This window comes from Meriones unguiculatus, chromosome 9 (assembly GCF_030254825.1).
Source record: "Meriones unguiculatus strain TT.TT164.6M chromosome 9, Bangor_MerUng_6.1, whole genome shotgun sequence".
Classification (NCBI taxonomy): domain Eukaryota; kingdom Metazoa; phylum Chordata; class Mammalia; order Rodentia; family Muridae; genus Meriones; species Meriones unguiculatus.
In genome coordinates, this window is record NC_083357.1 from 37,735,855 (window position 1) to 37,880,033 (window position 144,179).

The 144,179-nt window shown below is 43.5% G+C and overlaps 1 protein-coding gene across 1 annotated transcript; it reads left to right on the forward strand.

Annotated features, from left to right (window-relative positions):
• The first annotated feature begins 66,734 nt into the window (after window positions 1–66,734).
• Window positions 66,735–111,897, forward strand: B4galt1 (beta-1,4-galactosyltransferase 1). The gene is made up of 6 exons (XM_021658177.2): window positions 66,735–67,351; window positions 94,964–95,199; window positions 105,414–105,601; window positions 107,903–108,025; window positions 108,685–108,789; window positions 109,201–111,897. The coding sequence occupies exons 1-6, from the start codon at window positions 66,937–66,939 to the stop codon at window positions 109,331–109,333; spliced, it is 1,200 nt and encodes a 399-aa protein (XP_021513852.1). The 5' UTR covers window positions 66,735–66,936; the 3' UTR covers window positions 109,334–111,897.
• Window positions 111,898–144,179: the final 32,282 nt, after the last annotated feature.

Here is a 144,179-nt window from a genome sequence, read left to right on the forward strand (position 1 = left end):
TGAAGTTGAGAAGTTTTCTTTCCAGGTCTGTAAAGAATTGTGTTGGTAATTTGATAGGAATTGCATTGAATCTGTAGATTGATTTTGGTAAGATGGCCATTTTTACTATGTTAATCCTGCCAAGCCATGAGCATGGGAGATCTTTCCATCTTCTGATATCTTCTTCTAATTCTTTCTGCAGAGACTGGAAATTTTTCTCATACAAGTCTTTGGCTTGCTTGGTTAGGGTCACACCAAGGTACTTTATGTCCTTTGTGGCTGTTGTGAAGGGTGGTATTTCCCTAATTTCTTTCTCAGCCCTTTTGTCTTTGGTATACAGGGCTTCTGCTTTTTTTTAGTTGATTTTGTATCCATCCACTTTGCTGAAGGTGTTTATAAGCTGTAGGAGTTCCCTGGTAGAGTTTTTGGGGTCACTCAAGTATACTATCATATCATCTGCAAATTGCGATACTTTGACTTCTTCCTTTCCAATTTCTATCCCCTTGATCTCCTTCAATTGTCTTATTGCTCTAGCAAGGACTTCCAGGACAATGTTAAAGAGATATGTAGAAAGTGGGCATCCTTGCCTTGTCCCTGATTTCAGTGGGATTGATTTAAGTTTCTCTCCATTTAGTTTGATGTTGGCTATAGGCTTGCTGTATATCGCCTTTACTATGTTTAGATATGTGCCTTGTATCCCTTATCTCTCCAATACTTTAAACATGAATGGATGTTGGATTTTGTGAAATGCATTTTCAGCATCTAAGGAGACTATCATGTAGTTTTCTCTTTCAGTTTGTTAATATGGTAGATCACATTGATGGATTTCCGTATATTGAATCACCCCTGCATACCTGGGATGAAGCCTACTTGGTCATGGTGGATGATATCTTTGATGTATTATTGGATTCAGTTTCCAAGTATTTTATTGAGTATTTTTGCCTCAATGTTCATAAGGGAGATTGGCCTGAAATTCTCTTTCTTTATTGGGTCTTTGTGAGGTTTAGGTACCAAGGTGACTGTGGCTTCGTGGAATGAGTTTGGTAGTGTTCCTTCTGTTTCTCTTTTGTGGAATAGTTTGAAGAGAGCTGGAGTTAGCACTTTGAAGGTCTAGTAGAATTCTGTGCTGAAACCATCTGGTCCTGGGCTTCTTTTGGATGGGAGACTTTTGATGACCGCTTCTATTTCCTTAGGGGATATAGGACTATTTAATTGATTTACCTGGTCTTCTTGACTCAGCTTTGGTAAGTCAAATCGATCAAGAAAATTGTCCATTTCATTTAGATTTTCAAATTTTGTGGACTATAGACTTTTGAAGTAAGTCCTAATGATTGTTTGGATTTCCTCAGTGTCTGTAGTTATGTCCCCCTTTTCATTTCTGATTTTGTTGATTTGGACAGTGTCTCTTTGCCTTTTAGTTAGTTTGGCTAAGGGTTGTCTATTTTGTTGATTTTACCAAAGATCCAGCTCTTGGTTTCATTGATTCTTTGAATTGTTTTATTTGTCTCTAATTTATTGATTTTATTCCTGAGTTTGATTATTTCCAGCCATCTATTCCTTTGTGGTGTGTCTGTATCTTTTTTTTTTCCCTAGGGTTTTTTTGGTTAGCCATTAAGTTGCTTGAATGAGATGTCTCAAATTTCTTGAAGGCACTTAGTGCTGTGAACTTTCCTCTTAGCACTGCTTTCATTGTGTCCCATAAGTTTGGATATGTTGTGTCTTCATTTTCATTGAATTCTAGGAAAACTTTAATTTCTTTCTTTATTTCTTCTCTGACCCAGCTGTCATTTAGTAGCAAATTGTTCAGTTTCCATGTGTGTGTAGGCTTTTTGCTATTTCTGTTGTTGTTAAGGTCCAGTTTTAGTCCATGGTGATCAGACAGGATACAAGGGATTATTTCAATCTTTTTGTATCTGTTTAGGCTCGCTTTGTGACCAACTATATGGTCTTTTTTGGAGAAGGTTCCATGAGGTGCTGAGAAGAAGGTAAATTCTTTTGTGTTTGGGTGTAAGGTTCTGTAAATGTCTGTTAGGTCCATTTGATTCATGACCTCTGTCAGAGTTATTGTTTCTTTGTTTAATTTCTGTTTTGTCGACCTGTCCTTTGTTGAGAGTGGGGTGTTGAAGCCTCCCACTATTAATGTGTGGGGATCTATGTGTGGTTTAAGTTTTATCAATGTTTCTTTTACAAATGTGGGTACCCTTGTATTTGGGGCATAACTGTTCAGGATTGTGATGTCTTCCTGGTGGAATTTTCCCTTGATGAGTATGAAGTGTCCTTCCCCATCTCTTTTGCTTAATTTTGATTGAAAGTCTATTTTATCAGATATTAGAATGGCTACTCCTGCTTGCTTCTTGGGTTCATTTGCTTGGAAAGCAGTCTTCCATCCCTTTACCCTCAGGTAATGTCTATCTTTGTGACTTAGGTGTGTTTCTTGTATGCAACAGATTTCTGGGTCTTGTTTACGCATCCATTCTGTTAGTCTGTGTCTTTTTATTGGAGAATTGAGTCCATTGATGTTGAGAGAGATTAATGACCAGTGGCTGTTAGATCCTTTGATTTTGATGTTGCCTGTGGTAGTAAGTTTGTGTGCTTGATTACTTTTTGTTTTGCTGTACTGAGGTTAATTATTTCCTGTGTTTTCTTGAAAGTAGTTAATTTTCTTGGGTTGTATTTTTCCTTCTAGTATCTTCTGTAATGCTGGATTTCTGTGTAGGAATTGTTGAAATTTGTTTTTTGTCATTGAATATCTTTTTTTCTCTGTTATGAGGACTGAGAGTTTTTCTGGTTATAGTAGCCTAGGCTGACATCTGTGTTCTCTTAGGGTCTGCATGATATGTGTCCAGGCCCTTCTGGCTTTCATAGTCTCTGTTGAGAAGTCAGGTGCGATTCTGTTGGGTTTGCCATTATATGTTACTTGGCCTTTTTCCCTTGCAGCTTTTACTATTTTTTCTTTGTTCTGTATACTTATTGTTTTGATTATTATGTGGTGAGAGGATTTTCTTTTCTGATCGAATTTATTGGGTGTTCTTGTATTCTTATTGGCCTCTCCTTTAAGTTGGGGAAATTTTCTTCAATGATTTTGTTGAAAATACCTTCTGGGCCTTGGTGGAGGGAATCTTCTTTTTCCTCTATTCCTATTATTCTTAGGTTTTGTCTTTTTATGTTGTCTTGAATTTCTTGGATGATCTGTGTCAGGAATTTTTTAGATTTAACATTTTCTTTGACAGATACATATATTTCTTCCATTGTATCTTCCAAACCTGAGATTCCTTCACCTGTCTGACTGTATTTTCCTGTTTTTCCTTCAATTCCTTCAGCTGTTTGTTTGAACAATCCTCTGTTTCTTTTATTTCTTTCAGTGATTTAATTATTTCCTCTCTAAAGGCCACAAACTCTTTGGCTGCAACTTCCTGTATTTCTTTACAGATGGCCATAATCTGTTTGACTTTATCTTCTTGTAGTTCTTTACACATTTTATTTGTTTCCTCTATTATCCTCTTCATAAGCATAGATGTTAGGTCATCTTCTTGAATTTAAGTTATGCTGGGGTGTCCAGGGCTGCTTGCCTCTGGATAACTGGGTTCTGGAAATGCCATATTGCTCTGTGTTTTGTTGGTTGAGCTTTTACGCTGGCCTCTACCCGTTGGACTATCTTAGGTGATGGCTGTTAGTTTCTGGTGCTTCCTTGAATCCTGTGGTGGAGAGAATTCCCTTGGCAGGGAGACGGTTTTTTCTGACGAAAGCCTCCTCAGCTTTTTGGGTATGGTCACTGAATGGCCGGTATTTTCCAGGAATTGCCACAGCTCACCTCAGGCGTACAGACCTGAGTGGTAACTGTGGTCCTTGTTTGTCAAGAGGGCTCTCCTCTCACCCAGAGAAGTCCTGGAGACAGCTGCCCTGCTTCTGGGTTTCTTGTTGTAAATTTGGTGATCTGCTGCTGTATCCTGGGTGCCCTGTGGTTTGGTCAGTTTATTTAGGCATAACTGGTTGCCCCTTGGAGCAGTTCTGGGGGTTGATCTTGGGGATCCCAGGCTTCTGTGGGTCTGAGATTGGGGCTCTGTGCCCCAGTACCCAAGCGGTAGTCAGTGGCAGGTGAGTTCTGCTCTCATGCGTGCAGCTGGAGGCTAGAGTCAGGAGCCTGTGGTTAACCAGAAACTTTTCCGGAGCTAGGTGTCCTGAGAGAAGGCCAGGTGTTTCCCCTACTGTGGGGTTTTCTCCCAACAGGAAGGCCCAGTCTGTGGTAATTGGGTTGGCGTGTAGAGTGTGCAGGTGTCTCCAAGCTGGTGTCTGGGGTGGGGGGGTCAGCTGAGTGCTCTAAGCTCTCTCCCTCCCTGTGGGGTTTTCTCCTGACAGGGACTCCCAGTTTCTGGTGCCCTGGGGTACAGAGCTAAACAGAGAATTCTCTGTAGAAGAATATAGAATGGCAGGGAAACACTTAAAAAAATGTTCAACCTCCTTAGCCATCAGAGAGATGCAAATCAAAATGACACTGAGATTTCACCTTACACCCATCAGAATGTTCAATACAAAAACTCAAGTGACAACACATGCTGGAGAGGTTGTAGAGAAAGGGAAACCCTCCTCCACTGCTGGTGGGAATGTAAACTTGTACAACCACTCTGGAAATCAATCTGGAGCTTTCTCAGACAACTAGGAATAGCCCTTCCTCAAGATCCAGCTATACCACTCCTAAGCATATATCCAAAAGAGGCTCAAGTACACAGTAAGAACATTTGCTCAATCATGTTTGTAGCAGCTTTATTTGTAATAGCCAGAAGGTGGAAACAACCTAGATGTCCCTCAACTGAAGAATGGATACAGAAATTATGCTACATCTACACAATGGAATATTACTCAGCAATCAAAAACAAGGAAATCATGAAATTTGCAGGTAAATGGTGGAAACTGGAAAAGATAATCCTGAGTGAGCTATCCCAGAAGCAGAAAGATACACATGGTAGACATATAGACATATAATATAGGATAAACCTACTTAAATCTGTACACCTAAAGAAACTAATCAAGAGGGAGGACTCTGGCTAAAATGTTCAATCCCATCCTGAAAGGCAAAGAGGATGGACATCAGAAGAAGAAGAAAACAGGAAACAAGGTAGGAGCCTGCCACAGAGGGCCTTTGAAAGGCTCTTTCCTAGAACCTCCACTCAGATGTAGCCTGTGGTAGCTCAGTAACCAATTGGTTTCCCAAAGTGAGGGGAACAAGGACTATTTCTAACAGGAACTCAATGACTGGCTCTTTGGTCTCCCCACCCCCGAAGGGAGGAGCAGTCCTGTTAGGCCACAGAGGAGGGCTTTGCAGCCAGTCCTGAAGATACCTGCTAAAACAGGATCAGATGAATGGGGAGGAGGTCCCCCCTATCAGTGGACTTGGAAAGGGGCACGGTGGAGATGAGGGAGGGAGGGAGGGACTGGGAGGGAATGAGGGATCGGGACATGGCTGGGATACAGAGTTAATAAAATGTAACTGATAAAAAAAATAAAATAAAATAAAAAAGTCAAAAAAAAAAAAAAAGAAAGAAAGAAAGGCTCTGCCCTGCAGACTGTCAAAGCAGATGCTGAGACTCATAGCCAAACCTTGGGCAGAGTTCAGGGAATCTTATGAAAGAAGTGGGAAATAATAGTAAGAGCTGGAGAGGAGGTCCACAAGGAGAGCAACAGAACCAAAATATCTGAGCACAGGCGTCTTTCCTGAGACTCATATTCCAACCAAGTACCATGCATGGAGATAACCTAGAACCCCTGCACAGATGTAGCCTGTGGCAGTTCAGTGTCCAAGTGGGTTCCATAGTAATGGGAACAGGACATGAGCTGATTGGCCTGCTCTTTGATCACCTCCCCCTGAGGGGGGAGCAGCCTTACCAGGCCATAGAGGAAGACAATGCAGCCACTCCTGATGAGATCTGATAGACTAGGATCAGAAGGAAGGAGAGGAAGACCTCCCTTATCAGTGGACTTGGGGAGGGGCATGTGTATAGAAAGGGGAGGGAAGGTGGGATTGAGAGGGGAAGAGGGAGGGGCTTATAGGGGGATATAAAGTGAATAAAGTGTAATTAATAAAAATTAAAATAAAAAACATTTTTAAAAAGATTAAGGTTATAGTTAAGGTTAGGATTAGGTATATTGTTAGTTTTAGTGTAACGGATAGTGTTAGGGTTAGGGGTAGTGTTAGGGATAGGGTCAGGGTTAAGATTAGTGTTACTGTTTTTTACAATTAGGGTTAGGTTTGGGTTTAGGGTCAGGGTCAGGTTTAAGGTTAGGGTTTGGGTTATGTTTAGGATTAGAATTAAGGTTAGCATTAGGGTTAGGAATATAGTTAGATTTAGAGATATGTTTAGGATTAATGTTAGCATTAGGTTATGTCTAGGGTTAGGTTTAGGGTTAGGGATAGTGTTAAGGTTAGGGTTAAGGTTAGGGATAGTGTTAGGGTTAGGGTTAAGGTTAGGGATAGTGTTAGGGTTAGGGTTTTTGGATAGGTTTAGGATTAAGGTTATGTTTTAGGGTTAGGGTTACTTTTGGGGTTATGGTCAGGGTCAGGTTTAGGATTAGAGTTAAGGTTTGGTTTAGGATTAGGGTATAGGATCAGGCTTAGGGATAGGGTTACAGATAGAGTTAACATTAGGGTTACTGTTATTGTTATAGTTAGTATTAGGGTTAGGGTTAAGGTTAGGGATAGGGATAGGGTAAGGGTTAAGGATAGTGATAAGGTTAGTGTTATGCTGACAGGATTAAAGTTAGGATTAGGGTTATGTTTAGGATTAAGGATAGTGTAACAGTTAGGGTTAAGGTTAGGGCTAGGGTTAGGGTTTCAAATAGGGTTAGGGTTTGGGTTAGGTTTAGGGTTATGGATACGGTTAAGGTTAGGGTTAGTGATATGGTTAGGATTTGAATTAGGGATAGGGTTAGCGTTAAGGGTAGGGTTATGGTTAGGGTTGGAGTTACTAATAGGGTTAGTGTTATGGGTTACGGATAGGTTTAGGGTTAAGGATTGTGTTAGAGTTAGTATTAGGGATAGGGTCAGTGTTGAGATTAGTGTTAGTGTTAGTGTTAGGGTTGGGGTTAGAGTCAGGGTCTAGGTGACAGTCAGGTTTAAGCTTAGGGTTAGGTTTAGGCTTATGATTAGATTAGGGTTAGGATTAGGATTATAGGTAGGGTTAGGTTTACAGATAGGTTTTAATTTAGGTTTAGGGATGTGGATAGGGATAGGGTTAATGTTATGGATAGTGTTAGGGTTAAGGTTAAGTTTAGGGTTAGAGTTTTGGATAGGGTTAGATTTAGTGTTATGAATAGTGTTAGGGTTAGAGTGTTTTGTTAGGGTCAGGGTCAGGTTTTGGGTTAGATTTAGTGTTAGGTTTATGTTGTTAGTTATTAATACTTATTATTGATTTAACTTTGAGTTAAACTGCAGTTATCCCTAAACCAGCTGTATACTCAAATCACCACACAGAGACTAGGATTTATTTAATTGACCTATAGCACAATGCTAGACAGTAGTTATTCCATCCTAAACCTCTAAGCCTGCATAATTTCCTACCATTCAGATAGTGGGGTAGAGAAATCAGCATTTGAATGAATGAATGAGTTCAAATTATATACATTTCACAAGAATATTATGCCAACAGGTATAGGATTAGGGTTTGGTTTGGAATAGGGTTAGGGTTAGCATAATGGTTAGGGTTAAGGTTAGGGTTAGGGTTTGGGTTAAGGACAGGTTTAGGATAAGAGTTAGGTTTAGTGTTAGGGATAGGGTTAGGGATAGGTTTAGAGTTATGTTTAAGGATAGGGTTAAGTTTAGCATTAGGGCTAGGGATAGTTTTAGGATTAAGGTTAGGGTTAGTGTTAGGGGTAGGGTTAGTGTTGGGTTTTGGGTTAAAGTGAGGTTTAAGGTTTGAGGTTGCGGTTATATTTGTTTAGAGTTTACATTAGGATTGTGGTTAGAATTAGTGTTGGTGTTGGGGTTTGGGTTATGATTAGGTTTAAGGTCGGTGTTGAAGTTAGGGTTAGGGTTTATGTTAGTGTTGGGGTAGGGTTAATGGTGGTGTTAGTGTTAGGATTGGGGTTAGGTATGGGGTTAGTGTTAGGCTTAGGGTTAGGTTAGGGTTAGGATTAGCCTTATGGGTAGGGTTAGGGTTGGTGTTGGGTTTAGGTTTAGAGTTAAGGTTAGGGTTGGGGTTAGTGTTAGTGTTAGGGTTAGCCTTAGGGTTAGAGTTAGGGTTGAGGTTATAGTTAGGGTTAGGGTTATGATTATAGTTAGTGTTAAGATTAGCGTTAGAGTTAGGGTTAGGGTTCACATTCACATTTGTTTGCCTAAGCATGTGCAAGCAATTCAACATATGGTGGCTTAGCACAAACAAATAGTTCATTCATAGCAATATGAAATACACTTGTTTCTGGAGTTTGCATACATATGAAAACTTGGTATATCATAGAAATTTTTTAAACATTCTAATTTGGAAGTATAGTCTAGAATACAGTACATTGATCTCAGAGTTAGGTTTAGGGTTAGGGTTGGGATTAGGGTTAAGATTAAGTTTAGGGGTAAGAATAAGGTGATTGTAAAGGTTAGGGTGAGTGTTATTGAAAAGAGATAGTGTTATGGTTACAGTTAGGGTTAAGGTTTCCTCGCTGTGAGGGGAAGAGCACCCAGTAGTGTTACTGAGCTACATATACATGAACACAGAGAAGTTTTCCTGGCTAAGTTGTGAAGAGCACAGAGCAGTGTTTCTGAGCTTAGTAGAGAAGAGCACAGTAGAGTGTTTCCTAATTAGGTAGAGCTAAGTAGAGATTAGCACAGAACACTATATCCTGGCAAAGAGTATTACCTCGCTAGGTATAGATGAGCACAGAGCTGTGTAACCAGGCTAAGTGGAGAAGATCACAGAACAGTGTTACCCTGCTATGTAGAGAAAAGCAAAGATCAGTGATTCCCGGCTAAGTAGAGAAAAGCACAGAGCAGTGTTACTGGGCTAAATAATAAAGAGAAGAGAGTGTTTCTGAGATCAGTGGAGATGAGCATAGAGCACTGTTTCCTGGCAAAGTAGAGAAAAGTGTAGAGTAGTATTTCTGAGCTAATTAGAAGAGAGCACAAAGAAGTGTTGCCTGGCTAAGTAGAGAAGAGCCCAAAGTAGTGTTACCAGGTTAAGTGCAGAAGAGCAGAGAACAGTGTTTCCAGGCTAAGAAGAGAAGATCCAAGAACAGTGTTAGCAAGATAAGTAGAGAAGAGCACAGAGCAGTGTCTCCTGGCTAATTGGAGAAGAGCACAGATCAGTGTTACCAAGCTAAGTAGAGAGGAACACAAGATCATGTACCTGGCTAAATAGAGAAGAACACAGAGCAGTGTTACGGAAATATGTATACACAGAGCACTTTTTTCTGGCTAAGCTGTGCAAAGCACAGAGCAGTGTTTCTAAGCTCAGTAGAGAGGAACACAGTCCAGTATTTCCTGGTTAGGTACAGAAGAGCAGAATGCAGTGTTACCAGGCCTTAAGTAGTGAAGATCACAGAACGGTGTTACCAGGTAAGCAGAGATGAACACAGAGAAGTATTACAGGGCTAAGTATAGAAGAGCACATAGCGGTGTTTCCTGGCTAAGCAGAGAAGAGTACAGAGCAGTGTTACTGAGATAAGAGGAGATGAGCACAGAGTAATGTTACCAGGTTATGTAGAGAAGAGCACACAGTAGTGTTTCCAAGCTACATAGAGAAGAGCACAAAGGAATGTTTCCTGGCTAAGTGGAGAAGAGCACAGAGCAGTGTTACTGGGCTAAATAGTAAAGAGCAGAGAGTGTTTTCGAGATAAGTGGAGATGAGCACAGAGCTCTGTTTCCTGGCAAAGTAGAGAACAGAGCTGTGTTACTGAGCTGGCTAGAGAAAAGCACTGAGCAGTGTTCCCAAGCTAAGTAGAAAAAAGCCCAGATAAGTGTTGCCTGGCTAAGTCGAGAAGAGCTCAGAGCAGTGTTTCCAGGCTAAGCAAAGAAGATTCCAAAACAGTGTTACCAAGCTAAGTAGAGAAGAGCACAGAGCAATGTTTCTAAGCTGAGTAGAGAAAAGCACAGTCCAGTGTTTTCTGGTTATGTAGAGAAGAGCAGAGTGCAGTGTTACTGGGCTAAGCAGTGAAGAACACAAAGCAATGTTACCAGGCTCAGCAGTGATGAGCACAAAAATGTGTTACCAGGCTAAGTAGAGAACAGCACAGAGCAGTGTTTTCTGGCTAAGTAGAGAAGAGCACAGAGCAGTATTTCCTAGCTAAGTGGAAAAGAGTACAGAGCAGAGTTACTGAGCTAAGTAGAGAGGAACACAAAACCATGTTTCCTGGCTAAATAGAGAAGAACACAGAGCAGTGTTATTGAGATAGGTATACATGAATACAGAGCAGTGTTAGTGGGCTTAGTAGAGAAGAGCACAAAGCAGTATTTCCTAGCTAAGTGGAGAAGAGCACAGATCAGTGTTACCAAGCTTAGATGAGCACATAGCAGTATTTCCCGACTAAGTGCAGAAGAACACATAACAGTGTTATCGAGCTAAGTGTACCTGAGTACAGAGAAGTATTACTGGGCTAAGTAGAGAAGAGCACAAAGCTGTGTTTCTGAGCTAAGGAGAGATAAGCAAAGAGGTGTATTACCGGGCTAAGTATACATAAGCACAGAGCAGTGTTTCAGGGCTCAGTAGAGAATAGCACAGAGCAGTATTTCCTAGCTAAGTGGAGAAGAGCACAGATCTGTTACCAAGCTAAGGATAGATGAGCACAGAGCAATGTAACCGGGCTAGGTAGAGAAGAGCACAAAACAGTGTTTACTGGCTAAGTAGAAAAGAGCAGAGAGCACTGTTTTAGGGTTGAGATAGAAGAACACAGAGCAGTGGTTCCTGGCTAAACAGAGAGGAGCACAGAGCAGTATTTTCTGGCTAAGTGGAGAAGATCACAGAACAGTGTTCCAGATTGGAACACTGCACAGATCAGTGCATCAGATTGGAGCAGAGCACAGATCAGTGTTTCCATGCTAATTGGAGAAGAGCAGAGAGCAGTGTTTGTGAGCTGATTGTGGAAGAGCACAGAGCAGTGCATTCATTATAGCTAAGTGAAGGAGAACATAGAGCACTGTTTCCTAACCTAACCCAAACACTAAACTAACATTAACCCTAATCCTACACTTAGTCCTAACCCTAACACTAAACCCAAACTAACCCTTTAACCCTAACCCTCACCCTAACCTTCAACCTAAACTTCAACCTAACCATAACCCTAACCTAACCCTACCCCAACACTAACCCTAACCTCACACTTACTTTAACCCTTTAACCCTAACCCTAACAATAGCCCCCTAACCTTAACCCTTACCAAACTCAAACCCTAACCTAACACTAATCCTAAACTTAACATTAACCATAACCATAACATAACCCTAAACCTAACCCTAACTGTCTAACCCTAACCCTCACCCTAACCTTCAACGTAAACCTCAACCTAACCCTCACTTTCACTTAAACTAAGACTAACCCTAACTGTCACCCCCTAACAATAACCCTAACCATAACTTCCTAACTCTAACCCTATCCCTAACCCAAATTCCCCTAACTGTAAGCTAATCCCCCTAACCCTAACTTTCACCTTCACCCTCACCCTACCCTACCCTAACCTTAATTGTAACCCTGACTCTAACCCTAATTCTAATGTAAATGTAACCCTATCCATAACCCTCTGACTCTAACCCTAACCCTCTAACATTAACCATCACCCTAAACTTCAACCTAAACCTCAACCTAACCTGAACCCTAACCTTAATTCTAACCCTAAGCCTCTAAACCTAACTCTAACCTAGCTCAAACCCTAATCCTAACCTTAACCCTAACCCTAACTGTAATCCAAAACTCAACCCTAACCCTAACCTAACCCTAAATTTAACCCTAACACTTGAACCCTATTCCTCACCCTACTATTCAACCTAATCCTAAATCTAACCCTCACCTTCACCCTACCTAACCCTAACTTTAACCTAACCCTAAAGTCTAATCCTAACATCTAAATCTCACCCTCACCCACAAATTGACCATCACCCACACCCTCACTTTCACCCTAACCCCCTAACAATAACAGTAACCCTAACCCTCTAACCCCCTAATCCTAACCCACCTAACCCTAAACCCAATGGCCCTAACCATAACTTTCACCCTCACCCTCACCTTTACCCTCACCCTAAACCTAACATAACCTAACCCTAACCCTAACCCTAGACTGAACCCTAACCCTAAATCCCTAACCTTAACCATAACACTAACCCTAACGTAACCCCAACCCTATCCCTGACTCTCTAAATCTAACCTTAACCTTAACAGTCTAACCCTAATCTTCACCCTAATCTTCAATCTAAACCTCACCATAATCCTCACCCTAACCCTAACGTCTAACCTTGACATCTATATCTCAACCTCAACATCACCCTTACCATCACATCACCTCTCACCATCACTTTCACCCTCATCCTCACAGTCACCCTAACCCTAACCCTAACTGACTGACCTTAAACTTAACTCTTAACCATAATCCTAACACTAAGCCCCTAACTGTAACCGTAATGCTAAACCTAACCCTAAACCATAACTCTAACAGTAACCCCAACCTAACACTAACCCTAAACCTAACACTAAACCCTAACCATCTAACCATAACCATAACCATAGCACAAACCACAACCATAACCCTCTAAACCTAACCATAACCATAACCCTAAATCTAACCCTAAACCTAACACTAAACTAACCCTAACCCTAACTGTAACCACCGTATCCTAAACCTAACCCTAGCCCTAACCCTTTAACCCTAAACCTAACCCTAATCCTAAAACTAACCCTAACCCTAACCCTAACCTAACCCCCTAACCTTAATCATATAAGCCTAACCATAACTCTAATCCTAAGGCTCTAACCCAAACTGTCTAACCCTAATCCTCCAACACTAACGCTCTAACCCTAAATCTAAATGTAAACTTAACCCTAACCTTAAACCATAACCATAGCCAAAACCCCAACCATAACAATAACACCCCTTAACCCTAACCCGGATGCTATCCCAAACCCTCACCATCACCCTCACCATCACCCTCACCTTCACCCTCATCCTAACCCTAACCCTAAACTTAACCTAACCATATCCCTAACCTAACCCTAACTCTAACTCTAACATCTAAACCTCACCCTTGCCCTGACCTTAACCTAACCCTAACATTAATGTCTAACCCTAACATCAAACCACATCCTCACTCACACCCTCACCCATACCCTCATCCTAACCCACTAACCTTAACCCTAACTCTCTAACCCTAATCCTCACCCTTACCTTCAACCTAAACCTAACTGTAACCCTCACTATATAATTGGTTACATTATTAATAATAATGTCTTTTGTGAAGATTGTCTACATGGAGGCATAATTGCCTTTTAGCATTAAATAATCTTTTAAAAATTTAATCACAGTCTGATCCCAACCTTCTCCCTCCCCTCCTCCCAGTCTCACCCTCATGTACCTCTCCTCCTAGTCCCTCCTCTCCTTCTTCTCAGAGAAAGGGAGGCCCCCAAGGGGTACAACGTACCCTGGTACCGCAAGTTGCAGCAGGACTAAGCACATCTTCTCCACTGAAGTCAGACAAGACAGCCTAGCAAGGGGAAGAGGATGCAGAGACAGGCAATACAGTCAGAGATAGCCCCAACTCCAATTGTTAAGGGACCCATATGTTGACCAAGCCTAACATCTGCTACATATGTGTAGGACGTCTAGGTTCAGATGTCCTTCCATGCTCTTTGGTAGGTAGTTCAGTCTCCGTGATTCTCCCATGGTCCCAGGTTAGTTGACTCTGTCGGGATGGGGGAGAGGGTTACAGCTGGGATACAAAGTGAATAAACTGTAATTAATAAAAATAAAAGAAAAAAAATTAAAAAAAGAAATAAAGCAGAGAATGCTTAAGCATGCAGCAGAATGCATGCTCTTTAAATACTCCCTTTTTGAAAATATCTCTCTAAAGACAGCTGGAGGGGTCAAGGAAACAACAAAAATTTTAAATAGCTTTGTACCCCATTTTTTAATTGGATTACTTGGTTTGTTGGTGTTTAACTTCTTCAGTTCTTTATATATTCTGGATTTTAGCCCTCTGTCAGATATAAGGTTGGTGAAGATCTTTTCCCAGTCTGTAGGCTGTTGTTTTGTTCCAATGACAGTGTCCTTTTCCCATTTATAAAGTGTTGATCTTAAAGCCTGTGTTGGTATTCTGTTCAGGAAGTTGTATCCTGTGCCAATGAGGTCAAGGGTCTTCCCCACTTTTTCTTCTAATAAATTTAGTGTGTCTGGATGTCCCTTAATGGAGGAATGGATACAGAAATTGTGGTACATTTACACAATGGAATACTATTCAGCAATCAAAAACAAGGAAAATGTGAAATATGCAGGCAAATGGATGGAACTAGAAAAAAAAATCATCCTGAGTGAGGTATCCCAGAAGCAGAAAGACACACAGGATATATACTCACTTGTAAATGGATGTTAGCCATATAATATAGGATAAACATACTAAAATCTATAGTCCTAAAGAAGCTAAACAACAAGGAGGACCCTAGGGAATATGCTTAATCCTCATTAAGAAGGGCAAACAGGATAGACATTGGATGCAGTAGAGGACAGGGAACAGAACAGGAACCTTCCACAGAGGACCTCTGAAAGACTCTACCCAGCAAGGTATCAAAACAGATGCTGAGACTCAGAGCCAAACTTTGGTCAGAGTGCAAGGAATCTTATGGAAGAAGGAGGAGAAAGACAAGGAGGGGGGACAGGGGCTCCATAAGGAGAGCAACAGAGCAAAATACCTGGGCCCAGGGTGGGCTACAAAGCCCCAACTGAGGACCATGTGTGGAGAGGACCTAGACCTCCAGCGCAGATGTAGCACATGGGCAGCTCAGTCTCCATGGGGTTCTTAAGTAAGGGGAGCAAGGGAAGTCTCTGGCATGAACTTGGTTGCCTGTTTATTTATCACCTCCCCCTTGTGGGGTGGCCTTACTAGGCCACAGAGAAAGAGGATACAGACAGTCCTGTTAAGATCTAATAGGCTAGGGTCAGATAGTAAGGGAAGAGGACCTCCCCTATCAGTGGACTAGGGGAGGAACATAGTGGAGGGAGAAGTAGGGGAGGTTAGGACTAGGAGGGGATAAAGGAGGGAGCTACAGCCAGGATACAAAGTGAATAAATTGTAAATAACAACAACAACAACAAACTGGGGAAAAGACAACATCCTTCATAAATTGCTTTGTTCAAACTGGATGGCTTTATGCAGTAGAATGAAAATTAATAAATCATATTTAAAGTTCTGAAAAAACTCAACTCCAAATTGATTAAAGATCTCAACATAAGGACAAATATCCATCGTTTTGATAAAAAAAAAAATGTGGGAAATAAGTGTGAACTCATTAGCCCAGGAAACTACTTTTTCAAGATAATACTTAAAGCATAGGCACCAAGACGAGGAATGTGACTTTGTGAAGCTGCACAGCTTCTGTCTAGCAAAAGACCCCACTGTTCAAGCATAGAAGCAGAATGTTAAAAGATATTCTTAGAAACTATGCTTTGGATACAGGATTAATATCTATAGTATACCAAGAATATAAAAAAACTAAACACCAAAAATACTACAATTAAAGTGGATTGTAGAACTAAATATAACTCTCAAGAGATAAAATAAAAATGACTAAGAAACACCAAAGAAAATATATCTTTTGCCACTACAGAGATAAAAATTAAAACTGTTTTTGAGATTTAATCTTATGACAGTCAGGTTGTTCAAGATTAGTAGCTACAACATATTCACATGGTTTCAGCATAAACTTTTCCCCAAATGCCTATAGTGAAATCTGTCAGGCAGGAGGAATGTTTAGAAGGTCTGGGAGGTGTCATCCAGGGAAATGCAAGGCCACAAGGGCAGGGAAGAAAGAATTCACATAAGAGATCCAAAGATACTGTTTGCTCAACCTCTGCTTGCCATGCTACCTCTAGTAGCAATATACAAACAACAGGTTAATTCTTAAAGCAAAGCAAGAGTCTTGTGTTTCTGTGTATCATTAAACTACTTTCCATGTCCCTATTGGCTGTCCTAGCTGTAGCAAAACCTGAGATTTCAATGATCCTAGCAAAGTGGAACACATGTGTATTGCTGGTAGGAGAGCATACTAGTTCAATCACTATGAAACTTATTGTGTAGTTTCTTCAAAACCTAAAAATATATCTATAACACAACCCAGTTATATCAACCACTATTACCGATATATACAAAGAACTCTAACTTACTGGAAAAAAAAAACACCCTAGCTTATCTGTTTATTGGTGCACTACTCATAATAGCCAGAATTGAGATATAATTAGTGATTCATTTTATTTATGAGTGTTTTGCACGAATGTATGTATGTGCTTTACATGTATGCCTTGTGCCCAAGGGGTCAGAAGGCAGCATCAGGTCTTCTGGCACTGGAGTTACAGACACTTATGAAATGCCATGTGTGTTCTGAGGATCCAACCCCAGTGTTCTATAAAAGCAATAAGTATTCCTAATGCTGAGCTACAACAATATATCTTAATAAAAGTAATGTGCATCTTACCTCAGGGTAGGGCATCTGTACTAAGAAGCCCACCAACCTTGTAGTAGAACATTTCACGGCACAGAAAATACCTAACATTCCTGAGGTCTATAGATAGCTCACTCAATGTTAATTATGTTAGCCCATCACTTTGTAACAAGCTTGCCCGCTACACCCTCTCCAGTGTCGTCAGTGTAGCATATCAATAGATTGTGCTACTAGACGGGAGATATGTTTTCTTCGGAAATATGCTCCCTGGAGGTCCCTAGCAAGAACCCTAACATGGCCATCTAAGCCAAAAAGACATATTCTGAGAGTCCCACGACTTACTCGGTTGCAAGATTGGATTGATGAGCTTTTTTGCTGTTTCTCTATGATTCTTGGAACAGCGCAATTAACTATTCAAGGAAATGTTTCTAATAGATTATTAAAAGCTTTAGCAAATAAGAGTAGAAGGAAAATAAAATTTTAGAAGAGGTAATAAATCAGATTCAACATCAGGAATTGCTTGTGGAAAAAAACCAAACAATAAAGGGACAAGAGTTTTAGGGCTTTCTAAAGAAAATGCTTAATCAGGATCTGTTAGGATAAATGCTCTGGATATACACTGCAGTAAAACTACTACAAAACCATTACCAAACACAGGTGTTTATGATGAGGCAGAAAGAAGGTAGGCAAACATAGGAGGTCAGAGAGTTCTATATTATACTATGAGTTTTACGGACAGGCTAACTCAAGCATCTTATCCCTAAGGAAAGACTGTAAATCCTTAGCAAGACAAACAGGAGGAATTCCCCTAGTGCTTAACTCTAGGGGGGTTGTAAATCTTTAGCCGACTTGGTTCGGAGGGCAATGACAGCCCCTGGCCTTCCACTCACTAATTAGTAGCAGTAAACTGCGTAAACACCACTAGTTTAAGGTTTTGTAGTTGCTTTGATTAAAAGCTTTTAGGCCAAGATTTTTTGTAGACACTGCTTCTACCAGGTTACTCTTTCAGTTAAAATGTAAACTTTGTATTGTTGGTAAAAAGTCTGAATGCTCCGGGAAATATGTCAACTTCAGGTGCTTCTTTATGTAATCACTATATAAGTGTTGGCTTGACTTCAGTAAAGTGCAGCTGATCCAAACCAACATTACTTGGCGTGGTCTCTGTCATTTAACCTACCTGTGTCTAACCTGATATACGTTTATGAATGCCTGATTTTCCCATGGGTGAGGGACTCCCAGCTGGGTCAGACCGCAGCACTTGCCCTTGCTGAATGTCATCCAGTCATGTAACTGCTAAGCTGGGAACCCAATAGAAACCCTGCCATGCAGCTGCTTGGGGCTCTCCTCTCTGATCTACTGCATAGTGACAGTAGAGAGAGCAAGCTTAAGAGTGAATAAAGCTCTATGAATGATCTGGCTCCTGGTGGTCTTTGGGGACCCTAAGATCTGGGCATAACATTTGGGGGCTCGTTCCAGATCCCTAAGACCCCCTAAGAACCTTCCCAGCATGTGGAGCTGAACATTGGCTGGTAAGTGAGCACTTTGTCAATGTCTGTCTATGTCTGTCTGTGTCTCTATGGTGCTTCAGCCAGGAATTAGCTGAAGCCCCCCACTCAAGTAGTATGGCATTTAAGGGGAACCACTGACTTCCCCACCAATTGGTAAGTGAGTTAGGAAAGACTTTGCCCCATCAGAGATAGTGATTTGTTTTGTGTTTCTTTGTGTCTATGTTATCGTTTCTGGTGTCTACTTTATTGGTTTTGGTTTCCTTTTGCAAAAGGAGTTGGAATTGGCCCTTGGGACTGGCTGTCATGCTGTAAATTCCCCTGCCCAAGGTGCGGAAGATGTTCTTGCCCCCTCTCTTTGGGAGAACCTCAGTTCTCATTGGTTTTGCTTTTGGAGAGAGCCTGGAAGCTCTCAAATTCGTTCTTTAGTTCTGGATCCAGCAAATGGTACCACTGCAATTCCCAGTTCTACCAAGTTTTCCCCAGGAACGTCTGTGTCTGTTCTTGAATGTTCTTGTCATTGTTCTATGGTGGGTCTTCTTGAATTGATTTAACCATTGGGTAAAACTTGAGTTTAGTTCTAGACCAACAGAGCCGTGGGTCAAACACAAGAAGCAGGTCCCTGTTTGGGCAGCTGAGCCATGTTCCACAAGCTCAACCCCTCTAGCCTTTACCTGTGAGTAGAAAAGAGCCTGCTGGGAAGTCAGAGAAGCCAGCAACAGTGGCCGTAGGTGTACAAGCTTGGCCTCCAGGAGGAAAGATGTTGGTAGTGGCCACTTCTCTTCCAGGGGTCAGAGGGCAAAGGCAAGGAGGCATACCAAAAGATGGCTGCAGTGTGTGGTGCCCCAGGCAACACTGCTAGCAAGTAACAAAGTGCTTGAAATTACAGCTGGATGGAGTAAGGAAAGTTTTGTCTGTCTGTTTTAAGTGTATGTATGGCTGTTACATGTTTATTTCTGACTGATCTCAAATGGTTAATATGCTCTGTATGTCTTGGCTATACGTTAAAAGCTATTGGATACATTTAAAATTTAAATTCAAACTCTTGTTTAGAACACATATATATGTGCATATGTGTTTGTAACATCTATAGTGTTATGCCCAGTTCGTGAGACCCCCAAAGACCCCAATAATCAACTCTGCTGCAAAACACATGAGGATCTTTTCATTGTAAGCTAGAGCCCAGGTCACAGCAACCTCCCTAGTTGAAGAGGATGACTGCAGCCCTGCAGTCTAGGGGAACAAGGTTTTTAAAGAGCAAAACCACAAGTGGCAAGTTACCTGCCTTGGTGTTACATGATTGGGTACGGGAAATTGACTTTTGAAATGATAGGTTTATTTTAGGTGTCAAGTCCATAAATGATCCTGGCCTGGCTATCTGGGTTGCCAGGAGACAGTATCTCTTTAAGTGGTTCTGGCCATCTGAGCCAGTTTCCTAGCAACTGTATCTCTAGTGGGCAGGAAAAGAAAGTGGTAAGGCTAGTTCCTCCCCTGTAGGTGGCTGGACATGTCTCCACCTGGCTTGCCTTTGTTCAGGCTTATGCTTTAAACTTTAAACAAATACCCAAGAAATATAATTTTTAAATCAAATTTTTAAATAGAAACACAGATGTTTTTAAATAGCAAACATATGCCTGCTATGCAATGTGACTCTGCCATCTTGAAATTGCCATGTGGTGTGGCATAGGGCAAAAAACTACAGAACCTCTTAGCCATAATGAATTGTGTTTATCATCCTATCTCCTTTTAGACTAGGAAAATACATCTCATTTTAAATTGGTATTGATTTTAGAGACACTGAATTGTTTACAGTGATAAAATTTGATTTTTACGTTTAAAATTATGGTTATGTTTTGTGACTTCATTCTTAAAAATGGGGGACTTTATTTTGATATTGCAAAAACTGATTACTTTGAAAAAGTGTGTTTAAGTCTATGAAATCTTTTAAAGTTTATCAGGTATTCCGTAATAATGAATAATGACTATATATATATATATATATATATTTCATATATATATTTCAGCATTGTGTTTTTGCAGTACGCTGCATGTGTGATTCAACCCTGGTTTGTGAAGGTCTATTCAGATTAACAGGCTGAGGTTAATCTGAAGTGTGTGCTTGGCTGCCAGTTCCTGAACAAATGGATTAATGCTGCTTCTTCCTGGCCAATAGGTTTGGTATGGCCAGAGTAGTTCGAGTACAGTTTTTAAATTGTTCTATACTGTTCTATTATGTAGTTGGTTCTGAAACCTACTTGATTACAATGTTAGAATTTGGTTACAGGAAACTGTAAAGGTTCCACAGTGTTGTACCACAGGAGGTGGCAACACCAGCAGTGACATCTAATGGCTGTTTTAAATTGCCTGTAACAACATGTGGCTGGCTTCTATGTTAATTCATGGATAAGGAGGATGGAGCCATGGTTTCATTACCATCTCTACTAAGGTCAAACACACAGTTTTACCACCATATTAATTAAGGGCATTCACATGACTGGCAGCCATTTTGGTTATGGGAGAGTCATGGTATGCCACCATCTTTAAAGAGGGATGCCAACTGTGTTTAGTTCCCTGTTTAGCGTGAAATGCAACTTCTGTCCTTTTTTTGCTGTTCAGTCTTAATAATGCATTATGGTAGTATCACCAAGATATGCCATAGTTACAGTCAGGGTCAGAGTGAGGGTCAGTATCAGGGTCAGGGTTAGGGTTAAGGGTGAGGGTTAGGGTGAGGGGGATAAAGCTAGGGTTAGAAGGTTATGGTTAGAGTAGGGTTAGGGTTAGCATTAGATTTAGGGTTAGGAATAGAAGGTTAGGGTTGGGGTTAGGGTTTAGGGTAAGGGTTAGGGATTAGGGTTAGAGTTTAGAGTTAAGAGTGTTAGGGATAGGGTTAGGAGGTTAGGGTTAGAGTTGGGGTTATGGTTAGGGTTCGGATTAGGGGTTAGGTTAGGGTTAACGCTGGGGTTGGGGTTACAATTAGAGGGTTAGGGTTAGGGTAGAGGGTTGGAGTAGGGTTAGGGTAGAGGGTTAGGGTGAGGGTAGAGGTTTAGGGTTAGGGTTAGGATTAGGGTTAGAATTAGGTTAGAAGGTTGGGTTTAGGGTAGAGTTACGGTTAAGTTATGGTTAGTGTTAAGGTTAGGTTTAGAGGTTTAGAGGGTTAGTGTTAGGGGGTTAGGGTTAGAGGGTTAGGATAAAGGTTAGGGTAAGGGTTAGGGTTTGGTTGGGTTAGAGTAGGGTAAGGGTAGCATTAGGGTTAGGATTAGAGGCTTAGGGTGTTTGGAGGTAAGGGTTAGGGTTTCAGCTAATTAGGGTTAGAGGGTTAGGATTAGAGGGTTAGTGTTAGAGTTGGGGTTAGGATTAGGTGGTTGTTATTATTAGGGTTAGGGTTGGGGTTGGAGTTAGGGTTAGGATTAGGATTAGAGGGTTAGGGTTAGGTTAGGATTAGGGTGTGAGGGTTAGGGGTAGGGGGTTAGTGTTAGCATTAGGCTTAAGGTTAGGGATAGGGTTAGAGGCTTAGGGTTATAGGGTTAGGAGGTTAGGGTTAGGGGTTAGGGTTAGTTGGTTATGGTTAGGGTTAGGATTAGGGTTAGGGTTTGGTTTAGGGTAAAGGTTAGGGTTAAATTAGGGTTAGGTATAGGGTTAGGATTAGAGAATTAGGCTTTTAGGAAGTTAGGGTTATGGTTACAGTTAGGATTACGGTTAAAAGGTTAGGGTTAGAATTAGGTTTAGAAGTTAGGGTTAGGGGTTAGGGTTAGGATTGGGATTAGGATTAGGGTTAGGGTTCCAGAGGTTAGGGTTAAGTTTAGAGGGTCAAGGTTAGTGGAAGGGTAGAGTTACAGTTAAGATTAGGCTTAAGGTTCAATAGGGTTAGGTTAGGGTTATGATTAGGGTTAGGTTAGGGCTAATGTTAGGTTTAGGGGTTATGTTTAGGTTTAGTGTTAAAGTCAGGGTTAGGGTTAGAGGATTAGTGTTAAGGTTAGGGTTAGGGTTAGAGGGTTAGAATTAGGGTGAGGTTTAGGGTTATGGTTAGGCTAGGGTTAGGGTTCGGGTGTGGTTGTGGTTAGGGTTATTGTTAGGGTTAGGGTTACAGAGTTAGAGGTTTGAGGTTAGGATTAGGGAGATTGGGTTAAGGGGTTAGGGTAAGGGGATTGGGGTTAAGGTTAGGGGATTTGGTGTAGTATTAGCTTTATTGTTGTAGTTATGGTTTTGGTTAGGGCTATGGGTTAGGATGAGGATTAGATTTTGGTTTAGGGTTAGGCTTTGTTTTAGGGTTAGTGTTCGGTTTAGAGGGTTGGGATAAGTTAAGTTTAGTTTTATGGTTAGGGTTACAGGGTTAATAGGGTTAGAGTTAGGGTTAGAGAGTTAAGGTTAGGTTAAGTTTTGGATTTGGATTAGAGTTATGGTTAGGGTTAAGGTTAGAAGGTTGGGGTTAGAGATCGAGGGTTAGCGCTAGAGTTAGGGTAAAGATTACAATTGAGGTTGGGGTTAGGGTTACGGTTATGGTTAGAGGGTTAGGGTTAGGGTTCAGTTTAGGTTTAAGGTTAGCATTAGGGTTAGGGGGTTAGAGTTAGGGGTTAGGGTTAGGGTTAGCATTGGGGTTGGGTTTAGCTTTGGGATTGTTGTTGTGGTTACAGTTGGGGGTTGGAGTTAGGTTTGAGTTTATGGTTAGGTCTAGGGTTTGGTTAGGGTTAAGGGTTTAAGTATTAGGGTTAGGGGTAGGGGTAGTAATAGGGGTATGGGTAGGTTTAGTTAGAGTTAGGGTAGCATTAGGGTTACGGTTAGAGGGTTAGGGTTACGGTTAGTGTTAGGGTTAGAGTTTGGGTTAGGGTTAGTGTTAGTTTTAGGATTAGAGGGTTAGGGTTAAGATTAGAGGGTTAGTGTTACGGTTATGTTAGAGTTAGGGTTAGGGTTGTTCTGGTTCAGGTTAGGGTTAATGTTAATTTAGGGTTAGTGTTAATGTTAGGGTTGTTAGTTTTAGGGTTAACATTAGGGTTAATTTTACTGTTCAGGTTAGGTTTAGGGTTTTGTTAGGATTAGGATTAAAGTTAGATTTAGATGGTTGCTTTTAGGTTAGGGTTAGAGGGTGAGGCTTAGGGTTAGGATTAGGGTTAGATTTAGGGTTAGGATTTGTGTTAGGGGATTTGGTGTAGTTTTAGGTTTATTGTTAGTGTTAGGGTTATAGTTATGGTTAGTGCGTTAGCATTAGGATTAGGTTTAGGGTTACCGTTTGGTTTAGGGTTAGTGGTAGGTTTAGAGGGTTGGGCTAGGTTAGGTGTAGTTTTATGGTTAGTGTTAGAAAGTTAGGGTTAGGATTAGGGTTAGGGTAAATGTTAGAGGGTTAAGTTAGGTTTAATGTTATGGTTAGGGTTACAGGATTAGGGTTAGGTTAGGGTTAGTGTTAGGGTTAGAGTGTTAAGGTTAGGGTTAGGTTTGGAGTTTGGATTAGGGTTAGGGTCAGGGTTAGATGGTTAGTTTTAGGTTACGTTTTTAGTGTTATGGTTATGGTTAAGGTTAGGTTTAGAGGGTTAATGTTAGGGTTAGAATTAGGATTATGGTTAGTATTAGGGTTATAGTTAGTGTTAGGGTTATGGTTTTGGGTTAGGTTTAGGGAATGTTTAATATTAGGATTAAATTTAGGGTTATGATTCTGTTAGAGTTAGGGTTGTTAGGGTTAGGGTTAGAGGGTTTAGGTTAGGGTTATGGTTAGTGGTAGGGTTAGGGGGTCATAGTTAGGTTTAGGGTTAGGTTTATTTTTAGGGTTAGGGTTATAGTTAGTGGGTTAGGGTTAGGATTAGGGTTAGCATTAGGATTATGGTTAGGGTTTAGTTTAGGGTTAAGGTTAGGTTTAGAGGGTTATGGTTTATGGTAGATTAGGATTAGGTTTAGGGTTAGTTTTAGATTTAGAGGTTTAATGTTAGATTAGGCTTAGTTTTAGTGTTAGGGTTATAGTTAGGTTTTTTTAGGGTTACAGTTTTGGTTAGGGTTATGGTTTAGGGTTAGGTTTAGGATTAAAGTTAGGGTTAGGTTAGGGTTAGAGTTTGGTTTAGGGTTATGTTTAGTGTTAGGTTTAGGGTTACAGTTAGAGTTAGGGTTACAGTTAGGAGTAGGGTTAAAGTTAGGGTTGTTAGTGTTAGGATTATTTTAGTTATTGTGTTATGGTTAGGGTCAGTTTTAGGGTTAGGGTTAGGGTGGGCCTTGGGGAGGTTGAGTAGTGAGACACTCAACAGTGGGAGACACATAGTCTAGGTGTTTTGGGGAGAGGGAGACATCAAGGACCTGGCCTTGAGTCCTGGCTGGAGCTGAGGAGAAGAGGACTCCTGCCTGAGCTGAGATCACAGAAAGGAGAATAGGCCTTTAGGCATGGAGAACGTTGTTTCCACCCGGGATATGAGCTGCCAGTTAGAGCCTAGCAGGTGTTGTAAAGTGGGTCTAAAGCCAAGAACGGAGAGGCTGTTGAGAGAGGAAAAGCCATCAATGCATCCACTGGGTATTTAAGTCCAAGAGAGGGCGCTGCAGGCAAACGTCTGTGGCACTCAACAGTAAAATGGAGTAAGTGTGCTTTTCTGACAGACTTCTGGAAACCGGGAATGCAGTGGCTGTGCATGGAGTGTGACCGCATGTAGGGCAGTCCCTGGAAGCTTTACCGAGGCGCCTCTTTGGAAATGAGTGGAGGAGCTGAAGGACCATGGGGATAAGAGCGGGGAGCGAACTTCAGAAAACGGAATGAGTGCTGAAGGAGTATTGCGTGCATGAAGCAAACGGAGGCAGTGCGGCTGGTGGGCAGGTAGAGTGAGGCTTGAGGCATAGGACAGGGAGATAAAGGGACCAAGCAATGGCCAGTGCAGACTCTCACTGTATCCAGCAGTCAAAAGGTGATGGGGATGGTTCCGGTAAGCACCATTTGCACAGGCGGGGCAGAACCTGTTCGCCAGTCCTGGATCCTCAATCTTGATCTCCAGAGCTAACACCAGGGTCCAGCCTGATATCTGCTGTGCTGCGACATCAGAGGCAGGTGGGCTGGGCCCCTGGGGTAGGTTGGAAAAGAAGGTGCCTAGGACACTGGCTGCCCTGAGGGGAAAGGCTGGGACAGGACAGGGGGGCAACTGAGGTGCTCTAGGTTAGATACGGGCTAATTGGGAGTATGAGGGACGCTTACCGCTTTGGCTGGTCTGTTTGAGCCATTGCTTTTCTGACTTTTAGATGCTGTGAAACCAGAGGGAAACCTAGGGCTGGGAAACACAGAACTTGGCCCTACATTTCCATCAGACCTCAGTTTCTCCAGGTAGAAGCCATCAGGCAATCCCTTGCCAGTGTTATACCAAACCCAGACAAACTGGAGGGAGGGAGTGCCTCAAATAATTGTGAAGGGTCCTGTAGTCCTCTACCCATGCTGCCCTGGACCCTGGACCTCAAGACAAGGCTCTTCAGAGGTCTTCCTGGGCCTTCCCAAGTCTGTCATCCACCCATCTTTGGGTAGTGCAATGCCCAGTCTGTCCTCCCACCTTTCCTAAAACTTACCCTCGCCCATCCTCCTCTCAGACTAAGAGGATAACTCCTGAGTTGCCCTCAGGCAGGCTTTACCCAGTTCTTTCTGGATGAAGCATCAGTTTATATCCCTAGCCCTAAAGGCCTCTGAGGAAGATTCCATGAAAGATGGCAGCAGCAGACCCACCTCTGACCAGCCTCCTTTCTGCCCAGTCTATCAGATTTGATCTTCCCTCCTCCCTCCACCAGGCCTTTCTGCAGGCACAGCCCAATCCATCCTCTCACTCTCCACTCCACTCGGCAGCCAGGTTACGGCTTATCTGTCCATGTCACACAGCCACCTAGAGCTGAACTAGCACAGAGTCAAACTTCAACTCGTGATGAACCTTCTTTCCCAGACAACAATCCCATAGTCGCTCCTAGGTGATCCCTGCTGGGCTTGCCCCAGGGAGGCCACCCTGCCCCAGCCTACCTGCAGCCCTACACTGGCTCTGCTGAAATGCCCTATGCTTCACGGCCTCCTTCTGGGCCTTTCCATTAATGTCAAAGCTACTCTTGCTTCTGTTCCTCCATCACTATAGCAGGCTCAAGCTGGTAGTGAACGGGAGCTCGGCTGTCTCTGAGTCCTCACTTAGACCCTGCCTCTCAGCCCTCCCCTGGGGTGGCTGTATTCCTGTTGTGCTCCTCCAGGGGAGAGGTCAGTAAGGCAGAGCTTTGGTTTATGCCACTTAAGCCAAGTCTATACACTCTGCCCAAAATAGCATTGCTGCTCTTGCCAATAGCATCATGGAGACTGAGTTCTGAGGTAGCCCTTGTGAGGTCAGAGGTGGAGTTTCAGGTGCGCATTCTGGGCTTCATAGTCCCAGAGGAAAGGCCAGGCCGACAAGCCAAGTGTCTGGGTTATTTCTAAAGCCAGAGGCAGAGATCGTCTGCAGGAAGGCCACGGAAGCTCCTGAGACCCAGGCTGTAGAGAAAGCCTTGAACATTTGGTGGGCGGGTAGAGGGGGTGCAGGTAAAAGTTTCCAGAAATCAGTAGAGAAGGGTGGGAAAAGCAATCCTGGGACAGTCATCAAAGACCCCTCAACCTGAAGGAGAGTGAGGAGAATTAGACCCTGTCCTCAGCAGTCCACATCTGAGAGAGGAAAACCCAGACCTGGTTTCCTGGGAGTCCCATCCCAGGCTCTGTCTTCTGGGCACTGTCTTTCTTGGGAAAGACTTGCCCAAGGCTCCATGAGAAAAACCAAGCTGGCCCACCAGCATGGTCCTGGGGCTCAGGACAGAAGTGGGATCTGAGATGAGTGTGATGTCAGGGGCAGAATCAGGATGGCCTGCAGCAAAAGAGGTCTTCTGGATTAAGGGGCCTGGCTGGGCCCGGAAGAAGAGGTAGGCCTTGAAGTGTCCACAGGGGCTGCAGTGCTAAAATATGAAGGTGGCACCTGCTATTGGAGAGAGGGGCAATAGGCAGCAAGCCCTGAGAGACACACCTTATGGGAGAAGTTATAAGATGTGGTTGCCCAAAAGTTTCATATAGGAATGAAACAGTCTTCTAGAGATTACTGAACATGGTGGCACATATCTGTAGCCAGCACCCATAAGGCAGAGACCAGGAATACAAGTTTAAGCGCAGCCTGGACTACATAGAAAATCCAGGTCATCAATACACTGTAACCCCAGCACTTGGAAAGCAGAGGGAATAAGGTCAGCCTGGTCTACATAGTGTGTTCCAGTTCAGATAATGCGATATACTTACTGTATATACTGTAATTTTATTTTATGTGCATTGGAGTTTTGCCTATATTAGGGTGTCAGATTCCCTGTCTCTATAGTTAGAGACAGTTGTGTGCTGCCATGTGGATGCTGAGAATTGAACCCAGGTCTTCTGGCAGAGCAGCCAGTGCTCTTAACCACTGAGCCATCTCCCCAGCCCTGAGTTGGAGTTTATTAGGAAGAGATTTCCCAGACCTGAAAATGTAGCCCAGTACATAGAATGTTTGCACTGTTGTGAGCACCACATTAAAAGAATGGGCATAGTGGTTCATGCCTGTAAACCCAGCATTTGGGCAGTGAAGGCAGGAAGATGGGGAATTCAAATAAGTCATCTTAATTTAAATAGCAAGTTTGATATCAGTCTGGGACACAGTCTTAAACAAACAAAACCTGAAGAGATTTTTAACATAGTATTAATTTTAGGTATATTTAATTTATGGTATGAGTATTTTGCCTGCATGTAAGTATGTGTACCTGTGTGTGCCTACAGAGCTATGCAGTGCTGGATCCTCATCTCTCCAACCTAGAGATTTTAAACACAGTTTTAAAGAGAGGGATGAGAGGGAGAGGGAGGGAGTTTGCATAAAAGTCCATTTCCTCAAAAGGTCTTACCAGACCAACCAGTCAAAATCAAAATTTATATTTATATTCATTTAGTACATGCCTATGTATGTGCACATATGCCACAGTGCATGTGTGGAGGTCTGTGGTTTAAAATAAAAAGAAAATCCCAATCATCTGATTTTACTAATAAAGACCTAGGAGCCAGATATTGGGGTGAAAACCTACTAGCTCAGAGAGACAGAGAAAGCACCCAGCTGATCTTCCTACTTAGCTGACATCCTTTCTGCTTAAATCCCTGTCAGCTGGTTCCTTGCTCCGCCACTTAACCTAGGGGTAACTTTATTTAGCTCTTGTTTAAAAAAAAAAACCTCTTGTATTAAAGGTGTGTGGTAGGGTTGAGCCACTTCACAACTAGAAACAGGTTTTTACAGTTCACAGTCTCAGGGTTTGTAATGGAATCAAATATTCTGCAACATTTCTCCCTTTTTGTGTAAATAAAAGACTTTTCCCCTAACCTCAATAAACTATATACTATATGGTAAAATTACATTCACAATGTCTAGTCCATTGGTATTTGCAAACTTGGAAAAAGTATTCTAATACCTATCTTATCTTGGTGTGTTCAAAGTTCTATACCTAACTCAGTTTCTATCATGACTTGCATTACCAATCAAAAAACATCTTTTTAGACCTAAAACATTTTCTTAAATCCTAACCCCATCAGAGTCCTGACAAGAATAAATATTATCTGAATAAACAGGAAGTGCAGAGGAAGCAGCTTCCAAAACTATAGAAATGCCACCTAGACAGTCACCCAAGATTTCTCTATAATATTGGAGCATCACCTTCAGCCCTCTGGCTCAGAATATCTGACAGACTTTTCTGTGAAGCAGGAATTATGAAGGACTTGCCTGCCTTGTCCTTGCAAAGCTTAGCAGTCAGCTTTCCTGCATCCAGTTTGTCCAGCATTCTGTCTGCAGTTGAAGCAAGGAAATTTTCTTCCCCAGTGGCCATCTTGCCACATCTGAAGCAAGCTCCACAAGGTTCTTTGATGCTCATCATCTTCTTTGAAGGAGAATGGAGGTGCTGCCGGGAGCTTACATATCTCATTGTTAAAAAAAGAAAAAAAAGCCTTAAATTAATAAAACATCTTTAAGTGATAAATCTATACAGTTTGAGGTTTTTAAAGACCATCTATCTTAGTATGTTCAAATAGGCAAATGTTGACTGTCTCTATTTACTATCTGATTAATTTAGAAAACATCTGTGATTAACTAAGCTAGAACTTAAAATCACAAGTTTGATTGACTATTAGTTTGTATTTCCTAATTATCCTAAACAATTTGTGATAGAATTTGCATTTGTAAGAATTACATACGTACAGGATGGAGATATCTCCAGAAGATCTGTTATTGTACAGGATTGTTTTAGCAATTCTGGGTTTTTTGTTTTCCCACAAGAAATTGAGAATTGTTCTTTCAAGTTCTGTAAAGAATTGTGTTGGTATTTTGATGGGAATTGCATTGAATCTGTAGATTGCTTTTGGTAGGATGGCCATTTTCACTATGTTAATCCTACCAATCCATGAGCATGGAGATCTTTCCATATTCTGATACCTCCTTCAATTTCTTCCTTCCTAGAAAAAAAATCATCTTGAGTGAGGTAACCCAGAAGCAGAAAGACTCACATGGTATATACTCACTCATAAGTAGATATTAGCCATATAATATAAGATAAACATTAAAATCTATACTCCTAAAGAAACTAAACAACAAGGAAGACTCTAGGGAAAATGCTTAAAACTCATTCAGAAGGATAAATGAGGTAGACATTATACTGGTCTACACAGTGAAGTCTAGGTCAGTCAGGGCTACACAGACTCAAAAAATAAAAGCAAAACAAAACAAAAATCCACAGATGTTTGGCTTAGTAAAATGGTCATTTATTAGTTTATAACAGTTTAGGGAACAGGACAGGAGCCTATTACAGTTGGCCTCTGAAAGACTCTACTGATCGAGGTTTCGAAGCAGAGGCTGAGACTCATAGCCAAACTTTGGGCAGAGTGCAAGTAATCTTATGAAAGAAGGGGGGCTAGAAAGACCTGGAGGGGACAGAAACTCCAAAAGGAGACCAATAGAGCCAATAAAACTGAGCCCTGGGGGCCCTGCGGAGACTGATACCCCAACCAAGGACAATGCACGAAGAGTACCTAAAACCCCAGCTCAGATATAGCCCATAGACTTGGTCTCCAAGTAAGTTCCCTAATAAGGGGAGCAGGGGCTTTCTCTGGCATGAACTCAGTGACAGGCTCTCTGATCACCTCCTCCTGCAGGGGTGCAGCCTTGCCAGGCCACAGAGGAAAACAGTGCAACCAGTCCTGATGAGACCTGATTGGCTAGGGTCAAATAGAACAGGAGGAAGACCTCACCTATCAGTGGACTAGGGAAGGGGGAGGGGATGGAGGTAGGATGTGATTGGGAGGAGACAAGGGAGGAGGATACAGCCAGGATACAAATTGAATAAACTGTAATAAATGATAATATTTAAAAAAATGTTTAAATAATTACATAGGTATAATACCTTAAAGAGTTGATACACAGTATGTTGTAACCAAAATATAAACTTAATTTTCTGTCAGTATACAAGAATGTATACCAATGTAATCAAATATAAACTTAATTTTGTACCAATATACAAAGACCTGTAGAGTAGATTCAATAATATACCCCTTTTTTTTCCTGTCATTCCTATATGATTTCTAGAATGGTCAGAGGACAATTTGTGGGAGTTGTTCTCTTCTTCCAACTTACATGGGTTTCATCTATCTGGCCCCTGTAACTGTATGTTTATTTGATGAATTTGTCTCTTCCAGTTGCCTGGAAGCTCTGTGGGAGCAAAGTCTCTGCCCAATTTGCTCATTAGTGAACACTCAACACCTGTTCTAGGTCTAGCACAATGCATGTCCTCAGTATATAGGAAATAAATGAGCTAACATAAATACCCATCATATACAGGAATTATAGGGCTTTGTGCTAAACTAATGATTCTCCGTGTGTTTTCCTTGGATCAGCAGCAGAATCGACATCTGGGAACTCACTAGAAGTGAAAATTCTTTGATCTACTTAGACCAGAATCAGAAACTTGGTTTCTGATTTTGTTTTGTTTTAATCAGGGTCTCACTTCATAGCCTTGGCTGGCTTAGAGTTTTCTATGTAGATTAGGCTGGCCTCAAACTCACAGAGATCTGCCTTCCAAGAGCTAGGATTAAAAGTGTGTGCTACCACATCTGGTCAGAACTGAAACTTAGAAGCAATGTCAGCAAGGTGAGTTTTAACAAACCTTCTGGTTGATTCTGGTATACACTAACATTTGAGAGGACTGTTATAAACTAATAAATGACCATTTTACTAAGCCAAACATCTGTGGATTTTTGTTTTGTTTTGCTTTTATTTTTTGAGTCTGTGTAGCCCTGACTAACCTAGACTTCACTGTGTAGACCAGGTCTGCCTCTGCCTCCCAAGTGCTGGGATTAAAGGCAAATGCCACCACACCTGTCTGAGACTATGGATTTTAGCACAATGGAAGTGCAGTTCTGATTGACTTGGAGAACACTTCATAGAAAAGGTGATCATTTCTTAGGAATGATTTTCCAGGGATATAATATCATACCATACCATACCATACCATACCATACCATACCATACCATACCATTCCATTCCAGCTACATAAAAAGAAAAGCAGTTCAGACAGAAAACTACACACACACCCTAAAATCACATAACAATACATTCATCCAGATATTGAGTGGATCTTTCTGTAGGTGGTTCTATGGTTAGTTAAGCATGGCATAAGATGAGATGAAATGGAGATAAAGGTGTGCCAGGGATGTATCCCACCCCACCTCCACCCTACCCCAACTTCTGCTCTACCTGTCCTGGGTCAGGCTTCCTTGGATCCCGTTCTAGGCCCTGCCTCCCTCCTGGCTCTCTCTCTCTCTCTCTCTCTCTCTCTCTCTCTCTCTCTTCTCCTCTCTCTCTCTCTCTTTCTCTCTTTTGTGGGTGAGACAGTTTAGCTGATGGGCCAGCTCCATTCCACCTTCACCTCGTGGGCCCATTGATGTCTGCTGTGTCTGGGCATGCCTGGTGCAGCTTTGAAGCTTGCCAGAGACACCAGAACACTGGAGAAAGGCCAGGGTCTGGGGCTCTCCCAGGAAACTTAGCCAGGACACCTGGTGGCTGACAGATAGGGAGCTTCCAGGGCCTCAAAGACACAGTTCACTGGAGACTTCCAGCTGTAGGAGAAAGTGACCAGAGGCCAGGCTTCTCTGAACTACTCAGTCCCCACCCCACCCATCTGCCCCCACCTCCCTGCCACATACACACAAATAAACCAAATGTTTTGTTTTTTGTTTTTGTTTTAAAGAAAGAGGAAGGCCATCAGAGAACCACAGTCATTGGTATTTGATTTGACTCTACCTGGTTCAGCTCTTGTCTGCTGTCCATGACCCTAAGCTGTGTTTTAAAGATTGAGAGGTGGGCGGTTTATGGTGGCATGGTGGCACTCAGGAGTACTTAGGAAGCAGAGGCAAGTGAATCTGGGTGAAGCCAGCCTGACATACACATTGAATTACTGGCTAGGCAGAATGACACTGAGGCCTTGCCCCCAAAACAAAACAAAACACAGCACAACAAAAACAAAGATTGAGAATTGGGTTTTGAGGTAACTCCTGGCCTTGGGAGATGAGTGGGGACAGTGATAACATATGGATATGCCCCATAGGTGTGAGTTTATTTAGTTTTAATTTTCTGTTTGTGCTGATGGTGGGACCCAGGGCCTGGTGGACAGCAGGCAAGCCCCTGTCACAGAGTCCAGCTCCCAACCAGGCTCAGTCCTCAACAGAAGCTGCCATATTCCAAAGTATGGAAGCCTCACAAAGGAACAGCTTTAAGGTGAGAGTAAACCCTACTTAGGCCCTCTGACCTGTGACCCTCACTCTCTCCAGATGCCCAAGGCTCTGAGGGGCTAGCCACTAAAACCTGACAAAAATGCCAGACGCCAGTGAGGAACCTTATACCCTCCCAAGGTATAGATGAACTGACACTTTGTGTCCCACCAGGGCACAGTTACCCTGGGCACAACAGGCCCACACTGCCATTCTGCTCCCACAGAATTTACTCCCTATGGTGTAAATCTGAGCCACTGCCATCTCCAGTTCCCCACAGATGATCAACCTTTGTCTAATTTTGCACTGTGAGGAGCTGGAATGGGTTCCCGGCACAGGAAAGCTTTGACTGGTATGACAGTTTATCATAAAGTCAGACTGAGGGAATGTCAGTGGAAAGAAAAGCAGAGACTGGTCAGGAAAACCTCCAGGCATGAGTAACAGCAGCAGGCGAAAGAGTTTCCAGGTTAAAAGAGAAACCAGGACACATGGTGTGGGCTTGCCTCCTCTCCAGAGGACAGACTGTGGTCTGCTTTGACGTTGGTACCACAGACATGCTGAGGCTGAAGAATGCATTATTTCCAGACCTGGAATTCAGCTGTAACTGAGAGCAGAGATGGGAGGGAGGGGGCAGAGACTATCTAGATGTGCGCTGGTGCTAGGGGTTGGGGGGGGGGGGTCTGAGATAGATGGTTAGCAGGTAAAGGCAGGCCTGACAGTTTGATTCTAGAACTCACCTTAGGTAGAGGAGAAAATAGACTCCACCCTCTGACCTCTACATGGGTGGCATCTCCCTCCTCTACACATACACACACACACATACACACATACATATACACACACACACACAAAGACAAAGAACAAAGTGGAAGTATTTAGCAGCAGTCATATTGGCTGAGCTTGAATCATGCTCCAGCCTCCACTCTTTCAGACAGAGAAAGAGATTTCCTATTCCCGTTCTCCCACACTCTTTGTTTCTGAGTCAGCATCAGCATTTCAGGGCACTGAAGGCCAAGGTCACCAGATGTGCTGCAACACTGGATGGTGTTGAATAACCCAGACCATCCTCTCCCTGATTCTGTTCCTGGAAGCAGAAAAATGTCAGGAAAAGCCTCCTGAGGCAGGGAGCCTTTGCTATCTTTTGGCCAGCACTGTTTTCTTTGGAGCTGGTTTGAGTGTATATGCTAGAAGATTACTCACAAATGCAGCAGTGTGAGCAGCTTGCTTAACAGGATTCTCAGATAGTGGCTGGAGCGTGACTCCTCACTTTCTCACAGGTCTCTTGCCTGCTACCCTCTGCCATCAGGGCATCAACAAAGAAGCTCCCACCAGATTCAAGTCTCTCCACCCTGGCCTTGCCAGACTCCAGGCCTATGAGAAGTCAATCTGTGTCCTTTATAAAGATGCAGTCCCAGGTACAGATGGTGAGGAGCTTGAGGAACAGTCAATTATAAGAGCACATGGCTTTCTGATGTAGAGCTCAGACACCAGCTAGCTGCTGCCAGCCCCCTTGGCTCCTTTGGGCATTTTGCATTGTTTTCCATACTCAGGGTCCACTTCTCTGAAAGCGTGAGCATATAATCCTTGTCCCAGGCTCTGTCTTCTAGAGATTGTCCCAGAACAACCTTCCAAGAGCTTCTCTTTTCTTGAAACAGTTGTTCCTTCTGGAACTAAGGTTCTTGGAATACTCTGGAAATGTTGCAATGGTCAAAATTGTTTGTAAGTTCCTCAGACCCTCCACAGCCAAGACTGAAATAGTCTTATCTTTTTTTCTTCTGCTTCTGGCCTTCCCTGGCTTGAAGACTAGTGATAACACATTTGCCTACCTAAGTGATCTGGACATCTTTTAAGAAAATGTCCTGGAGGCATTGATATGTAACCCTGGGACTTCATACTGTAAACCAGGCTAATCTTGAACTTAAGTGATTCTCCTGCCTCAGCCTTCTGAGTGCTGGGATTAGTACAGCCCCATCACTTCTCACCTGAGTATCTTCCCCCCCTGACCCCATCCCCAGGGTCTCAAAAACCCACACTGTTTGTGAACTTACTATGTAGCTGAGGGTGACCTTGACTTCTTCTTGCCTCAAGCCCAAGTGCTGTTACCACATCCAGTTTCTAGGCATCATTCTTTTCACCTTTCTCTTTTCATCTAACATACCACCCTTCCTCCTTTTTCCTTGCCTGACTAACAATTATTCATTGTTAAAGAGGCAGTTTATTAGCTGGGCACGGTGGCTCACACCTGTAATCTCAGCACTTAAGAAGCTGGGGCGGGAGGACTGCCATGAGTTTCAAGCCAGCCTGGTCTGCAGAGTGAGTTCCAAAGCAGCCTGGGCTACAGAGTGAGACCCTGTCTCAAAAGATAAAAATGTTGGCTGGGCAGTGGTGGCACATACCTTTAACTCCCACACTTGGGAGGCAGAGGCAGGTAGATCTCTGTGAGTTCTAGTCCAGCCTTGTCAACAGAATGAGTTACAAGACAGTCAGGGCTACACAGGGAAAACTGGAGTAAGTTTAAGAAAACTTGGGGAATTAAAAAGACAACAAATAAATACAAATGGGCCTGGAGAGATGGCTCAGAGAACAAAATAGTACACTCTAAAAGAATTTAGACATTTTACTGTGCAACATTGCTCTCTTTAAAGACAAGTTTTGCTGGGCTGGAGAGATGGTTCAGAGGTTAAGAGCACTGGCTGCTCTTCCAGAGATCTTAATTTTAATTCCCAGCAACCACATAACCATCATAACCATCTCTAATGAGGTCTGGTGCCCTCTCCTGACCTGCAGGCACATATGCAGGCAGTATACTGTATAATAAATATAAAAATAAATAAATAATAATAAATAATAAATAAATAATAATAAATATAAATATGTATATAAATAAAACATTAAAAATGTATTTTCACCTGGGCAGTGGTGGTACACACTTTTAATTCCAGCACTCAGGAGGCAGAGGCAGGCAGATCTCTGCAAGTTCAAGGCCAGCCTGGTATACAGAACAACTTCCAAGACAGCCAGAGCTCCGCAGAAAAACACTGCTGCTCTTCCAGAGGATCTGGTTTCTATTCTCAGTACTCATGTGGTAGCTTATGTAACTCATCTGTAACTCCTGTTCCAGGGGATTTAATTTCCATTTCTGGTCTCCACAGTCACCAGGAATACACACCAGGAACACAAACATACATGCAGGCAAAACACTCATACACATAAATTAAAAATAAAATTGAAAAATTGTAAAGTATCATCGAGGACCCTCCCATAAGTAGGCTATGTTCTTCTCCATAAGAAGGGGACACAGGCTGCGCACCGGCAACTATCTAGCTCACTGCTTCCAGACGACAAGCTGCTCCATGCTCCTCCCTTGCCATGCCTTCCTTGTTATGATAGAATGTAACCTAAAACTGGATCAGGAAAGAAATTTCGATGCACACACAGCTGTTTAAAGAAAGGCAAACTGAAGTAGAATCCAAAGTAGGTTTTGATGGATGGACACCCCTTTCATTTCTCTGAGGAGGAAAATATAGACCAACAAAAGCAACAACCAATGCCATGGATACTCGGTAACACCCTGGAAAAAAAAAAAGTGGTGCAGAAAAAAGATGAAGTTGCTTGGAGGGGAAAGTGTTGAGAACAAGCTGTGGTAAATGATGCAGCATTTGTGGTGCTGATGACTAAGTGGGCTACACTAACATAACTTCATGCACACTCTGAGATACATTGACATACTGAATAAGTTGTTAAATAACGCTATGGAGTAAGCCAGTGTGAGACACAGGACATTAAAAAGGAATCAGTAGGGTTGGCCCCTTCTAGTGGCCATGAGGGAAAAATCTATTCTATGTCCCTCTCTAGCTCCTGGACACCCAATCCTTGGCATTTCCTATCTACAAGCTTGCAATGTGCTATGGCCTCTCCTTTTTGTCTCTCTCATCTTCCCAGCCAGAACACTCCAGTATGATCTCATTTCAACTTAAAAGTAATTATATCTGTAATGACCCCATTTCCAAAGAAAGTCTCTGGTTGAGGTTTTGTGAGGTAGGAGCTCAATGAGTCTTTTATTTTAAAAGATTTTTTTTTTTGGTACATGTGGACAAAATTCAAACCACAATAGGGAAAAAACAATCTGATTTTACATCAATTTCAAGAGCTGCTTTGATCCAATTAGCCTTCTTTTTGTTTAGAGAAGGAGATGCAAGCTGGTGAATCAGAAAGAAAGTTGTCTCCCAGGCATGTCTGTCAGGCTGGAGTCCTTTCCATTCCCCTGTGCTATATGCTAGCTACTTTACAGAACCCCATTGTCTTTCTGGTGCTTTGCATTTGTGACATTTTGGTTAGAACTAATAACCTCAGAAAGCTGCTTCACCGTTTTATTCTCTTAACCCCAAAACTATCATGAGGGCCAGGCAAGTATGCTTCCATTTCACTGACCAGAAAACAAGTTTAGGCCAAAGGGGTGGAGAGAAAAAATTAAAAAATGACCTTCTGGGATTACAAATTCAAAGTAGTGGAGCCAGGACTTTAGCCCTCTAGCCTCTCAGTCCTGACACCATGGCACCAAGGCTAACAGACTACCATTCTTCTTCCTTCTTTCCCCAGGTAGTTGAAATAGCACCTTTTAAATTAGTTAAAAGTGTCCTTTTCTCCACCGCAGTTAAAACACTAACATTCTTGAGGCTGAAAACTCCAAATCGGGCACATTTCTGAAAAGAAACCTTTGCAGATGTTTCTTCAAGAGAGAAAGCACAGTGTGTTGTCTGCTCTGCAAATGTCTGGTTTTCAACTTGACTAAATTTTCTTCTCCAAGTAAGCCTGAGGAGGTGTGGGGAGGAAGAGGAAGGTAAGAGGGAGAGAAGGCAAAGACAGCAAACTTTGAGAGGCAGATAGTTAGTCGGTGACACTGGCCCCATGATTTTTCTGAGTCTCCCTCTAGGTTGTTAAGCCAGCTCCAAAAGTGCCTTCAGGGATAATCTTGGTCATTTCCGGCTGAGAGGGAGGAAAATAATTTTGTCTTTATGACGCTGTGGCTTGCCTTTAGGCAAATGGGAGGACAGAGATTTATGTTTGTTTTTTTCTCTATTACCTTTAGGTCAAAAACATGCCTTTTGGGAAGGCATGTTCCATCTCTCACAGTAGATTTTCATGGCTTTGCTTCATAATGTTGACTTGACCCAGTAATTTATTAATAATTCTAGACAAACTATTTGGGGAGGCGGTGGGGTGCTGGGTAGTCAATTCTGTTATGAGGTAGGCTAGTATTCTTCTGTTGCGCTACACCCAGCCTCTGTTCATCTTTCATTTATTTATTTATTTATTTATTTATTTATTTATCTATCTGTTTGTTTGTTTGTTTGTTTATTTGGGTTTTTAGAGACAAGGTTTCACTGTGTTAGCCCTGGTTGTCCTAGAGTTCACTCTATAGACCAGGCTAGCCTCAAACTCATATATATCTGCCAGCCTCTGCCTCCCAAGAGCTGTGATTAAAGGTGTGTGCCACCACTATGCACACACACTATGCATAGTAATAATGGTATTATTACTATTACCATTATTTTCTTTTGACAAAGTCTCACTGTGTAGCTTTAGCTGGCCTGAAACTCCCTGTGTAGACCAGACTTATCTTGAACTTAGAGAGACCTGTCTGCCTCTTCATCCTAAGTGCTGGGATTAAAGGCATGTGCCACCATGTGTGGCTCACCTTAAAAACATTTTTTTTTTTAAATCCTGTGTTTAAAGGTGCTTTGCCTGGCTTATGTCTGTCTTTCCCCCCTAGTATGACTTCTGCCTGTATAGGCCAAAAAAGGGTACTGAATCAACTGGAACTGGAGTTTCAAATGGTTGTGAGTCAGCATGTGGGTGATGGGAATTGAATGCAGGCCCTTTGGAAGAGCAGCCAGTGCTTTTGTTCACTGAGCCATCTCTCCAGTCCACTCCCTTCAGCTTTTAACTGTGGATTCTTGTTCTTGGCTATTGCTTAATGAACCTACATATAGTAAATTTTCAGGAGGAAAAGGAGGTGCTGATGGGATACATATATTGGAGTGACTCCTTTTTAGAGCCAGCTGATCAGGACAAGTGTAGGAGAGAGTAGGAGCGGGTAGTGGCCTCCAAATACAGTTGCCCAATACACTCCTCCAGGAAACGGCCCAGGGCCCTCCCCCTTGTGTCCCTTAACTCTGACCTCTGACTTCAGAAGTCGGCCATAATCCTCTACTTTGTAACAATCTTCTTTTCCTCAGATGTATCATTTTTTCTTTATTTGCCTTCAGTGTTGAACTTAGACCACTTCTCTTTCATAAATTTTTTATATTCCTTCCTTCCAAAACTATAAATATCCATATGTTCTTTTACTATTTTTATGATTTCATGTTCTACATGCAGATCTTTAAAAGCCATTTGGAATTTATTCTAATACTAGCCATAACTGGGATCCAAATTAATTTTATTCCTAATGGTGAGTTTTTCATGTGTGAGCTTTTTAAGTATGGCTCTATTCTCAGAGCTCCATAAAAGCTTCAAAGTCAAGAACTGAGAAGCTAAACTACACCTCAGCCAGCTCCTAATTTCTGTTCCATTGAAAAGCTCAGGACAACGGTTGCCGAGTGGGAGAGCTGAGGCAGAGAAGCAGCCTAGGGAGAGCTCTCTGGAGAAGCTTGTATTCCTGCCACTCGGGAAAGAGCATCCAGCTTTGCAAGCAGTAGCAGTGGCTCCAGGCGCTACCGCTTAATTGCATTTTCTTGCTTTAGTCCCCAAGCCCTGTCTCCACTAGTCACCCAAAGTCCAGTTCCAAACCACTATGGCTTAGATACTCTTAATTAACATGTAACTCTACAGTAATTTATTTTACTTTTTTTTTTTTTTTTGAGACAGGGTTTCTCTGTGTAGCCTTGGCTTTTCTGGAACTCATTCTGCCTCCTGAGTGCTGGGCTTAAAAGCATGCGCCACCACTACCCACATTTATTTTTGAGACAGGGTCTCATGTAGCTCATAGCTTAGAACTTGTTATGTAGCTGAGGCTGGCTTTGAACCCTCTTTAACATTTTTTGGCATTTTATTTATTTTAATTTTATGTGTATGAGTGTTTGCCTGCATGTACATCTGTGTACCAAATCTATGCATGCATGTAGAGGCCAGAAGAAGGGGTCTGATTCTCTGGAACTAGAGTTATTGAGGCTTCCCCAGTTAGGGTTAGTGTTACGGAGGGTGATGGGAGCCTAACCTGGGTCGTCTGGAAGAACAGCCAGAAATCTTAACTGCTAATCCATCTCTCCAGCCTGGGCTTGATCCTGCACCTCCCAATCCCTGAGATTCTAAGAATAGCCTTCATGCTACCCTAAAGCTCTAAACTTTAAATCTTAAAACTTTAAACTCTTTTATTCAAAACAACAACAGAAAAACGCAGGTGGCATTATTGGTTCCATTACTCAAATGACGAAACTGAGTTTCAGAGAGGGTAAATGATTTACTTAAGGTCACAAAGAGGAAACCACATTCAGAAGCTAGGTGAAGGGTTAACTGTTGGCCTCCTCTACTTCCTGAAGCTAGTTAGTAGGGTTGAGCAGTGTTTTCAGTTTAAAGCTGTTTACTCTCTTTTTAAAGATTGTTCTGGATTATGTAAATAAGCGCATGGCATGTGCATGCTTCATGTAGCTGCCAGCACAGCTCAGAAGAGGGTGTCAGAACCCGTGGAGCTGGAGTTATAGGCAGCTGTGACCCACCACACATGGGTGCTGGGGAGAAAACTCAGGTCTTCTGGAAGAGCAGTAGGCTGTTTTAACTGCTGAGGCATTTCAGCAGCCCTGGTGGGTATTGCAGAGTTAGTTTCCTCTACTTGAGATACCCATCACAGCGCTTTGGCTCTAGAACAATGGTTTTTCTTAAAGACAACCTCCAGTACCCAGCGCTTGCCTCTTCCTGCTCTGAGAATACCTCCAGGGCCCTGTTTTCCTCTAGGCTGTTGCTTCCTGAAAGGAGAGATGAACTAACCCTCCTCCTAACTCCCTTTGTTTTGATTTGTTTGGTTTTTTGTTTGTTTGTTTGGTTGGTTGGTTGGTTGATTGGTTTGGTTGGTTGGTTGGTTGATTGGTTGGTTGGTTGATTGGTTGGTTGGTTGGTTGGTTGGTTGGTTGGTTGGGTTTTTTTATTTTATTTTTTTAGCTCCAGGACCTGTCATCTACATGTATCTGTCTAAGTCTACTTTGTACTGTAACAAAACATCAAAGGCTGAGACTAACCAAGGTTTGTTTAACTCTTGCAGTTTAAGAGCATGAAGCATCTGCTTGGCACTAGAGAGGACCTTATGGCAGATGGCAGCACAGCAGCAGGAATGGGGCTCCAGGAAGAAGTGAGCAATACCTCCCAGGTCCTGTGATGGTGCTAGTATGTATATGGCCCCAGGTTCCAGCCCCAGTAGTTTCCCCACCCAAAAGTGAGAAAGAACCAGGGATTCAGGGAAGGGGTGAGCCTTGCTTACTCTTGTTGAGGCATGGTGGCACGTGCCTGTACCCAAGCACCAGAAAGCTGCAGCAGAAAGAATGTAAGTTCAAGTTTACCCTTGGCCACATAGCAAGACCTTGTCTCAAACAAAGCAATGTGTACAGATGTGCTGAGTGGTAGAACACTAGTCTTGAATGCACATCATCCCCAGCACAGGGCAGAGTGCAGGGTGTCTGATGTACAACTCTATCCTCAGGTGAACTAACCCAGCCCCACCACTGACCCATCGTTCCTGCAAAGGTCATCTTCTCCCTGCAGCCAGACTTAACTTGTATTTTAGGTTATTTCCTTGGGAAGTATATCTTGTTTTCAAAAGTCATTTTGTACTTTAAGAATTAAGAGTTCCTTTATCTTTCTTCTCTCTCTCTCTCTCTCTCTGTGTGTGTGTGTGTGTGTGTGTGTGTGTGTGTTATTGGTGATAGAACCCAGTACTTCACAAATGCTCACACTTTTCTACCAATAAGCCATTTCTCCTTTTAACATTTCATTTGAGATGAGGTTTCATTATGTTACCCAGGCTGGCCAGAAATTCTTTTTGTAGCCCAGACTTGGCTTCTGCCTCAGCTCCTTAATAACTAGGAATATAAGTGTGTATAGAGGAAGAAGCAAATTAATTTTCAAGTAGAGTGTCTTTGTTTGTTTCACAGACAAAAGGGTCTCATGAACCCCAGACTAGCCTTGTATTTGTAGCCAAGATGACCTAAAATTTAGAATCCTCCTGCCTCCTCCTAAGTGCTGGTTATAGGTGCATGTCACTGAGCCCAGTTCTATGCAGTGCCGTGCACCCAGGGCTTCGTGAATAGTAGGCAAGCACTTATTAACTAACCACATCTCCAACTCCAGGACACTCCAAGGTCAGCAGTGCATATTGCTCTTCCAGAGGTTCAGTTCCCAGTGCCAGGCTGGGTAGCTTACACTCAGACCCTGTAGCGTCCATGAGCACCTGTACTCACACAGAGAGACACACATTTAACTAAAAATAATAAAAAATAAACTCTCTGCTCCAAACTGTATTTTTGTTCACCTCTTCCTACATTTTCTGTCAGTTTCTGTTTATTTATTCTTATGCTATATTTTTTCATGCATAGAGATTTATGGCAGAGCTTTATTTAGCACTCAGCCTGTTTCATCAAAAAGTCTTTCTTTGTGTCTTATTTTCTAGGTTGTGTGTGTGTGTGTGTGTGTGTGTGTGTGTGTGTGTAATGTTAACCTTGTCTGATAAGAATATTGCAACCCCTGTTTTTGTATTGCTTTTATTTTCGGTGTAGCTTCTGCCTTTGTTTTTTTTTTTTTGTTTGTTTGTTTGTTTATTTTGTTTTCACCGGAGGAGCAGTTTCACATGTATGTCTTGCACACAGTCCTGGAACTCTGCACCACTCTCTGTACACCCACTGTCCTTTTGCTTCATTGCTCTATTCAGTAACTTCACAGATATAAAATGAGCACCTGCCAAGAATCATGTCAGCCCGGAAGCACCAAGAGACACAACAAACAGTCTCTTCTGTCAAGGAACAGACCCAGAGCTGTCAGACTGTCAAAAGATGGTTCTGATGGAGGCAATGAGATGTGAGCAGATGTTTTTGCCAAGCACTTGCTCTTAGGCTTTGTCACTTGTTGTCTGAGAGAGTTGTCTGGTTGGTTTACCAGCCTTCCCTACATGCCATTGCTGGAATGGCTTCCTGAACACAGCTGTGCTAGTCTCCCCAACCCCCACACACAGACTGCAGGCTAAGACCAAATTCCTCAGCCTAACACAGAATCCAGATCATCCCTTGGCCTCCTTTCCTAGCCTCATCCACTGCTTCCCATTCACAAACCTTCTTGTGTGACCGACCCATGTTCTTTATTACTCCCATTTAGCACTTTTCCTCACCACTGTCCGCCTCCTTTCCCCTGTGCTTTTTGGCCTCTTACGACCACATGTCTCAGATATACACACCTCCCAAGGTGTTAGAACAGCAGATGGATTTTCTTCTCATGGGATGTCTCTGATAGTCTGGCTGGAGAGTTGTGTGGAAAAGAATCAAAAGGACACACCCAGTTTTGACCAAAGAGTGAAGGGATCCAAAAGCAGTTTGCCATAGTTATGAGATTGGGAGCATATTGAGTGAAGCCTAGCTATGAAAACACCTGCTAGCATTAGTGAGGCCCTGGGTTCCACTTCCAGCCCAGCAAAATAAGTAGGTTAAAAAACAAGTAGGGGTGGGGTGGGCGGCAAAATGGGTGTCAGTGTAAAGGCCCTTCATGCCAAGGTGGGCAACTTGACTTCCATCTCTAGAATTTACATGGTGGGAGGACAGACCTGATTCCCAGGAGTCATCCTCTGACCTCTGTATTTGCACTGTGGTATATGTGTCCACACTCATACACACATGCATATAAATAAGTAAATGTGACAAAAAGAAAAGAAAAGACAGCAAAAATGTGTTGTGTGTACAAAGGGGAACAGCACCTTGCTCCAAAGTCAGCCTAACGTCACAGTCCCCATGAAGCCTTCCTTCCTCCTCCAAGTGAGACTGACCTCATCTGTTTCTAAACTTTCATAGTCCCTGTGCCCCAGCACAGATGGCTCCTACCTTCTCATGGGTGTGTATGGTTTTCTGTGTGTGAGAGGCAGGTGGTTTCCAGTGGTGTATGAAACAATCTGTTTACTGATGAGTTGGAACAAGTGAAAATCTCACATGTTCTTCCACAGGACGGAAGCACAGCTTCCCAGGTGCTTCAAGATCTGTCATAAAAAACTGGCTTTACACACACCTGACATTTGTCTAGCAGACTCTGAGGGTGGTGTTGCTGTGGCCATGTTTTCCTGGGTGTGTGTGTGCGCATGGGTGTGTGTGTGTGGGTGTGTAGGGAAAGGGATCAATGTCAGATGCCTTCATCTATTGTTCTCTACCTTATTTTTTGAGACAAGGTCACTCATTGAAAATGGAGCATGCCTTTTGGCTATACTGGCTGGCTAGAAAGCCCTAAGGGTCCTCTTGCCTCTACCTCACCCTTTCCAGATCTGTGGTTATGAGAACTCAGGTCATCATGCACATGCAGCAAGTGTTTTGCCCATTGTTCTGTCTCTTCAGCCCTCTTTTTTCCTTCCTTCCTTCCTTCCTTCCTTCCTTCCTTCCTTCCTTCCTTCCTTCCTTCGACAGAGTTTCACTATGCAGCCCTGCCTGGCCTAGATCTCAATATCTAGACCAGTCTAGCCTTGAACTCACCGAAATCTGCAACCCTTTGCCTACTACATGCTGGGATTAAAAATACATGCCACCATTGGCCTGGAGTGGTGGTGCATGCCTATAATCCCAGTGCTCAGGGAGGGAGAGGCAGATGGATTCTCTGAGTTTGAGGCCAGCCTGGTCTATAGAGTAAGTTCCAGGACAGCCAGGGCTACACAAAAAAAACCCTGTTTGGAAAAATTCAAATAAATAAATAAATATGTGCCACTGAATGTGTGTTTTGACAGTCTCACTAAGCCCAAGCTGGCCTCTAATTTACGACCTTTTTACCTTCAGCCCCCCAAGTGTTAGGATTACAGGCCAGCACCATGATGCCTAACCCTCTTTTCAAACCTGAAATCATTCACTTCCCATGTGGTTACTTCTGTCAGACATCTTATTTGCTATATTCTTGCTGTCTGTTATTGAGGACTGAGCTCACAGCATCTTTCATCCACCTCTTCCTTCAAGAAACAATTGTCTGTGTCTCATTAGTGGTTAGGTCTGTGCTCATTGTTAAAGATACAGAACAGCCTGCTGCCTTGCAGCCGGTCTCTGACTTACAGAGAACGAGGTGAAGCAAGTCCTGAGACATGAATAATAGATACAAAGGAAATGATGTGTGGGCCTTAAGAAAGATCAGAGAGATTGCTAAGGGAGCCTGATGGAAGGCGTAGGGGGGTGTGGTGTGGTGTGGTAGGGCTTGCTGGCATAAGCACAGCCACATACTGAGCTTCCTCTTCTGCTGCGTTCCTCAGCCCATTACACCTAGGTCCTGTGGCTGCCACAGCAGCAAGCTCTGTGTGCCACAGTTTAGGAACCTGCATGAAATAGCCTCCATGTGGGCAGGAGAGGTGGCTCAGAGGTTAAAAGCACTGGCTTCTCTTCCAGAGGTCCTGAGTTCAATTTTCAGCAACCATATGGTGGCTCACAGCCATCTATAACAGAATCTGCGGCCCTCTTCTGTCATATACATAAGTTGATAGATCTTTTTAACAAATCTAAAAAATATAGCCTCCACACATCTCACCCCATACATATCACACCTGCACACATACACAAACAAGGACTCAGCACTTATTTCCCTCCCACACCTGCATACTGGACTCCCTTAAGTTTCATTCACTTCATATCTAGAAACCAGCTCAGACTCTTGAGCTGCATGGGGCCCCTAGTTTTCTGTCTCCAGGACTGGGTGACCACTCATTGCCACCTGTGATGTCCTTAAATTATTACAGAGGCTATAAAATCCCTGGCCAGTTCACTAATGCTGCTCTCCCCCCCCCCCCCCCCCATTTAGCCCTCTCACACCATCACTCCCTGCAAACAAACAGGTTTAGGCTGCCAGACTCAGAGGTAGAACCTTACAGCCCTTGGCAGCAGAGAGCATGCTGGAGAAAAATGTGAGTGGATCATATTTCTTCAGCTTGTGCCAAATATTATTCAGATGTAGCTTTGTCAGACACACACAAATTGCTCATCCAATGAACACAGAATGGCTAATCCCAGGACATTTATCAAAGTTGAAAGACTAGGGAAAGAATAATAGCAAGAGGCTTTTGAGACCTAGCCTGGTGAGGTTGGCCTGAGCAGAGATAGTGTGACCTCTTCGAATTCCTGGGCTTGTATTCCACAGAGAGCCCGAAACCTAGTACCTGGGCTTTGGAAGTTGCTGTCATCATGCCATACAAAGCCTGCACTAGTGTATACACACCCCATTGGTGAACAGCAATGGAGAAGTCCACACGGGCCAGGCTGCCTTTGTAGGTAGACAGGCTGCACCCCAGGCTGGACAATAGAATAGCTGGCTGTAAGGACAAAGGTAGGCTACCGCCACCAAACACAAACCTAGATGATGCCTTTTGTGACTTCTCAGGATTCCCAGTCTCTCATCAGCTCTTGCTGGCAGGTGTGAGTACGGCAGCTAGGAAAGCAGGTTAAGAGACTGGCTCTCCACAATGGCAAGGGGTAGAGAGCCACAAGGACTTCTGTTCATGCCAGAGGACTGGTCATGCAGCCCTTGCCAGGTCCCTTTCTGCTGAGTTCTTCTAACCAGCTCTGGGAACTCTCCCCTACAGGGACTCAGCCCAGAAATGCGAAAAAACAGGCCCAATTTTCATATCCAACATCTGTAGCCAGAGAGAGCAAGATTTGATGAGGCCTCTGGTGTCAGCCTGTGTCCTCTCGTAGCCTTGCAACAGGGTCTGCCTCACTACTGACATCTTTTGTTTGTTTGTTTGTTTGCTTGCTTGCTTGTTTCGAGACATGGTTTCTCTGTGTAGCCTTGGCTGCCCTAGACACTTTGTACACCAGGCTAGCCTTGAACTCACAGAGATCCGCCCGCCTCCTCCTCCCCAAGTGCTGGGATTACAGGCGTGCACCACCATACTCAGCTGCTACTGACATCTTGACATGACATCTAGGCCTCTCCTAGCAGGAGTAAGAGTGACTAGAGTAAAGGTAATCGAATGGAAATGATTGTTTGGCTAGATGTGGAGATGTATTCATTTAATCCTAGCACTCTGGAAGCAGAAGCAGACAGAAGTGGGTAAGTTTGAAGCCAGCCTTGTCTATGTAGAAAGTTCCAGGTCAGCCAAAACTGCACTGTGAAAAGTTTTAAAAACACAAAAAATGAAATAACAACAAAACCTCTACAACAAGAATAATTGTTGACTTTGAGATTGTTGGAATATCTTAAAGTCCATAACCTTTGGCAGCAATAAAAAGGCTGGGCCACTGTGGCCTCCAGGTCTGGATGAAGCAAGATTCTAACCTGGATGCAGTCGGTTCTAACCCAATCAGGAAGGCTAGAAGAGATTCCCAAGGATGTTTTTGCAAGGCAGGTGTGGATTTGCTTATTACTTTTCAGGTGAGTTCTAGTCACTGCTCTATTGCTGTGAAGAGACACCATGACCAGCGCAAGTCTTATGAAGAAAGCATTTAATTGGGGGCTTGCCTACCATTTCAGAGACGTAGTCTATTATCATCTAAGGGAGCATGGTGCTGGAGCAGTACCTGAGAGCTGCACCCTGACTGGTAAGCCAAGAGTAATGCTATGCTTGGAGTGGGCTTTTGAAAACTTAAAGCCTGAGTTTAGTGACACACTTCCTCCAACAAAGCCACATCTCTCGATCCTTTCAAATAGTGGCAATTCTTGGTGACTAAGCATTCAAATATATGAGCCTATGGGAGGCATTTGCATTCAAAACACCACAGTGTACTGAAAGGGCTGAGAGTAGGATTCAGTGCCGTGCAGCACTGACCCTGCATGTGTGAATCCCAGCATTTGGTCTTCAATGCTGTAAAACAAAACAGAAATGTGGCCATATAAGGCTCTGAGAAGCGAGATCATTTATCCAACCAGGTTCTGAATGTGAGGCTTCTGAATCCTGCTCCCACCCCCACCCCCCAACTTTTGTTTATTCTTTGTATTTTGTTTTTGGAGACAAGGTTTCTCTGTATAACCTTGGCTTTCCTGGAGCTTACTCTGTATAGACTAGGCTGGCCTTGAACTCACAAAGACCCATCTAACTCTACCTCTTGAGTGCTGAGGTTTGGCCACCATCAGCCAGTGTGACATGATCTTACAAAGTCCAGGCTGGCCTCAGACTCTATACCCTAGCATGGAGGAATCTATGCTGCTCTTAGTTAGACTACACTATACCTACTCTATTGCTGCAGACTTCTGAAGAGATGTAGTGGATTTAGGAATCAGTTTAAAACTATTCAGAGAGCTGGGGATTTAGCCTAGTCCTAGAACAACTGCCTAGAATAAGTAGGGTTCTATGTTCAGCCCCCAATACTACAGAAATTCTCAGTTATATGACAATTATTAGAACAGTGGACTTGGGATTTTGGAAGCCTTGAGTTTGGAATGATACTTTTAGGGAACAATATTTGGGCAGGTTTCTACTGAGACCCACAAGGTCTTGTAATCATCTTAGTATTCCTGATTCTGAGAGGGAAATGGGATATTGGACTTTTGCCTTTAATAGTAGGGTAGTTCTGGGAAAAGTCTTGAGCTTTGTAGCTCCTCCTCCACCTCCTCAGTATCAGGACTCAGAAGGTGATATGTTGACTACAGGATGATTGGCAGAACATCAACCCTTGAGAATAGCTCTTCACAGATACTTGGGAGAGACAGGCTGTTAGCAACTGCATGTGGCAATAAGGCAAGGACAGTGGTCCCCAGAGCTTGATGAAACAGGGGGCCTTTTCATGTAGTTAGTGTTAACAAAACCAGAAATGCTTATGGGTGTTACCAGTACGGACTACCTGCAAAAGGTCAGAATGAACCTGGCAACACTAGTAAAGAAAGCCCAGAAACAGGGTGTGGCCCTCTCTGCCTGCAGAAGTCTCTTTTCTGGTGTCTGAAACTTTATTTCTGTTAGGAATTACTCCCACTTTTTCATTGGAGGGATCCATCTTGATCTGTGATTGTAGGCCTGATCCATTTCTCCTCAGAATTTGTTTCCATTTTTGAGATTATATCTATTTATCATTTTCTTTGGGTTTGAAGATTTGAAACAACACCTGGAAAATTTTAATATAGAAAATAACATGTAATATGTGTGTGGTGCTAGTAATCAAATTCAGGGTCTCATCCATGCTAGGCAAACACTCCCAACTTTGAGCTCCATATTTATTCAGGCGATTGAGTTCTGAGGCACAAAATCCATGGGCAGAAAGGTTGTTAGACCTTGAGAAGGAATGGGGGAAGGAGACATGTGAGCCTCAGGAGTTCAGGCAGAGTTCTCTCATGAAGTTCCCATGCCCACTTCTTTGTGGTCTGTTTCCTTTGCTCAGCTTCCTGTGCTTTTCTACACACTAGCAGAAGAGGCATTGCTGATCACCAAAATGCCAACCCCACCATGGACTTATCGGCTATCCTGAATTTCTAATCCAAATACACTTATCGAAGTATTGGCCATCATCTGAGTAGCTTACAAATTATCACCCCTGATCTGCTGTAGGTGGTAGGTGAGGTGAAAAAGGAGAGACAGGAGAAGAGAGAGGTGGAGCCAGACAGACAGTCACAGAGAGACAAAGACAGAGAACTACCAAGGCCCCTTCTTGAAAAAGATCAAGTTTTAGGGGAAAACAGGTGTCCTGAATTGCTGACACGTTTACTCCATCACGCTTCCTAGAACTGCCACATAAATGTACCTTCACTTCTCAGAATTGAGTCTCCATTTTTCTCTTGGCTGTCGATGATTGAACCCAGAGCAGCACCTCGTGCATAGCCAAGGAAGTATCCTGCTACTCAGCTGCTGCCCCAGCTTCTTCCCAGAAACCATAGGATTTCCTTGTGTCTCCTTAATGGTTTAGTCCAGTGACAGCCTCACTCTGGAATATTTTAAAAGTTAGTTTGTGTAGTCACTAGAAGTGCTCCAGCAGGCCAGTTCTTAAACTCTGCAGCCCATTACCTCTACAGCACCCTGTTACTTTCTCCTCTGTTTTACAGTTTAGTGCCTTGTGATCCACAGACATAGACACAAGCATTTGTATCACCTAAGTGCAGATTTCTAGCTTGTAATCTCTGTGCTTGTGAGGTTAAGGCAAGGGAATCTCAAGGTTGAGGTTAACCTGAGCTACCCAGTAAGTTCCAGGGTAGGCTGAGATATATAATGAGTTCCTGTCTCAATAAAGCAAATAAACATGGCTGGGTGATAGCTCAGCAGGTAGGGGATCCTGTTCTTGCAAAGGACTTAAGTTCAGTTCTTAGCACCCACATAGTGGATCACAACCACACATAGCTCCAGTTTCAGGGGAAGCCAATGCCTTCCTCTGACCTCCCTGGGCACCAGGAATGGAGGTGATTCACATACACACATATAGGTAAAACACTCATACACATACGATAAAATAAGTAAATATAAAAAAAAAGATTAAAGCAAATAAAATCAAAGCAAAACCAGCAGATGAACAAAAGATGCTGAAGAATTCCTCCCTGATCTAGTAGAGCTGACCCTGCATTAATATATATATATTATATATGTATGTATGTGTATATATATATATATATATATATATATATATATATATATATGTGATTGTGTGGAGGTCAGAGAACAACTCCCAAAAGTAGTTTCCTTCCTCCCACTGTCTGGAGCTTGAAAACTGAAGACAGGTAGTCAAATGTGCCTTGACCTGTGGAGCCACCTAGCTGGCCCTAGATATTTACATTTTAAACATGATAGAAGCATGGGGAATTGCTCTTCTCTCTGCTTGGTATGCTTTTCAAATTTTCCATAACAAAAACGAAAAGAAAGGAACAATGTCTACAGATACTGTAAGGCTTCAGTCTTCTATCTGCTCAAAATAAATTTGTTTCATTGCTAAATGAAGCGATCCAAGGCACAAAGCCAACTTGCAAATGAAACTGCTCAGTCCCTGTCAGAGGATTTGGGAAGTGAGCACACCATGGGAAGTTTGGAGCATTGGTTACTACAAATGCTTTTGTAATTCCACCAAGGGAAAAACTGTTCATTGTTGTTACTTCAGATCAACTTAATGAAAAAAGAGGGGGAGGGAGGCAGTAGGTGTATCTCAGGGAGTCCGGCATGGCATAGCAGGACATGTTCCTCTTGCATCCTTGTTGGCTTCGTTCTTGTTGGTTCCTTCTACATGAGGGCTGTAGTTGGTTAAATAGTGAATTTCCAAAGTTTACCTTATTCAACACTTCAGAATTGTATTGATTTGGAAGCACTGTCTTTGTGAATGCATTTGTCAAGGTATGATGATGTCATACTGGATTAGGGTAAACCTCAAATATCCTTACAAGAAAAGGTGAAGCTGGGCATGCTGTGAATGTCTTTGATCCCAGAACTCAGGAGGCTGAGACAGGCAGATTTGAGCTAAAGGACAGCTGGGCTGCAAAAGAACTGTTCATGATTCCAAGGGATGTAGTTGGGTGCCAAGTTGACAAGGGATGAAATGCGATGATTCGTCTTGTCAACTTGGTTGAATTGAAAATTTCCATGGAGATACAGAGCTGGGTGTACCTATGAGAGTGCTTCCAGAGATCTCTAACTGCAGACAGAAGACCCAGCCTGAATACGGGCAACAGTCCCAGACTGGATGAAAAAAAGAACTCAAGCTGAAAACCTCCATTCTTGTCTCTCTGCTTTCTGCCTGTAGAAGCACAAAACCAATCTCATGCTCCTGCTACCTTGACTTCCCAGACATAGAGGACTGTGCCCTCAAACTGTGAGCCAAAGGTTGCTTTTGTCAGGTATGTTCCACGATGAGAAATGCAACCAATTCAAGAACCATAAACAAGAAGACAGTGGGGGAGACTAGAAGAATTAAAGCACAGGATGCCAAGGGTTCCTGAGAGCCACTGGAAACTAGAAGACTATGGGAGGGTTGTTTTAAAAATTATTATTATTTTAGATTTGAAGGAATGTTTTGCCTACACGTACATGTGTGCATCATGTGCATACCTGGTTACCCAGGAGCTCAGAACACTGGATCCTCTAGACTGGAGTTGTGGATCGTTGTAAACCAGCATGCTTACAGGTTCCTCTGAAAAAGCAACAAGCACCCTTACCTCCTGAGCCACCCTTCCAGCCCAAAGGATTCTTTAGTATGTTTAAAAGGAATATGGCCCTGCTGTCACCCGGATTTCAGACTTGCCCTCTAGAACTGTGGAAGCATTATTTCTGGGTTTTGCTTTTGAGACAAGGCCTTATTGTGTAGCCCTGGTGGGCCTAGAACTTGCTTTGAAAATCAAGCTGGTCTTGAACTCAGAGATCCATCTGCCTCAGCTTCCTAGGTGCTAGGACTAAAGGTGTGTGCCACCACTGAATTTCTGTTATGTTAAACCATCACGTCTGTAGCAACTTCTTTCAGGACTCCTACGGAGATAATGTAGTGCTCACTACAGAATGGCAATTGCAGAGGAAAGGAAAAGCCCTTTCTCAGCTCTAGTAGCAGAAAATCTAAGGGAAGGATGGACATTGCTTGTCAATCATCCTTGGGTCATGCGCTGTTCCCTGAATTAGTCACTGCTGTCTGCAGGATTTAGTGTTCCATCTAATGTAAGTGGCCAGATCCATTCAAAAGTTTGCAGTTCATGTGTCCTAACCACATGACAATGAAAGAGGGGTCTGTCTCTTTAAAAATTTTTACGTGCTTGGGTGTTTCACCTGCATATATGTCTGTGTACCAGTGTGTGCCTGCTGCCTGTAGAAACTAGAAGAACACATTGAATCCCTTGGAACTGCATCTACAGATAGTTGTAAGCTACTATGTGGATGCTGAGATTAGAACCTAGGTTCTCTGGAAGAGAAAACAATGTTAAGCCATCTCTCCAGTCCTGAAGAGGGGGGTCTCTTATTAGAATAAATAATGAATAGAAGTAAAACAAAAGCAATACAGTGCAAAACAATACCTGTCCATTCTAGTGAATGAGTCAGTAAACTTTGGGTTACTAAAACAAATACCAAAGATAATCAACATATAGATAAAAAGTTCATTCTGGCTTAAAATTTTAGAGGTTTCAGCCTACAATTTTGTTTGTTGAGACAAGGTCTGATGAAGACTAACTAAGCTGGCCTTAGATTCACTATAGAGCTGAGGAGGCCAGTGAACTGATCCTCCACCAGCAGAGATTACAGGTGTAAACTTTCATGCCCAGCTCTCAGTCCATAACTGACTGGACCTGTTCCTTTAGGTTTGTGGCAAGTCATGGAAGTACATAATGAAACAAACCTACACCAGGAGTGAAAAGAGAACAGTGAAGGGTTCAGGGGCCCATAAATCTTCAAGGGTCACTTCCAATTACCTGGAGACATCTTAGTACTGCCTTCTAAAGCTCTTATACTCCCCTAGGAGCACTGAGCTAGGGCCTAAGATGTTTCACAAATGGATCTTTTGGGGACACTCTGGACCTGCAGTATCGTAGGAAGAAAAAAGTGATTCTGTAAACTATATTCTTATATGTAAGTAAGTTCCAAAGACATAAAGGAATTGAAGAGTTTTCAGAATAAGCCAGGGAAAACATAATCACATTTCCTATTTTAGAGGTCCCTGAACTGACAGACCACAAATGTCTATGTGTTCAAAAATGTCTGCTTGCAAACTGGCAGGACTCTTAATCTCTGGCATGGTGGTCTTATAGATAAAATAGAAGTGGGTAATACTATAATAAAGAGGAAAAGTGGGCATGGTGGTAAATGCCTGCAATCCCAGAACTTGGGAGGGCAAAGGCAGGAGAATCAAGAGTTCAAGGCCAGCATTGTTACATAGCTTGGACTATATGAGACTCTACCTCAAAAAACCCAACTGAGATGGGACTCAAGAGATTGCTCAGGCCTGCATAGTGGCATACACTTTTAATTCTAGCATTCAGGAGGCAGATCTCCGAGTTTGAGGCCAGCCTGGTCTACAGAACAAGCTCCAGGAAGCTAGGGCTACACCTTGTCTCAAAGAGAAAGAGAGAGAGAAAGAGAGAGAGAGATGCTAAATGACTTGAGAGAAAGAAAAAGAAAGATAGAGATACTAAATAACTTTAGTAAACCTTTGTCACTGTATTTGTCTGCCAACATGTAATCTACTTTTTACTTGGAAGAATATTCCAGTATCACAGTACAGAAAGGCTGCAATGCCCAGATTCTACCATGGCAGCAGAAAGGGGAAGACTGTTTTGTGTCTGACAAAATGGTCCAAGCATGTGACTGGACTTGAACTCTTAGGAGGTGATGCCACCAAGCAGGCGGTAGCAGCAGCATGAGTCCTGAAGGAGCAATGCTGAGTACTCATTCTCAGTGGCAGCTGTGGCAGGCCAGACCATGATGCTGTCAAAAGCCCTGTGGCATAGGAGTCAACTTACAGGAGTGTTTCTAGTATACCAGGATTCTGCCTTCCATCTCAACTTTCAGTCTAACGTGAACACCAAGAAGTGAGTATAGGCTGGCAATATGTCTCAGTAGATAAAGGTAATTGCTATCAAGCCTGAAAATCTGGGTTTGATTCCTAGGACCAACATGATGGAGGATAAAACTGACTCCCATGAGTTATCCTCTGACTTATATATGAGTGCTCCTGTTAAATAAAAAAAAAAAAAAAATTTTTTTTGAAGCAGGGTTTGTCTGTATAGCCCTGGCTGTCCTGGACTCACTTTCTAGACCAGGCTGGACTCGAACTCACAGCAATCCACCTACCTCTGCCTGCCTGAGTGCTGAACGAAAGCTGTGTGCCACCATGCCCAGCTGCATGTTTTTTTTTTTTAAGGTAAATATTATCCAAGTATATTGGCCTGTAATCCAAGGATACTGTAAGCCGAGGCAAAAAGATGCTGAGTTTATTCTACATAGTGAGTTGTAGGCTAACCTAGGCTACAGTGTAAGACCCTGTCTCAAAAAAATAAGCCAAGCTGGGTGGTGGTGGCATACACCTTTAATCCCAGCACGCAGGAGGCAGAGGCAGGCAGATCTCTGAGTCCAGACTGGACGTAGTGAGTTCGAGGAGAACCAAGGCTACACAGAGAAACCATGTCTCAAAAAAAAAAAAAGCAATCAAACAAACAAACAATGAAAAACAAAACAAAAAACCAAACCAAATCCCACAAAGAAAAATAAATAAAACAAAAACAAGAGAATAAATTTGCGGCAGAGCCTGGCTTACATAATAGGACCCTGCTTTTGTTGTTGCTATTTAAAAAAAAAGAAGTGAATGTTTTTAGCATAAGGTATTAAAGCTGAGGATTCACCTTCATGGTAGAGAGCATGTAAGAGGTCCTAGCTTGGAGTCCCAAAACTGTAAACCAAACACTGCAGGGCCCCCACCATACTAGGCCTGCACTCTCCTATCCCAACCATCCTTCTTAGAACCCAGCTGCCATTTCTGGGTTCTGTGTGTGTGTGTGTGTGAGAGAGAGAGAGAGAGAGAGAGAGAGAGAGAGAGACTGTTCTCCACAATTTGTTTGAGACAGGGTCTCTCACTGAACCCGAAGCTCATCAATTGGTTAGATGGTCCTGGCCAGCAAGACCCTGGAATCCACCTGTCTCCACCTCCTCAGTGCTGGGATTACATGCACACCCATAACTGGTTTTTATATGGGTACTGGGCATCTGAACTTAGGTCATCACAGCTGCACAGGAAGCACTTTACCCACGGAGCCATCTCTCCAGGCTCCTAGCTGCCATTCTGTAAAGAAGGTCAAGCAGCCATGTGGAGACCCACATAGGTGGGGGCGGGGGCAATGACGGCAGCAAAAGACATCAGGCTAATAGCTCTCAATGAGCTACCAGCTGCCAACCAGCACCAGTTTTCAGCTATGCAAGTGAGGCAATTTGTACCTTCAACACACTCCATAACTCCAGAAAACACTATATAAAACATAAAAAAAAAAAAAACCTAGTTAATGCACAGACTCATAAGAAATGTATAGTGCTATTGTTGTGATGGTGTGATGGTGCATACCTTTAATCTCAGCACTCATGAGGCAGAAGCAGGAGGTTCTCTGGGTACGAGGTCAGCCTGATATACAGAGTGAGGCCCTGCAGAGAAATGCTGTCTTGGAAAAAACAAAGGAAAAGAAAGAAAGAAACTCGCTTTTGAGCCATTTATAGTGGCAGCACTTATGGGATTGAGGCAGGAAGATCAAGGGTTTTGAAGCCAGTCTCAGCTTCAAATAGAGAATTCAAAGCCAAAAGTATTGGGGGTGTGGGGGAGGTCAGAATTTTTCTTCGTTTGGTTTTGTTTTATATAGCAATAAATAAAGGTTGGCAAACTTTTTTTTCTGTGAAAGATGGGATAAAGCAGTATTTTTGGCCTCAGAGGCATATGGTCTCTGACACAGCTCCTCAGTTCTGCAGTTCTAGCCTGAAAGTCACTACAGACAAGACACAAACACAAGTACACAGGTGAGTTCTAATGCATTAACATTTACAAAAATAGGTCGTGGGCCAGGCTCCGTGCCTGGGACCTAATCTCCAAGCTCTCTAGTACATAAGGGACACAGAAATTGCAGCTGAAATGTCACCTAAAGGTGACATTTGACACTGGGACCCAGAAATTTGCCGAGTCCTGGAGCCTTGAGGATGATCAAAGCCCAGTGAGCAAACTGTTACTAGTGGTTATTCACCTAAATCACACACTGAGAACATGCCTTAGCCAGTGTGTGGATGGGTTTCACAGCCTTGACAATATTCTGAGTTCCATCTGACTCCTGTTAGCAGGCAACAGAAGAGTACAGTACAGAATCAGGCTATGCTCTACTCTGGGTTACAACATATTGGATAGAACAGCGGTTGGTCAGTTTGTTTTGTCTGTTTTTGGCTATGCATCACTCTAGGAGACTCTACTTTACAAGCAGCTGTCTTTCCATTTTGAGGGAAGAGGTTGAGTGCAGCCACTCAGTGGGCCTAGAAACTGCACTAGCTGCCAGGTACCAGCCATCCAGAATAGAAAAGGAGCCGTATGGCCTATTAAAATCATACTGGGTAAACTAGACCCAAGAATTTATGGGGCTCACACGCTCAATAGACAACTCCCTTTCCTGGACTCTACATAGTGATGAGCACCAGGCACAATGGCTTGGTCCTGCACCAGTCTGTCACCTGATATCTGACTCCCTGACTCCCCTCAGTCCCCCATTGTTTAACAGTCTACTGAACAACATGTCTGCTGGCCTGCCTGTTTGTCTGTCTGGACCTGATCTGACCTGCCATTTTCTGCTCTGGACTCAGTTCCATTTGGCCTTTCACCTCAAAGCTAAACTCTGCAGTTTTCACTTTCAAACTGGATTCTAGCAGTTTCTCCCAGCACTAGTCTAGGATCATTATCTTATCAATATCAACTGCTGAGCCTACTTCTGAAACCTCTTGATCACATATGTAAAAAGAGGCTATATATATGTGTATATATATGTATAGGTGACAAGAGAGTTGATATTAACTAAGATTAGAGAGGTGGATTTTATGACAACTTATTGTCATCAAAACTTCTGAACCTAGCCAGGCCTGGTGGTGTACACATGTGATACCAGCACTCAGGAGGCAGACGCAGACTGATCTCTGTGAGTTCAAGGCCAGTCTGTTCTACAAAAGAGTTCAGGACAGCCAAAGATACACAGAGAAACCCTATCTCAAAAAAAGCAAAGCAAAACCAAACTTCTAAACCTTGTAAATTTACTGTTATTCAGTAACTTTGACATTGTACAATGACACAAAAAAAGTGTTCATCTATGTTTTTAGCTTATTACAGTCTTGACAACAAGAAGAAAAAACTAATGGTTTGGCAAAATTTAGAGGAAGTAAAGAGGGCCCAGACAGGACAGTCTTTAGAGGTATATATATATACCAGAGTAAGATGTGGCAACAATCTCTAGGGAGGTTAAGGCAGGCAAATCAAGAATTTATATACACAATTAATGAGAAAAGAGACCATGAATTTGAGAATATGAAGGGGTATATGGGAGGGTTTGGAGGGGGGAAATAGAAGGGGGAAATGTTGTAATAAAATTACAATCTCAAAAACTAAAAAAAAAAAATTGAACAAAACAAAATCTATTTGGCTACACTGAATTACGTTTTTATGTTTCACATATTATTATAAATAGATATTAAGATACATTTTTCTCTCTTGGTTTGTTGAAAGGAGAGGATGATATAATTGATTTTCAGATACTGACTAAGCCTTACATGCCTGTAATAAATCTTACTGGACATGGTGTATTAAAAAAAAAAAAGAATTCATAGACAGCCCAAGCTAATAACAAGACCCTGTCTCCAAAAGCCAAAAAAGAATTTTGTTTTTTAAAAATTAAAGATATGAAATTAGCAGGTAAATGGTGGGATCTAGAAAGGATCATCCTGAGTGAGCTATCCCAGAAGCAGAAAGATGCACACGGTATATACTCACTCATATAGACATATAGTATAGGATAAACCTACTAAAATCTATACACCTAAAGAAACTAATCAAGAGGGAGGACTCTTGCTAAAATGCTCAATTCCTATCCAGAAAGGCAAAGAGGATGAACATCAGAAGAAGGAGAAAAGAGGGAACAAGTCAGGAGCCTGACACAGAGGGCCTCTGAAAGGCTCTGCCCTGCAGACTATCAATGCAGATGCTGAGACTTATGGGCAACCTTTGGGCAGAGTGCAGGAAATCTTAGGAAAGAAGTGAGAAACAGTATGATCTGGAGAGGACAGGAACTCATTTGTGGATTTTATGTATATGGGTTTTACCTGCATGTATGTCTGCACACCATGTATATGCCTTGTTTCTGTGGAGGTCAGAAGAGGAAATCAGAGCCCCTGGAACTGGAGTTACAGATGCTTGTGACCCACCATGTTGGTGCTGGGAATTGCACAGGGGTCCTCTGTAAGAACAAGTGCTCTAAAGTCCTCCTCCATTGCTCTAGCCCCTGCTCCCAAAAGCCATTTTAAGGGAGGCTGGAGTTGTAGCTCAGTTGGTACAGTGCATGCACAATGCCCTGGTTTAATCTCCAATACTACTACCTAAAACCCAGTCTGGTGGGGACTAGAGCCCTTGTTGCTCTTCCAAAGAATCCAAGTTCAGCTCCCAGCACTTGTCAGAAAGCTCCCAGCCAGGAATGCAATACTCTCTTCTGACCTCTTCAGGTATCTGCACACATATAGCTTATGTACAAAGTCACAAATAGAAAGATAAAAATAAACCTCAAACAAACAAACCATCAGCTATGGTGGTGTAAACCCATGATCTCAGTGCTTGGGAGGGAGAAGCAAGAGGGATAAGAAGCTCAAGTCCATCTTTAACTATCTAGCAAGTTCCAAGCCAGCATTGGATACTTGAAATTCTATTAAAAAACAAAGTAAGACTCAAAAACAAAAAACTTACATATTTTGTCCTTCAGCTCTCTGACACACAACCCAGCCTAAAGGAGGGAATATTTTCTCTTGGGATTTGAAGCTTTGGTTTCGATCTAATGAAGGAAGTTCAATAAAATTCATGGAAAACCACATACCCCCAAGACACACACATACACCCATGCATGCACGCACACCAAGGAATAAGCAAAGATGGTTCCAAATGAAAAGATGAAATTGGGCACCCTGGAAATCATTATCAACAAATTGCTGGATAAAAACACAGACTATTTCTTAGAAAAAGAAGAAGAAGAAGAAGAAGAAGAGGAGGAGGAGGAGGAGGAGGAGGAGGAGGAGGAGGGGGAATGACTCAGAGAGTAACTACTTTCTGAGCCAAGAGTTCGGCTATGAACAGAAAGGAGATAGGTAAGAGCCACGGACAGACTCACTGCCTCTAGAGCAGAGCCCAGGGGGTTGTCCAAAGGAACATGATTGGTTTTCAGATTTACTATTGGCTGTTGTGTGCTTCTAAATAACTTCTTTCTAAATGGGAGTTTCAACTGTGGTTTGCCTATTGTCTGTTTTCCATTATATGGAAGATGTGGCAGAAAGATAAGTTACAGAAGAGTTGCAATATAAATACAAATAATGTTGTGAACTGCTTGAGAGTAAGTTTGATATGATTCCATATTACCCCCAAATCCTTTTTAAGAAATTAAAAATTCTGCACAATTTCACACATGTGTATAATGTATTTTACTCATTTCACTGCTCATGCTCCTCCCACTCCCACTGAACCTCTTCTGCTCCCTTCTACTTTCCTATTTTCATATATTTGTTGTTGTTTTGTGGGTGTGGGTGTTATTTCTTGAAGCATAGGCAACTTATTAGTGGCTACACCAATGAGGAAAATGATTAACCCACCTTTACCCCCAAATCTGCAATATAACCTTAATGTAACAATATATTGACATGTTATGTATTTTTTACAGAAATAAGCTTTTTTTTATTACAGAAATAAGCTTTATTTAGCCTCCTGATTATCTTTCCAAAGTTAAACAGAAAGTAAAAAAAAAAAATAGAAATAAGCAACATTTGTCTATTTACATATACTTTAGATAGATATGTGGTCCTCAAACACTTCAAAGATCTGCAGAATATGTCATTTAAGATGTTTTGATAACAAAAGGCTTTTTGTGACAGAGAGACACATCAGCTCCTGGCAGCACCCCAAACTACCTCAAAAAAGATGATGGGCACTGAAGAACCTCCAAATGGAGCTGGCTTCAAACGTAGCAAGGCTAGCCAAAAAAAAAAAAAAAAAAAAAAACCCCTGCCTTTACCTTCACTGCTGATAGCATGCTGTCCAAACTGTGGACAAGCAGGACACTGGGAAGTCAACTGCCCAACTTTGCTGAGACAAGATAGGACAGTCCTTTAAAATTCTTGCTTCACAGAAGTCTGTCAGATATTCTGAGCCTGGCAGATGAAGATGGATGCCCCCACGGATACAGAAGAACCTTGGATGACTATTCATGTAGCCAACAGTCTCTGTCATTTTACAGTTTTGGAAGCTGTTTGCTCTGAACTTCCTGTTTATTCAGGTAAAATTTATCCTTCTCAGGTCTCTGATGGGGTTGAAGGCTAGATAGTTATAGTCTTGGTTTTCCTTGTTATCAGATGCAAAATGAAAAATCACAAAAGAGATGTACATTTATAAAGACATAAAAGCTTAAGTTGTGAAGAATGTAGGATGTTTTAAAGGTTGATAAATACAAGTTATGAAGTTTGAAAGATCTAAGGTGTTTTAAGGCTGATAAATGCAAGTTATAAAGGTTAGAGGGTCTGAAAGCTTTAATAGTGATAAAAAGTGATTTAAGTAGAGAAGGGTAGATAGTGAAATACTTTCTCCAAGTTTGCCAAATACAAATAGACTGGACATTGTGAATATAATTCTTACCTGTTATTTCTCATAATCGTTATTATATATAGTTTATTGATGTTAGAGAAAAAGCCATTTATTGGACTAAAAGGGACATGTTAGATTTTTCAACCATCTACTTTATTTATAGTTCTTAAACACCTTTACCTTCCTTCCAACCCTCCCCCCACCTTAGATAGGAGATTAGTAGGGAAAAGGACAGTAGACCTTTTTTATCTGCTTTCTGCTGATTAGGGTCACTGGTCTTTAGAGGATTACCTAACTCAGTTGTCAGGATACCAGTAATCCAGGCCAAAGGCCAACACCAAGGAGTAACCTGAATTAGCAGGACAAGTCAACAAAAGCCCCAAGACTCAGTTGGATTGCCCCAAGAAGTTCTCTGGAATGTTTCTGTCTGAGTAAGTCAAGTGTCAAAGAACCAGCCAAACAGCCAAGCCTCACTGTGCATAGGCCTACGTATATGTCCTCTCCTCAAAATCCAACCACAGATGTTCTCAGCTGGCGAAAGTCACACCCCTCACATGAGAGAGCCCAGAGCAAAGCATCACCTGCCCTCTCCCAAGCCAATCTACAGCAAAACATCACATGACAAAACTGAGTCTTCAAAGAAACCAGAAACTTTCACTTCAAAAAGGAGGTGTTGGGGTGCAGTGTGGGGAGGTGTGTCTCTGTGTATTCAGTTGCTAATTCTGTACCTGCAGAGAGTTAAATACTAGGAATATTTGTATCGCTATTTGTTTGAGCTATCGTTGAGTCTCAAAGTTTGTAAATATTTATCCTTCCTCACTTGCCTATTGGCTGTAATAAAGATCTGATAACGAATAGCTGGGCAGGAAGTGGAAGGTGGGTATTCCAGGCAGAGAGGGGACTCTGGGGGAAGAAATCAGAGGTGAGAATTTGCCATTGGACGTGGAGGGACATGGGGGCAGGTAAACCTAGCCACTTGGAGGGATGTAGTGCCAGGATTTGTCACGTTAAGAGTAATAGGGAAACTGCCCACAAAAGGCCTAAGTTTTGAAATATTAATAAGCCTCTGTGTCTTTATTTATATTGTTTGTGGGTACAATAGTCCCACTATAGGGTGGGTTCAAGAAACTAAGATTTGGTGGTTTAAATGTGCTCATTGCCTTGGTTAATTTTTTGCTTCCAGACAGTCATAATCATTTTCTGTTTTCCTTTTTTGTTTTGTTTTTTCAAGGCAGAGTCTCTCTGTGTATCCTTGGCTGTCCTGGAACTCACTCTGTAGACCAGGCTGACCTCAAACTCACAAAAATCCACTTGCCTCTGCCTCCCAAATGCAGGGATTAAAGGCATGCACCACCACTACTCAGCTACGATAGGTGTGGGTCATTTGGTACTGAGGATGGAACCCAGAGCTTCAAGCATACTAGGCAAGCACTCTATCTACTGAGCTGCATCTCAGCCTCATATTCAGTCTTCTTCATTTTTTTTTTTTCAGATAGGGTCTCTTATAGCCCAGTCTGGCCAGAAATTCACTAAACAATTCAAAATCTTAAACTCTGAATCCTCCTGCCTCCACATCCTGAGCACTGTGATTACATTTAAATATCACCACACACAATTTACAACATACATTTGCTGGTGTCTTGTTTCAATTTCATTCTCCATCTTTAACATGAGGGGATAGCAAGTGCAGCTCAGTGGTAGCACCTTTGCTTATCGTGTATAAGGTTCTGGGTTCAAATGTCAGCAATGCAGAAGTAATATCTCTAAATGGAAATTCATGAATCTGTATTAATTTCTCATATCCAAATAAAGCGTTAGAAGATTCATTTTAGTTTTCTTTCTCTGCATTTACCTTCCTTTGGCATACAGTTAAAGACTTAAATAACACTCCTTATCCACACATTTTAGAGTTTCTTTTTAAAACCATCTTCTCATATTCAACAATGTTCTTTCCCCCCTTGGGCTACACATCCTGCTTTAAATTGCTCTATGCTATAAAACCTTTTCTACCATATGCTATACCTGAGCCCCTGTAGGTGCCCCCTTTGCTCTGCTTGGGTGTACTATGTCAGGCTGCTGTCCTCCTTACCCAGGCCCTCCTTCTCTTCCTGGGTGGACTTTGCCAGCCTGTTGCTGCCATCTGGACTAAATTCAGACTTCTAGACTGAATTTCTCAGGAAGAGTGGGAAGAGGAAGAGGAAGATGATCATAGGTTCCTGTACCTGGAACTGGTTTAGATGATGAAATTTTGTACTTGAATGAGCTTTGGGGGAAGAGAATGAAGGAAAGGACTTGGAATTATATATATATATATATATATATATATATATATATATATATAATTTATATATATATATATATATATAATCTAAATAATTTGTAGCTACTGGAGAAAACTGGTACATTAAAGATGCCTGCAAATTTCTTGCTCCTCCTATAGTCATCAAGAAGTCTCCCCCCCCTTAAACTCTTCTTGAATTTAGACTGCCCAGTAACTTTCTTGTTCATTTTGAGGCAGAGTCTTCTGTAGCCCAGCCTAGAACTAGATGATCCTCCTGCTCCCACCTCCCAGGTGTATGCCACCATGTCTAACTTTAATTTACTTTTTTTTTTTTTTTTTTTTTTGGAGCTAGAGTTTCACTGTATATCTGTGACTGGCCTCAAACTCAAGATTCTCTTGTTTTCAGCTTTTAAATGCTCCTAGGATTACAGGCCTGTGTAACCATGCCTAACTGTGAGATTTGTTTTAATCAAAAGAATTCTCTAAGAAGTGATGCTTTGGGGCCCAATAAGGTGGCTCAATAGGTAAAAGTGCTTTTCATCCAAACCCAATGACCTGGGTTCAGTCCTCAGATCCCACAGTGGAAGAACGGATTCCTAGAAATTGTACTCTGAACTTCAAACACTTACTGTGATGTGTGTGAACCTCCTCCCACCCCGAGCTCCCACCAAACACAATAAATAAAAATTTTTAAAAAAAGTGATGTTTCAAGGTTGAGTTTTAGGAAATGTTCCTCCATTTGTCTTGGGACGCATCTGGAATGTGTCCTCCACTTGTGAGGAAATCTAGGAAGTTGCCAGATTACATCATTACATGGAAAGGCCTTTAGGGACGGGCTCAACTTTGGGAATGAAGGTCCCGGTAACTCAACCCAGGTGGGCCATATGAGCTCCCAGCCTCCACTAGCACCAGTCAGTCACCAAGGCACACAGGAGCTTGGAGAAGCACTGTAAAGCTGTTTTGAAATTTCTAACTGTGCTAATGCCTAGATATTACTACAGGAATCAGAACTGCCAGGCAACAACCCATTGTGGAAAGCTGCTGTCGCACTGTATGGGAGTGTTATAGACCTGTGTACTATCTGGACACTGTTCTCTGCTCTTCTGATCTGCTGGGGTGAAACAGAAATGTAAACTGCCAGGCATAGAAAAGGCTTAGTCCATGGTGAGTTCTTCGTCTTCAGGATAGACAAACAATTAGAAGGTGTTGTTTTTCCTGGATTTCTGGCCCAGAAGGTCCTGGGATAGATCTGCAGTCCTAACACTCTTTTATCTTGTCTCCTGTCATCTGAACCTAGAAAGACTCATCTCCATTTTCCTCTGCCTATTTTTCAGATGGGGAACTAAGATGCCTCAGCCTAGGTCACTCCCAAGCAGAGTCTTCCCACTTCACTCTGACATACTCACAGAAGATAACTCTTTAGGCACTACAATAATTTAGCAGTAAAAGTTTCCTTTTCCTTTAGTAAGACAACCATTTCTAGAAGCCAGGTATGGTGGCTCAAACCTACAATATCGGCACTTGGGAAACTGAAGCAGAAGGATTGTTCTGAGAGTTCAAGGCCAGCCTGGGTTTCATAGAGATACTTAGGCTAGCCTACGTTATAGTGTGGGCTCCTGCTGAAAAAAAAAAGGAAGGAAGACAGATGCTCATAGGTATTCCTGGTCATGATAAAGCAGGCCTACTTTGTGAGGCTGAGGCAGGGAGATGCTAAGTTTAAGACCACCCTGGGCTATGCAAAAAGACCCTAATCTCAAAACAAAACAAAACTCATGCATGTTGAGCAGATTTTGCAAGAGCAACAAGTAGTCCAAGACGGACTTTTCCAAAAGATAACATTTGAGGAATCTGAATGAAATGAGGGAAGAATATTTCAGATCAAGCAAATACAAATGTCCTGAAAAGACAGCTTTCAGGTTTTGGTGTTGGGGAACTGGGAGAACAATGGTGCCTCTCTTGAGGGCAGAAATGGAATGTAGGTGTTAGGATGCTGTGGGCAGAACTCACTCAGTTGAGATGATTCAGGAAGATGGGGGCTAGGGAAGAGATGTGGGCTAGAGACAGAAATGTTTGGCAATAAAATGAATACAGGAGTAGCTAGAATTAGTTAGCATTCTCCCACTTAAGGGTTCTCACCATATTCAAGCATAGGTAGGCCTTGGGATCAAGACAGGTGCTTACGTCTCTCAGGCATTCCAGTCTCCACTTTCATCTCAACAGGGAGTGAGGGAATGTGCAGTGAGTGTTCCACAGTTTTGAGATTTTACAAGCAATCCTACTCTGGGATTACAGGTATACGACCGATCTGATTCCTGCAGAATGGGAACTGTGTTGTAGCCTAGTGCAGGATGTAAAACGTGCTGCTTTGCGTGTAGGCTTGGGAATTAACGCAGCTCTCTGCCAGGCCTATCCTCACAAGCATGAGCCCTCTCCATGTGGCATGCACTAGAAGCCCTGAGATTCCCCAAGCGACAAACAGCAGAGTGGGAGAAAGTAAGGCAACTTGATCACTTCCCTTGCAGGACTTCCAATAAGCCGCTCCTCCTTACTAGCCCCTCACAGGCAGGCGGACCCACCCAGGCTAAGAGGATCTTTGGAGAATCCATTCGCTGGCCTCGTGGGGCATCGAAGCCGGTTTCCTAGACGACTTTTCTCTGCTCCAGTGTCTCACTACCCCCAGGGCTACCAGCCAGTCCTCTTGGCCCACACCCGAGACTTAAGGTACGCCAGGAAGTGGTGGGGCCGCCGCGAGCAGCTCGTTGAACCAGGAGGCACGGCTGGGAAGAGACTTAAACCGCATGGTGAACGCTAGGAAGAAAAGACTAGCGCCGCTGGGCGTGGGATGCCGGCTCAAGCCCAGGCTGCAGCCCGGCTGGCGGTGGGCCACGCTGAGCCCCCAAGAGCCCTGCCTCCCTGAATCCCACCTTCCCAAGGGCCTGCCTCTCCAGGCCCGCCCCCCAAGCCCCGCCCTCCCATAGCTGCCAGAAAAGTCCGGCTGAAGGTCCTGCCCCCCAGCCCCCACCCGAAGCCTTGTCCCTAAAGTCCCGCCCCGTCCGAAGACCCATGTCGTGGCCCCGCCCCTCAGGCTCCACCCCCTCGGGTTCCGCTCTTTACGCCTTCCGAAAAACCCAGCGGAGGCCACGCCCACGGACGAGGCCACGCCCCTTACCCATCCGCGCCGGTGGTTGCCGGCGGAGCTCCCGGAGTTCCGCGGCCCGGGGTGTCGGTTTTCCGCCGCGACGCAGCCGGCGCTGCGCTCCCAGCCTCCCCCACCCCCTCCTCGGCCCCTCCCTCGATCGCTGCGGTCTGGTGGCGCCTGGAGGGCGGTCTGCGGGCGGGCCGTCCTCTCAGCCGTAGCCCACCCCCTCTTAAAGCCTCGGCGGGAAGATGAGGTTCCGTGAGCCGCTCCTGGGCGGCAGCGCCGCGATGCCTGGCGCGACCCTGCAGCGGGCCTGCCGCCTGCTCGTGGCCGTCTGCGCGCTGCACCTCGGCATCACCCTTGTCTATTACCTCTCGGGCCGCGACCTGAGCCGCCTGCCCCAGCTGGTGGGAGTCTCGTCTCCGTTGCAGGGCCGCATGAACGGAACCGCCGCCAGCAGGCAGCCCTCGGGAGAGCCCCGACCCCGGGGCGCGCGGCCGCCGCCTCCTTTAGGCGTCTCCCCGAAGCCTCGCTCGGGTCCTGATTCCAGCCCGGGTGCGGCTTCTAGCCCCGGCCTGAAGAGCAACTTGACTTCGGTCCCAGTGCCCACCACCACTGCACTGTTGTCGCTGCCCGCTTGCCCTGAGGAGTCCCCGCTGCTCGGTAAGAACCAGGATCCGAGGACACGGACTCCTCGGATTTCCTCAACAGGGTTCCCGGACGGTACCCTAAGATCTCTTTCAGGACTGCCAGCCTCCAGGTTTGGATTAGAGTGATTAATCCCCAAGACGGGTTTCGGGGCTGACTCAAGACAGCTTGGCTGCTGTCTCAAGAGGCTGGGGCCCTGTTGGGAAGACCGCAGGCTTTTCTGGCCCCAGCTCCAGAAAAGGCCCTAGAGATACCCTTGTTCTGGCCCAGAGATCAGGAAGGTTTGAAGTTGGGGTAACTTTAGGGTAGTTCGGGGCCAGTTTAGACTGAAAGGCTGCCTCCAGCCATTCCTACCTGTAGCAACTTCTACAGTTTGAGAACAGGACCGACTGTAAGCAAACCACCTCCTTCACCACTACCCTTTCAACCTTTCAACAGTGACTTAGCTTTCTCTTTAAGGGTTCTTTCTGGTAAATGGAGATAATAAACCACATCTATTTAGGCAGTTGTTTTGAAGGAGTAAATGAAACACTGTAAGAGTTTAAATATTGAGAATGAACTTTTAGAAAGTTGCTACAATTGTGAGATTTCCTCCTATTTGTAGATCCTGACCAAGGGGCCTCCTGTCTCCCACTCCAAGTTCCTCCTCCTGAAGGTTCCTCTTAACTAAAGAGAGCAGTGCCCTCTTTAGGGGCAGAGGACTCAGGGGACTGAAAGGCTAAAATTAACCAGATTGCTGGGGGCTGCTCTTTATTTGCATTACTTGCCCAGCTGATCTGAACCCTGGCCTTCACCTGGCAGGGGCAGGTTCACAGGCTTGCGACCTAGTAGTAGGAGGCCTCCTCAGGGTAGACCTCTGTTTGACCTGTAGATCACAGGTTGTTTCTCCTGTTCCCAGCCAGGTGGCTGCTCATTTCTACTGCCTGGCTTTAGAGGGTTGTTCACAGTGAGTCTCCCATCCCCCAAAACAGCCAGGCAGCATGCCAATAGTTCTGTCACGTTCCAAAGAGCTAGAGCAGACCAGGCCTTCCTATGGTGGCTTGCTCAATTTCTCCAATAATTACTTCAATATTTTCATATCAAGTTTAGGAGGAAGTTCTTGGAATTGGCCAAACATGAGCAGAAAATTGAATTCCTTTGGACTTGGTTAATCTGGGAAACAGGAATAGTCCTATGAGTCCTGTGGAAAGTGAAGTAGAGTATTAGTCCTACTAATAAATGTGTGACTTGAATCATATTATAGTGTTCTCTCCTCGTGTATATAGTGGGCTTGTCTGTACTTACCTCACAGGTTATTTTAGGACTAATTGAGATTGTGTACATGGTAGGCACTCAGCAAACAATTAGCAATACAGTTGGAGGGTTTGAAGTGCCTTTTTCTTAGACCCCTAGGGACATGGCCGTGAACATTGTGGAGGAGGAAGAGACGGAGTCCCCAGACCAGAGTGTCTAGGTCTTCTGCTTTTGTTTTTGGTTGTTGCCTGAGCATTATGCACGGGGGGGGGGGGGGGGGGGAGACAACAAATTAATCGGTAAAGTTACAGACCACAGGGCCAGGGAGGCATGCTGGGCTAGCATGCAGAAAGCACCACATAAAACTGAATGTGGTGGTACATGCCGGAAACTAGCTCATGAGAGGTGAGGACAGCTGGATCAGAAGTTCAAGCACATCCTTTGCCTTATAGTAATTGGAGGCTAGCCTGGGGATACATCAGACCCTGTCTCAACAAAGAAAACCAGGAACCCAAATTTATAGTTGTTCAGAGTATAGGGTCTTCCTGCTGAAATATGAAGGAGAGTGGCGACTAGTTCTGCTCCATTTGGTTTTGGTAATGTGCGTTGCTAAGTAAAGACTGTACTGAGAGAGAACATTTTAGACTGTGGAGCCAGAGGCCTGGGCCTTTTCTAGCTGGCTGCTGTCATGTGACTTGCATGGGACTGATGTTTAGGCTGCTGCTGAGCCCACAACCCCAGAAATGGGGGTAGAAGGTTTTTGTTTTGTTTTTAAATTGAGCCCTGAGATTTGAATGATTAGGTGTAGCTTTTGGAGGGCAGTTCCTGCCCAGGAGGAATCTTAAGAACCTTAAGAACGCTTTAAGTGTTGGGGACTCTGTGTGTGGGGTGGGGGGAGGGCTCAGGCCCATCTGTTCTGCTGGGCAGGTCTGTCAGCCAAAGTCCTTGGCTGTGGTTTTGAGGTGGTGGGAGAAAGCTTCCCTGGGGGGTTAGCACAAGGTCTTTTCACTACTTGCAGTTTCTTTCTCTAGTTTCTGGTGTCCAGCAGTCTAAGCCAGATGCTTGGATCTTTTTCGTTTGATAGCTGGTGACTTTGAGGTGTTAAGGGACCAGACCAGGCTGCTGATAGGTCACTGTTCGAGCTATCTTTGATTTGTCAGAATATTTGAATGGACTTTAGATAGGCTGAGGGTTAGGTTAGCATTGTGCTTTGGCAATATGTGTGACTGGGGCAAACTGTATTGTTTGCAGTACCAGTGGTGGTGGTGGGGACCCCTCCCTCCTGTGGGGCTAGTGTAAGCCCCTGACCTGTGTCTCATCCTCTCCCACCCCAATGTGGCCTACAGGGGTTAGCTGGCCTCATCTGAGCTCTCTAACTTGCCTAGAAAACTCTAGTTAGTTCAGGCTTTTTTTCTTGAGCCCTGTGACAGGCCTCCAGGTAACTGAGCACTGTGCACTCTACTGACTGGCAATGAGGCTCTCCTTCATGGCTACCTGGCTATTTGCTTGAGACTGGAGGAACTGCAGCCTTGTGGCTCTTTCCTGGAATGTTTATCCTTTTCCAGAATGTTTTATCTGCTCATGTTTGGCACAGCTCAACATGGTTTGGTAGGCATTTTGGGTGTGGTGTCAGTGGAGAAAGTAGACAGCATATCAAGCTGGATTGATTTGGGAAAGCAGGGCTGGCTGGCTCAGCTGGGGCCTGAAGCAGGTATCACTAATCTTTCAAGGGGGCAGTAAATTCTGGGCAACTTAAATCTCAGAGGCCCCTGTGCTTTAAGGAGATATCCTTCATTTGTTCAAAGGGAAGATATGTGTGTGCACGTATACACGTGTGTGTGTTGCTTTTATTTATTTGTGAATGTGCATATATGTGGACCCCAGTGGTATAAGTGTAAATGGAGCACAGAGAACAACTCGTGGGGGGGTCATGGAACTCATGCTGTCAAGCTTCATGGCAAGCCCTTACCTGCTGTGCCTTCTTATTGGTTCAGGATTCTTTTCTAGAAGCAAACAGGAGCTGTAGGTAGGTAGCCAAGGCCCCATTAGAATGCCTTTTTTTTTTTTTTTTTGGAGGAGGTGCTTTTCCCTGCCATGGCTTGTGACATTGAAGATGAAGTGATGAAGTACTTGTTAGGTCTCTGCTAGGCTCCTGGCTCTCAGGCATTTCTCTTTATCATGCTGTTGTCTTCACTCCTGTGTGCACACACAAGCAGGCTGATTGGAACAGCCTGTACTGTGAGAACTTGGGAGAGAGTTGTCCTTGACCTACCCATTCTGGGATGACTCTTGGGGCCCCATCATTCTCTGATTTAGGGTGCTGTCTCATCCCAGGTCTTTGAAGAGGCACAGAGATCCTCCCTCAGATACAGCTCTTACAGCTTTGAGTTTGGGTAACTAGCCCTTTAAGCCAGTTTTGTCTTGCTGCTTTTCTCTGGAGGCATAATTTATTGGTATACACACAGATCTCACTCTATTGTCTTTATCTAACAGTTCTATTAGACACACCCTAACCTACCTGGAGCAGAGATGTACATTCTAGGAAAAGCATTACAAGGCCTCAACTCTTCCCAGCTCCGATAGACAGTCAGGTAGCTAAGAAACCCCATTACAAGAGTCGTTCAGAAATACCCTCCATGGCAGTCTGGATCTTTTTCATGGTAAAACCTGTTAATTTCTCTTAAATAGCATTTTGGCGGAGAAGTGATCACTGCCTGTTATTTAGTCATTCTTCACTTACTAGGAATATGGCTTAGTGAATTCATATGGAGGCCATGGGCTTAATCCAAGTACTGGCGAAATGGAGGGGGGTGGATATTCCAGGTTCTAAACAAGTGTGGGAACCACCTTCTGCAAAAGGGCATCCAGTGAGCATCCCTGAGACGTGGCAAGTAAGAGTCAAATGTGGGATTGGACATAAACCATGGTTTCTTGGCTTACCATCCCTAGACGGGACTCTGGTATTCTTGCCCAGGGAGACTAGTTCAAAGGATTAGGAGTTTCCTTGATATGTTCCAAAGATAAGAAAGATCCTTCTACGGTGTGTTTGTACGTCCCTTCCTCTGAAAGTTCCTGTGGGTATTTCTGGGTTACTCTGGCAACTTCATTTACAGTGTCTACTGTGTGGAACACTAGAGCCACAAAACAGGCAAAATGTCTCCCTTGTAGCAATATACAATTTAGGCAAGAGAGACATAATTATTATACTAATGTTTCTTGAATTAATGTCCTCTTTCCTTTGTGTGTGTGCCCCTTTCTCAAGTTTTTTATCCTGCCTTCCTTTCACTTAGAATGAAACTCAGGGTTGATATCAGAATTCTTCTGTCCTGGTTTTATTAGATTGTATGAAAATTTTCCTTTTTTTTTTTTTTTTTTCCAGGCCATCCATTAGTTCTGCTGGATAATCTTAACTTGCTGCTTTATAATGATTATAATGAGATATCAACAGCCATCTGCCTGGGTATTATGGTCTTTGAGTAGCAGCAGGGTAGAGATTTCCAGGTTAATTTAGAGATTGAGACTGATGGGGCAGTGGATACCAAGTCAGTCTGAGCCCTTCCACAGGTTCTGCCCTGAGACCATTCAGACTTTGGAAGCACGGTAAACAGGTTCTTCTTGGGCTCAGTAGGCTGAGGGTCTCTGTGAAAGTGGCCTAGTTATTTTTTTTGGTCAAACCTGGTAATTCCTTCACTTCCCACTTACTTATGTCTCTGCTCCTTGTTTCCATTCTCTGTTCCCTGTTTGTTCCTGCCAAGGGAGACTGAAATTCTGCTTAAATTAATGTCTACTTGGAATTTGCAGGGTTTTTAATGCAGTGGAGTGGTGATCTTTTATAAGAGAAAAAAAAATTGTGACTGTGTGTGTGTGAGCGCACATACAGGCTTGCAATGGTACTCGTGTGGTGGTCACAGGACAACTTCAGTATTAGTTCTTGCCTTCCACCTCATTTTGAGTCAAGGTTTCTTGTTTGCTGCTGCGTACACCAGGGCTAGCTGTCCCACAAGCTGCTAGGGATTCTCTGTCTCTACTTCCCAGTCTTGCTGTAGGAGCTCTGGGAATATAGACATGCTATGGTCTGGCTTTTACATGGGAATTCCAATCCAGGGTCTCATGATTTTACAGCAAGAACCTTACCCACTGGATCATCTCCCCAGCTATGGAGGGGTTTTACAACAAATAGGCTTCCCTTTTGGTTCAAACCCTTTGAGACTGTGACACTGTGATAAGTTTACATTTGATTCTGCCCGTGCTCCCGAAGCCAATGGCCAGCCAGACCCTGCAACTTTGAAGGGCTATGTAGCAAGGCATGAGTTTGAACTTTATGCTCTCCATAGACCTAGCCTTCCTGTGTCTAAACTGGGCAAAGTCTCCTGAAAGCTGACTGCAGCTGTGACTGTGAAGACCTCGGTTGTGGAACCTTGCTTGCCTGGGTCTGTGCAAGGTGAAGGGAGGGTGCTATTTTCCTGAGGAGAATTCTTTAAGTCCTGTATGAAAGTCAGAGGCTTCTGGGTAAGAGGGCTGCAGTGCTTTGGCCTGAGCTGGCTCTAGATAAACGTGGCCTAAAGAGATTCGTCATTAGAAGACAGGGGTGAATCATATGCTCAGGTTCCACGTTTTCAGCTAGACCTCAGCCTTCACTTCCTCTTACAAATGGGGGTTGGGGGCTGTGTTACTTACTGGCTATTACTGAATTCTTTGGCCATGGTTTTAAGTATGATCTGGGTGTATTGTGTAACTATAATGATTGCCTCATAGGTGTCAGGACAAGGGCTATGGGTCCTTGTGTTTGCCTTTCTTTTTTTGGGTGGGAATACTTGTTCTGTTTGTGTAAAGTAATGCAGGGGATGGGAGTGTGTAACTCAGTGCATAGCACTTGTATGAAGTCCTAGATTTGATGATCCCCAACTCTGAAAACATACAGATAAAAAGCAGGCACTTTAAAAATAATTTGTAAAGTTAAAAAAAAAAGTATACCCATATTTTTTTCAGCTAAGATAAATATGCCCTCCTACTTTCTGTTTATTTTTTCATGTTTAAGAATATAGCTGATATTTTGTTTCTGGATTTGATTTGATTTTATTTTATTTGATTTTTGTACACTGTTTTGCAAAGTAGCCTAGGCTTTTAATTCCTGCCTCAGCTTCCGTGAGACTGGGACTTCAGGTGTGGTGGCTTCAGACTCAGATAATTGGCTGTTTTTATGTCACTTGACTCAGACTTGAGTCATTTGGGAAGAGAGAACTTCAACTGAGAAAATGCTCCCACCAGATTAGCCTGAGTAATCTGTGGTGCATGTTCTTGGTGATTGTTATATGTGGGAGGGCCCAGCCCATTGTGGATGGTACCACCCCTGGACAGGTTGTCCTGGGTGCTATAAGAAAGCTGCTGAGCAAGCCGTGAGGGAGGAACAAGCCAGTACAATTGTCTGTCCATAAGCTACTGCTTCAGTTTTAAGTGTAAGATGAAATAAATCCTTTCCTTTTCAAGTTGCTTTTGGTCATGATTTTTATCAAGCTATAGAAACCCTAAGACATCCAGTGTCATATAAATCAGATAAAGTCGAGGTCTTTTCAGGAGGAATAGACTGATATAAATTCATGTAGCTAGCCTGGTGATTGTCCTTTTTCATTTAAGGTTCTGTTACAACCTTAGTCCTGCATCTTTTGGGGCAGGGATGTATTTCAGTGCAAGGGCAATTGCTAGCAGGTGTGAGACACCAGGCTTGATCCCCAACACTGCAAGAAAATAATAAAACAAAACTAACGAATAAATCACAAGAGCAGTTTCATCTTGCTCAGCAGAATATACTATAGCTTTTCTTATCACTTGGTTGTTGTTAGACACATATGTGTGGGTTTTGTTTTCTTGGTAGTGTGGTGAGCTTTGTATACCAAATTGTACTTTTTGTATGGTGTCTGTAGAGTGTTTTCCAAAAGAGAAAGAAAATGATGAAAAAACAATTTTTTGAGACAGAGTTTCTATGTGTAACCCTGGCTGGCCTGGACTCAATTTGTAGACTTGAACTCACAGTGATCTGCCTGACTTTGCATCCCTGAGTGCTGGAATCAAAGGCATTTGCCACCATGCCCAGTTGGATTTTTTTTTTTTTTTTTGAGAAACCTTCTTACAAAGGGTTATGTACATTGGGAAATTACAGGTTTGTACAGTTCTGTCAAATGAATATCACTTATGTGGAATGATATGTATAGAATTCTAATCAAAATGAGAGTAGGTTCAAGAAGGATTTGGGGCGGGGCCAAATGCTACAGTACCTAGCAGATCTGTAGACCTGGCTGAGCAGAGATCTGCTGTGAATAAAATCCCTGAGGATGGTGCTTCCTCAGTAACTTCCCCAGTTGTTTCCTTAGCAGCCAAATTCCCTGGGTAGACTTATATGACCTAATATGGCTCCAGGGCTGAATGCTGGATGCATACTAGTGGGTAGCCCAGTACTGGTGACATCATTGACATGTGACACAGAGGAGAGGTGGGAATGAGCCAACACATCAGATTCTGAAACATATGGCATTCTTTTTCCACTACCACATGTTCCTGAGTTCTAGGGAGGGGCTGTGGAGTGAGAAGCTTTCACATTTCCGGGAATTCTCTTAAGGGAAAAGCCTGCGAAAGCAACAGAGGTTGGCTTTCTATGTAGAATTGGTGGATTGTATCAGTAAAACCTCAGGCTGCCCTGGCTGTTCCTAAGGATTATATTTTGAAGTTACTCCAAAACTTGGATGTCCTCGGTGGAACTAGTTTCTATTCTGAGGGGATGTTTGGTGTGGAGAATCTGCTGCCGGTCATTTGGCACTGAGCCTTGAGAGTTAGAGCAAGGTTGCATTGAAGGAAGGGGCAGGGTTCTGCCAGACCAGCTTGAGCCATGTAGTCTAGGATCAGGCTCCTTCCTGCCTTTCCATATGGGCCTGAGGGACCTGGCAGGGGCTTCAGTAAGTGTCTGCACCAGTGACAGGGTTCATTCTAAAACTGCCTTTAACATTTTCTTTAGAAGTTCCTTTCTTTTGCCTTTGACATCCTGAAACCACAGAGCAACTGTTGGTGTGACAAGACACCAACAGCTTGAAAAAAGAGACAGGTAGACAGACAGACAGACAGAGGACTGTAAGATAAGGGCGACTCAGGGAAGCTGGCGTTTGTGATAGATGAGCATGAGGACAAGGCCTGATAGCTTCTTATATTCAGATAAACACTGTAAGCAGAGGCCCTTCTGGCAAATATACTTATTAAAGACCCCAAGAAAGGAGAGAGACATGGACTCACTTGCTTAAATGCAAAGGAAGACACAAACAAGGTACACCCCCTTGTTATAGAAGAAGTCCCTTCAAAATGGGTGACTGTTGGCCAGCCAGATTCAGAGGCCTTACTGTTCAGAGACCCTAAGGGGCAGGGAGTGAAATTGGTGTTCTGGCCTAGGGCCAGCATCAGAAACCAAGGGCTCCTTAAACACACTGCTTCTGGCAACCCTGTCTTAGCCTGTCTGAACACTCTCCCGTTTTGTGGTGGGCTAGGGGTATTGCTGGAAATAGCCCACGGTTTCTTCTAACTGTCACACAGCCAAACTCTAGCTGTTGCCTTTGGTTACCCACAGGGTAGGGGAAGAAAGGAAGTGAATGCAGGGCAAGTGGGAGATGATAGAGGCCATGGTGCAGTTCAGTTTGCTGGGGACTGCAGACGGCCAAGGGACCTCAAGGAGGCAGTGAAGGAAGGGGTTTCAAGGATTGTAAGCCAGACATGGTAGTATACCCTTTTAATCCCAGCACTCAGGGAGGCAGAGGCAGATGGATCTCTGTGAATTCGAACCCAGCCTGGTCTACAAAGTGAGTCCAGGATAGCCAGGTCTACCCAGAGAAACTCTGTCTTGAAAAACAAACAAAAAGAATTGCTGCACAGTCTGTAGAGGGCAGGGGCAAGCCTGGAATACCAGTGGATTTAGAGTCGTGCTCCTTTGAAGTTAAACCAATCTAGATTCCTTTAGTTCATGTCTTTCTGAAATTCAAGTGGACTATTTTTCTCTCCTTCCTAAATTCTCATGTGGGGTGTCTGTAGAAATAGGAACTATATGTGCAGTGTGAAAGGCCTCAGAAATTCTTTGTGAAGCTTATCACCCATTTGTGGTGAGCATTTGTAGTCTACAAATATGAAGGGTTAGTATTTTCCTTGAACATGCTATTTCCTTGTATATGGCTTACAGGGCTGGAGACTGAATTCAGTGCCTTATGCATGCAAGGACAAGCCTTTTTAGGAGACTAATAGAAGCCTGCTTAATTACATAAATGGTAAAGTGATTAGAGCCAATGATTTCAAACAACCACAAGTTTATAAATCCAGGATATCAGGCTGTACTCAACTTATAAAGGATACTACCTTCCTCTTCTAGCCACTTCCTGTATCTTCTCCCAAATTCACAGTTCCCTTCTGACTTAATAGGGCACTCTGGGACCATTGAATCAAGTCATAGTTACTTTTTCTTATGTGAAATGGGATCATGTCTTTCCTTGGAAGGTTGACAAGAGGATTCAATATGATATGAGGCATATAATTATTGATCAATACTGTTCCTTGGGCAGTATGATATGAGGCTTATAATTATTGATCAATCCTGTCAGTTTTTTAGGCTGACAGTAAATTTTTTTCCAAATGGAGACATGTGAAACTGTGACTAAAGCTTAGGGAAGTGGAAAGCTCAGAGTTGTGGTTTGGGGAGACTGGCCTGGCCAATGTGGACAGACCTGCTCCAGGCCCTAAGAGGAAGGGCTTCCATGTGTTAGGTGTGCCAGGTATTTGGGGGCTGTCTACAGTCTTCTCTGTAATATATATATATATATATATGTGTGTGTATGTATACTATATATATGCCATATGTATGCTATATATGTATATATGTATATATATGTACACTATATATATGAATACTATATATATATGTATGTGTGACACAGTTTGTCAGTATTTGTCTGTATTCAGATGACAAACAGTTGAATGTTTTGGCAAAGGAGCCAGAAGGGAGTGTTGGATGTTTTGTGGAGTCTCGAGAGCTGAGATGGTATGTTGTTGAAATTTAAGAATGGGTTAGAGAGATGACTCAGCAGTTAAGATCATTTGCTGCTCTTGCAGAGGTTCCTGGCTTCACAAACATCCATATACAGTTAGAAGGGATCTGAAGCCCTCTCCTGTCCTCCTTGGGCACTAGGTGCACACATGGTGAACATACATGCTTATAGGCAAAACATTCATACATATAAAATAAATAAATCTTAAAAAAAACAAATTCTAAAAATGGAAAATTCTACACAGATAAACCCTGTTTGGGGTTGGGGGTGGTATAGGAGAATAAATGTAAGTGCTTTCAGTTAGATGTATGTCTGCCATGTTGGTAGAGCGACTAAGGCACAGACCTGGGATAGCCTTTTTTGTTCTACATGGGGGCTGGAGTTGAGATGATGCTCAGTCTAGAAATCAGTTCTGTTTTCAATGTACTGAGTAATCTGTGGGTCTCAGTTTATCATGGGATAAAATGGAGGTTTGGCTTAAATGCTCACTGGATTATCTTCCTGCCTGATGTTAGTGTAGCCATGGCTAGCTAAAAGGCTTCCTTGTATAACACTGGAGAGCTTCTTAGGACTGCCTTGCAAAGCTGGAGAGTTGTAGTGGGCCCTGAGAATCAGGATTGAATCTAATTGAGGAAACACACACCTGTCCTCAAATGATGTTGTCATCTATAATTGTGTAATTGTAAAAGTAACTTGGGTGCCAGATGTTAAAGTAACTTTTATTGGCCTGATTTAACTGTTGTATAAGTTTTATTCTCCAGATGTAATTGTCATCTCAGAGGCTTACTGCCTTTGTGTGCTAACCTAGGCCTGGTCCTGTAAGCTTTTGCTTTTGTACAATCTAATCTGTTGTGATTGATTCTGTCAAACCTTTCTCTGATTTGTCACTTTGTCTGCCTCTCAGACATTACTTTCAAACATTGGTGCTTCCTTGTACAAACTTTACCTTCATTGTTTGGGATTAAAGGTGTATGCTAAGGGTGCGTCTTTATTCCAGCCAGAGCAGCCAGTTGCTGGATTAAAATCCCTCTACATGCAACTGAGTTACAAGAAAAATATCTCTCTCTCCCTCTACTCCCTCCCCCTCTTTCTTTCCTTCCCTCTCCCTCTCCTTCACTCTTTCCTTCTCCCTCTGTATCTCCCTCTTCCTCCCTCCCTCTCTCTCTTGCATGTGTGTGAACACATACACACAAACACTTCACTCCATGTTTTAAGTAAAATTATGACAGTGTTGGGCTGAAATCATAGCTATCCATGGTTGCTTTTGGCAAACACAACTGCTTAGACTCCTGGCAAACCCAGAGTTTAAGCAGGAAGGCAGAAGCAAGGTATCAGTTGATGAAGCACTGAAAACTAGTCAGGTATCAGTTGATGAGTTAGTCACTAAAAACTAGCCATTCTGAATACCGCATACAGTCCCTAGGCTGCAACCACAACCACATCAACCACACACAACTTCACATTTGTTCAGCATTCCCTCCATGCCAGGTGTGGGGAGGTTGTAGCAGCTCATTTTCTTGCTTCGTTGTCCTGACTAAAACCTTTGTTATAATGCTGAACATTTGTGGCAGAAGGGAATATCCATTTGTTCTTCCTGAGTGGGGAAATACTTAGGTTGCCACTGTTAAGAATTGTGTTGAGAAGCCAGTTTCAGTGGCACGAGCCTTTAATCCTAGCACTTGAGAGGCACAGGCGGGTAGATATCTGTGCATATACATGGTGAGACCCTGTCGCAAACAACCAACCAAACAAAAACAAAAAATTGTTGCGGACTGGCAAGATGGTTCAGCAGGCAAAGGTGTCTACCACCAAGCCTAGCAACCTGATTACCTGAGTTTGATCCCTGGGGCCTACATGTTGGAAGGAGAGAACTGACTTCCTCAAGTTGTTCTCTGACCTCCAAGTGTGTACTGTGGCTCATGTGTACACAAATTCATGCAAACACACACACACACACACTCTAAAATGAATATTTAAAAACTGGTGGTAGCATTGGCATCAATACCCTTTTTCAGATTGTGAGGACCCCTCTATTCCTAGTCTGGTAAGTGTTTTTATCATTGAAGGGTTATGGGCTTTGACAGGGCTTGTTAATCATGTGGGTTTGTTTGTTTTGTATTTGTTTTATGTTTTTCTTTTTTGGTCCATTCTATTGATATGATATGTTTTACATGCCGAATAATTTTTAAATATTAAGTCAGTGTTGCATGCCCAAGGTAAATATAACTTGGTCATGGTATTGAATGTGCTTATTTATTGCTTGCTTGAGTTTGATAGTGTGTTGTTTTAGTTTTTTAATTATATGAGATTGGTTTGTAGTTTTCTTTCCTTGTGACACTTTTGTCTGTTTTGTTGTTTTGTTTTTTTTTTTTAATGAAAATAATAATGCCTCATAGGACAAGAAAGGAAATATCCCCACCTCTTCTATTTTTATGATACTTTATAATCAATTTTTCTTACACTTTTAAGCATCTGGTAGAATTCTCTGGTGAAGCCACCTGGACTCACCTTTGTTTATATAGAAAGTGTCACTCATGTTTTAATTTTACCTCTGCTATCTTTAGTTACACAGGCGTTCTGAAATTTTCCACCTTTGAACTGTGACTTCAGATTATTTTCAGAATCGAGAAGGGCTTCATCATTTCTAAATGGACTCCCTAATGTTTTAGTGTTTGCCACTGGCAATAGATGGTGAGCAGAATAGCTGTTCCAGTGTTGTAGTACCCTTCTGTCATATCAATGGGACCCTCTGAGGCACCAGACTCTTCCAAATCCACCCCAGATGTCAGTGGATCAAAGTTGAGCTGTGAAGTTTTATACATTTATGTTAAAAGAACTGCATTTACCATTAAGGTTTACATTCTAGGAAGTCTGGGGGGGATAAGGAAATCTAACATTGAACATCCCTAAGTACCAGGTACTGTAAAAAGAATGTGTGTATTACCTCACTTATCTCTTGAAAGGAAGATAATTATGGAAGGCATAATTGTCCCCACCGTTAAAGGGAAACCATTTATAATGGTTCTGATATCTGAGTCTGAGTATTGCCAGGAATGCATGGTTGGCTGACTGCCCAGATGGCCTATGAGGCTTTCTGCAGCCTGAGGTATAATCCTAGGAGGAAGGAGAAAGAGCATTGCTGGTCCAGAAGTTGCATCAAGTCTCCAGAATTGATCAAAGGTCTAACTGGCTTAACTATCCATACGTGTATGGTGGTACGATAAGTTACTGTTTTACTGGAAGAGTGGGAAGGGTAAATCCATCATCAGGTGGTTTAGAGTTCTTTGGGTGTAGCTGGGCAGTAGTGGTGTATGCCTTTAATTCCAGCACTTCGGAGGCAGAGTCAAGGGGATCTCCTTGAGTTTGAGGCTATCCTGGTCCACAGATCAAGTTCCAGGACAGCCAGGGCTACACAGAGAAACCCTGTCTCCAAAAAAGAAGAATTCCGTAGATGCAAACACCCCTACATAGAATGTCAAAGTATCCTCAGAGAGCCGAGAAGTAAAAGCCAGAGTGGAGAATTAAGTTTGCCCTGGATCAGGTCATGTCAGGCTGCCATGGCCTCAGAGCCATCTCTGGCAGCCCTTGAAGAATAGCCCTCTCTATACTGTAGCTCCTAAGTTTCTTCTTTCCCACCCACTTACCAAGTTTCATTTCATGGCCCAGTATCATCATTGGTCTACTCAGATTCTCTTGCCTTATTCATTATTTGCTGTAGTTTGTTTTCATTCTCACTTCTATTCTTGAACCCCACCATAAGCAGCCCTGCTCCTGTGTTTGCAGCATATGTGTTTCCACTTGCCAACAGAAGCCACTGCAGTGTGTATTTATGTATGTATTTTTAACTTACAGCCATTAAATTGGTTTATCTATCATAGGATTGTATGGACTAAAACATGCTTATATTTGTGTATATACCACCATAATCAAAGCACAGAACTCTTTTTTTTTTTTTTTCAATGCAGTTTATTCAGGAACCTTGAACAATCATCTGACCCTGGGGAAAGCCAGCCCACAGCTTAAATAGCCTCTGGGTAGCCAACCCCAGCATGCCACGTGGGCAATGCAGATAGGTCCACATACATGGAAGCAAGCCAGATCCTCAGCCTTAGCCAAATGTGGAGTTGTTTGTGACAGAGAGCACTCACCATCGGGAAGGTGGAAGGCGGAAACCAGCTCCATCTTTAAGGCGCGGCATTACGCAGCTCTCTACAGTTCCCCCTTTTTGTTTTAGACGCATCAGGCAAGAGTAGAGGTCTGATCTCTGATATTAGAAATAAATTGGGACTTTGTACTGATGTTCATTTAGGTGTCATCCACCCAAAGAGCATCAGACCCTTTTTCTCAGAGGCGGGACCTGGGGCATCAACCCGCATGCAATCAGACATGCTCTTCTCTGGGTCCAAAGCGGCTGACCCTGAGTGCAGTGCTTAGCCTCGCATCCAACACAGAACTCTTTAGTCTCTTCCAAAGCCCTCATTATTAGTCAGATCCTTTTCCCATCTTTGATCCCAGACAACTTTCTGTTTTGCTTGAGACAGGGTCTTATTTTATAGTTCACACTGTCCTAAAATTCACTGTGTAGGCCAGGCTGGCATTGAACTCAGCATAATTTTCATCTCAGCCTCCCGCATGTTAGGATTATAGGTATGAGCCCTCACACCCAGCAATCTATTTTTTATTACTTTTATCTCCCTCCATCCCAGGGCCTTATACATGATAGGTAAGCGTGTTACCACTCAGCCCTGTGTTTGTGCGTGTGCACATGTGTATACCTGTGTTTTGAGATTGGATCTCTGCTGTATTGGCTGGTCTAGAAGTCACGTTTCTTCTTAGCTTCCAGAGAAGCACCACGATGGTTAACTCCTTATGAAAATTTGTCTGCTCTACCAATGATGTGGTCAGAAGAAAATCACAATATCCTGTGTTATATTCAGCTTCTCCACCTGACACGACACCCAGACTTCCTTTGTGTTCTATGACAGGAATTGTTGAAGAGTTTGCTCATGAATACAGTTTTGTATATTTTGTATATTTTGCTTGGATGGGGGTCTCATTTTATAGCCCAGGCTACCCTTAAACTTGTGTTCTTACAGGGCTACTCCCTCAGCCTTTTATTATGTAAATATTCTATTTTTCCTCCACTGGATTGATTTTTAGCATCTGTAGTTATTTACTTATTCCTGAATCAATTACTATAGTGGTTGATTTATTTGCATTTGTTACTCATCAGTTTTCTCTTTTCCTCTACTCTTTGATTTATAGATCAATTCAGTCTAACTCTTTTTTAAATTATTTTTGAGAATATAATATAATTGCATCATTTCCCCTTTTTTTCCCTTCAAACTCCCATAGGCCCCTCCTTGCTCTCTTTTCAAATTCATGGTTTTGTTTTTTCATTAATTGTTGGTGTATGTGTGTGTGTGTGTATATATATACACACTTATATTCATATATATATATGTATATACACACACACACATACATATATATTCCTAAATAACTAAACAACCTGCTCACAGACTGTTGATTCTTGGTTTTGACCAGTGGGTTACAACTTTTTTTATTTATTTATTTAATTATTTTATTTTTATTAATTACACTTTATTCACTTTGTATCCCCATGTACCTCCCTCCCTCCTCCCCTCCCAATCCCACCCTCCCTCTTCCCTACCCGTGTCCCTCTCCCAGTCCTCTGAAAAGGGAGGTCCTCCTCCCCTTCCCTCTGACCCTAGTCTATCAGGTCTCATCAGGGGTGGCTGCATTGCCTTCTTCTGTGGCCTGGTAAGGCTGCTCCCCGCTCAGGGGGAGGTGATCAAAGAGCAGGACAATCAGTTCATGTCAGAGACAGTCCCTGTCCCCATTACTATGGAGGCCACTTGGATACTGAACTGCCATGGGCTACATATGTGCAGGGGTTCCAGGCCATCTCTATGAGTGGTCTTTGGCTGAGTATCAGTTTCAGAAAAGACCCCTGTGCCCAGACTTTTAGGATCTGTCGCTGTCCTTTTGGAGCTCCTGTTCTCTCCAGGTCTTACTATATCCCACTTCTTTCATAAGATTCCCTGTACTCTGCCCAAAGTTTGGCTATGAGTCTCAACATCTGCCTCGATATCCTGCAGGGTAGGGCCTTTCAGAGGCCCTCTGTGGTAGGTCCTGTCCTTTCCCCTATTTTCTCCCTCCTCCGATGTCCATCTCTTTGCCTTTCTGAGTGGGGATTGAGCATCTTAGCCAGAGTCCTCCTTCCTGATTAGCTGCCTTAGGTGTATGGATTTTAGTTTGTTTATCCTATATTATATGTCTAGTATCCACTTAAGAGTGAGTATTTACCCTGTGTGTCTTTCTGCTTCTGGGATACCTCACTCAGGATGATCTTTTCCAGTTCCCACCATTTACCTACAAATTTCATGATTTCCTTGTTTTTTGTTTTTTTTTTTTTAATCGCTGAGTAATATTCCATGTGTAGATGTACCATAATTTCTGTATCCATTCCTCAACTGAGGGGCATCTGGGCTGTTGCCAGCTTCTGGCTATTACAAATAAAGCTGCTACAAACATGGTTGAGCAGATGTCCTTGTTGTATACTTGAGCACCTTTTGGATGTATGCCTAACAGTGGTATAGCTAGATCTTGAGGAAACACTATTCCTAATTGTCTGAGAAAGTGCCAGATTGATTTCCAAAGTGGTTGGAGTTACAACTTTTATGCCATTATTTATTCCAATGTTTACCATCCCAAGTTTACCAGTGGGATTCTGTATCCTTTATCCTTTTGATATGTCCTATCATTATGGAACAACTTCTTTTAGGAAAGAGGGAGGTGCTCTGCCCTGATACCAGCCGTTTCTCTACTGAGTTCTCTTCTAAGAATATATTTAGAAAACAAGAATTAGCTCCCAAGGGTTCAGTTTTGTGTTTAGGGTCCATCCTTGTCACCATGTGTCCACTTAGCCTGCTGACTCTTACTGCCCAGGGATAGTCCATGGTATCTACATACGCTGGTTTTCTCCTGTCTCTTCCTTAAGGGCAATTCTCAGACTGCTTCCCACACTGCTTGCCCAAATAGCACTATGAGGATCATCCTTAAATACGAGACTCTGAGGTTACAGATGGGGGTGGAGGGCGGTCTGAGGATTTGAACGCAGGTCTTCATGCTTGTGTGGCAAACTCTTTATCCACTGAGCCATCTCTCAGAAGGTGTCTCTACCTCCTTCTTTCTGGGATTGACAGCTAAAGGCAGGTATATTTTATACAAATCTCAGCTCAGGGGGAAAGGGAGAAATCTGTCTTTAGGCTTTTACCAAATGAAGCAGAAATTCATTCTTGGATTATCCCCCAAAAGGTGAACACCTAGCTAATTAATTGGGCCATAGATATCCTGGGCCTCCAGCCACAGACTCTTAATCCCAGAGCCTAGGGTCTCTGTTTTTGTTGCTGGTGGAAACCTTCTCACCTTAGATGGAAACCTTTTTACCTTTGGACGGAAGTGAACTGTCATATCTCCAGTTCTGGAATCTCCAGGGGCTTTCTGCACTGTCTTGTTCCTACTGCACTATTCCACCGAATTCAAGAGCCGCAACCAATAAATACATTTGAGAAAAGTTTATTTAGCTCGGTAAAGTCGAGTAAGACCCAACTTTTATGCTGCCTCCCTTAGTTCACTCCCTGAAACCTGAGATTGAGAAGAATTCTGAGACAGAGATAGGGCATAGCATGGGGACAGCAGAGGCATGACTGCATGTAGCTGTATTATGACCGTCAGGACCTAAAGGTTTACTGAAGGCAAGGCAGGGCAGCTCTTCAGATTGCTCCTAAGCAACTGTGTCAACCCCTCTTGTCTTAACCTCCCTTCCCTCCCTTCATTGGAGGAATCGTGGTGTTTCCTCTGGCCCAGGGCAAGATCTTTAGGGTCTGGTTTGAGGTGGGTCCTGACCCTTCAAGGTGATGTAATCTGGTCATAACTTTGTTCACTTACTTAGGTTTAGGTCTTAATGCCTTTGGTGACAGCTCCATGGATTGAATAGCCAAAGCTGAAGCTTTTCTGGTCATCCTGCAGCCTGAATCAGACTTTGAGATTTGGAGCTTTGGGCTTATTCTCACAGGAATGAATAGCATATGGTGAAGAGCCTAGTTTGTATGGCAGTGTGAGGCTCAGATGAAGAAAGGCAATGTATTTAATTAAGTTAGTCCATTCTTTGCCACAAAGTCAAATTATAGGCCTATAGCTTGGAGGAAGTATAAATTTAAAATTTAAACTTATTTTGGGCAGTACCAGCAGCCCATGCCTAGAAATGAAAGGCATGCTTTCAGTCTAGAAATGAGTGGTTTTTGGTATATGAAGCTTTGTCTCAAAACAGGACAGAACCAATCAACCAGCCAAACAAACAAACAAACAAACAAAAAAACAACCCTAGGACTCATATTAAGATGCAGGTTCCTGGGGCTAGAGAGATGTCTCAGTGGCTAAGATTAGCTGCTGCTCTCCAGAAGACCTGGGTTCAGTTCCCATGGGTACTAATAACCGCATATAACTCCAGTTCTAGGGGAATCTGATGTCCTTTTTTGGTCTCTGAGGACACTAGGCACACATGTGGTACACATACATGTAGATAAAACACCATGCACATGCAATTAAAAAAATAAAATTAAAATAAAAGTTGTGGCTTTCTGGGCTACTCAGCTGGGTGAGTGTGATAGATGGCAACCTCACCAGCGTGTTGAAAGCCAACCACAGTGCTTGGCCTTTGAAGATCAGGTAGGTCTTTAATGATGTGGATGGCCATATGTCACTGTGTGAGAAATGAACTTGATGGTGAGGCCTCTTCCTGCACATGGAAGGTTACAGAGTGGGGCTGTGTGGGCATGTGACAAGGCTCCCCCAAACAGAGAGATGGGCAGAGGAGGAGCTAGCCCCACTGTGATGCAGCCTTCTACTTGACCTCTGGCCTTGCCTTGTAGGTCTGCTCTGATAGGCTCCTTTATTTTTTGAGTAAATACTTTGTTTTTCTCTGTCACTAAGTGCAGAATTCTTATACCGCAGATGTGCTCTGTTTCATGTTGAAAATAGGCTCTCCGTCAACCCACCCCCTTCCTGGGCTCTAACAGTGAGCGATGAGTTGGCAGAAAAAACAGTGGGTGTGGAACTTTTGTTCTGTGCTTCTGCCTAACATGCCAAATCAGCAGTAAGAAAGGATAAGGTTTTTTCTTTTGGTTTTGATAACCAAGTTCTAGGATTTGAAACCGGGCATAGTTGGACACAGCTGTAATGTGGAGCTGGAGAGGTAGAAGCAGGATCCCCAGTGAGTTTGAGCCTTGCCTGGGCTTCATGATACTCTGTCTCAAGATAGAATTAAAAATTATATGGTTTGAATCTTTAAAAACTTTTTTGCATTTATTCATTTAGTCATATGTGTACTTGAGTGCGCACCCCATGGCAGGCTTGTGTACAACCAATGGAAAGTGGTACTTCCCTCCCCTGTAAGGCTTGTGCCATCAGGCAGCATAACTTACCTGTTGCCGGCCCACGTTTGGAATGTTTCTTTGGAGGTAGAAGTAAGAATCACCTTTCTTTAGGTTATAGTTTATATTTTTCTTAGTTCAGCTTCAAAGATATGCCCCAAAGGTACAATTAAATGACGAAAACATACAATTTAAGAAGTAAAATTGTGCTGGGTGTGGTGGTGCACACCTTTATTCCCAGCGCTCTGGGCAAAGTCAGGCTGCTCTCTGGGAGTTCCAGGTCAGCCAGGGCTGTCTTTAAAAAAGAAATGAAGAGAAGAAAAAAAAAAAAGATAAACCATTTATAGTGCCTTTGAAATCCCTGTGATTTTATTTAAATTTTAATTAAAAAATTTAAATGACATTCTATTTATTTTGTGTGTGTATCTGGAGAGCACATACTATGTGTGCCTGTGGAAATCACAACTTGTGATAAGTTTTCTCCATCCACCCTTTGGATCCCCAGGTTCAAAATCAGATCCTCAAGCTTGGCAGCAGGTGCCTTCATCCACTGAGCCATCTCTCTGGCCCAGTTCTTTAAAAAAAAAAAGAAGAAGAAAACATGTTTATTAATTTATATGGTATGTGTTTGTATATATGTGTATGTGTGCCACAGCACAAGTGTAATAATCAGAGGACAACTTGGAGGAGTCCTGGGGACCAGACTCAGGTAGACTTGGTGGTAAGCACCCCCTGAGCTATCTCACTGGCCCTGAATTAGATTTTAAAACTCAGTAAGAAATGCTTTCCATGGGAGAGTCTATTCTGATGCTCTTCACCCCATGTTTATCAAGTTTTCACTTGGGAGTTTGCTGAAATGCTTTGTTGTTCCTGTCAGTTACAGAGCTGCAAGAACACTGTCCAGAGCCAGTTGGGTAAGGTTTTGGTTTTTAGTTTTGGTTTGATTTTTTGTTTTTGTTTTGTTTTGTTTGTTGTTTTTGGTATGTTTGTATGTAAGAAGCAGAGGGAGCTCACTGGCAAGTGGGTACAAATCTGTGTCATGAGCCCTGTCCAAGAGGACAGGGCCCAGCTGGGCTCACTACCTTTTCTGCAAACCTTTCCTTGACTCTCTTCCCTGGCACTGGTGTTGATTTCCCTTCTTTGTACCAGTTTGCTCCTCTCACATGCCACACCACAGTCTGCTTTGCTGGTCTTCCTCATAGTTTGTCCTGTGCTATCCCCAGCTGCCACACTGAGGCCAGCAGTTGCTTCTTAACCTACCTTCTGTGTGCCTGGCACGATGGTAATCACTGATGGGTAAGTGTTTGAGTAGATTTTATGCTGTGAATATTTTGAATAAATAGATTAAAGTAAAGAACAAGCTTCTGGGAAGGCGTCCTGGTAGGAAGGGGTCATGTCAGAGGTATGAAGAGGTTCAGTGATGTCAGCTAATCAGTGGACACATATAGAGAGCTTGTTCTCATCAAGGCTAAAGAAAAGGTGTGGGGTAAGCTCTCTGCAGCAGTTAGTGCTCTTCTAGTCTAAAGACTGCTTGGGTCTTGGTTTTTGGTTTTGAGATAGAGCCTCAAGTATCACAGGCCGGTCACAATCCACTGATCAGGTAGTGAGAGTATTGGCACACATTCTGTTGTATTGGCTGGCTAGCTTCTGGTGCATTCCTGCCCTTTGGAATCACAAAGACACAGAGAAGAAAAGCCCACCATGAGCATGCGCGCGCGCACACACACATACTGAAGTCTGTGGAACAACACCTTATTCGAGAAAAAGGTCGGAAGAGAGACTCTAGATGATGAGATCTGAGACCTGCCCCCAAAAGACAAACAAATACAAAATCACAGCTCTTACAGTGGCAACCTCTGGGCTCTGTTTACTCCCCCATGTTCCCCAAATGGTGGAATGCCTTGCTCAGAAATTTTTTAGAGGCCTGACCCTTGGATATCAAAAAGCATATTTAAGTAAAAAGTTAAGAATCAATCCCAATATCAAAATCCACCTAAGAAAAAAAGACACTTAGACTAAGAAGCACTCAGTCTCCAAAAAAGAAGGCTGTGCTAGTGGATTGTATGAACTTGGTGTACATGGCTTGAACATTTCTCAGTCTGGCAAACTGTTCTCACAACCCAGGCTCAGGCTAAGGATTATTTCCTAAATCATTCACTGGCCTGTCAGTTGAAAATCAGTGGACTGGATGTTCATCCTGTTTGGCTGAGGCTAGAGGATTGACCCAGTGCCCAACCAACATAAAAGTAAGGTTTGAGCATGTGTTGGAGTTGGCTTATATTATCCCTGCTTTTGTTGTTTTGTTTTTTCAAGACAGAATTTCTCTGTACAGCCTTGGCTGTCTTGGAACTCCCTCTGTAAAACAGGCTGGCCTTGAACTCAAAAAAATCTACCTGTCTCTGCCACCCCATGATCCAATGCCATGATTAAAGGCATGGCCACCACCCCTAGCCTAGCCACTTTTGATATAGCCTAGACAGAGGCATATGTGTGTTTGAGGTTGCTGTATCCTTCAAAGAAATGGTGGAATTTGCAAATTTGAACTCACATATTGAAGTTATTGAGCAACTTACACAAAAGGCCATGACCTGGGCTCCCAGCCACAAGGTCCACGTGGCAGAGCTTGGGCCTGGGGAGCTGAGGACAGCTCGCATCTGTGCTTACATAACCCCGCTTCCCAGCTTTCAGAACCAAGAAAACATACAGGCCAACCCAGCAGGGCTGAAAGGCTGTAGAAGCACACAACATGTGCCACACAGCAAGGGTGCCCTGGCCCAGCCTGAGGGTTATCGTGAAGCACTCAGGCATTTGCTGCCTCTTGTTCCTCTTCCTGTGTTCGTAGACAGTAGCTCTGAGAACTGGTAGCAGAGGCCCCTGTCTGTGAGTGATGTTGATCCTTGCCTGCCTATAGTCTAGCTCCTTGAATGTTCTCACTGAGCTAGAGTTGAGTATGTAGTAGAAGCTAGCCCCACTATAGCTGCAGAAGGTCTGCAGCTTCTTGGATGATGCTGGACCCAGGAAAGCATTCACCTCTGGGTCGGTGCTACTAGAGGTGTGAGCTTCAGGAGCCCCCAGAATGGGGGTGGGGGAGGGGTCAGAGGGGTGAGGACAGGGAAGAATTGCCCTGTGGGTAGGGCCATGGGGGTGAGGTGCTCACAGTGTATGATGAGAATGGTACAGAGGGGAGCAGGAACATTAGAAAGATTGTTCAGTGGCCAAGCTCTGTGGAAAGCTCTTTGGAAGAGCAGGTTCCTTGGGCAGACCAGGGCCTTTTCTTTCCTTTTTTTAAAAATTATTTTTACTTTTATTAATTACAGTTTATTCACCTTGTATCCCCCATGTACCTCCCTCCCTCCTCCCTTCCCAACCTCACCCTCTCTCTTCCCTGCCCGTGTCCCTCTCCCAGTCCTCTGAAAAGGGAGGTCCTCCTCCCTTTCCCTCTGACCCTAGTCTATCAGGTCTCATCAGGGGTGGCTGCATTGCCTTCTTCTGTGGCCTGGTAAGGCTGCTCCCCGCTCAGGGGGAGGTGATCAAAGAGCAGGACAATCAGTTCATGTCAGAGACAGTCCCTGTCCCCATTACTATGGAGGCCACTTGGATACTGAATTGCCATGGGCTACATATGTGCAAGGGTTCCAGGCCATCTCTATGAGTGGTCCTTGGCTGGAGTATCAGTTTCAGAAAAGATCCCTGTGCCCAGACTTTAGGATCTGTCGCTGTCCTTTTGGAGCTCCTGTCCTCTCCAGATCTTACTATCTCCCACTTCTTTCATAGGATTCCCTGTACTCTGCCCAAAGTTTGGCTATGAGTCTCAACATCTGCCTCCATATTCTGCAGCAGAAAGACACACAGGGTATATACTCACTCATAACTGGATACTAGACATATAATACAGGATAAACATACTAAGATCTGTACACCTAAGGAAGCTAATCAGGAAGGAGGACTCTGGCTAAAATGTTCAATCCCCATTCAGAAAGGCAAAGAGGATGGACATTGGAGGAGGGAGAAAACAGGGAACAGGACAGAAGCCCACCACAGAGGGCATCTGAAAGGCTTGACCAGGGCATTTTCATTTCGATTTACCACATACCCAGTAGGGAGCTTCCAGGAGGTGGGAACGTTCTTGTCTGGCTTCTTTCACCAGTTCCCTCAACTCATTCTTCTTGGGCTGGCATACAAATTGGTACTGGTTGGTATCTAGAAACCACTGACTGATACTAATTGAAACTCTTGACTTATCACAAGGAGAGTTTGAATAAAATAAACATTTCAGAATAAAGGCTGGCTCCATTCGGGGTAGGTGCCCACGGACTTGCTCAGCATACTGTTGATACCTTGTGTATTTGTGTATGTGTGCATGAGCATCACACACTCATTCATGTGACAAGCCAGACAAAAACAGAGAGAGAGAGTATTGGAGTTGGGTAGGGAGAGGAGAGAATGGAAGATAGGCTGCCCATGTCACCCTCTCAGCAGGTAAAGAGCAGCGTTATTGCCAAGGGAACCATGGGGAAGAAACAAGTTAGATGGTAGGTGCTGAAGGGTAGCTGGGATATGTTTATTTGGGCTAGGTTTATTAAGGAGTCTGTGGCACCTAGGTAGCTAGTAGAAGCATACAGAATGGAGACAGAATTTGGGGAATGGTCATTGTTCAAATCAGAGACCTGAGTGAAAGGGAAAGTGATTGTTATCATGGAAGGAGACTGAGAAAATATAGTAAGGGGAGGTAGAAGGGGATATGAGTGGGCATGGTGCTTAGTAATTAAGATTTCCTTCTTACTCCTCTCCCTACCAAGCACTTTCATTTCTTCCTTTCTGCTTGGTCATTCATGCCATCTTGGAAGCAAGAAAAATGAGAATAAGGATTTTCAGATGATCATAGTTTGGGTCTGTTCTTTCTAATTTTAATCAGCACTCTAAGCCAGTCAGGACTAGAGTTCATCTAGTCCAATCCTTATAATTTATGCATGGGAAAGTAGATACCCTGAGAGTAGCTGGACATTGTCCAAGGGTCATCTAGTAAGTCACTGATGCAGCTGCACTAGGGTCTGGGCATCCCCTCTCTTATTTGAGGCTCTTTATCTCAACACCTTTCTGCAGAGCAACACAGGACACTTTTCACCCTGCCGGTGTGTACTTGGGGAGGCTTGGCAGACCACAGTGAACTCCTGTCTTCTGGGTTAGTTTCAGAAAGTATAAGCAAGCTGGTAGGAAGGCAACCCAGATGCCTCGGTGGGCTCTTGTAAATTGGATCATGTTTTTCAGTCTCTCTAGGACTGAAAGGTAGTATAGGGGACAGATGGTGTAGCAGATCCTGAAGGAAAAGGAGCCCAATGATGGGTCATGGTTTCACTGTACCTTGGCATCTCCCAGAGGGCTTGTGCTAGGGTTGGGAGCTGAGTCCCTAAGCCTGATAGGTCTTATAGGAAAGAGTGGGACTCTCAAAGGACCCTCATTGCTTGAAAGTGCCAAGGCTTGTGAAAATGAGCCCTCAAGCTCTCCGTTGTCCAGTTTACCCAGTAAGAACTACTTGGGGGCTGGAGGTATGGCTCAGTCAGTAGAGTGCCTGCAGCATGAGGACCTGAGATAGGGCCCCAGCATCTAGGCTTGGCAGCATACTTGGTAGTCCAAGTGCTGGGGCAGCGAGCAGGGACAAGCAGATGCCTAGAGCTCAGCATGGCACACTCAATGAGCCCCAGGTTAGGTGAGAGACCTTGTCTCAAAAATTACAGTGGGAAGCAATCAAAGGGGGAAGAAAAACAATGGTGACCTCTGGCCTCTGGATATACACACCTGTACACACCCATAGGTATGCACATATCTTACACAGACAAACCCAAAATCTCTTGGGCTTTTTGTTAATTATCCACTTCTGTCCTTCCCAAGGTCAGCTGAGTTGGACTGAGTGAGATTCAGTGTTTGTGCCAGTTACCTTAGGAAATCTGTTGATAGAACTGGGATATGCCTGGTGTACCAGGTGACCACTAACATAGTCCTAGAGCAGAGAGCCTGTTCACCTCAGGCCGTCATAGGGTGTCAAAGCTGGGATAACAGCAGCATTGTTAAAAACTGGTTCTACATGATCTATGGCTTCCAAAATGGAGGTCATAGCCCAGATTCAGGGCAGAGCTTTTTTTTTTTTTTTTTTTTTTTTTGTAGTTTGAGGTTCCCTTTCCTGCCTGATCTCTGGTTATCAAGAAAGTCAATGGATGAAGCTCTGTTGAGGCCTGCCTGTCAATACAAAAGTTTGTTGGTTCAAGGAGAGAGGGAAAGGCTAACGCGTAGGCACAAAGACAGGGAAGAATGTCAGGGCATTTGGTCCAAGGCCACACAGCTTTCACCCATGAAGGTGATATGACCAGAGCTGCGTCTCAGAAGAAAATGAAGTAATAAAAACAGGTCCTGTGATAAAGGAGCAAGGAGATAAGATTGAGGAGGATTCCAGGCAAGGGAGAGGAGGTGGCAGCTGTCTAGAAAGGCTTACCAGACAGGGGAGCAGGCCCATGGCTTCCTTTAGGAAGACAAATAATCCCTGGGCATGGGAACCACATTTTTTTTTTTAATAAAAGGGACAAATTGGAGCCTGCACAGGGGTGGGCAGGAGTGAGTGGTGCTCACTCATATGTTTCACTCTGATCTGGTTAGTGTTCCCACCCTCTGTGGGCTCCTCCCTGTGCTCTGGTGCCTGGTTTGTGTCACATGTGAAGCTGCCCACACAGCACAGTACCAGTTCCCCAAGTGACATTAGTGCAGTGATGATGTAGGATGATGTAGTGGTGATTAGGAAATGGCGAGTTAGTGAATTGCAAGGGATTTCTTGGCTGTACAGTTTTTGTGTGTGCCTTTGGGTGCTTTTCAGAAGCAGGATTTAATTTGTGCAACTCCCATCCTGGCTTGTCCTGAGAATAGTTTTTCCACTGAGCATCTTGCTGGGGCTCATGTTTCTGAAACCTATTCTGAGGATGGCTGAGGAGCATGGGGTACTGTGAGCCTGGGCTTTCAGGCTTGGGTCAATACCTGATGCCCTGTGTTTGCCTAGACCACTCTGTACGCTCTGTAGGCTCCTTTCTTCCCTTGTTCCTGGCCATCATGTCAGTACCTACTGCCTGCCCTTCTCTTCTCCATATTCTGGAGAAGAGAATATGGCCCATTTCTCTGACTTGTTCTTCTAGGAAAGGAGCTCTGGAGCCATCCTGACCTTACTTTCTTGATATATTCAGTTACTTTTTCAGGTTTTTTTTTTTTTTAAATCATCTGTCCAGATGTTCCTTTTGTTTCCCCTCCTCTTCCTTAAGGGCTCTCTTCACCTCCACCCTTTTCCCTTCTACTTCCTACCATTTTCACTTTGAAGTTGATTTCCCCACACTACAGTGACCCCCACACATACACACTGCAGCCCTCTTTCCCTTTCTGTAATTAGGTTAGGTTTTAAAAGAGCCATGCGAGTCCTTTGTCTAAAACCTAAAAACGATGGCAAGTGGCAGAGCTAGGTCTCAAGCTCAGGGTCTCTGAGAAAGCGCTTTCTCACCTGTGCTCACCGCTGTGTACTGCAATAGTCAAACAATCTGAGTAGAAAGTGATTCCATTTTACAGTGCAATCCTATGGGAAGGGTCTCTTGGGCAGGGAGGCCTCCACAGGTCCCTAACTGTGTGGGTTTGACCATCATTGGGAGTTCCTGGAACAAGGGGTTTCCTGAGGAAATTGTTCACACTAGTGCTGGGCATGAGTGCCCTTTCTTCAGCAGCCTGTCTCCTCGCTCCTCTGGGAGGAACTGTCTTCTCTATAGCTGTGGTCTGCTCAGCTCATGTAGTCTGTGGCAGCGTGGGCCCTGTGGCTAGCTAACTTCTTCCTTCCACCTCTCTAGTTGGCCCCATGGTGATTGACTTTAATATTCCTGTGGATCTGGCGCTTTTGGCAAAGAAGAACCCAGAGGTAAAGATGGGCGGCCATTACTCCCCCAAGGACTGTATCTCTCCTCACAAGGTGGCCATCATTATCCCATTCCGCAACCGGCAGGAGCACCTCAAATATTGGCTGTATTATTTGCATCCGATCCTACAGCGCCAGCAGCTGGACTATGGCATCTACGTCATCAATCAGGTGAGGTTTGGGGAAGATGGGGTGAGGGGGGTAGAACTCAGGTAACACTCAGTGCAAAGAGAAGAGAGTGATTTCATAGACAGCCTGGCATTTTACGGAGGAGTGCCACATCTGGCACTGCCGCTGCCCTCATTTAAACTATGCAGTGAGTGTGCTTGTTGCTGTCAGCCCTGCTAGCCAAGGGGAATAGGGAGGGTGTGCTTGAGATTTTGGAAGTAACCTTCCGGCAAAAATTAAAGGGAAAGACATTTCCGGTTATCACGAAGTAAAGAACTGATAGTTTAATCATATTTAGCTAATTATGTTTTTCTTCTTACTCAAAAAATAAATAATAAGTTCAAAAATAGTAATCCATTTTTGTGTCAGATATTTGAAATTTCAACTTTGAAATTGATCTAGCGGGACAGTATATTTCTGAGTCATCCATAAGAGACTGTATACCAAGTTGAGGTTGTCTGTCTCTACAGCCAGTCCTGGGTAAACACTCTGGAAAAGTCCTGTTCTAGAACCTCAGAGAGTAATGTGGACTTGGCTGTGTTTCCTCCTGCACATCAGATCTTGTGTGTCAGGCTGTCATCTATTTAGGACACAAATGCTAAAGACTTATCACTTTCTATCAGCACAACCTGGAGACTCAGGTAGACCTAAAAACTTTTTAAAGGTTCTTTTGCGGCACGATTTCACTATGTAGACCAGGCTTTCCTCGAACTCACAGAGATCCACCTGCACCACCACCACCTGGCTCACATGCTGTTTTTAATTGTTAACAAATTGCTTCATAACAAAGTCTTATGTGCATAAGTGGGCTAGAAGCTTCAGGATGGCAGAATCTTACTCTTCTTTAAACACCCTTGTAGTAACTGAGGCAGCACCATGCCAGAGTAGCCCCCAGCCAGATGGGCCAACAACCACCCCAGCTTCCCTGAAATAACATAAAGCCCCTGACTTTGACAGAGGCAGAAAATTGTTGGCAATCTTAGCACATCAAGAGGTCAAAGTTTATCTTGAAATAAAAGGGGCAAACCGTATTTCTGGACACATTTGGCATGCGGTAAGTCAGACTCATCCATGCACTTAGATGTATAAACGAGCTTAAGTACTGGCGATAAACTTGAAATATCAAAGTTATATTTGTGGGGAAAACAGGAATGTTCATTCAGCATACTGAAATAAGTTTGTTTTTATTCTTATTTATTCTATTTATTTATTTTTAAGTTCTTGGTGCACACTTTTAATACCAGCAGTCGGGAGGCAGAGGCAGGTAGATTTCTGTGTGTTCGAGGCCAGCCTGGTGTACAGAGTGAGTTACAGATCAGCCAGGGCTACGCAGTGAAACCCTGTCCCAAAAAAAGAAAGGAAGGAAGGAAGGAAGGAAAGAAGGAAGGAAGGAAGGAAGGAAGGAAGGAAGGAAGGAAGGAAAGAAGGAAGGAAAGAAGGAAGGAAAGAAGGAAGGAAAGAAAGAAAGAAGGAAGGGAAAAAGAGAGAAAAGCATGTGATTGAATGAGTGTTCCATGCTTTGGAAACTCAGAGGATGGAGAAAAGACTGTGACCTAAAACATCTAGTACAGGGTTCCTAAATATTCCAGGAAGGCAGATCTCATTGACAAAGTGCATTCCATGCACTGGCACACCATGACCTCCACAAGCGCTTCCTGAGCTTGTCTAGACAGAGAGCTGTTTTCCAAGAATCATCTCCAGTGATGAGTGTGCTATGAGTCACACTTTGGAGAAAAATACCCCTAATGTAGCCCCTCTCAGCTTCCTCCTTACTTTCCCTAGGATACTTGAAATTCCCCTTTCTCTTTTTTCCCACTTGTACCTTTGTATCAGAAAATGAATCTTTTTTAGGATTTGGGGTGCAGCTCAGTGGCAGAACGCTTGCAAGCATGGGGCCTTAGCTCTGAATGCCAGCATTGAAGCAATAACAATAATAATGCTGTACTTCCCTTCACTGTTGGCTAGGACTTGCCTAGAACCCTAGAGGGCAGAGAGTAAAAATGTCTGCTCTGTGTTACAGGTAAGAGACACTCAGGGAGAGGGATGACCAGTAGAGTAAGTACTCTAGAGTAAGTACTGGTCATATAAATAATCCCAACCCAGAGTCCAAGTTTAATAATGCCCTCCTGCTGAGTTACAGTAGCACTTTTTGAGGTGATTTAGTCTCTTCGTGGGGTGTTTCGCAAAGCCTGATATCCAGGGCTGGGAGTAAGCCTCGTACCGAGAGAGCCGTTTCTCAGTCAGTGACTGTGGGGGCCATATAAGCCTTTGACAGCTAGGCTCTCTCCAGGAAAAGAGAGGAAGTTAGCATCTCCTCACTGCCCCAGGAAGCACCTGCTGTGACAAACCTTTAGTAAATATTAGCTGTTGTTCTTCCTGCCTGTTGCCTCTGCCTGGTACTTTGCTGATAAATTCTTTATTGTTCTTCCTGCCTCCTGCTTTATCCCAATATCAGGGTCTTGCCTCCCACCTGTTGGGACCTCTGTGGCGTCAGAAGAAAATGGATAATGGTATGAGTCAGACAACAGGTTCTTTCTCAGAAGACTCAAGGGCTATTCCTTATAAACTTCTTTAGAGGAAGGTTGTATCCTAAGTCCCACACACAGAAATGAACTCCTGTGAGTTTTTATGGTTTATTCTTCCGTCTGTAGGAAGCTGTTAACCTTGTTCAATGTAGGCCCCTCCAGCCCCAATGAAGCTTAAAGCCCAAAATAAGTATGCTTAGAGGGGTGTTGCAGAGCTGTGCCTTCTCCCTCATCACTTAGTACAAGGGACTAGATGTCCCTCATCTTGGTCCTGGATTCCTAGTCAGACTCATTCCCACATCTCTGATTATGCAGCTCCTCTACAGTGCAGTATGTACTCTATAAGGTTTGGAACATGGAGCATTTTCCTTGAGTCCTGCCCATTTTTTGATACTCACACTCAGGACCCCCCTGCTCCTGCTTCTCTGGCTGGGTCCATTCCTGCCCGAAGCTCTAGGAAACTCTCCTTTCCCAGCTTGGCCAGATCATGACCCTTGTAAAACTGGTACAGTCCCTTCCCAGGATCCTTCCCATGAAATCCCTATAAAATGCTGACTAGGGCATAGGCTGCCTGTGATACAGCCCTAAGGACTGCCTTTAGAAGGGGAGTTGCGGGGGGGGGGGGGATACAATGTACTTTAGCGCTGTGTTTGTTCGTGATCATAAAACTCATTTTGAGCTAGACATGATCAGTGATTCACACCTGTAATTGTAGTACAAAAGAGAAGGATTACAAGTTTGAGACTAGCCTCACAAATAGTGTGTTCAAGGCTAGCCTGGGCTACATAGCAAGACCTAAACCAAAAGGAAAGTCTTTTGTGTTGCCTTACATTTTGACTTCCATTGCCCTCGAGTGAGAGCTTCTGGTTTGTCCCTGCTGTAAAGGCTGCAAAGGTAAGGCATGCAGAGCTGGGATTAGACAAAGGTGCTAAGGGATGTCCCACTTGCCATGTTTTACCAGAAGGTACCACATTCATTTGGCATACTGTGAGGCTTGCTAGATCTTGCCAGAGGGACAGCAGCTTGTGAGTAACAGGCGCAAAGCCTTCAGGAGTCTTTCTGACTTGTTATACTTCCAGGCAGACCTGACTGGACAGGCTTTGGGAAAGTGGGAGAGGCCAGCCTGGGCTAGGAGGGCAGATGGTGCTTTGTCTGGTTATGACTTTGTTCTGTCTCAATTTTTTATTTTGAAGATTTTTTTTTAAATTGTGTATGTATGTACACATGAGTACAGGTGTCCAAAGAGACTAGAAGAAGGCATTGGATCTGCTGGAGTTTGAGTTACGGTTAGTAGTATGGGTAGTTGTTGGCCTCCTGATGTGGGTACTAGGAACCAAACTCTGTATTCTACAGGACTGAACCAACCGTTCCAGCCCTCCACTCTGTGCTGTGTTAGGCTAATAAGATGACAGTTCCTGTGGCTGTAGTTAGAGACAGAGTTTTGAACCATCCATGAGCAAGAGCAGCCACCAGTATATCTCCCTGGGCTGTGGTCCAGGCAACAGAATTCCTCCAAGAGGTCAGGATCAGTTGTGCTAAGGCAGGTCCATGAGGGTGGCTGCCTTAAGCCCCCATGATTTGGCTTCTATCTAAATTATATTTATGTCACCTGTTAACTGTCTTGTAGATGCCCTCCAGCTGTCAGTGGCTGTCTAAGGGGATGGGACTTCAGGAGTGGAAGGGCTCACCTATTCACCCTTGCTTTCCCTAGGGCATTTGGACCTCTCAGCTTGCTGGCATGGCATGGTGTGGGAAGGTTGAGAGTGCCACCACTGTTCTGTTGTATCCCTCTCTGTCTGCGGCTGTGTACTGTCCCAGAAAGCGTATCACAGCACTTACTAGTGCTTAGTTGCTATCCAATAGCCTCCAGACATTGTTCTGGGAAATGCCATTTTTCTCTGTGTGCCCTTGGTTCCACAAAGAGGGAACAACAACTTATATGACCTTTGGAATAAGGGTGGTCAGAATGGGTCCTTTCCTGCTGCAGCCTGGTTTACCTCTTCGCCCATCTCCTTTGCATATGCCTTTTTTTTCCTTCTAGTGGGGAACTTTTGCCTTTACTTGCTAACCCTGTTTGTAGCAAAGCAAGCTGAAGGAGGAGCTCCTGTCTGTGGGTGGCTTCTTACTCTTCACCCACCTTTTCTTCCCGTCCTCTCTGCCTCCTCTAAAGAAAGAAAAGTCGACTTACCTACTTGCTGCTGCTATCCTAACTACTGCTGCCACCGCTGCCGCCACCGCTGCTGCCACTGCCACCCTGGGAAATCCTCACCCCTGACACAGTGCCAGGCCTCGCTGGCCAGGGGAAGCTATGAATAAGCCTGTGACTGTGCTGTCCTCCAGCTGTGGGGGCTCCCACGCAAGCACAGGGCTGCTGTGGGCTTGCTGGGAAAACATCAAGATCAGTGGAAGCCGGCTCATGGTGCAGAACCCGCGACTTCGCTGTCTTTAGATTAAACCCCGGTAGGGCTCATAGTGTATGTATATAAATGTTTATATCGTGCCTTTTTCTTCAAGTCCATATCATTAGCATCTTCCCACGCTGTCTCATAGTCTCCATATTCATAACTTCATGTTTTCATAGTTGATCATTGAGTTCAACCACAATTCCCTTTTTTTTTATTAGATGACTAAACTGCAGCAAACATCCTCAATATTCAAGTTTGCTCTGCATTGGCTTCTTCTGCATTCAAGACTGTGTCCTCAGGCTCAATTTGCAGACCTAGGATTATTGCACATTTTTATAGTTAACTGAAGGCAATAGACAAATTGCCCTTTGAAAGAAAAGTCTGTTTTTAGCTTGTATCTTACACATCCTCCAAGTATTTAGTTTTGCTGTATTCTGCAGGATGTTTCCATGCCTTGGGCCCAGGGAGAGGGGCAAGCCGTCTGCTTTGGCCTCTGTGGAACTGGGGTTTTAAGCTGACTTCCGAATACATCACCCACAATTCCTGTGGCTGTCCCCCCCAGCCTTTTTTCTGGGGAACAGATGTACTCACCTTTGTGAATGACTACTATAGCTAATAGAATATTGCCTCCCAAGAGTATGGGCTTTTGTTCTGAAAAGCCTGTGTCTTACTTACTGGGTGAAAAACTTAAGTTTCACATTCAAATTTTGTTAGGGACCGTGACTAAGGCCGCCATCTTATTGTGGATAAAAACCAGAACCCAACTTCTAGGAACTGAAAGAAGAGTAGATATTAGCTCACTACAAATTCAGTGTTTGTATAAGCCCCAGCTCTCACATCACTGCTCTGGGTATCACCTCCAGCCTATCTGCCATTCTAAGATGCACACTGAGGCCTGCCAGAGCTTCTCCAGCCCTGAGCTATCCTAACCTTCTCACAACCCATTCAGCCGAGGTCTTCTTGGCATCTGAGGAGGCACAGAAAGACACTTTAGGCATGGTCACCAAGTGCCATTGACTACAGGTCTGCCCCTGGATTTGGGGTTAGCTGTCTGAGTGGGGGTGGCTTTGTAATGGGGCCAAAGCAACTAAATGTCTCCAGTCACAGATATTCTGGTTCATAGAGTCTTGGGAGCAACTTTGTTGTTGAGCTGTCTTTTGCTGGAGGAGAAGCATATTTGGTATGTCCCCAATCCATCTGAGAGTCAGGATATATCTGCTGGTGACACATGTGGACCTGCATTCCTGGAAGGCAGAAAAGTTGGACAGAATGAATGTTCTAGAGGCTCTTGGGGCCTGGAAAGGGTGAAATATGGCTTTCTTTAACTGGACCTCTGGCCTTTGCTGCTATCAAAGGAAGTCTACTCTTGCCCTTCTTAGCTGCCCTCAGGATTTTCCTGGAGATTAGACTAGACACTGGTACCTGTCCTGGCTCCCTTCCCTTCAAAGGCTCTTATGAGTGCACATGTTCAGGACCAGGTAGGCAAGAGGGGTAAGTGGAGCCTCTGCCTTTAGAGGAGGAATTAAAAACTTAACCACCGTTACTTCCTAGGTTTGCCTGTCTTACATGGCTTATACAACAGCTTTCTAAGTCAGCAGGGAGCCTTTACTTGGACTGAAACACAAGTCCCTCCTGACATGCAAAACATAGTGTAAGGCTCCCCATGGACAAGAAGGCTCACCTCTTCTCTATCTCTAAAATGGTCCTTCTTCTTCAGTCTTTACAAACCCTCTTACCACACCCACCTTTATTATAGTCTCTGGTCTCACCCACATCGTCTCGGTCATTTAGAGATTTTTCTTCTTGGTCATTTAGAGGTTTAGCTAGTTTTGGCCTTCTTTCTCCCTGTTTGCTCCCTCTAATTAAGAAGGGGTAACTATCGATCTTGTCAACCAGTGAGATGTGAGAAGCCCACTTTTAAAAACTGGTTCATGCTGGATACGGTGATGTTGCATACCTTTAATCCCAACAGTCAAGCTCTGATTTTGAGGCCAGCCTGGTCTGTACACTGAGGTCTTGTCTCAAAATACCTAAACAGGCAAAAACCAAAAACCAAAACCAAACCGAACCAACCAACCAAACAAGAACAGCAAAAGCTGACTCGTTTTTAAAAGAGGTATTTACTTTAGTATGAAGCTTCTCTCCCCCAGACTTTCCATACTTCACCTCCACTCTAAAGCTCTCTCACTTTCTTCTGTTGGCGTCTTAATTGTGTGAGCCATGGGCTAATTTAGTTAAAACTAATCCTGTTTAGAAATGCCCTGTCTGTCAGAGAAACAGGAATTGAGGGGGACTCTTGAAACTGGAAGGAAATGCCATAAGCAAACGCTAAGGAAGGTGATGTCCCCAGGAGTGTTAGGAAACAGCCATAGGACTCAAGAAGTGTTTTGATAGTCTGATAGTTCCAGATAGATGGAAAACCTGTTTCCATAATCGTGGTAGTAGCTGAACTGTCAGTAGGTAGGGTACTAAGGCCTTTCATGCACCGTCTTATTTACTGCAACTCATCTGGCATGTGACAAAGCAGGAAACTGAGGCCAGAGGTATGATTCCCCCATCACTCAGCTAGTAAGTTGAAAAACTGGAATGTATGTGTCTTGTCTCAGGTGTGTATTTGGCCTGCTCTGCCACTAGGTGCATGATAAATTTTCACTTACATGAATAAAATAGCAGATGGGGTGGAAAGGAGGCTTTGGGGAGGTGTCTTCCACCTCCAGGAAGGTGGAGTACATCTTAGAAAAAGATAATTGAGTTTGTCATGCTGTCTTTCAGAACCAAGAAAGGTAAGCATTTCACCCAAAGAAACCTAGAAAATACTTTACTTTTCTTCAATCTCAAGGGAGGAAGGGAAACACACGCTTTCCCATCTTCCCATTTCAGATTCCTAGTGGGCCACAGTATATGTGCTAGCTTGTACCATGTACCTTCCTTCTTCCTGGTTCATACAGTGACACTTGTTGGAGAGGAGACATAGGAGGAAGAGTGTATTTCAGGTTATTTGGAAATTTGACCAGTTCTAAATGTGGTCCAGACAAACTGCGGCCTTTCTAAGTTGAAGGATCTATGTTACACTGCCATCAGGGAAACCGGCTGAAGCAGATCTGCTTGGACTTCTCTTCCAGGCTGCCATTGCTTATTGGCTTTGGTCAATAAGGGCTTGTTCATGGTTGCAAATTTTTAGTTCCTGGAAAGTGAATACTACTTAGTCTCAGGCAATGCTTAGATCAAACAGTCATTGGCAGCAGGCCCTGTGGTAGAGAGGAGGCCATTAGTAATCCTCACTCCAGATATCTGGGAGTATGCTAAGAGAAAGGACAGAGTTGAGTTGTACAGCGGAGATACCCTTAAGGTTTACTACAGAGGGGTTAGAGTCTTTGCCCTTTCACCAATTAGAAAAGTGGTCTTTGGGGCTTTGTGTTCCAAAGTGTTATTTGGGTTGGGACAATCAATGGTTGTTAAAAGATTGTCAAAATGATCAAGCCATACACCCAAGGGTGGAAACACTCTGTGCCTTGTATATAACATCCCCCAGGGGACATTAGCAATATAACAGTAGTTCCAAGAACTTCCTGGTTTTTGTATTCAAGTCCTACTCTCCTTTTTGCTCCATGGCTTAAGTGCAATTAGTTGAACCCAGATTTTCAGATCAACTTCTTGTGGTAGAGCAGCCAAAGAACATAGTGTTCCTTTAGACACAGCTGTCTCTTTTTGTGCATGGTTGAAGGGCTTTACTAGGACTGGAGAAAGGAGCTTTTGTGTGCTAGGTGGTTTCTTAACTCGTTCTTAATTGTTTTCTGACTTCCTGGTACCTGCCTTTCTGAGTAGTCTGTTTCTGCATTGTCTACCTGATGGACAGCCTGTGGAGTGCCAAAGTTTCCAAGTTTTCATATTAGCACGGGGAGAGAGGAATTTTCATCTATGGACTACTGGCCCTTGTGGGACAGTGATACTCAGAGTGGAGGCCCCAATTTCTTGATCCCAAGAGTTTCAGGGAATAGAGCCTTAGTAAGTGAGGAGTCTAGCCATCACTGCGTCACAGCACTCCTATGTACACAATGAAAGCATGTGTTCAAGAAATGCTTTGTGAGCTGCTAAGCGCAAAGAATGGCAGGGACCACGTTGGGACTGTCCCTGCCTGCCCTGAGCCACAGGAATGAATAAGGACAGACGCCCCCAGAGTGACCCTCAGGGAGCTGCTTTGGTTGGAACTTTACAGAAAGTGCCATCATCTACCATTGTACATTGAAACTTGTCCATCAGTCTATCCATCTGTCCATCTGTCCATCCATCCATCCATCAAGCTAGACAGCAACTATTACATTTTTATTTTATGACAGTGGGGCACTTGTTGAATAAAAAAACAAAAGTGTAAGTCTTTGTGACACTTATTTTTTTTTTCATGGGTTATACTGGAAATAAACAAAGTAAGTCATTGATATATTAAAGTGTCTTTCTGCCATTAGGCTTGGTGACCCAGGCCTATCAGCTGGACCTGAAGCAGGTGCTTTGTTTTTAAGTTTACCATATGTGCCTGACCCCTTCCTGCTCTACACTGTGAACATTATGAGGGCAAGGATTGCAGGGGCCTCACCACATTCCTCCAGCATCCAATTGACCGTTGGACATGCAGAAGTCCAACAATATGTCAGTGGACTGTAAAAGAGAGTGGGAGTAAAGAGGCACCCAGTTTTCACTCTTTCCTGTGTATTGTTGCTGGAGTCTGTTTATAATAATATAAATGACGTGTTTAAATGCCTGTTACCTTTTATTTTAGAGCTATACGCACATTCAGTTTAAAACAGAGTCTTCCTGTATTCCAAGCTGCTCTGGGATTTTGTATATAGCCCTGATTGGTCTCAGACTCATAATCTACATACTTTAGACTCCTGGGTGCCAAATTATAGGTGTGTGCTGCCACACCTGGCTCTTATTTATTTATTTGTTTGTTTGTTGCAGCTGTAATTCATTATGTGGCTGCACATGGCTTGTTTAACTGGTTTCTCAGTGAGGCTTATATAACTGTTTGCAGTCTGCTGCTGTGACAGACACTTGACAGTGAACATATTGTTCACAGTTTGCCACATACATATAAGCCTTTCTGCTGATCAGACTCCCAGAAATGGGGCTGCTGAGTGTCAGGCAGCTAACACTTAGCATTCACTCGTGAAGGAAGCGCAGGAAAATGAGGCCCAACAGTTAACTAATAACCATTTATAGCAGACAAATCACTGATCCTTGGGAGTATTCTGCTTGTGGCATCTGATATCACTTCTTGTTTCTGCACCAGGCAGGAGACACCATGTTCAATCGTGCTAAGCTCCTCAATGTTGGCTTTCAAGAGGCTTTGAAGGACTATGACTACAACTGCTTTGTGTTCAGTGATGTGGACCTCATTCCAATGGACGACCATAACTCCTACAGGTGTTTTTCACAGCCACGGCACATTTCTGTTGCAATGGACAAGTTTGGGTTTAGGTAAGACATACTCAGCTAGAGGCTGCTGCAAATATGTTATGAGTTTAGGTGTGGACCAGAAAATGTAGTTCCTGCTCAGCAGGAGAATGCCACCTCTGAGAAATGGTTGCTTTTTGAAAAGTCTGCAGTCATTTATTGCTGGAGAAGGAAAGAGTGGTTGTAATTACTATGTATCTTGATAACAGTTTTCAGTGTTTGGCATGGCTTTTAGCTTTGGGCTCCCAATAGTGGCTGATTTTCTCACCTCTACCCTCATCTGCCCCACATAGTTTGGGAAACACAGTGGACCAAAGCACACTGATTCTAGACCTTAGATGTCTTGGCACATGTCGCTCAGTGCCTTCAAAGAAGCATGGTTCAACAAGAACACAGGCTCCTGCTCAAACATGGGCTCTAACTTTATCAGTGTGCTAGTGAAGAGGACAAATGTTCCTATTGTCAGGGCAGCAGTGCGATCCAAACCTTATTGACACATGTGGAACACAGTGTTACAGTCAGTTGTTTAACCTTAAAAGTCGGCCCAAGCATAGTGTATACCTTTAATCCCAGCACTACAGAGGCAGAGGCGGGTGGATCTCCACAATTGAGGCTATCATAGTAAGGCCCTGTCCTTTAAAAAAAAAAAAATCCAGCCCAGTAAGTAAACAAATGTGCATTTTGTTTCACAGTCCATCCTTGTTTGTATTAAAGAATTACTCATATTTGAAAAGCATTTATATTCCTTGCTTAAGTGAACTTGAAGCTCGAGGAAGCTGTGATGCTGCTGAGTTTAGGCTTAGTCCAAGTATGGTTTGCTGTGCAAATAGCCTTTGTGTGAATACAGCTGCTCTGTCAGGCTTTATTCTCATTTTCTCTTCCTCCCCTCTCTTGACAGAGGCGCAAGAGCTATAGGACCACATAGAACATAGATCTTCCTATGGTCAGAACTGCTCAGGCTCTATACAGAATGTCACATTTAAACACTTGAGTAATTAATCTGTGCCCACTTGTCTTCCTTTCCTGTTTTTTAGTGTCTTCCCTTTGACAGGGGTATACTCTGACCCTCTGTTCTTCTCTTGAACTGTGAGGATGGGCCCAAGTAAATCTTAGTTCTTTACCATAACACCAATAGTGTTTGGTTACAGAGATACTCTGTGATGTTTGGTAAATAGAGCAGGGAGATAAGAAAAATAACAGAGATGGCAAAATAGAATCTAGTCAAGTAGCAGTACTTCCACTGAAGTAGGAAAAGCACTGATTAAGAAGATCTATTATTATTAGTCCAGGTATGTTTGGTTTTAACCAACATTAAAGGTATAGATACAGAAGCTATAGAGATATAGATACTGAGCTCAGTGTATGATTCAGTTGTATATGTTCTGTGTGGTTTGCTGGCATTTTCCTTAGCTTATGTAATAGTTCTTATCCTCTTTAGAGTTCAGTGTGCACCTAAGTGTAGTTTGGAGTTGCACTTAGGATAAGAGGAAATTGAAGCCTTTAGAGGGCCCATGGGAAGATCTTTGTGTGGCCTTTTGGGGCAGAATGACAATTTAAAGATATAAAAGGTATAAAGGACAAAAGCTCCTGGTGTATCAGTACTTGGAAATGTGGAAAAGTAGATTCATCACCTTACTAAATCAGAATAAAGTAGAAAATTTGAGGTGGTTTCCAGAGAAACCAGTTGCCATGTTAAGGCTAGTGTTTAAACTGTGTGCCTTTGGGAAAAAAAGAGGTTGGTAGATAGGATGAGCAAGTAGCAGGCTGTGGCAGTGGGCAGGGCTGCCTGCATAATTACTTCTTTGCAGGAACAACATACACAGAAAGCATATTCCAGAGCTCCTGTGGAAGAACTGGGCTTAGCCTAACTGACTGGCTTCCTATATAACCATAGGTCCAGAACTGTACTCAAAGAAAGGAAAAAGATTCTACTTATCTGTGTCTCTAAGATAATCTAAACCCTAATATAAAAGCAAATTAGACATCAAAAGCTAAGGGAACTGATTTGGTTCAGGGCTGGATTTGGAAAGATTGTAAGGAAAACAAATTAAGAAAGATAACCATCATTTATGGAAATTTCCTCCCAAGTGCCTAAGGAAAAACTTCAAAAATGTTCACATGGCCAGGTATCTTTAATCTCAGCACTCAGGAGATGGAGACAGGCAGATCTCTATGAGTTCAAGGTCAGCCTGGTCTACAATAGTAAGTTCTAGGTCAGCCAGAGCTACCTAGGCCCTGTCTCAAAAAAAAAAAAGTTGGTGTGTTCCAGTCATTACTTGGGGTCAGAACTTAGTAACTATGGGACTCTGTGTGCTTCCTCCTCAGCCTGCCTTATGTTCAGTATTTTGGAGGTGTCTCTGCCCTCAGTAAACAACAGTTTCTGGCCATCAATGGATTTCCTAATAATTACTGGGGTTGGGGAGGAGAAGATGATGACATTTTTAACAGGTAATTCTCATGGTTTCTCTCTTTCTCATCTCTCAGGCCTCACTTCTGGTGTTTGGGTCAATGGTTGTCCTAGAAGGATTAGCACCCAGAAGGGAGAAGTCCCCACTCAGCCCCTGTGTTGAGATCTATGCTCTTGTAGGTCTTACAGATGCTTAGCAGAGTCTTTAGAAAAATGATCCTCTGGGATTCTTAGAATAAGCTTTGGAAAATGTTAAGATGGGAGCAAAATGAAGGAGCAGGTTTACCTTGACTTCATACATGGGCTTCCTGTACTGAAGAAGCAGACCTCTGTCTGTGTGAAAGCATCATCAGCTGAGGAGATGGCTTGGTGTGGAAAGCAATGTCCCTTGCAATCAAGAGAGCTTGAGTCTCTGAAGCCATGTAAACCCAGATGTGGCAGTGCACGCCTCTGTGACCCAGCATGCTCTAGTAAGATGGGAAGTAGAGACAAGACAGTCCCCAGATGTAAGGGTCTCTCTTTAAAAAAATACTTTATATCTTGTTGTGGTCCCTTTTCGCTGTGTCCTAGCATGATGCTTAGGGTTTTGGCTTAGTGAGTAGGTTTTAGGTCCATGGAAGACTCTATAATCTTATAGCTGGGCTGCTAGACCCAAACCTTACCACAACTGTGGTCATGACTGTCCCTTTACTGTTTGCAGATTAGTTCATAGAGGCATGTCTATATCACGCCCAAATGCTGTGGTAGGAAGGTGTCGCATGATCCGACACTCAAGAGACAAGAAAAATGAACCCAATCCTCAGAGGTATGTTCTCTGTCTGTGTTCTTTTTATTTATTTTTATGTTAGAGTTATTTTATGGGTATGGGTGTTTTGCCTGCATTGAAGTATATGCACCATGTGTGCCTAGTACCCTCATGGTCAGAGAGGTCATCTGATCCCTGGAACTGGAGTTGAGAGTCACTCTGTGGTTTTCCTCTGCAAGAGCAGCTAGTGCTATCTCTCCAGGACCTGTTGTGCTATTATTGTTCTTCCTCCTTTAAAAGGCACAGGCTGTAAGTCAGGCTTTGCACAGGCCCTAGACCTCCAGTAAAGTAGAGGTTTTCCATTTGTGGTAACGATCTTGGGCAAAAGGGCTGTTGGGGAGGAAGTACAGATGTTGAACAGTTGAAGATTTATGTTTTAACCCATTCCGTTGGCACTATTTCTTCTGCTAGGTTTGACCGGATCGCACACACAAAGGAGACTATGCGCTTTGATGGTTTGAACTCACTCACCTATAAGGTGCTCGACATACAGAGATACCCATTATATACCCAAATCACAGTGGACATCGGGACACCAAGATAGCATTTTGGTACAAATAAGAGACCTGAAAAATGGCCAGGGACCTTAGATGTGTGTCTCTGCCAGTCGACTGGGCTGGTCCCTCTCATTCGTACAATCTGAATGATAGTTGTCCTTGTTTATCATTCAGACATCTTTCCAGATGCCCGAGGTGAATGTAATGCTACCCACAACCCAGCTCAGCACTGGATGAAATTCTACAAGGTGTTTGTCAGTGTAAAGCGTTCAGCCTCTGGAGGCCTTGGACATATTCATAGCATCATCACCCCTAAAGACTCAGAACTGTTACAGGTCAAAATCTAGTGACAGTGGGTTTTATTCCCACTGTTAAAACTGCTACTTGTGAAGTGGGTAGGAACTTTGCTTTAATCAGTGATGTTCATAGTTCATGACAAACGGAGGCTGCTGCTGGATTCAGATCAATGCGATACTCTTTTTTTATACAAATATCACAATTTTAATCAGTCTTGTGCTCTGTCCCTTTTCTATTTTCTTTCATCAGTATGCAACTATTACAATCACCTTGTGTGTGTGTGTTTTCTTAGCAAAAGAGTTTTAAAACTTGAGCCTGAAACTTGGTACTCTGTCAGTGTGTGGATTCCAAGACCTCACACTCAGAGCAGGGGCCTTGGACACTCTCACTTCAAAAGCCTGTCTCCAGATCCCTGTCTGATTTTCTGAATGTAAAGTTTTGTTATTTTGTTTTTGTTTTTTAAGAAGCAGTTTGTAGTATTTTAAAGAATAAATCGAATTCTGATTATGCTATAGCTTGATTCTGTGGTGATCCAAATTGGAAAAGCTATTGAGTGTTAAGTCATGACGATTTATTTTTCTGAGCGTGCTGTGTAAACTTGAATTTCCTATGTATTTTTATTGTGGTATTTTAAATGTGGGGAAGGGATTGAGTATTTTGGGGATGGGTGGGTAATAATGTATGCTGTAGTGGTCACAAATGAGCCTCTGATTTAGCTGGCAGGCCAGGTTTTGTGAAGAGCAAAATTTCAGGTCCCTTGATGAGGGCAAAGCCTACAGGTCAGCCTTATCCTGCCAGACCTCTGGGTCAGGAACTTGGGAAACTGCTTCTGCTTACCTGGCAGAGCTCTCCCACCACTCCCCCAGGTAGGCAGGGTGGATGGACCCTCAGGCTCCTAGGCTATGGTGTTGAAAATCTTAGCAGCCTCATGTTTACTATCCTTGAGAGCCTCTGTACCGCACTCCCTGACCCTCCCAAAGTAACCAGGTCTTGCTTTTTCTCCTGCTCTTTCCTCTTCTTTCTTCCTCTCCCTTTTCACTCCTTTGTTTCCTTCCCTAAAATTCCCTGCGGCACTCAGGGTCAGACTGTTCATTCTCCAGCATGACTGTGCCTTTTAAGTAGAGTCTAGAAAGTTCACCTGAATCCAGACCCTATTCGTCCTGAGGATCCTGGTGCCTATAAAGCCCTTCGTCACCACGCACGGTTTTTAGCAGGCTCCCCCACAGCTTAGTCTAACCCATGGGATGTCATTTATAAGCTCACTTTTGTGGGGTGATGTGCAGTACCTGGGAGGCCTTGAAAGATGCAGCCTGGGTTGAGATCCTAAGCTATCTCATTCCAGAGCTAAGCCCTTTCTGCTTGTAGCAGCCTGATCTCCAGCCTTGAGTGCAGAGGCTAAGTGGATGGTTAGCCCTGATTCTACCTGTGCCTTTATTGTTTTGAGCACCACAGTCTTAAACTAAACTTGCTGCTTTTTCCAGATGCTCTTTAATGTGTAGATTAGAACCTAATTTCTCCAGCCAAAGCAGCCAGGCTGTGCAAAATGTCTGCTCTCCCAGTTCTGCATACCTCTAGACGGCCATTAAAACCGAGACTGGCTGCACTGAGAGGACTTTTGGGAAATGGATTTTTTTTTTTCTGTCACCAGATCCTGACTTTTCCAAAGTGCCTTAAAAGAAGGGAGACAGATGCTGTGTCTGTCATGCTGTCCTCTGTGTTACCTTCTAAAGCAAAACTCTGCCTTTTCTCTATGCTGTTTCTTTTGGGTTCCGTTCATGTCAATTATGTGGTCCATTCTCAGAACCCAGAGAAGTTGTCTTGCTTGTGTCTCCCATTTGCTGACCTTCCAGCATTCTCTGGAGCACCTCTGGCCCAAAGCACAACCAAGGCACTGTTGGGCCTGGGCATTTGCCTGGTCCAGGAGATGCTGTTGCCAGCATCTTCATTGGGGACTGGAGGAGTGAGGAGTCAGGGAGCATTTCCTTCACACATGCTGTGCCTTTCTCTATATATTTGCTGGTGACCTGTGTAACATGGACTTTGGGAAAGATGAAAGGCAAAAAAAACGTAAAAAACAAAAAAACAAAAAACCTGCACTGGCCTTCAGCCTGCCAGGGTCTCCAATGCCCACGGGGCTGTTCCAGAGACTTGTGATGCTGTATATGTATTTTGATATCCTATGTATGCAAACGTATTTACCATTGGGGCTAGGGGTGTATCTATGTGACTGTCTCTGACCTTGATGTTCGGAACAGACAATTTTTGCCTTTGAAATGCAGTAATATAACATGAATAAATGACCCTATCTTTGTAACTTTGGTTTCTCTTCTGATTTAAGGAGTTTGGGTTGGTGGGTGAAGGGAGACACACAAGGAAAGCAACAGGCTACACATGTCTTCTAGAAGCCAGAGGTTTCCTTGTAGGACCTTCATTTTTCTAATCTGTAAGTGGAAATGATACCATGTGTGAGGCTTGAAAGACATATGTTTAAACTAATGACCAGTATCTCACAGGTACTCACTACATAGTACCTTTCCCAGTTCAAAATAAAGTTGTCCCTAGCAGTTCTCTGGCCATGGTCTGCTGTTCTCAACAAGTCTCAGGATGGCTGAGGATGGACCTGAGAGCTGTTTGTGCTAGATACTCACATGCTATTGTGCCATACAGGAAGTTTAACCAGAAGCTAAACTAGTGATAGTAGAGTTGTGGGGCCAGAACATAAGGGCCACCTGTCCTCAATAAGCCAATTAGACAAAGTCATAGTGGGAAACAGCAGAAGATTTATTTGGTGTGGGTACTTAAGAGGTCCAGTGTGCCTCCCCCAACCCTTTCAATTGAGTCCTAACATGTCTAGGTTTAAATAGAGGCAAGAGTTGTGCATTGCACAACAGTCCTTGTCAAGGAGTGGTCCCATCCATTTTCAGCTCCAGTCTCTCCTGCAAAATCACCTGACAAGATGCTAGCAGTGTGAGAAATCTCTTTCCAGGAGGCAAATTTCCTCTCCAGCTAACAAGTCAGCCCTTTTCTCTCAGCATGAGATTTCTGGGGAAATTAGAGTTCTCTGAGGTGCATTGTCACAACAGTATGATTCCAAAAGGAACGCAAAAATGTCTCCCTCTCTTTCTCCCATAAGATTTTTGTTTTGTTTTGTTTTTTGTTTTTGAAACAGGGTCTTCTCTGTGTAGCCTTAGCTGTCCTGGACTCAATTTGTAGACCAGGCTGGCCTTGAACTCACACCAATCTGCCTGCTGCTTCCCAGAGTGCTGGGATTACAGGCATGCACCACCACACCAGGCATTCTCGCATAAGATTTGTTTTTATTTTTACTGTGGTTGTATGTGTGGGTATGTGCACCTGCATGCAGGTGCCTCTGGGGGCCAAAAGAGGGCATCATATCTTCTTGAGCCTGAATTAGAGGAGGTTGTGAGCAGTCTGAAGTACTTGCTGGGAACCAAACTTGGGTCCTCTACAAGAATAGTATGTGCTCTTAACCACTGAGCCATCTCTCTGGCCCCACTTCTCTCTGGCCCCACAAGTGACTCTTCATATCTTCATTGCCCAGGGACGATTAGAAAAGGATCATAGTTGTTATCAGTTACTTAAAACAGTATATTCCAGGTGTGTCCCCTTTTATCCCATGTGTCAGACACCACAGCCTCTCACAGGCTAGTTGGCTAGACTTGAAAAAGGCCAAAGGAAGCCAGTACACAGGAGAGGCTGTTCTATCTGTCCTACAAGAATGGCGCAAGGAAAGTGAGCCATTCTTGGCTCACTTCAAGGAAGGCCCTAGATAGCCTTCCAGGGCCATCTAGGTTGTCTACACTACTGGAGGGATCTTTAGTAGCCTCTGGCCTAAGAATCCATGAAAGATGGTTAGACATGGCCTTCAAACACACTGCACTCAGGCCTTCTGACAGTGCTTTTTAGAGTTTGCATTTTCTTTATCTGCTCATACACTCCTTTTAGCGCTCCACACCTGACACCAGGTATGTGGACTTTATCCCTACCAAACAGGCACTTCTGGTAGAATGGTCTATAGTGTAACTTGTTCTATACCATCTACCTGGACTCAGAATTGCATACCACAGGCTAAAGGACTCAACCACAAGAATACCTCCAACCCCAATGGCAAGTAGCAGGCTGTGACCTGTGCTCCTGGCTGTAGGTTCTCAGGATCTTTACTGCAGCTTCAGCTAGTTTGCCAGGATGATTCACAGAACTCAGAGAAACATTCACTTACAGTTTCTTATAAAATGACAGTTCTATCCAGGCCTGGTAGCTCAGGCCTGTAATTGCAGCCACTCAAAGCTGACACAGAAGGACCACAAAAATCTGAAGCCTGCCTGAGCAAACTAGTGAGACGCTGTCTCAAGAACACAGGAAAAAACAAGGCTATGGAAGTAATTTAGTATACTTGCCTTGTGTATGTGGGACCCTGGGTTCCATAATAATAAATGTAAGTGTAATAAAGTATAAATAAATGAAGGATATTGGGTGGGGGGAGATATATCAATGGATAAGAAGGCTTGTTGTGCAAGCATGAGAACCTCAATTTGAATCCCCATTATCCATGTAAAAAGCCAGGCATTGCTGTAACTTTCAGGTATAGAGTTAGAGAAGAAAAAAGACCAATGTCTTCCTCTGGCCTTCTTGTGTGCACACACATGTGCATGGCACACACACACACACAATTTAGAGAGGATACCACTGAACACGCAGGTAAAAAGATACAGAGTGTGAGGCCTGTGGGAAGGGAAGGGACACTCCATGCATTCTCTGGGTGTGCCCTCAGACACTTGTTCTGGGGAGTTGTCATGCTGATTATGCGAGAATCACTGATGGTCTGCTGAACCTTTAGCCATCAGCACTCCATCTGTGTGATTGAACTGGGGAGGCTGCAAGTTCCCAGGTTCTCATTATGATTTGTCTTCCTAATGGCCAGCTCCCATCCAGGAGTAGCCCAGACATCACCTCACCAGAATGTGATGCCTGTCCTGCAGGGGAGTTCCAGGAGTGGGAGCCAGCAGCAAAACCTGAATGTAAGATCAAGATTATAGCACTTCTTTGGAAAGTTGTAAGGGCCCTATGCCAGAAACCAGGGCAAAGACCAAGTGCTGTCCCACCAAATCACATAGTGAACACGGGCCTTGGCAACTTGTTAGGTCTGGGTTAAAAGAACAGAAGTAGTAGATGTGGGGGTTATACATGTAATCTCTGCACTCAGGAGGCTGAGACAGGAGGATCGCTGTGAGTCTAAGACCAACCTGGACTATACATTGAGACTCTGGATCTTCTGACCCTGTCAGAAAGGAAGTGAGATCTGGCTGAGCCAGTCCTGCCAAGCAAGCCTCATTTCCTTCTTTGACCATGTTCCCAGGCAGAAAATGTGGCTGCTGCATTCCTCTGTGCATGAAACATTAGGAGGTCATGAAGCAGAGAAATCTTTGTGGGTATGCTGTTACAGGGTGAATTTGACCAAAATTCAGAGGTCCTTGAGGACATGCACACAACCAGACAGCATGGTGATTGAAGGTGAAGGGCAGAAGGGTGTCACAGATCATTAGGTAAGTGGGAAGACAAACCATTCAGACTATGGTCATAGTAATAACTGTTACCGTAACTATAGTAACTACTGGATTTCTCTGCCCTCACCTTGGCTATGTGGCTCTGGGCAAGTCAGTTTCCCTTCCTAGACCTCTATTTGCTCAATTTTTATGACCTGCCCTCAACCCACCCTTGCTTTCCTCCATAATTCTGCCCTCCCAACAGAGAACCTCCTGGGTCTTTGGGCCTAACCTTTTCTGTGATCCGGAGGAATTCACTGTAGCTCTGGTCTTCACTTGTGAAAGCAACAGGACCAGCCCTGTCCTCCATCCACTCTCCACTTCAGGTGAGTTGTTTTCTGTTTTCTGTGCTACTTGCTGCATCCCCACCCTCATGTATGCCTTTAACTTTTCAGATCATCACCTCCTAAGATCAACAGACTGTAAAGGGACCTGAGGGAGAGGTACAGGGATGGGGGTGGGGCAAAGGCATCTCTCTATTCAGCTCCTAGGAGAAGATGATATGGAACCAACCTTCATTTCAGAAAAGACTGAGGAGCGAAGATGCAGGTTTAAAGAAAACAAAACAGTGATGGCTATTCCATAGGATGCAGCCAGGTCTGCTGATACTAGATTGTAATTCCAGCAGCTGAAAGGCTCAGGCATGACACTTCAGAATTTGAGGCCAGCTTTGGCTACAGAGCGTGTGCCAGGGTAGCCTGGGGATACGGGACAAGACCCTGTCTCAAAAACAAAGCCAGGGGAGGTAGGGAGATGGCTTATCAGTTAAAAAGCACTTGCTCTTGCAAGGCCCCAGTTTCAGTCCCTACCACTCCCGTGGTGGCTCACAACTGCCTGTGACTCCAGTTACTGGTGAGCTGACTCCCTGTTCTGACCTTTATGGGCTCTAGGCATGCATGATGTACATATACACATGTATAGCCAAAACCCTCATATGTATAAAAATTAAAAATAAATCTAAAAATCAAAAATTTTAGAGTCAAAAAACAAACAAAATAATGCAATATATGGTTCTGTGAACAGGAGTTACCTGAAACAGTCAAATTCATAAAGACAGAAAGTAGAAGGTGGATGCCAAGCACTCCGGGGAAGGAGGATGTGGAGTTAGTATTAAATGAACACAGAGCTTTGGCTGAGCAAATGGAAAAGCCCTGAAGATAAATGGTGGTGATAGCACAACAATGTGAGTATGCTTGGTACCATAGAACTGCACCTCTTCATATGGTCATGTGGGCTGCAGAGATGGTTCCGTGGTTAAGAGCACTTGTTCTTCCAGAGGACTTGAGTTCTGTTCCCAGCACCTCCCTAGAACTCTAGCTTCAAGGGATCTAGCATCTTCTAGCCTCCTAGGGTCCCTGCACACATACAGAAACCTCACACACACATTTGTTTTTAAATGCATGCTATATTAAATGTATTTCGCAAACTTTGTGTATGTACCCAGGGGCCTGTGATTGTCACTAGGTGTCTTTCTCTTTTGCTTTCCATATAATATTTTGAGACAGGGTTTTCTCACCTAACTTCTTGCTGGTCTCAGCTAGTGTAGCTGGCTAGCAAGCCTGAGGATCCATCTTTCTCCAACTTCTCAATGCTGTTTATAAGAGGACTGGCATGCCTGGTTTTTATGTGCCAGAGAGTATGGTGAGAGCCCCAGCATCCCCCAGCAGGTCTGAAAGTGGTCAGCTGGCCACATGTAGCCTGCCACCTGAGGACTCACAAATGCTAGAGACACAGCTTGGTTTCTAAATCAAGTTTGACACTCAACTGGCTTTTCAGTTGCTGCTTTTTCCTAAGACAAACATCCTTCCTTCCCTAGGGAGGCTAGACCATGTGAAGTCATGATGTATGTGTAAACATCCCTTAAGTCAGGTAGGAATTGTGTGCAAAAAGTGAAGCCAGGGCTAAGGCAGGGCACAGGACCCGAAAGCAAGATGGCAAAGAGCCCACGCAATGTCACCTAGTGTTGGCAGAAACTAGGGAAAAGGCTGGATGGTACCAAAAAGAAGAAGTCACAAGTGAGGTTTGGATTAGCCCAGGGGTGAAAACACAAGAGACTCACCTACGCAGGTTCTGTCTACATAGAGACAAGGGTTCCCTGACTGAGTTCTAGTTCACTCGAGAGTTTGGAAGGCAGATGAGATGCTCATGGGATATGAGATCATGGCTCAGTATTAGTGAGAGTGGTACTGAGAAACTAGGATTTAGACAGGCATCCTAGCAGGCAGGCAGGCAGGGAGAGGGGCCTTTTTGAGGTAATAAAGGTGACACACATCCAAGATGGCTGGCTTCTTTCTCTCCTTCCAGATGTGAGACAAACTCCTGGCAGCTTCAAATAAAGGCCTTGCAGGCTTTTCCCTCACCAGCAGGCCCCCTTCTGATGGACAGGCTCGACAAGTTCCAGGCTGGATCAGGAGCACGTGATCATGTTACAAGTGAGTTGGGGCCAATCAACCTTCCTGCCTTTCTTCAAACCGACCAGTTGGACTGCTGAGACCCCAAAAGTCCCATCCCTCCAGAGGAGAGTGGCTTTTGCTGACTTTCAGAGTACCCATAGCTTTGTGGAGAGTCTTTTTCCCCTGGTGCCCTCCGTGTGTGTGTGTGTGTGTGTGTGTGTGTCTGTGTCTGTGTCTGTGTCTGTGTCTGTGTGCCTTCACCAGCAAAAAATACCTCCCTTCAACTATTGATGCTGTCCATAGTGTTTGGGATTTCTCTGCTGTTAATTCTTTAATTGGCAGAGGAAGTGAGTCTGGTCAAAACCCCTAGACTACGTCAATGCCATATGGACACAGCTTTTCTGGGAATGACTAATGGAAACAAAACTCTTAAAACAGGGCCTACCTCTGGCCCCACAATTCTGATTCTAGGAATTTGGTTACTCCCTCCCCCAAGATGTATACCCCCATGTATACCTCCTGGAAAATGAGAAGATGACATCAAGAAGGAGCTGTGAAAACAAACAAAGCACAGCTATAAAGAATAAAGCAGACCTGCATTCATTTATTAAACGAGGCCTAAGGGGAAAAAATAGAATATTTCCATATATGGTAGGGAGTTATATCAGATTCTGCTCAATTTAGTACTCAATTGTGCAATTGCTGCTGGGAGTAGGAACATGAGCAGAATATTGTGGAGGACTTTCACCTCCCTTCACATACTATGGCTACAGTCTGGTTCTGGGTACCCTACGGGTAGCTGTGTTCACATTTCAGGAACTGCGAACATTGAGAAAATAAGCTGCGGGTGTCCCATGTATAAAGCCACAAACACCACAAGAAAAAGCAAGAAAAAGTGGTGGTGGGATGAAGGATAGATAGGCAGAGTTGGGGGAGATGGATGGACAGGGGAGGGGTGCCCTCAGGAAAGCTGTAAGTCTTGCAACACATGGGAGAGAGGAAGTCTTCCCTTTGTCTGTGTGTGCATGTACATGTGTGTAGGCCTAAGTTCTGTTAACATGTGGCATCACTATGGAATCCCTGAGCAGCTCAGTGTGGATTGAGAGACTTCTACAAGTTTCCTGCTGCCCTCCTGAGTGCAGTAGAGCACCCAACACCCGATTCTCTTGTGCAATAAAAACATTACAGGCAGAAACATTAGAAAATAAACACAGAGCCCTGGGTCTAGAGGAGCAAGATTGATCAGGGGCCCTGGGAGGAAGTGAACAGACCCCATTGCCAGCAGAGCCTTGGCTTTAGAATCCAGAAGCTCTGGACTCTGTCCAGACACACCCTGACATCTGGATTTTGATATAGACTTGAGCCCCAGAGCTATGGAGATTCATTTCCGGGCCCAGTATAAATACAGGACCTTTGGCCTGTGCTCCTGGACTCAGTCTTTGCTTGAGAGTCTCGTTCCCAGGCATGGCCAACTAGAGGCCATGCCTTTATCTTTGAATCTTATGTGGTAGGGTGCAATGGCTGTGTGCCTGGCTTTGCCAGGCTCCTGTCAGCTTCATGGAGCTCAGCTTCCAGCACCAAGAGCCTTAGACATCAAGCTGCTAGAAGAATCCAGTCAGGGCCACTGGGACATTACAGGGGCCTTCAAAGTGCTTCCTGCCTAGCTTTGGTCTCCTTGGAGGACAACAGCATAGGAGAGTGGCTTCACAAAAGCCACACCTAGAGGGAAGGAGGAAGAAATGCATGGGAGACTGGGTGAGTAGCTGGACGCCTATGATCTCTCCCCTGCTCTGTGATGCTTCTTACACTAACCCCATCACTGGAAACTGAGGCTCTCGCACATTCTATAAGAATTAGAACCTGACACAGACTCTCCCTATTCTCCAGCAGCTCCTTAACCTTCCAAATACACTGAGGAGTGGAGCCATGAGAAACAAGGAGCACCCACATGGGCCTGAAACCAGAGTGCTTGGATTCTGCTTTGAGCAGGAATCCAGCACAGACCATCTGTCCTCCTGGACTGCCCTTGCCTTGAGCCGGCAGCCGTGGTCCTGAGAGGCTTGGTATGGAAGCTGCCACAGGCTGCAGGGACCCAGTGGGGCCAGTGGGAGGGAGAGATTCCATCGCTCGAGGCTAGACTCCCACCTTCTCTCCTTTTTCTTGAAGCTACCTCCCCTCCCAACCGAGCACCTTCTTCCCAAAAGGAGGATAACTATTGCTCTCTTCCTGAAACTTCTCTATGGTTCCAGCCAAAGGCAATTTTGGGGCTTTGGTTTTGTTTTCAGCAAGTCTAGGACCCATGGTTTGTTTTTATGAGTCATGAACAGGCTGGTGGGCTCAACTGCATCACTCCAGACCTTGCTGATTCAGGAACCATGTGGCTTACTCTGGATAGACATTTCCCCAGCCACAATGGGACTACAGAATGGACATGGGTGAGAGAGGGGCTACGTGTTGAGGATAAAAGAAACCTCCCCTGTAACCAATATGTCTGTTGAGCCAGCTATACCAGACACCAGCCTGGGCCATTCCTACCTCTGTATGTGAGATTGCTGAGATTATGTCCCTCGTAGTCCCTGGGCTTGGCTGTTGTGAGTTTGGTTAATAGAGTCAACCCCGCTTGCTTTGTGAGTCTGGGAGCTCTCCCTATTTTGTGCCTGCTTTATAGCACAGTTTCACTAGCCACAACCTCCAGGAGTACTAGGGCTCTTCTTTGAGGTAACAAGGACTATCGAGCCTTTTTCACCCCTCTCTATCTCTGAGGTCATGGCATGTGCTAGCCCACTCGTGGGATGCCTCGCTTTGGAGGGAGGGCTATACAGGGAGCAGAGGAAGCCTGCACTGGTAGCCCTGAGTGGCCAAGGCCTGGTCCTCTCTGACCCTCCTCTGAGAAGCAAGGTGGTCTAGCTGGAAGCCTGTGCTTCTTAGAAAACTCAAGGGAGCTCTTCAGCTTTACTGCTCTAGTCGCCCAAACCAGATGAAGACTGTGAGGCCTAAGGCAGGAGTCCCATCCTCCTGTCCTGTAAGAACACAGGGTCAAACAAAGGTCTATTTTGCCAAGCCAAGGGGCCAGAGAAGGCAGTGAGGAGGAAATGACAGCCATCTCAGCTCTAAGGAACCCCTGAGGGCATGGCACAGAGTTCTTCTGGAATGAGGCCTTCATGCAACTTTCTCTGGAAAGCAGACTTTCTTGTGTTTAGGCTGGCTCATCCCACAGAAGGAAGCTTCAAACACACAGTTTGGCTTCTGAAATAAAACACCAAACCTGTCCTGAGGGTGTCTGATGGCCTAGCTCCTGCTGTCCAAACAGCTCATAATGCAGGCAACCCTGCCTCAGATAAACAAAGGGCTAGAGAGGAGGCTGAGCAGCTGAGAGGATCTGTTGCTCTTATGGAGGGCCTGAGTTTGATTCCCAGCACCCACACACTCATTCACAGCCATCTGAACCTCTGCTTTCAGGATATTTGATGTCCCCCGCTGAGCCTTTCCAGCAGCTGGCACATATGTGGTATACATGCATACAAGCAAAACACTCATACACATAGAATCACTAAATATAAATGAGTAGACTGAAACAGCAAACAATCTGACCTCAGAGCATCTACGCTTCACTACCCACAGTACACTTACTTCACCAGCCCTTAACACAGGACTGAAAGGCCAATTCACTGTAAAGAGTACATCAGAAAGGGCTGGAGAAATGACTCAGCAGTTAAGTTGTGCCTTTAATCCCAGCACTTTGGAGGCAGAGGCAGTCAGATCTTTGAGTTCGAGGCCAGCCTGGTCTAGAGAGTGAGATTCAGGACAGCAAGGGCTCCACAGAAAGAACACTTGTTGTTCTTGCAGAGTTCATTTTCCAATGCCTACATAATTGTTCATAGCCCTCCATAACTCCAGTTCTGGGAGATCTGACTTTCTCTTCTGACCTTCTTGGGGACCAGGCACGCATGTGGCATACATACATGTAGGCAAAACCCTCATACATGGGCTAGGCAGTGCTCCAGAGGCAGAAGCAGACAGATCTCTTAGTTCAAGGCCAGCCTGGTCTACACAGAGCAAGAAACTCTGTCTCAAAAAAAAGGGGGGGAGGAAGGGGAGTGGGAAATAAAAACAAAACCTAAAACTTCATACACATAAAACAAAATAAAGAAATCTGAGGGGGGGGGAAGCTAACCAGAGGACCATGCCTTCCCAAGGGGACTTCGAGTTCTGAGAGGAGCGGCACTCAGCCTGCACCACTTCCCCCACGGTTGCCCCCAGCACCATCTGGGGGACAAAGCCCATGTGTTGCTAGGGCCCTGCTATTCACAACGGGTTTGGGAGGTAACAAGGAAGGCATCAGAGTATAAAGAATGTGGACTCAAGAGCCCACCACATATACATTCCAAGACCTGCCTTTACCACAAAGCCACCATGGGACTTTGGGGAAATGGATTTTACCACTGAAGTACCCAATTATCCCAGGCCCATGTACTTAAAAGCTGTCACTGTTTGTCCACTCTTCTAGTGTGCTGCTTTTGTCCTAAGCAACCGACCCTGTGTGAGGGTGTCTCTGGACTCTGCTCTGGTTTGTTCTCTGCCCCCTGTGTCACCGCCACGCTGTACTAATCAAGAGTTTCTTCTTCCCTTTCCAGATCCTTCTGCATTCAGTTCCTGTGCTCTGGGATTGCAGATGTGTGCTACCGTGCCTGTGTTAATTCTTTGAACCTGTTGTTGTTCCTTTCTGGTATACATATATTTCTGAACTACATATATATTGTGGAGAGCTGCTCCTTAAGCTGCATTGTTATGTTTTCATCTTGGCCTTTACCTTGACAAAGAAGGGAGGAAGCATGTTCCAAATTCCTTAAAAGCTTGTCTGTATGACCCTGGACCATAACTGCTTTAGGGAATTAATTTTAGACTAGGACTTTATTTGCTATAGGGAGATAATTTTTGAAACGTAAGTTAGGTGTTTCCACGAACCTTTTCTTTTTGAACTGATGTGACTTGTCTTTGTTTTACCTATAAAAAAATGAATCCTGGAATATACCCAGGCTGCTGCTTCAGTCATACTGACAGCCCTCTCAAGACGTCCCATGTATAGTGTGTTTTGGTTTAATTATTTTAAATCCTCACTCCCAGCTCAGGTACTGTTCGAGGCTCCAGCAGTTTGGCACCTGAACTAGGGACCTGGGATATGGGGAAAGCAGTGAAGGACACCACAGTGTTCACGAGCTCAGATCATAAAGGGGCACGGTGAGTAAAATTGAGAGTAAAAAATGGGACAAGGCAGTAGTGTTATGTTACTTAGTGTATGGTCTTTCATTAGAGACAGTCTGTTTTTGTGGCATGAGACAAAGAAAGTGAAATTTTCGGGGTCAAAGAGAAGGAGGAAAGCCAAACAGGAGGCTTCAAGGCAAAATAGGATTAAACATTGGCTCCTCCTGAAGAGTTCTATGTCTCTTCTGATGACCGTAATTCTTTGTTAGGAGAAGACTCTGAGGATGACTCAAATCCTGATGAGGTTGCAGAACTGGAGGATTCTGAGAGATAACCTCCCATTCAGGCTATGAGTGTTAAAAAACTTGAGCCTTGGCTCAAGTTAAGAAGTTGGAATGGGGCTTGGAGGAAATAAACAGAAAAATTGGAGAATTAGTGATTAGGGAAAATGAGGCTCAGTCCACCACTCCAACTCCCTCATTGATTGCAGGCTTGGATCCTCCTCCTGAGATGGCTACAGTTGCTATAGCTCAAAATACGAGTGTGCCTTTTCCAGTTTCTGCATGAGCAACTGTATTCTCTTTACAAGCTTCTTTACAACAAGCTATGCAGATAGGAGAAGATATAACTGAGTTTTATAGCTTTCCAATTATAGAACAACCTGACAGGGTAATAGGGTGAGAGTCCATGCTCCTATTTCTTTTAAACAAGTAAAAGAATTTAAAACTGCATGCTCTCAATATGGTCCTACAGCACCTTTTACTCAAGCTCTGTTAGAATACTTGTCTTTTGAGGCCTTCTGCCCAGGAGACTGGAAGCAATTAGCAAGAGCATGTTTATCAGGAGGAGATCATTTATTATGGGAGCCTTACAACCTGGACTACCTACCCATTCTGCTATACCCAAAGATACTTTTAAGATTATACTAGATTTAAAAGATTGTTTTTATATATTCCTCTTGCTCCTGAAGATTGTAAGAGATTTGCTTTTAGTGTGCCATCAATAAATTTTAAAGAACCTATGAAGAGGTATCATTGGCTTGTATTACCTCAAGGTATGGCAAATAGTCCAACCTTATGTCAAAAATTTGTGGCTCAAGCTGTTTTTAAAAATAGACAAGCATATTCTTCTGTGTATATTATTCATTATATGGATAATATTTTATTGGCTCACAAAAATGAAGTGATTTTATTAAGTGCTTTTGCACACTTACAACAAGTTTTAAAGGATCAAGGTTTAGTAATTACACCAGAAAAGGTGCAGACAGAGCTTCCCTATTTGTATTTAAGACATAAATTATACCCTCAGATTATTATGGCTCAAAAAATTCAATTAAGGAAAGACAACCTAAAAACTTTACATGATTTTCAAAAGTTGTTAGGTGATATTAATTAGCTTAGACTTCATTTGAATTTTACTGGAGAGCTGAAACCACTTTTTGACATTTTAAAAGGAGAGGCCTATCCTTTGTCAAAAAGGGAACTTATCAAAGAAGCTCGTGATGCTTTGCAAAAGATAGCATTAGCTACTGAAAAACAACATATTCAATATCTAGATTATTCAAAAAATGGGGTGCATACATTTTGGTACTGTTCATACTCCCACTGCTGTATTGTGGCAAGAAGGACCATTGTTATGGTTGCACGTGCCTGTTTCTCCTGTGCGAATTCTAACACCATGTTATGAAGTGATGGCTAGTTTAGTTCAAATGGCTCGCATAGAATCTCACAAGCATTTTGGTAGAGAGCCCTCCTTAATTGGAGTTCCTTTTACCAAACAGCAAGTAGATTGGTTATTTCAAAATGCAGATTGTTGGGCCATAGCTTTTGCTCATTATTTAGGACATATTGACAATCATTATCCAAAAAATAAATTATTTCAATTTGTCAGTGAACATGCTTTTGTATTTCCTAAAATAATTAAACAAAAGCCATTACCTTAAGTTCCAACAGTGTTCACAGATGGATCTTCAAATGGAAAAGATATATATATAATGCAGGGATGAACTTTTGTTTGGCAAACAATTGCCAGCCTCAGCTCAAGTTGTAGAATTGTAAGCTGTAGCTGCAGTCTTTAAAAATATGGCTTTTACTTCTTTTAACTTATACACTGATAGCCATTATATAGCTAAGGCTTCATAAGTCCTAGAGACTGTAACATATGTTGATATGGCTAATAAACAAATACATGATCTATTTAGAGAGATACAACAAAGTATTCGGTGCCATGTGCAGCCTTGTTATATAGGGCACATTAGAGCTCATTCAGGGCTTCCTGGATCTCTAACTTTAGGGAATGATTTAGCAGATCAAGCCACACGATGGGTCAGATAAACTCAACAAGAATTGGCTCAAAAATCTCATGCCTTACATCATCAAAATAGTCAGAGCTTAAGAAAGCAATTTAATATTACCAGAGAAGCCGCTAGACAAAATGTAAGATTATGTTCTTCTTGTCCTGAACATTTTAATGTACCTCAATATGATGTCAATCCTAGAGGTTTAACTCCCAATCATTTGTGGCAAATGGACATAACTCATGTCCCAAAAATTGGGAAACTAAAATATGTTCATGTAACAATTGATACTTTTTCAGGATTTATCATAGCAACTCCCTTAGCAGGAGAAGCCACCAAACATGTTATAAGTCATTGCTTAAAATGTTTTGCTACAATTGGTATTCCTTCCATTATAAAGACTGATAATGGCTCGGATTATACAAGTCAAACTTTTCAGCATTTTTGTGTGCAAATGAATATAAGTCATAAAACGGGCATTCCATATAACCCTAAAGGCCAAGGAATTGTAAAAATGTGCCCATGGATCTCTTAAGAACCAATTGCAAAAAATAAAAAAGGGAGAGTCATATCTCCAAATCTTAATCATGCTCTCTTTATTTTAAATTTTTTGAATGTGGATCTATAAGGACATTCTGTAGCTGATCAATTGTGGCATCCTAATACCAAAGATAATTATGGCCAAGTGAAATAGAAAGATTCGATTACTGGAATATGGCAGGGCCCTGACCCCATATTAATATGGGGAAGAGGCTATGTTTGTGTTTATCTGCAGGACTCAGAAGGAACTAGCTGGATCCCAGAAAGGCTGGTGCGATTTGCAGGAAATGTTCCTCGGAAGAAAAATGTTCCGGCTGCAGACAATTGTGAATTATATCCTGATGGTGAACAGAGAGCTGTATTGAACTTATGCTCCTGAATAACCTTTGTTTCATTCTGCTCATGGGAGAAGATATTGTGCAGATAAACCTTTTAGATACAATGTGACTGGACTTGATTAGTCTGATAATCAGAATTCTCAAAATTGGGAAGAATGGACAAAAGGACTGACTATGAGACTGATTCTGGTTTTCAGCAACCAAAACAAGGTTGCTTCAGAAACTCTTGTGTCTATGTATATTCTCCTTATGTTTTGTTATTTGGAAATGTTAACAAGATTCAAACTTTAATGTTTCATGCCATCAGTGTAAACAAATTGTATTTCTAAGCTTTCAAGTGGATAGCAAGTTCTGGTTGTTAGATAACCTTTTATTATGGTTCCTGTGAATGTTTCTCAGGCTTGGTATTCTGATAAGGGATTATGAGTCCTACAAGCAGACCTAAAAGAATGGTTGGATTAATTATTGCAGGTATTATGGTCCTTATGGTCATCTTTTTAGGTTACTTTTATAAGACTCTTAGGAGCATGCCTCCTACAAGGGATAATTAAAACCTTCATCAAGGCCTTCTGGAATGCTAAAGCTGATCTGCATAAGATTAAACCCCAGTGTCTACCCTAGCAGAGATTGGTTGCCAAAAATGAGTAAGATTTCTCTGAGGTGTATTCGACCTAAGACAGGAAATGAATGATGGAATTCATGTACCAATGACGGGTAAGATATATCTTATAAGAGAGACAACCTAAGACAAGCACAATCTTCTGCTCCATAGCTCTTCAGTTATGGTCAATTTTTTAAAAAATAAAAAAAAGGTGCTACAAACATGGTTGAGCAAATGTCCTTATTGTATACTTGAGCTTCTTTTGGATATATGCCTAGGAGTGGTATAGCTGGATCTTGAGGAAGCGCTATTCCTTGTTGTCTGAGAAAGTGCCAGATTGATTTCCAGAGTGGTTGTACCAGTTTACATTCCCACCAGCAGTGGAGGAAGGTTCCCCTATCTCCACAACCTCTCCAGCATATGTTGTCACTTGAAGTTTTGATCTTGGCCATTCTGATGGGTGTAAGGTGAAATCTCAGGGTCGTTTTGATTTGCATTTCCCTGATGGCTAATGACATTGAGCATTTCTTTAAGTGTTTCTCTGTCATTTGATATTCCTCTATCAAGAATTCTCTGTTTAGCTCTGTTTCCCATTTTTTTTAATTGGATTCCTTGATTTATTGCTTTTCAACTTCTTTAGTTCTTTATATATACTGGATATTAGCCCTCTGTCAGATAGAGGGTTGGTGAAGATTCTTTCCCAGTCTGTAGGCAGTTGTTTTATTTTGAGGACGGTGTCCTTTGCTTTACAGAAGTTTTCCAGTTTCATGAGGTTCCCATTTATTGATTGTTGCTCTTAGAGCCTGTGCTGTTGGTGTTCTGTTCAGGAAGTTGTCTCCTGTACCAATGAGTTCTAGGGTCTTCCCCACAGTTTCTTCTAACCGATTTAATGCATCTCATTTTATGTTGAGGTCTTTGATCCACTTGGACTTTAGTTTTGTGCAGGGTGATAAGTATGGATCTATTTGCATTTTATTACATGTAGACATCCAACTAGTTAGACCAGCACTTGTTGAAGATGCTATCTTTTTTCCATTGTCAACCATGTTTGTAGCAGCTTTATTTGTAATAGCCAGAAGCTAGAAACAACCCAGATGCCCCTCAACTGAAGAATGGATACAGAAATTGTGGTACATCTACACAGTGGAATTAAAAACAAGGAAATCATGAAAGTTGCAGGTAAATGGTGGGAACTGGAAAGGATTATCCTGAGTGAGCTATCCCAGAAGCAGAAAGACACACATGGTACATACTCACTCATATAGACATATAATATAGGATAAACCTACTAAAATCTGTACACCTAAAGAAACTAATCAAGAGGGAGGACTCTGTCTAAAATGCTCAATCCCCACTCCGAAAGACAAAGAGGATGGACACCAGAAGAAGAAAACAGGAAACAAGTTAGGAGCCTCCCACAGAGGGCCTCTGAAAGGCTCTGCCCTGCGGACTATCAAAGCAGATGTTGAGACTTATGGCCAAACTTTGGGCAGAATGCAGGGAATCATATGAAAGAAGTGGGAAATAATAGTAAGAGCTGGAGAGGACAGGAGGTCCACAAGGAGAGCAACAGAACCAAAAAATTTAAGCACAGGGGTCTTTCCTGAGACTCATACTCCAACCAAGTACCATGCATGGAGATAACCTAGAACCCCTGCACAGATGTAGCCCATGGCAGTTCAGTGTCCAAGTGGGTTCCATAGTAATGGGAACAGGGACTGCTTCTGACATGAGCTGATTGGCCTGCTCTTTGATCACCTCCCCCTGAGGGGGGAGCAGCCTTACCAGGCCACAGAGGAAGACAATGCAGCCACTCCTGATGAGACCTAACAGACTAAGATCAGAAGGAAGAAAAAGAAACCCTCCCCTACCAGTGGACTTGGGGAGGGGAGTGTGTGGAGAAGGGGGAGAAAGAGAGAGATTGGGAGGGGAGGAGGGTGGGAACTAGAGGGAGGATACAAAGTAAATAAAGTATAATTAAAAATAAAAAAAGATGTGTTACATTGTAGCAGTTAGCTTTGGATTAATTTTTTTGTTTTGTTTTGTTTTTTGAAAAAAGTAAATAAATAAAAATAAAAAAGGGAGATCTGTGGAGAGCCATTAAGCTGCATTGTTATGTTTTCATCTTGGCCTTTATTTTGACAAAGAAAGGAAGAAGCATGTTCCAAATTCCTTAAAAGCTTGTCTGTGTGACCCTGGACCATAACTGCTTTAGGGAATTAGTTTTAGAATAGGAATTTATCCACTATAGGGAGATAGTTCTAGAAATGTAAGTTAGACGTTTCCACAAACCTTTTCTTTTTTAATTGATGTGACTTGTCTTTGTTTTACCTATAAAAAAATGAATCCTGGAATATACCCAGGCTGCTGCTTCAGTCATACTGACAGCCCTCTCAAGACATCCCATGTATAATGTGTTTTAGTTTAATTATTTTAAATCCTCACTACCCACTCAGGTACTGTTAAGCTCTGCCAGTGAGCTCTGGCAATATATATAATTTTTAAAATTATCTTTTTTCCCCTAGGTAGTTTTGCTTCTACTTTCATGCCTTATAAAAAAATTATTTTACTTATCTATATACAATCTAGGAACCACAAATGAGAAAAATTACATGACATTTGTCTTTCAGAAACTGGTTCAATTTGCTTACTGTGATCATCTCCAGTTGTAGCCACTTGCCTGAGAAGGGCATGACTTCATTCTTCTTCATGACTAAAAAATTGTCCCGTGTATGACACTGAGAGAGAGGGAGATGCTTCTTTATCTATTTTCTAATGGGATACTTAGGTTGGTTCCGTAGCTTAGCTACCAAGAATACTGCCCCAGTAAACAGGATATTCAAATGTCTCTGTGACATGTTCATTTGGAGTTCTCTAGGTAAATAGCCAGGAGTGGTATAGCTGAGTCATGTAGTAGGTCTGTTTCTAGGCTTTGGTTTTTAACTTTTTTTTCAAGATTTACTTTTTTTTTTTTTTTTTTTTTTTAATCCCTATGAGTGCTTTGCCTTCAAGTATATGTGCAATGATTGTGGAGGCCAAAAGCCCTGGAACTGGAGTTACAGAGGATTGTGAGTGGCACATAGGTGCTGGGAACTAAACCTGGGTCCTCTGTAAGAGAGTACGTGAGCCACCTCTCCAGCTCTGTTTTAAGTTTCTTGCTCCCTTGGGCTTTTTGTTGTTTGATGTTTTGTTTGAGACAGAGTCTCTCGTAGCCAGGGTTTGTTTTGACCTTCCTATGTAGCCAAGGATAACATTTAACTACTGATCTTTTCCTTCAGAGTGTTGAAATTATAGGTATGTGCCACCATGCCTAGTTTTTTTGAGGGATTTCCATACAGATTTACAGAGAAAAAATTGTTTGTTTGTTTGTTTGGTTGGTTGGTTGGTTGGTTTTCGGTTTTTTGAGACAGGGTTTCTCGGGCCTGGAGAGATGGCTCAGTGCTTAAGAGCACCATCTCTTCTTTCAAATGGCAGCTCACAACTGTCTGCAACACCAATTCCAAGGGATCTGACACCTTCACACTAATGCACATAAAATAAAATTAAATAAATTATTAAGAGAGAGAGAGAGAGAGAGAGAGAGAGAGAGAGAGAGAGAGAGAGAGAGAGAAAGGATTTCTCTGTGTATCCTTGGATGCCCTGGAAATCACTCCATGGATCAGGCTGGCCTCAAACTCAGAGATCCGCCTGGCACTGCCTCCTGAATGCTGGGATTAAAGGCAGGCGTGGACCATTACCTCCTGGCTCTGAACTGGTCTTTGTAACAGGGCCCAGACTTTAGCACAACTGATTCCATGATGAAAGTACCACTCTGGCTATACAACTTAGCACACAGGCAGAAATGGAATGAAAGAATGAAAATGAAAACAAAGACCTAATCCATCAAAGTCTATATTTCCAAGAAGATCTCTAAATGTACTGACCTTGCTTTTTGGCTTCTGTATGGTTTATTTCTGGCTAACTGTTCTTGTTAACCGAAGCATGTCAACCCAGAACATGGTTTTTGTACTTAAAATTTCACCTGAAGGAAGGCTTGGGGCTACACGGGGATCCTGAACACCCAGTGTAGTCACAGCCGGCTAATAAAGACTTTCTATTGCCATAAACCCATGTCTGATCCGTCTTCTCTGGTGAATACCCTGACATATCCCCACCAGCCATGTGTAATGGTTTCCCACATCTTCACCAAGGCTGCTTGGCTTTTTGTTTTGTTTTGTTTTGTTTTGAGTGACTGCCATTCTGACTAGGGTGAGATAAAATCTCAACCCAGTTTTAATTTGCATTTCTGTCAGTCTGAGTGACTTGATTCTCATCCAAAAAGGCTGTGACTGTGTCTGTATCTTGTTTTCCCTGCTTTTCCCCTCACCTTTTGCAGGGTTTGGGGTACTACTTTAAGGTTGTTTTGTGTTTTCAAGTGAGCTGTTGCCCCAATATTAATCTGAGATACGATCTCTGAGACACAATTAGCCCTTAGATTGACTCAGTGAAACTTTTTAGTCAGTGACTAAACCCTGTCCCTAATGGTTTTAAGTTTAAAGTTCACAAAATAGAGGCTTCCACCTTAAGGGCACAGGCAACCCTCTCCACATTCCCTCTCCCACAGTACTTCAGCCAGTGGCATGGTCGGGCAAACTGATTTTTATGACTCTGTAAAAATGAAAGTTTCATCCCCCCCCCCCAATTTAGAGAATTAACATCTCTAGTACCGAATGGCCTCCTGTGTCCTCTCTCTAACAGAGACTTCTCATCCAGGTTCCATCTCCTAAATGAGGCCAGCACACCTGTAATCCCAGCTCTTGGGATGTGGAGGCAGGAGGATCAGAAAGGAGTTCAAAGGTATCCTCACTACATGCCAGCTCCAGGCCAGCCGTGGCTGCATCAATAGCAAGACCTTGTCTCAAGAAACAAAACACTGAATGACAGCACAGTAACTCAGAAACTGACATAGTCTTTTTGATTTTGAGCCAGGCTCTCTGTGTGAACCAGGTTGGTCTGTAATTCTGCCTGTCCCTGCCTCCCAACTACTGGGCTTAAAGGTGTGTGCCACCATGCCTGGCTTAGTCTTTTATGGTCATTAAGGTCAGGCAGGGGATGGACACCTTTGCTTGTAGGTTTCAGGCAGTGACAGCTTTCAAGCCATAGCTTCCAGTCCTTGTTTATGATACCATTAAATTATTTTGAAAAGACAAGAATATTCTGGACATAGAACCAGAAATAGTTTCTATTATCTCAATCAGGTTTCAAATTTTAACCAAAATGTTGTTTCTATTTCCATTCCTTTACACCCTAATCTTTCCACCCCCAAATAATATACCAGCAAAGCCCAAACTTACACATATTCTACACTGTTAACACAGAGGCAGACACTATTCACACCAGCTCTCTGGAGCAAAGGCACTCGCATCTGCATGAATTCAGTGTCAGCGCCGGCCTGTTCTAACTAGTGGATTTAAGGCCAACCAAGGCTTATATAGTAAACCTTAACTAAAATAAATAAATAAATAATAGAGGTAACACAGTTAGGAAGAAAATCAGGACTCCCTGGACGTGTTCTTTGAAGAGCTATGGTTTGTTTGTTTTTCTTTTTACAGTCCCACACGCCAAGTTTAGTCCTTCACAGAAGGCCCTTTGCTTTTCCCTGCAAAGTATAGAATGGGCTGCTTTGGAAGCTTGTTTCCTTTTGTTTACAAACTACACAGTTTGAACATCTTGAGGGCATTTGGGCTGTGTGCAGAAATGATTCTGGCTTCTCTTCTCTATGCTCTCCTCTCCTCTTCTGCTCTTTGCTTTTCCTCAAACCTAGGGCCTTGTTCACCCAAAGCACACATTCTACCACTAGCCAGTACTCTCATTTTCCCACTTTATTTTGAGAAGCGCTCTCTCAGTTCCCAGGCTAGCCTTGAACTCACTCTGTAGCATACACAGACCTTGTTTGTTTGTTTGTTTGTTTTAAGTTTTTGAGACAGGGCTTCTCTGCATGGCCTTGGCTGTCCTGGACTCACTTTTGTAGAGCAGGCTGGCATCAAACACACAGAGAGCTGGCTGCCTCTGCCTCCCAGAGTACTGGGGATCACAGGCATATGCCACCTCACCCTGCTATATGCAGTCCTTAAACTTATGATCTCTTTGCCTCATTCTCCCAAGTAGATAGTGTTACCAGCCTGTGCTACCAGGCCTGCCTATGCTGGCTTTTCTTTTTTTTTTTTTTTCAATGCAGTTTATTCAGGAACCTTGAACAATCATCTGACCCTGGGGAAAGCCAGCCCACAGCTTAAATAGCCTCTGGGTAGCCAACCCCAGCATGCCACGTGGGCAATGCAGATAGGTCCACATACATGGAAGCAAGCCAGATCCTCAGCCTTAACCAAATGTGGAGTTGTTTGTGACAGAGAGCACTCACCATCGGGAAGATGGGAGGCGGAAACCAGCTCCATCTTTAAGGCACGGCATTACGCAGCTCTCTACAGTTCCCCCTTTTTGTTTTAGACGCATCAGGCAAGAGTAGAGGTCTGATCTCTGATATTAGAAATAAATTGGGACTTTGTACTGATGTTCATTTAGGTGTCATCCACCCAAAGAGCATCAGACCCGTCCCATACCTTTTTCTCAGAGGCGGGACCTGGGGCATCAACCCACATGCAATCAGACATGCTCTTCTCTGGGTCCAAAGCGGCTGACCCTGAGTGCAGTGCTTAGCCTTGCATCCTGAGCGTAACATTTTAGCTTTTTATGGTAGCCAACCATGCTTGGGGAGACTGTCTTGCTTCAATAGCTGTAAAGGCCTGAATGATCATGGCTGCATCACACTGTTGTGAGACTCTAATCTTGCATATATACCACAGGCAAACCAAGGAGACCAATACCAGAAGGCCTGCTAACACTCCCATGCCCGCCCATTCCTTCAGATGATTCATGGCTGCAGCAATCCATGATGATAATCCTGTGGCTAGTCCTGCGTCCACTCTGGTAGAATTTGCCGTGACAATGGCCACTCTCAGCTGCTCCATCGTAGTATCGAATTCTCCAGTCCAATTACCTAAAATATAGCTAGACAATTGTTTAGACAGATTTGCAGCACAGGGAATATTCTCATGTTGTATGCTAGTGACTCAAAGTCCAGCATACTTTCATTGACAGCCAAGTTGAGCGATTTGCCATAAGGTATCAATTTGCTCCTGCACGAGGTCAATCCTCTGATTGAACACCATCAAGCCTCCTTTTAGTTGAGCATTAATTCCTTTTTGTACATCTAAGGCATGAGCTACATTGGCTAAGAGGTTATTCAGGGTCTGAGCAGTCTGCACAGTATGACTCCTGGCTAATGCCGCGGTGGTAGCTCCAACAGCCGCCAATGAGATGGCAGTAACAATGGCGGCTGTAATTCCAAGATCCCTTTTCTGTCTGAAGAGAGTCATAGCGTGAGGGGCATCAACGGGCACAGAAACCCAGCAAGGCATGCAAGTAAGCAGGGCATACCTAAATTTACTAGCATTCCAGCATTGGGCAAAAAAGCAAGTATCATTACCACAATTACTTGGCTCTATCTGGCTAATAATGAATAAAAATGGGGGATATAAACAAACAGGTGTGGGCTTATAAGAAATATTATGAGAAGCCTTAACCCCCTCGTTGGAACATCCTGCATCAGTTCTAGAACTAGCAGTGGTGGTGTCCGAGGTCTGAGTAGGTTCAGGAGACCATTGCCCCCAGGGGCGAGACGTGCTCCATGCCAATTGACTAACTCCATGTTTTCCTCCACTTTTGAAAGTCATTTAAGGTTCTTAAATTATTTTTTCCCTTTTTTTAAAAATTTTTCATCAATTACACTTTATTCATTCTGCATCCCCCCATAAGCCCCTCCCGCCTCCCCTCCCAATCCCACCCTCTCTCCTCCCTCTGCATGCATGCCACTCCCCAAGTCCACTGATAGGGGAGGTTCTCCTCTCCTTTCTGATCTTAGTCCATCAGTTCACATCAAAAGTGGCTGTATTGTCCTCTACTATGGCCTGGTAAGGCTGCTCCCCCTCAGGAGGAGGTGACTAAAGAGCAGGCCAGTCAGTTCATGTCAGAGGCAGTCCCTCTTCACATTACTATGTAACCCAATTGGACTCTGAACTGCCCTGGGCTACATCTGTGCAGGGGTTCTGGGTTATCTCTATGAATAGTCCTTGGTTGGAGTATGAGTCTCTGGGAAGTTCCCTGTGTTCAAATTTTCTTGTTCTGTTGCTCTCCTTGTGGAGACCCTGTCCTCTCCAGCTCTTACTATTTCCCAGTTCTTACATAAAATTCCATTCACTCTGCCCAACAGTTGCCCATCAGGCTCAGCATCTGCTTTGATAGTCTGTAGGGCAGAGGGTTTCAGAGGCCCTCTGTGGTAGGTTCCTAGGTTGTTTCCTGTTTTCTTCTTCTTCTGATGTCCATCCTCTTTGCCTTTCCGGATGGGGATTGGACATTTTAGTTAGGGTCCTCTCTCTTGCTTAGTTTCTTTAGATGCACAGGTTTTAGTGGGTTTGTCCTATGTTGTATGTCTATATGAGTGAGTATATACCATGTGTGTCTTTTTGCTTCTGGGACAACTCACTCAGGATGATCCTTTCCAGATCCCACCATTTACCTGCAAATTTCATGATTTCCTTATTTTTCATTGCTGAGTAATGCAAATCAAAACAACCCTGAGATTTCACCTTACACCCATCAGAATGGCCAAGATCAAAAACTCAAGTGACAACACATGCTGGAGAGGTTGTGGAGAAAGAGGAACCCTTCTCCACTGCTGGTGGGAATGTAAACTTGTACAACCACTCTGGAAATCAATCTGGCGTTTTCTCAGACAACTAGGAATAGTGCTTCCCCAAGATCCAGCCATACCACTCCTAGGCATATATCCAAAAGAGGCTCAAGCACACAAAAAGAAAATTTGCTCAACCATGTTTGTAGCAGCTTTATTTGTAACAGCCAGAAGCTGGAAACAACCCAGATGCCCCTCAACTGAAGAATGGATGCAGAAAATGTGGTACATCTATGCTGGCTTTTCAAAGAACATATTCTTAAGCTACATTTACGGGGTCAAGACAAATAGAACTTCTTTCCCCAGTTGGAATCCACAGTCAGAGGGCAGGATATTCTGAAGGGGTGGGAATACCACATCAGCTTTCTTTTCTTTTCTTTTTTTCTTTTGGTTTTTCAAGACAGGGTTTTTCTGTGTAGCCTTGGCTATTCTGGACCTGCTTTGTAGACCAGGCTGGCCTTGAACTCACAGCAACATGCCTGCCTCTGCCTCCCAGAGTGCTGGGATCACAGGCGTGCACCGCCATGCCTGGCCACATCAACTTTTCTGTATAAAGGAATGATAATCTGTGGACCCTTGATGTTGGCCTCCTTAGACGCGCCCAGGTGGACCTTCCAGGGCCTTGCCTGTTGTGATAGGAGCATGAGCTCTCCTCTGGAATCTGCACATTCAATAACTAGCTCTGGCTGCAATCCCAAGGCAGAGCCTGGCTTCTGGGTCCTTTCTCCTTGCCTTTGTTCTCCTCTTCCTCATCTTCAGAATAAGGATCGGCATGGCACTTGCCTCCCCTAATCTCTGTCTCGTGAGCTGCTGCCTATGGCATGAAGGCACACCTGTGATATCAGGTAATCTCAGTTCTTTTCTGGCTTTCTCATGTGTTGTCCTTACATGAGAAATGCTACTTTAGGAGGTACCCCTGCCCTTCCACTAATGACTCAAGGAAGACTTTGTCCATCACAAATTCTTCCTCCTCTCCAACTGTAGCATATTTTTACATAGTGCCAAGTGGCTTTTTAGTGTAAAGAGTGATGCTGCTCAGAGCAATACCCACAAGTCCTGGAGGTATTCCAGGTACTGTGTGGTACTGTGTGCTACTGGCACAATGTTCAGACTGGCAAAGTCAGAGACCCCAGGTCTGGGAGCAGAGAAAGCCTGAGTGAATGCATGTGTTGACATGAGCCTGCCATGACAGGGACCTCAGAGCCTCAGTCAGACCCATGGAGAAACAGCAAATCCTTCCCTGGGAGAGAGGCTCAGAGGGAAACGGCAAAGCCCTCCCTTCTGGTCCATGTGTAAATGTTGACTGTGTGTGTGGTGTGTGTGGTAAAGGTGCACTGCAATGTTCTTCTCTCCAGATGTTTATAGCCTGAAGATTGCACCTACCTAAACTGGCTAAGCCTGCCCCCTTGATGCAACTGCACACTGTGACCCTGGCTGCTTTTCGTCTGTGCGTACTGGCCCTGCCCCCTTGCTCAGCTCTACACCCTGACCTTGCCTCTCTGGTTGACTCCATATAATAAACATACTGAGCTTTTAAGGTGCTGTGGTTTCTCCAGACCATCCAACCCCAGCTTTTTGTCTGTGTGTCAGTCTGTGTTTGTTGTTCTTTATTCCCTTGACACCCAGTATGTCGATCCCGCAGCTGTACTGGAGAAGGTGTCCAATAGAGCCCCTTAAAATCCTTTGGAGTTCCTCCTTCAGTCTGTGGCTTGATGTCTGTGTGGTCATTTAGCTCTTCAGATATTCTTTCCCCCTCCCTTCCTCCCTTTCTCTCTCTTCCCCTCCCTCCATCTCTCTCTCTCCCTCTCATCTGCCTTAGTGGGGTTTGACCCACATGTGTGTAAGAACTAACCTCCACACCCTTTAGGAATCATCTCCTTTTATATTGCTCTCGTTTTTGTCTTTCTGCACCAACTCTGGTTATTTTAAAGTTATTTAATAATTCAGAAAGTCTCTCAAGCTTATCAAGTGAACTGTAAATCTACCAATGACTCACTATTAACTTGTATTTTTTTTTAATTCTAGAATTTCTATTTTGACTGCTTTCTCTTGTACCCAAATCTTCACTGAAATGCTCAGTCTTTCTTTAACACAGTAAACACAGACTTCAAAGTCTGCTCACTGTAATTCCAACACACCGGGTTTAGTTCCACTGCCGAGAGTTTTTGCTGGGTGTTGCTTATGATGTTCACCTGAAAAGGTGAACAAAACACCATTTCCATGAGGGTAGGGGAGCAAAGGTTGTAGCAATAATTTGAGACCACTGATGTCTTCCTCCAGAAAGCTTCCAGACACTTTGAAATTGCTGCATAACCAGAAATTTTACTCCAGGTTTAGGGGTTGAGCAGGGAGATGTGGCCCATAGCTGTGATCCCAAGACTTCAGGCAGCTAAGGCGAGCAGATCCTGGAGAGTAGAGTGAGCTTAGGCTACATTCCATGGTGCTGTCCCAAAGCAAAGAAAGTCACCTCAGAGACTGAGCTAAGCCTTGTCAGGGCTGTTGGCCTTTCATTCACTGTTGCCCCTCTCCTTTAATTTCTTTTTATTTTTGGAAACAATAATAAAGAGTCTTGAGGTGGATTAAAAGTCAGATAAAAGTGAGGAAACATGGGAAATTGAAGAGTCTCCCACTCTGAGAGTCTGGTTGCTATGTCAGCACCAAGAACCAGGAACTGCAGCCCAAATGTGCCATAACAAACTTTGCCATGAGGTGGCCTCCACAGAGAGTATTAGTTGATCTTGTGTCTAATAGATTGGTTGTTTGCCCACCTGCACGTCTGTTCACTACATGCATGGACAGCTGTGAGTTGCTATGTGGGTGCTGGGAATCAAGCTCAGGTTCTCTGGAAGAGCAGCCAGGGCTCTTAAACACTGAGTCACCTCCCCAGCTCGGTGATATTCTTTTTATATGGAGACATTCCAAATTAGAATGCCTAAAATCACCTGGAGTGGTGGTGCACTCCTTTGATCCCAGCACTTGGGAGGCAGAGGCAGGCAGATCTCTGAGTTTGAGGCCACCCAGGTCCACAGCCAGGGCTACACTGAGAAAGCCTGTTCGTTCGAAAACCATAAATAAATAAATACATAAATAAATAAATAAATAAATAAATAAATAAATAAATTTGAGAAGCAGTGGCCCACACTTAAGGCCTACAGTATGTGGCCAAGTATGGCCTTTCTCCTCTCCCATCTAAACCTGTAATTTTCTATCATCAGTCTCACAAGCAAGACCTGTTATAAACTACATTGACACTAAAGGATATGTGTCAACCCCCTTGGAAATCATTCTGTGACCCAGGATTTCACCCTATCAGATTTCAGTCCTAAACAGGGCATCTCTGGAAACCACCTTATGACTTCATTTACTTAACCTGGAGGTGAGGGGGTGGGGAGATGATGGGAGAAAAAGGGGGCTTCCTGGGGTTGTCCCTCAGCAAACTTTTAAACGGTGCGACTTCAGAAACTCCCAAAATTGTTTATATGGCTACTGCTAAGACATTCAACTTAAAGGTAACTTTTTAAAAATCCATCTGGTACTAAAAGATCTATAACCCCAAACAGAGTTCTAAGAAGCCATTTGAAAGGCATCAGTAGATATGGGGTGGGGTGGGGGAGGTACAGGTACAAAATGAATGGTAAAGAAATCTCACAAAGCTATCAGTGCAGGCAAAACTAACCTCAGCACCACTGAAGCTGAGTGTGGTGGTTTGGATAGAAGTGGCCCCCACAGGCACATACTGTTTGAGAAGATTAGGAGGTTGTGGCTTTACTGCCATAGGGGTGGCCTTGTTAAAGGACGTTACTAGAAGTGGTCTTTGCAGTTTCCAAAGCCCATACTTAGTGTCTCTCTCTGCCTGCTGATCGGGAGGTAAGTTCTTAGGTACTGCTCCAGCACTATGCCTGCCTGCCTGCCTGCTGCCATGCTCCCTGCCATGATGGTCATGGACTAATCCTCTGAAACTGTAAGCAAAGCTCCAAGTAAATGCTTTCTTTTGGCCTTGGTATCTCTTCACAGCAATAAACAGTAATTAATGTTATAGTCCAAGATTAGCGGCACAAACCACTCAGACACCAATCGAAGTAAGATATTGATGGTTTATTGAATGCCTCTTCCAGGCTTCAATAAACACAGAAAGGACTGGGAGCTTAACTCTGACCCTGGTCTGCACCTAAGGCAGGCTTTTTATTAAACAAACAAACAAACAAAACTGTAGCCAAATAATAACCAGGCAACAAGACTGGGGTAGGAAATAATCCACAATTAGGTAACAACCAGAGCGCAAGCGGAGGGCAACATTATATCAGTTTGACTAGCTAGACAAAGGTTTCTAACTGACCTTTAATTTTATTGGTTCTGCAGTTGGGGGACTTTACAGAGTGTCCTGGTAGCAAAGTATACAAAGTTTGAGAAATGAAACCCCAGAGACATAATCATTGGAAGGCAGAACCTGAAAACTTGAACTTAATTTTACCTAATCATTGTTTTATACTTATAAGAATCAATTTTAAGGTTACAAAAGGAGACAAATCGGTTTGGGAAACAATTTAAAACTAATTAATGTTAAAGCTTCAAACAGTCTTAATACAACAGTACCTTAAATCAGTTGTCACCATTGAAGTTTTTATATTTTTTAACCTTTATAACTTGCATTTACCAATATTAAAATACCTTTATAGACACCCAAACATATATATTCCAAGTAGAGTCGTCTGTGCTCCATCAAATTTCTTGGAGACCTTAGGGTCACTGCTAGGAGCTGGGTCTCTGTCATAGCAAGCTTTTCCTAGGTCTCAACTGAGATAGCTTGGGCACTGTCAAATTCAGGGTATCCCTTGGAGGGATGTGAAGACCATCATCTAGAATCTTCAGTTCCTTTTTAATATATCTGAGTTTAAATATCATTTCACATTAAACAAACTTTAAGTTTACTTCAAACTTGTGTTTAGTTACTTGCTTTAAGCCAGGTGTGGGGGTGCACACCTTTGATCTCAGCACTCAGGGAAACAGAGGCAGGTGGATCTCTGTGAGTTCGAGGCCAGCCTGGTCTATAAATTGAGTCCAAGACAGCCAAGGCTTCACAGAGAAACCCTGGCTCAAACAAAATAATTAGTTACTTGTTTTAGGCTAACCTTGATAACAGATACAGAAGACTATATACTGAGAAGTATAAATTGGTCTCTTCCTCCAAGCTTGTCCATGTAAATGAATTGCATTTGTACTTATGACTAGAAGCATAGTTCTGAGCACATTAAAGAATTTGACCATTTATATAAGACTGACCCTTAATTTGCATGTCTTAATTACCTCTAATAGTTTACAACAAGTTAGTAAGATTAGGATTTTATACATTTTTTGTTTGTTTTTGTGTTTTTTGAGACAGGGTTTCTCTGTGTAACCTTGACTATTCTGGACTCCTTAGACCAGGCTGGCCTTGAACTCACAGAGCTCTGCCTGCCTCTGCCTCCCAGAGTGCTGGGATTACAGGTGTGCTCCACCAGGCCTGGCTGGATTTCATAATTTTATCCCTGTTAAGTTTGATCCTTAAAGTTTATAATTTTGAGTTGAAAACCCTTTAGTATCGAAATAAACTTTAAACCAATAATGCAGTCCACGGAGAGACTAGGAACCTTATTTTCCTGATCCTTTTATGGTGTACTTTAACAAAATATCAGTTTCTCCAAATAACTGATGCTTAACAAAGTTAGCAAAGAAACAAGTGGTTAGACATATGTCTTTAAGTTTCTGTTACCATGAATAGACCATTATATTCTTAGTAATTCAAAATCTAATCAAACATATGTTGTTAGTGAGTTCTATTTTCCACAAACCTTGTAATGTTTTTTTTGTCCTCATATGTTATTTTTCTGGTAGGACAAAAATCATATTACAAAATCTGTCCTTATTCATAATATTTTAGAACCATGGTGCTGCCTTATTAGTCTTCAGAAAATAAAGCAGTCTTAAAATACTTCTATTTGTCTAAATAAGAGTTGAATCCAAGTCACATATGTGGTATGGTGTGGCAAATTAAGGTTATCTAGACATAGATTTTTAACTATCAACCCTTTTTTTAAAAAAGGATTAAGCTATTTTTTATGGCTAGGCAATTCACAGATTTTTTTAAAACCATACCCTAATGATTTTACAAATTGTGAAGTAAAGGAAGTTTACATTTCAGCAAAAGCTTTAAAGATGATGGCTGGTCTTGGTGGGACACACCTTTAATTCCAGTACTCTGGAGGCAGAGGCAGGTGGATCTCTGTGAGTTTGAGGTCAGCCTGGTCTACAAAGCAAGTCCAGGACAGCCAGGGCTCTGTTACGCAGAGAACCCCTCTATTGGAAATAGTTTATCTCTTAGCTCTTTTCAAGCATGTATTGTCTTCCCCACCCCCCTTGGCTGTTTTGTTTTGTTCTCCTTTCTGTCACAGTCAGGTGGCCAGCCTGACCCAGGACAGAGGCTTTGGAACAAAGCTTTAAATAAACATGCTTGGTCTAGAGCAGGCCAAATCCCATCTCCAGAGCCAGCTTTCTAGTGAAATAAGACAATTTGACAATTTCCCAATTTTATCTAAACCCAAAAGACCTTTGAAGTCTGAGGTAAGACTTAACTCAGTGAGCAGAGGGAGGGGCTGAATGGGGAGAGCAAAGAAGGTTTAGAGATAAATGATTTTTGAGAGTAGAGAGTGGAGAAGACTTAGATTTAAGAGGGCTTTCAAATCATCTGCTTCTATGGTGGTAGAATTTGTCATAATCTGTGAGAATTTGGGAAACTGAGTGCAATGTTCTTGTCTTTGAGACTGATTATCTGATTTATACTGAGGCTAAGCTGTTTGCCGTCAGACATCATGGCTTAGTCTGAAGAGGAAAAGAGATTAGAGAAGGCAGGTGAGGAATTGACTAGTCTAATAGGAGCCCATGGGTTAGTTCAGGTTTCCAGTGAGACAGAGCGAACAAGAAGGAAGATGTCCAGGAGCAAGATAAGGAGTGTGTGGGAAAGACCTAGAAAAGGTTTGTAAATAGGAACCCTGCCAGAGTAGGATTCCATTAGCATAGGAACATAGGCACAGGAAAGGTGACATGTGTAGGGATAAGTCTCATGGGACAGTCTCTCTCTTTCATTTTTTGAGACAAGGTTTTTTTGTATAGTCTTAACTGTCCTAGAACTTGCTCTGTAGACCAGGCTGGACTCATAGAGATCTGCCTGCCTCTACCTTCTAAGTTCTGGGATCAAAGGCGTGCACTACCACTGCCTGACTGGGATAGTCTCCATCCAAGGGTATTCCTAAGTAAACTGAGACCTCTCAAAATGATGCCCAGATATGTAGTAGAGGATACCACCTCCACATGATGGGGCACACAGAAGGATATAGAGAAGCAGCCTGATACACTTGGAAGAGTGCTAAAGCAGGCTCCAGTGAAAGACAGACAAACAGAGCAAGGCCACAGCAAGCCAACTAGAGACAGAGACAGAGCAGACAGTACAGAAAGGACACTTACCTGAGTAGGGGAGGAGAGATGAGTGGATAGAGTAGATTGAGGAGAGAAGATGGGGGGGGCACTTAGAAGCTAACAGAAGCAAATGATCCCTACCCATGAGGGCTAATTTCAGCAAATTGGTTCTGGTGAAGGACAAGGTTTTGGGGGATGGGGGTGGAGGGGCTGGGGTAATGTCTATTCTGGGTTTTGACACCAAATGTAATCAAGAACACAGTGAAACTACAAAAGTGGACCACTCCATGGACAGAAAGAATGATATGATGAGGATCAAACTGCCAAGACTCTTTCTTAGGGGGCCAGAGTAAAAAGAAAAGCAAATGGATTTATATGATGGTCAGCAGGGTGGGGTCTTGGAGTTGATACAAGCTGTTTGCATTGACTGGGAACTAGATGCCTTTGCCCAAAATAGTCAACCTTTAGGGACAGATTAAAAAAGGTTCCTGGTAAACAGAAACCCTTCTTATGAGAGATCTGCTTTTCTGTTAAACATAAACCCACATTTAGGCTTCTGTTTACACTGCCAGTGTCCTTCTGCTTAGGACATTGTCTCCAGCACTGCCGTTTTGGGGTGCTCCTTTGGACCTAACAACCACCTTTCCTGTCTTCTTTTGCCTTCTGAAGTTCAGACTTTTAGTATCTCAACCAAAGGGAGGTTCATCAGCATTCATTCTGGCAGGTCAAAACTTCAATCCGTGTTTTATTATAAAAACAAAAAACAAACAAAAAATTTTATAGCTGTCTATTTTAGCTGGCATAGTTGGCAAATATCCATCATGAAAAAAGGAATCATAATATCCACTCCTTTATTTTTCTATGCCTTTGGGTAGATATTTTTATATTCTCCAATTGTCTTCATTGAGCCAAGCTGTAAGAAAGTAAACTCTCCTTAATCTTCTGAGGCTCACCTTTCTGTAGTTGAGGATTTACATGTGCTGATTGGTTTTGCTAGCATAGAAGTCATCAATGGCCTTGACATGACAAGGCTCTGGAAATATGGGGATGAAAGCCCTATATGGGTAGAGTGATTAGAGGGTAAAGAAAAAGAAAATAGTACTTAAGGACTCCAAAAGTTTGAGGATGAAAGAAAGCAGAGATGGGGTTGGAAATGTGAAATGGGGTGGTGAGATCCAGGGAGAGTTCCAAGAGGGAAAGGTTCCAGTTCATTTCTATACATTGTTGGACATTTTCCATCTCCGTAATAGCTGCATTTTTCCTCAGCTTTCTATGTCTGCCTCACAGTAGGTCCTTTAATTAGCATCAGTGAGAGTCCATAAACTCACACTAGCCAGCTTTTCTTATCACATTCTTAATACTTCCCTGCTTTCTCTTTTCATTCCTATAGCATGTTGATCCTAGAGCAAGCCCCTAACTCTTACC

What these genes read in the sequence shown, in the direction of transcription:
- B4galt1 (XM_021658177.2), top strand. Translation starts at nt 66,937, where the DNA reads ATGAGGTTCCGTGAGCCGCTCCTGGGCGGCAGCGCCGCGATGCCTGGC. An exon ending in GCATCTACGTCATCAATCAG is followed by an intron (nt 95,200 to 105,413) that starts GTGAGGTTTGGG and finishes TTTCTGCACCAG; the next exon opens with GCAGGAGACACCATGTTCAA. An exon ending in ATGGACAAGTTTGGGTTTAG is followed by an intron (nt 105,602 to 107,902) that starts GTAAGACATACT and finishes CTTCCTCCTCAG; the next exon opens with CCTGCCTTATGTTCAGTATT.